Below are 136,876 nucleotides of genomic sequence, written 5' to 3'. Positions count from 1 at the left end.
GTACACTTTTGTGAAATATCTATGTTATGATTGTGAAGTTTCTCCTGGTATATGTGAAAAATGATTGAATCCTTGTGAATATGAGAGAATTGAGTTTATATAGAGGATGAAATATTGTAACTAACTTTGAAAATAAGTTACAAGTTAGTTATTGGGGTTAACAATAAAATGAATTATAACCTTTAGATGGTGATCCTAGATTAGGTTAATCAAGGGTGGAAATGGATGACGAGAGATTAGTTGAGGATTGTCTTTGTTTAAATGAGAAAATTGAGAGGGATGTGTTTCTTTTGCACTTGTTTTAATGAAAAAGTGCAAGGTGAAATGTGTTTCGTTTGCATTGTATATTTTGGTTATTTGGTTTTGTTTGAAATGGAAGAAAGAAGTTTTTTTTTATTTAAATTTTTTGGTTATGAATTCCTTTTGGATTAATGAATTTGGTTTGAAAAGAAATTGATTTGTTTTTGGGAAAATATTTTTTTCCACCCTTACATTTAACCTTTTACCCCTACCTATTTTAAAATATTCTTATTTTACCCTTATTTTACTATACTATCTTTTTTTATTATTTCTGACTTTTTCGGTGAATGTTGTACACCCCTTCAAACACATTGTTCCGGTAAACTTTATACTTTTCGATTTGTTAAATTTACCGGAATACTTTTCAAAAGTGTTCAGGTGTGCAAATGTTTTTTAAAACTTTTATTTGGTTATCGGAACACATGGAAAAGTGTTCAGGTGTTTTAAATCAAGGCTTAGTTGCTTACTTTGGTTACCGGAACACTTGCAAATGATTTTGATTGAGATTGTGATTGTTCTCGGAGAATTCAAAGATTTGAACCGGCCAAATTGAGTTTCATCTCGTGCAAACATGTTGTGATGATGGTTAATATTGGAAATATTGGTTTCTTCAAACAAGTTTCCATCCATCACCATTTCTTGACCGCGGAAGAAATTCTGAGGTTGCTGCTGCTGAATCCTGCATGATAGGTTGCAGTATGTGCTGAATCCTGCTATGTGAAAACTTTGATTTTTGCTGTTACTTTTACATATACAACCGGAACACTTTTAACAAACCGGAACACTTTGGAAAAAAGTTGACAAAAAAAAAAAGTTTTAGAATTTATTTATACACCTGAATACTTTTTCCAAGTGTTCCGGTAAACAAATTTAATCAGTTCTTAAAATTATATAAACTGGAACACCTTTAGAAAGTGTTCCAGTAAATTTAACTAATCGGAAAAGTAGAAAAGTTTACCGCAACAGTGTGTTTGAAGGGGTGTACAACATTCACCGAAAAAGTCAGAAATAATAAAAAATAGTATAGTAAAATAAGGGTAAAATAGAAATATTTTAAAATACGTAGGGGTAAAGAGTTTATTTTTATAAGCGTAGGGGTAAAGAGTTAAATGCAGGGGTAGGAAAAAAAAAATTCCTGTTTTTGGTCATTGATAAAAATGGTTAATGAGTGGATTAAAAAGACTTTGGAATGGATTTTTTTTTTATAAGCGAAATATATTATAAGGAAGTACAAGGGATACTCAATCTCTTACCAGGGGCGTCTCCGGGTTTTAGGAGGCTCTGTGCAAAATATAAAAGTGGCCCCTTAATATAAAAAATTTAATTTTTTTTAAAAAAAAACTGTCGATTTAAATCGCGTATAATATAAAAAAATCATTTTTATTTTTGTAAACATATAGATTATCAATATTAAACCAATTGCATTAAATCAAATGAGATAAGAAATACAAAATAATTATCTTTGTATATAACGTCCAAAAAGAATCTCCTAATCTAAGGTTAGATTTTATGCAAAGATAAAAATGGACTAAAACTATATTTACGAGTATAGCTAACTAATCTATTGATACTCATATGATATTATATGAACATTAATAATATATAACTATTAGTTTAGGGCCAAAAAATTATCTATTAATATACATCTGATATTTTATAGGTATAAATAATATATAAGTAATATTATAGGACCTCGAAATTTTGAGCTGAGGCCCTCAAAATTTTGAGGTCCGATGCCGTCGCACGCCTCGCATAACCAAAATGATTACTAAACCACACCTAAGAAGTAAGCTTGATTTTTTCCAACAACGCTGATGCTTCCGAAATGCCCCCTTTGAAAATAATATGGCCAGGTGTTTATTGGCTAATAATAATGGTGTTATATCCTGGTGAATGCGAACACATTTCGCACTCTAGGTATTTTGGTCATTTTAGGGGCACGTGAGAAACATTTTTAATCTGACATGAAAATCTACATTTACACATGTTACTGTTAACTATTATTAATATTAATTTGAATGCATGTGATAAGCTTCTTTGTACATAAGGATCTCAAACAAAACTAATGAGTATCAGCTTCCTTGATATTACATACCTGACACTGAAGATTTGTGCGCAATTAGCCATTTTCAAGATATAACATCATCTATTGTTTGCGTTATCACTTTGGAATGTTGTTTGAGTTAGCGTGGAATAAAACGTTTTCCATAGCAGATACGGAAGTACTAGTATTAGAGGCATGTGAATTGAACGTGAGGTGGAGTTAGCGGAGAAGATTGTTTCGTTGGGAGGAGGAGCTGAATGTGAGGTGGATGTGTGTAGAAGGCTGATCATAGGAGCGGTTAATTTGGCGAGAGGGAAGGCTTGTTGGAAATGGGGCGTGTGGATGTACTTTTACTTGGGCAAAGGATGTGTTGAATCCAATGATACTGCAAAAAATGTCGGCACTAGCATGGAGGTTTGTCCAAAATAGGTTACCTACTCAAGAAAATTTACAGGATGGAGGGGTTGGCTTGAATTCATCGACATTGTGTGTTGGAGGCCATGGTAAACTGGAATCAGCAAAGATTGTGGTTTGGAAAGAGGCATTAAAATGGTTAGTGGTATCAGTTGCTTTGACGGAAGGAGGTGTCGAGCACTTATGCCTCTTTAAAGGTAAGAAGCAAAGGAGCTTGTGACAAACTTGAAGTTATTTGGTTTTCTATCATTGCTACTATTTGGAAAGCAAGAAAATGCAATGATTTTTATAACGGTATTTTCATTTTCTTCGAATATCTTTTGTCCGTTAGTGGCGTGGATTGAGATCTCAGGACATCGGGAACAGACTCCAACTTATCCTCTTGTATTGTAATCTGTTTATGATATTTAGTATCTTTGGAAGTGATTGACATTGAAATATATGAGTATTGAAGTGGTATGCAATAGGAATGAAGCAAACAGGTGGACTAAGATTTCTTTTATTGTTGCTGTGGAATATAGACTTTCTTTGTATTGGTTTTTTTTCATCAGTTTTGTTTTAGCAGCATAGCCCTCTGTATGTAGTTTTTCGAGTTTTATATTTAGGCATTGTATCTTTGCAACCTTGTAAATCTTTCGTCCATCCCTTGCACATCTTGTGCTTGGTTTAGATAATTATAACTCAATTTGAAATGAGTCAATTTTTATTTTTATTTTTATTTTTATAAAGATGATACAAGCATGGGTGATGGGTGATACACTGATACTGCTAAAACCTTTCTAAAAAAAACGATCAGAGATGTTTGAAATGAACATAACAGAGTTTATCAAACAAACAAAATAGGAATGCTCGTATCAATGATATTTGAGCTCAATTAGAAAATTAGAAGATATATTAGTTACATTTAAACTAAAATGGTACAGTTACATTTTCTGGGAGAGGTTTTCCTTCGATAAAACTCTTAAAGAGCCGGAGGGACCTCCTTGGTTGAGAAGTTGGGGCTGCATGACCTGCTCCTCTGATGGTTGCAAAGGTGAGGTTGTCCCCATAAGTTTGGGTCCATCCAGCAACCTAAACAGTCAAATATTAAAAATAAAAAAAAAAAAGTTTTAAAGGTATGAATGAAGATATAGTCAGGTAAGTAAAAAACCTAAAGGTAATTTACCTGTGGTCCATCAAACCAGGGTCTGTAGCGCTCAGTGTCCAAACCGACATCCTTGGCCAATCCTCGTAATAGAGAATGTGTCCCTATTACTGGAATGAGCGAATCTTGGTCTCCACTGCATACAAAAATAGTTTTACTTATAATGACAAAGTAATTACTATGAAGTTGGAGGAATTAAAAATAAAAAAAAAAAAACTAACTAACCTATAAACCATGATTCTTACTCCGGACTTAACAAGTCTGCCGAGTAGAGATATTGTCGGATCTTCTAAATTCCTCCAATTATAGAGGAGGACACTGTAACAAAAGAAAATGGTTTTTAAGAGAATAAAATAAAAAGCTACTATTTGATAATATATTCTTATTATTGAAAATTATTTTCAAAAACAATACATAAATCACTTACTTACTACATGTCGTCCACTTGGTGATCCCAACCAGCTTTGCATGAATTGCATCGCGCACTTCTCCACGATTCATGTATGAGGAGGTTTCACCCTCCAGACATACATCTCTCTTCTCTCCATCATCCTACATGATAGAACCACGATTTTTAGACACAATGAAAAAGAATTATTATTGAAATATAGATGAATATAATGGAAGTAAAACAGAAAATAACCAGAGTTCTATGAACTCCTACCAGAGCTAAGCTCCTAATCCAGAGAAAATATTCTCCTCACACAAAGATAACAATAAACGTGGATAAGAAAATAACAGACCCTACCCTCACTTATATATTTCACTACTAACAACTTCTCCTATAATTTAGTGATATCAATAACAGACTTGTTCAGGGATATCTTTTGCCAAATTAATAACATAATTGTTGCTATAATCCAGCAATATCCTTTTAACTAACTCATACTCCCTAGTAACTAATAACCAAAAACTCCCTAAAACATAGCTAGAGGCTAACTAATTCAGTGTTCAATCACTACACTAGAGATGAGATGAAAGAAAACATGAGAAAATTAACAGAAAAATAAAAGAAAAACCAGATCGAAAGAGGGTGGATGAGTACATACCATTGGAGTCTCATTAACCAATTGAAACTCGGATGGGAGGCAAACATCTTCAATAATATTGAATGCATTCACAAAACGACTAACCTGTCCACTGAAGTTGGTCAATCTTTGATCTATTTAGTTAATAAGGAGGCACTTTTTAAAAAAGTATATTTATATACATATCGACTTACCTCTTGGGTAAACTGACGAAACACGTCCTTACAGACGGGACTGAGTGTCCCATTTATAGTTTCCCTCATAATTTGGGCATAGTTGCAGACGGTCTGCAACATGCCATATGTTTCCACAGATATCAACCCATGGGACCATAAAAATTCGGCCCTGGAATTGTAATCTGTGGTAAACTCTAGAAGAGGATTGCCCATCTGCAAATGTGAGAACATACACAGGTTTACTTATTATATAATTACTCCCTTCATTCCCTATTGTAAGCAATAAAACATCAAAATAAAAAATTGGCAAACAATAATTAAGCAGACAAAACAGACAAGCACGCTTGAAAACAAGGGAAATGCAAAAGAGCATAGACTTCAATCCGACACAACAGAACAAGGAATTTGGGATACAACCAAGATATGCACAGATCACAACCACAAATCCCCGAATCAAATGCTCCACAGACAACAAATGAGATGTCACTAACTGTCATAAAAGAAGCATACAACCTGTGCAGAAACAACACACTGAACAGCACCACAGGACTCTATTTAAACCACTTTAGATGTCTTAAATCAAACCAAAGCAGTTATGAAACTACACTAAACTCTGATGCACCAGCTAACAGAATCCTAGAACAGCATTCAATGCAACGTATACTTGGTCACATACCAGAGATAAGAACTAGGATTAGCACCTTATATCCATTACCAAACTGAACCTCCTAGACACACTCTAGGATTCAAAAACCATTGATTCACATTATAATCCATGTTACTATCTTTAACGTATTTTCTTAATATGTGCGAACAATAAAAGGAGGTGCACACACATGCTTCTTTATGATACATGAAAGATTGTTTTTGTAAATGCATGTATGCTTTTTATTAAATCAAAAGAAATAGTTAACTTTAACTAATTTCCTAAATATGTGTCAAATTCATTAAATTTGCCTATAGAAGAGAAAGGAGAGAGTATTAATTAATTAATTAATTAAAATTAATCATCAAATACTATACTTACAGCAATCCCCTTCAAATTGAAGCTTGGTTTAGTCTGGAGAACGAGCTCTGCGATCTGGGGAGCCCAATGCCCTGAAAAAAGTATAAGTTGCATTAATAAAAATAAATTGAATTAATAAATGGAAAATTTCAAAATTAAATAATTAACAAATAAACTAACTGCATAGCAAAAAAAAAAAAAAAAAAAAAAAACCCTACCTGCATAGCTTTCTCCAGTAATGAAAACATCACTATTCTGGTACTTTGGAAACCTGGTGAACCAACCTTGGAGGAAAACAAGGGCATCCATTGCTGCAAAACACAGTTAGAGTTAGGTATCACGTATCAGATGAAATTGAAATGAAATCTAAATTCAAAATTAAAGTAAAATATTGATTGATTTTTGTTATAACAACCTGTCCTCTCATCGGTCACCAGGAAATAATCAGAGATGTTGGCGGAAAAAGAAAAGCCAACACCCACAGGGGATTCCAAATACAGCATATTGGCCACTGCGCGCAACAAGGTAGAAATTTAATTTCTATTATAAGCAAAATTGAACGCACATACAATAGAAATTGGGTTGGGGTTACCTCGGTTCCAGCTGTACCGATTTTTTACTAGACCACCCTTTCTGGTGGGCTGGAAAGGACCGTGCTCAGTAAATGCTCCTTGACCAATAGAAGAACAACCAGGTCCTTTGAAATCCAAAAAAAAAAAACATGATCAGAGGTGTTTGTTTACAAAATTAAATTAATATACTAATTTCAAAAACAGCAAACTAATTTCATGCTGATGCTTCCATTGTCATTTCAATAGAAAAGACATTGACCCAAATTTTTGCTACCAATCCCCCATCTCCTGGATAACATCTTAATAACAAAGAGCAACAATAATAACAAAGTTATTGTCTTCTTACATTGTTTTATAAACCAATTTTTATCGATAATCAAACACTAAAAAAGAAAAAAAAAAAAAAAAAAAAAAAAAAAACTATATGAAATTGATAGACAAATGAAAGGATGAAAAAATATGAGAAAGTTGTTAAACAATACCTCCATTTAACCATAGGACTACAGGTTTTGATACAGGATCAACCTCAGATTCTACAAAATAGTAGAAGAGGTTCCTTTGGTTGATTTCATCAACAGTAATGTAGCCAGCAAACTGTTGGAAGTCAACCTCCGGCTGATCCGGTAAACGGATCACCTTGTCAGCTTCGGATCCTAAGTATTTTAACGGACAAATTAAAAAAAGAAATCAGTGAAGATAATAATAACAATAACAATAGATAAAAGAGAGGGAGGTTTACCTCCTTGAAGATGAAGATCAGAGACAGGTAGCTCCGGATATACCGAGTGTTGACTTAAATAGTAAGCCAACAACACCATGGAGGCTGCCAATGCAATGAAGAAACCACTACGGATGCCAATCATCGTTTGGTGAGTAACTGAGAGTGTTAAAAAAAAAAAAAAACTGAGTTACACAACAAAAGTGAGCAGTTAATGCGTTCCTCCACCCAGTGGCGGAGCCAGGATTATATCGGAGCCTGGGCACAATTTTAACGGCATTGTTAATCTTGATATTAAATGACAGCATTAACACCTCCTATTATACAATTAAACCTCCTCATTCCAGTGAAATTAATAATTAGTAGTGCACAAAACCTCCTTATTATTATGCAGTAGAACAAAAGAGCCAACAATAATTACTTAACAATCAAAAACTACTAATTATGCATCAACTCAAAACTACTAATTATGCAATAGAAGAACAAAAGAGCCAACAATAATCACTTAACAATAAAAAACTACTAATTATGCAGTAACTCAAAACTACTAATTATGCGGTAACTCAAAATCAAAAACTCAAAGCTTAAAATACACAATCTGAATCAGTCAAACAACTTAACCATCAAAACAACTTATTTATATAATCACTTAACAATCAAAACAACTTAACAATCACTCAAATCAAAACAGCTTAACAATCACTCATCATCATTCACCAGTCATCAAACAACAAGCTTAAAAATCAACAAAAATCAAGATCTGCTTACCTGAAGCAAAAATCACGGAATCAAGCTCTGCGAGAGAGAGACTGTGAGAGCAAGCAGCAAGGTTCACGGCGGATTTGAAATTGAGAGAAGCTGCGGTGCGGCGGTTCAGAAACGATTGAGAAAGAGAAAGCTGCAATGACGAGAAAATGTTCAAAGGTTGTGTTCCCCAATTTTATAAATACTTTAACATAGAAAATAAGTAACATAAAATTGATAATAGTAGTTAAAATAAGTAGTAATGATCATCATCAACTCACAACTATGACCAATCAACTCCGTTCCTAGCAATGCCTTCCGGAATGACCACCGGAGCAATTTTCATTGAATCTGAACATCATACAACAATTTCAGCTCTCGTGAAAACTTATTTAAGATCACACTACCAATAGATAAAAGAATTAGACAAAACCCCCAATTTGTTAGAGTTAGAGTTTAAAGTGACTCATGAAAATCTAAGAGTTTACTACACACTAGTTCTGCTACTCATCCAAAATAGATATCATTTTTAAACTAGTGAATCATAAAATTTTACCTCAAAGAATATAAATGACCAACTTTCAAGAGATGGATATTCTTCTCCTTTCTTAGAGCAATAACCCTAACTCCAAAATCTTTACCCATGAACACTTTTAGACTAGGAGATAGCTTTGCTTATATGAGTAATTAACCATCAAGAGTGGAGAGAAGAGAAAAAGAATTATGGTGAATTGGAATCAGTGGCGATTCCAGTAATATTAGAGAGCCTAGGCAAAATTTTGGAGGGAATTTTATCAACCAAATTTCTAGATACAATAATATTTAAAAGACAAAGTTGTTTCTGCAATTCAAAAACATATTTAAATTACATTAGTACTTCTCTTTTTATGCAAAAGAAAATATTCTTCACAATATACACTTGTAGTATGCCTATTGTAAGGCTTGGTCAATTATGAAATCAACATAATATAATGTAATTTCCCCTAATGAAAGAAATCCATAACAAACAACTGTGAGAAAGAAACTGATATCTGATCAACGAGACTACATTTCAAACTGAATACAAATATCACAAGACTATCTTATTCTTATTTAATATTGTGTATAAGATCAAACTGAGATCAAGATTACAAGGTTTGTCATCAGCTTATAAAAGAAAGAAAGTGCTTCATCAACAAAGGTGATTTTGATCCATCAAAGTGAACACAACACAAATGTCCACAATTAAACAAAGTTTTAGTTGCAGTTACGATGACAATAATATCACAAAGTAGAAAATCACCAAGTTAGTTTACAACAAGAGGCATCATGAAATCAAATAGTTTTTAGAACAAAAACCCTTCATTCTCACTATTTTAGAACAAAAACACTATTGCAGAACCAACCAAAACTACTTATTTATATAACCAAAACAGCTTATTTATATAATCACTTAACAATCAAAACAGCTTAATAAATTTAAAATTCAAAACAACACCAAATCATCAAACAAAGATTCTAGATTGAGAAGGTTAGGTTGTTAAAAATTAATTGCAGTATGTTAGTTTGCTTACCTGAAACGAGACGAAGAGAAAGAGTGAGTGCGGTGCGGTGTGGTGCGGCGCGGTGAGCTGAGCAGTGGTCGGCTGCGGCGGAAGATTGAACGGCGTTACGGCGAGGTGAGGGAGAGAGATTGAGAGCAGTGAGAGAGGGATTGAGAGCGGCGGCCGGTGGCGGTGGGTGAGAGAGGAACAGCGATTTTGAGAGAGAGGGATCGAGAAAGAGAAAGCAAAAACGTGAAACCGTGCGTGCTGTGCTTCTTTGAGTATTAATTTTGTTTTTTTTTCTTCTTCTTTTTGATTGAAATTCCATGAATTTGTGGTTCATCATAATAACACACACTGAATTGCACAAATAGAAACTATGCTTTAAACAACTTTAGTCTAAAACAGAAAAAACTGCACAACTATAGAAACTATGCTTTACAAAATGTTTTAAACAAGTTTAGTCTCAAAACAGAAAAATGGAATCCAACGAGTAGACACCAAAAAGAAGAAGAAGAGATCACTTATTTCACTTAAATGCAAACAAAGCCAACTGTCCCACACTGTATAAAAAGTTTCATTTTAAAAATGGCTTAAATGCAGTTTTGCCCCATATTTTGATTAAATCGGAATTTTACCCCCTCTGTTTAAAACGCGGACTTTTACCCCCCTATTTTATAATTTTTTGGATTTTACCCCTCTAAAATTCTGCTTTCGAGTCACAACTTCAAAGCTTCGCACACAACTCAATTTGGATCAATAATTCACCAAACGGATATCGAAATGACCGTAATCGAGTTATCTTTCCATAGAATCAAACCCCACTAAATTTGGAGTTACAAAAAGAGATTAATTACCGTTTTAGTGAAGGTATGTCCCCAAAATTCTGCACAAAATCTACTTTCGAGTCACAACTTCAAAGCTTCGCACACAACTCAATTTGGATAAACAATTCACCAAAAGGATACCGAAATGACCAGAATCGTGTTAGCTTTCCACAGAATCAAACCCCACTAAATTTGGAGTTACAAAGAGAGATTAATTACCGTCTTAGTGAAGGTCTGTCCAATTACTAATTTTGCAGAAATCTACTTATGACCTTCAAATTCAACATCGTCTACCAAACACATCGTAACTCCAAATTTGACGAAATTTAAATTAAAACAAGGGTAATTTCGTTAGCTTTCCGGACATGTAAATACTATTGAAAAATGAGCTACAGTGTGAGAGACATGACAAAAATACAAGTAGTAGTTCGATACAATAATTGATTTGTACAGACCTTCACTAAAATGATAATTAATCTCTCTCTGTAACTCCAAATTTAGTGGAGTTTGATTCTGTGGAAAACTAACTCGATTGCGGTCATTTTGGTACCGGTTTGGTGAATTATGGATCCAAATGGAATTCTGTGCGAAGTTTTGAAGTTGTGACTCGAAAGCAGATTTTGTGCATAATTTTGGGGGACATACCTTCACTAAAATGGTAATTAATCTCTCTTTGTAACTCCAAATTTAGTGAGGTTTGATTCTCTGAAAAGATAACTTGATTACGATCATTTCGGTATACTTTTGGTGAATTATTGATCAAAATTGAGTTGTGTACGACGCTTTGAAGTTGTGACTCGAAAGCAGAATTTTAGGGGGGAGGCAAAATCCAAAAAATTATAAAATATGGGGGGTAAAAGTCCGCGTTTTAAAACAGAGGGGGTAAAATTCTGACTTAATCAAAACAGGGGGGTAAAACTGTATTTAAGCCTTTAAAAATTTATTACTTATATAATTTTTTTTTTAAGGATTATATAATTACTTATAATACGTGATTTTTTTTCCATAAGTGTAGCTACCAGAGACATTATTGGAGTGGTCGTTCCACACTTCTCCAATTTAAACGTGTGAGACTCTAGCCACTAGGGCTACTAAACCAAAAAAAATATGTAATTTTTTTTTTGTTTGATTACTAGTATTGATAAAATTTTGGATTGTGATTTTTCGATAGAATTGAGTGATTTTCCGGTTAATATATAATTCTTTCATCTCATTTTATAAGATCTACTTTGACTAAATACATTATTCATATAAATGTAAATATTATCATTTAAGATATTGTTTGATTTGTTTTGATGAATATTTCCAAAATATCAAATTTCTATAATTTTTACTAATATGCAACTAAATATATTCCTAATCAAAATTATGTATTGGCATACGTGCAGTGGTCAACGAGTTCTTATATTTTGGGATAGAGGGAGTACTAGTACTAGTATAATAATATTGTATTGGATGAATATAATATAGTACTACGTAACACATAATAATATTCAGAAATTTTTTTTTCTACCCCAACAATTGTCAATCTACCCCAACATTAATTTTGAATGGACGAATTTACCCTCATATATAAACTAAAACCCTGAAAGTGTTCTGATATGTAAATTTTTTTTGTTACCTACACACTTTGGAAAAAAGTGTTCAGATATATAAAATTTTTCTAATTTTTTTTTTATCTGAACACTTTGAAAAATGTGTGTAGGTATGTAAAATTTTTCCAAATTTATTTTGTTACCTACTAACTTTAAAAAAAAGTGTTCAGATATGTAAAATTCTTTTTGCTTTTCAATTTTCCTTCGGAATATTATATCTCATGTTAAGGATTCATACGCTATACCTTATTTTGATCCTCACATTCGATCTCGTTCATACTGATCTGAAATTTCAATCTCCATCTTGAATTTCTGTATTTTCTTATCAAAACTCATTTTCGACCTGTTACTCATTCGTACAAATCTAAATTCTGCTTTTTGTTTTAAATATTTTACTTCTTATTTATTTATTGGAACGTTCCTTACCGATAATAATCATTGAAATGGACCTATCGTGTTAGTTGAATCTACAAACAGGTGTTAAGATTGCCTTTATGGTTTTCAAGTTGCAAACATGTCATAAAGTTCACATACCCACCGATCTGTGTGTGTGTGTGCGCATCATTGCACACAAGGTGTTTGATATATTTAATCAATGTCTTGTGCAATGTTATTTCATAGATTTTAAAATTTCAGTTCTGATTTATGATGACCAAACGTGATGGAATTCTTAGTTTCAGCAAAATTTGATTCATGTGATCTTCTGATAGGTGTCTCATTTTTGTTCTATGCCATGAACTATCATATAATTTGAAAAAAATTACATACTTGCACACTTTTTTTCAAAGTGTTCGGATAACAAAAAAAATAGAAAAATTTTACATACCTGATCAATTTTTTCCAAAGTGTTCCGGTAACCAAAAAAAATTTGACATACCAGAACACTTTTTCCAAAGTGTTCCGGTAACCAATTTTTTTTTTTCTGCAGCATATATGAGGACAATTTCGTCCATTCAAAATTAATGTTGGGGTGGATAGATAATTGTTGGGGTAGAAAAAAAATATTTCTACATCCTAACATACCCTCCCTTAAGCTGATCTTTCATTGAATGATCAACTTAAGCTTACACACACAAGACACTATACAACATACAGACAGACAAAGCACATAGGCTACAGGCGCGCTCATGAGCATAAAAGTGTGAAATACAAACTTTAACAAAACTTGCAAGAGAAAGTAAACTGTCAAATTCAAAGTTGAAAGAGCTTAAGGCTTGTGAGAAAAGCACTCCAATCAACTGAATCAACTAGGAGAGTCACTCATTCCAATTCCCTCCCTTAGTTTGTAGAATCTTTCGAATTTTAGGGCCTTTGTCAATATATCTGCTAACTGTTTTCCTGTGACTTGCAGTATTGCAACTCAACTATTCCATCCTTGCTTAGATCCCTGAGAAAGTGATATCTCACATCAATATGTTTACACCTACCATGCATGATAGGGTTTTTAGACAATTTGAAAGAGGAACTGTTATCACAGTTGATAACAATGCATCTAGGTTGTTTGATAAGTCAGTGATCTAGTATGCTTTTCAACCATAAACACTGACAGACACAAGAAGCTGCAGAGACAAACTCAGCTTCGGTTGTTGATAGAGTAACTATGAGCTGCTTCTTTGATGACCAGCAAATGGCACTTCCACCCAAAGTGAATACATAACCTGATGTACTCTTTATATCATCATGATCTCTTGCATAGTGTCATACCCTACTTTTGTCCTACCATCATTTTACAATTATTTTTCTATTTTTCACTTATTTTCTATTATTATTATTATTATTAGCGGGCCAGGCAGGCGCGTTCCGCGCCTGCCTGTGTCTAACTTATGTACCCAAAAAAAAAAATACGCCTTATGTTATGGTGAGTTTGTTAATAAAAGATTTTTGTTGCTACTAAAAAAAAGCAAGGGTAATGTTGGTATTATGAAAATTCTACCCCAAAACTCATGTATTCTTTTTATATATTATAGTATAGAATAGATATAGATGAAAAAACCATAAAAAAAAAAAAAAAGAGAAAGTTAAGGGAAAAGCACTCCAATCAACTGAATTAACTAGGAGAGTCACTCATTCCAATTCCCTCCCTTAGTTTGTAGAATCTTTCGAATTTTAGGGCCTTTGTCAATATATCTGCTAACTGTTTTCCTGTGACTTGCAGTATTGCAACTCAACTATTTCATCCTTGCTTAGATCCCTGAGAAAGTGATATCTCACATCAATATGTTTACACCTACCATGCATGCTAGGGTTTTTAGACAATTTGATAGAGGAACTGTTATCACAGTTGATAACAATGCATCTAGGTTGTTTGATAAGTCAGTGATCTAGTATGCTTTTCAACCATAAACACTGACAGACACAAGAAGCTGCAGAGACAAACTCAGCTTCGGTTGTTGATAGAGTAACTATGAGCTGCTTCTTTGATGACCATCAAATGGCACTTCCATCCAAAGTGAATACATAACCTGATGTACTCTTTATATCATCATGATCTCTTGCATAGTGTCATACCCTACTTTTGTCCTACCATCTTTTTACAATTATTTTTCTATTTTTCACTTATTTTCTATTATTATTATTATTATTATTATTATTATTATTTTTATAATAAAAAATTTTAAAAAAAAAACAAGAAGAGAAAAAACAACAACACTGTTGCTGCTATGCGCCTCCTTCATCCCTTATTTTCAGCTTCTTCTTTTCATGATCTTTTCCCAAAATAGTGCAGCCACTTCATTCCCTTTTGATTCCTGCCAAAACCATATTTTGTGCCAAAGCAATCAACAATCCAAACTGAATTTTATCCGATGGACATGAGAGCTCAGCAACACTCTCTATAAATTGAGAGCAGAATTAAGAACAACAGGAGACGATTTTAGAGAAAAAAGAACAGAGAAGAAAAAAAACTCATCTTTTCATCACTTTTTCAAAAATTCGAAATCCATTAAAACCACCTCCAACCTTCAATTTTGTTCACCCAAATCACTCCAAACACCTCCCTAAGCTTGAATCCAAAAGAAAAACGAAGAAAAAACATCAACAAAAGCTTACACAAGGTTCAAAAATAGCAAAGAAAAGAGTAGGTGTTAACCCACCAAAACAAAGCTCGAAACCAGTAAGATTCTAAACAAGTTTTACTCCTGGATATCATCGGAAGCTTTTCCAACCTTTAATTTTGCTTAACTCGTACAAATGTGAATTTTAAATTTTTTTGGGTTTTAAAGTTTCGAACGTTTTTTGAGATACAAACATCTTTTGAAAAATATAAGTTCATATTCATAATATACGCAAGATTTCGAGTGAAACAGTATATAAACTTTTGATTTTTGGTCAAAAATTCATGATGTTGTTGTTGAAGCCGTGAGCTTCGATGAAGCTTTCATGGCTTCTTGTTGTTGCTTTCACGTGAAGAAGAAGGAGGGGAGGTTGAAGACGATGACGTGGCGACGCTTCATTGGCTCCCTCCCAAGGTTAAAACGTGTCCGTCAGATTAACCCAAGGACCGAGATCTGTTATGTAGGTTTTAAATATCAGCCGTCGGATTTAATACAAAGGCTCAGATCTGTGAAGTCTACTGTGCGCCTCCGTTCTCATGACACACTGGATCCTCTCCTGTTTATTTTTTTTGTTTGGACGAAAATTAGTCTGGGCTGGGCCTGGTGTTGCAGATTGCTATTGCTTCAACCCCAGAACCCAGTTTTGCACCCCCAGTTACGTTTTGCTTAATTTTTAGTGCTTATTTATATAAGTGCTTATTTAAATAAGTGCTTATCTCTTAAAAAACCCCGTAACTAAAATAAATGGAATGAAAAAGGGTTAGTCTGACGTATGGATTTCTTCCCCGAATAATTCAAGGCTCTGACGTATGGCTCGTGACTCAAATTATTCTCATTCTTATTCTTTTCTCTAAACAATCGTGATTAAGCAAAATTGATCGGTTGATAAAAGCTTCAGTCATGCATATATTTATTGCTATATTTTATCTGTTTGCTTTGTTTCTTGGTAATCTTGCTTAAACATATCAAACTAAATCATAAATGGAATGAAAAAGGGTTAGTCTGACGTATGACTTTCTTTCTCCGAATGATTCGAGACCTTGGCGTATGGCTCGTGACTGGAATCATTCCCATTCCCCAACGCTAAAAAACATTAAAACACATCGTCATCCGCTTTATCTTTTCTTTTGATTTTCTTAAATCAAATAAAAAAACTTAAGCATAATTAGAGTGAAAAGGGGCTAGTCTGACGTATGGCTTTCTTCCCCGGATAATTCGAGGCCCTGACGTATGGCTCGCAACTCGGATTATCCTCATTCTCGGACGTTTTCATAAAAACTCCTAAAATCAACTCAACACACTCAAACCTTTTCTCTGCCCACGCGCGCAGTAAAAGTAAAACTCTTTTCATAAAACGGGTGACGTTTTCGTCCTTTCTCCGTAACACAAACCACGCTTAAGCCTCCAAAGTGCGAGCATACAAGCAGCGTTTAAATACGAGAGTGCGACTTAGACGTCATGCGTCTAAAAACAACCAACCCACAAACATTTTTTACCCTGAACTACGAAACCCTGATTTTCCCATTGCACCTGGGAATACATAGGAGCAGGATTCAACATCTTGTCGGGCACAATAATAAAAAACAAAAATATTTTTCCCCATATCCATAATAATAGTAATAAATAAAAACATTTTTCTATCGATGAAGCAAGAAATGATTAATCAAGCAAACATTAAAAAACACATTAAAGCAAACAAACATTTCCCTCTAAAAGGTTCCCGTTGAGTACAACGGACGTGAGGGATGCTAATACCTTCCCCTCGCATAACCAACTCCCGAACCCATTTTTCTTACCCCTCAAGGTTTTTCTTGAAAGCTCCATTGAAGCTTCATTTGTGTTCACCGTGTAGTTTCTTCATGTGGTTGAAGATGAAGGGAGGTTGAAGACGATGACGTGTCAGGGTGTCATTGGCTCCCTCCCAAGTTTAAAACATGTCTGTTGGATCTGGTGAAAGGCTGAGATCTGTTTGATTATTTTAAAATTCAAGCCATCTGATGAATCAGAAAGCCCAGATCTGTGAAGCCTATCGCGCACCCTGATCCTGATGACACGCTCAATCATTTTTGTTCTGTTTGGTTTTTTTGGACGAACTGGGCTGGGCTTGGTGTTGCAGCTTTGCTATTGCCTCACTCCAGACCCCGGTTTACACCCCCAGTGGCGGTTTATTTATTTTTTAGTGCTTATTCATATAAGTGCTTATTCAAATAAGAGCTTATTCACATAAGTGCTTATTTAGATAAGTGTTTATCCATTGGAAATGATTATTTGAGTTACTGATTAATTAGTCAATTAATTAAGTACTTGATTAAGTGAGTAACCATTTAAGTTGTTTGATTAAAAGTGCTTAAATTACTAAGTGCTTAAATGGTTAAACACTTAAATAAGCGATTATTATTTAAGTGATTAATTAATATAAACCTCTTAAGCTTATTTTAATGAGTTCATATTTAATGTTTGGTTTACTTACTTGATTTAATAATTTCATCTCAAGTTTGTTTCTCAAAAGCACTTATTTACTTGAAAAACCTCGTAACTAAAATAAATAGAATGAAAAAAGGTTAGTCTGACGTATGGCTTTCTTTCCCGAATAATTCAAGGCCCCGACGTATGGCTCGTGACTTGAATTATTCTCATTCCTATTGTTTTCTCTAAACAATCATGATTAAGCAAAATTGACCGGTTGACAAAAGCTTCAGTCCATGCATATATTTATTGTTATATTATATCTGATTAGCTTGTTTTTTAGTTATCTTGCTTAAACTTATCAAATTAAATCTTAATTAGAATGAAAAAGGGTTAGTCTAACGTATGACTTTCTCTCCCCGAATGATTCAAGGCTCTGACATATGGCTCGTGACTTGAATCATTCTCTTTCTCGAACGCTAAAAAACGTTAAAACACTTCGTCATCTGCTTCATCTTTTCTTTTGACTTTCTTAAATCAAATAAAAGAATTTAAGAATAATCAGAATGAAAAAGGGTTAGTATGACGTATGGCTTTCTTTCCCGGATAATTCGAGGCCCTGACGTATGGCTCGTGACTTGGATTATCCTCATTCTCGGATGTTTTCATTAAAACTCCTAAAATCAATTCAACACACTCAAACCTTTTCCCTGCTCACGCGCGCAGAAAGAGTAAAACTCTTTTCACAAAATGGGTGACGTTTTTGTCCTTTCTCCGTTACACAAACAGAGCTTAAGCCTTCACTTTGCGAGCATACAAGCAGCGTTTAAATACGAGAATGCGACATTCTCCACAATACAAACAACGCTTAAGTCTCCGAAGTACGAGCATACAAGCAGCGTTTAAATACGAGAATGCGACTTAGACATCATTCGTCTAAAAGCAACCAACCCACAAACATTTTTTACCCTGAACTACAAAACCCTGATTTTCCCATTGCACTTGGGAATACGTAGGTGCAGGATTCAACATCTTGTCGGACATAATAATAAAAAACAAACCTTTTTCCCTATATCTATAATCCCAATAATAATAAATAAAAAACTCTCTCTATCGATGAAGCAAGAAACAAGTAATCAAGCAAACATTAAAAACACATTAAAGTAAACAAACAGTTTCCCTTTAAAAGGTTCTTGTTGAGTACAACGGATCTGAGGGGTGCTGTTGGGTTTTTGTATGTTGGCTACATTTTGCAAAAACATATTTTAGCCAAGTGTTGAGACATATGTGCTGACCCCAAGTGTTGTGACAAATGTTGGTACACTTTGGAACAACACCTGTCTGTGTATCTGTGAGCGTCAGCTAGCTGTTATTATTTTCTACTCAATCTTTTGAAGATCTGTTTGAAGAATGGTTTCAAGCTTTCTTACAGAGGAAGGCGCACGTGTTTAATGTGTTTCAGGAGGCAGCCAAACCCTAGTTTTATTTTCCAAAGGAATTATATTTTTGGAAAATATATTTTTGCGTTTCAAAAATATAACTATTATTTTCAGAAATATATCACTGCTGCCGCAATTCTAGAAGCCCTAATTTTGTCTTGAAGCCCAAGTCGTTCTACTACTATAAATACGAAGGCAAGCATATGGTTTCAAGTATCTAAAATCGTGTTATTACAAAGCGTGAGTTTTAGGGATTTTAGAGTGTTAATTGTGAGCCTTTCTTGTGTCTCATTGATGCAAGCTTAGGACCTGAGTTTATTGAGTTGTAAGTGTGAACTTCTCCTAAGCTTTGAAGTACGGAGATTGTTCTATTGTGTTGTGTGGTTTGCTCGCAAGCTTTTAAGCAAGAGTGAATCCTAGTTTCTTAGGAGTGTGTCTCCACCGTTTGTAATCGTTGAATTGAATAACAACGCTGTCTGTGTTGTTAAGGTGGGAATTGGGACGGGGTCTCATATCTAGGAGTTCCTAGATAGAAGTGTCATTGGGTAGTGATTAAGTGAGAAGTTGTAAACGGGTGAGTTTAGCTTCGAAGTAATACTGCTGATAGTGGACTTCATTCCTGGATTGGTATCCCCCAGAGTAGGCTTTAGGCTGAACTGGGTTAACAACTCTTGCGTGTTATTTACTTTACTGTTTGTATTGTTTTATGTTATTTGCTCTGTTTATAGACAAGTGTTGGCGCACCGGTAACAACATCTGTCTACAACAGACAAGTGTTGATACACCTTGATCAACACCTGTCCACTGTGTGCCAGGAATTTCAGGTGCTAATACCTTCCCCTCGCATAGCCAACTCTCGAACCCTTTTTTCTCTCCCCTCAAGGTTTTCTCGATATTTTTCTTTCCTTTCTTTGGGATAAATAAAATTCGGTGGCGACTCTGTTATTTTCGAGTGTTTACACTCGAGGATATTTTTCGTGCCGCGACAACCACATAGTTGAATCTTGAATCCATACTCCTTAGAATCTTTTCAACAACTGTTACCCGTTCCACCCTTTCTCCACTTGCAGTCATCTTTTTTGCAATTGCAAGAGTTCTTGCAAAATAATCAGTGACTGACTCACTTTCCCCATCTAAAGAATCTCAAATTCTCGTCGAAGGGACTGCAATTGTGCACGTTTTACCTTGGTGGAACCTTGATACTTACGCTTCATTGCATCCCATATATCTTTTGCAGTGTCACAAGTCAAAATTGTTTCAAGAATTGATCTATCTATTGACTGAAACAGATAATTCTTTACCTTCAAATCACAGAGTTTGCTTGCATCTACAACTTGTTGTTGCTCCGCCGTTGCATTCGCCGGAGTTGTAACAACACCATTCTCTATCAATCCCCAGTATTCTTTGGATCGGAGCAAGTTTTCCATTAGCATGGCCCAATGTTCATAGTAACCATCGAACTTTGGAATCGATGGTTGAGCAAAATTGGATGAATCCACGATATTTGTTGATAAAGATTGAGATGATTAAGGGAAGAAGAAAAAGAAATCGAGCAAGAAACGAGGTGGAAGATGTTACCGTAACGGTCTTAACCGCCACCGTAACTGTCACCGGAAAAAGAACTGTTGTTCTTTGAGCGCGCACGTTTTTCTGATTTTTCAGGTTTAGATCTAGGCCTTACTGATACCACTTGTTGGTAACAATGATCCAATACTCATTAATCACAATGTCAAGTGCCTTATATAGGCTTACAACAAATGCCTCAATCGGCCAAAACCAACTAAACCCAAACAAACTAAGCCCAAAGTAAAATACATCCTAACAAATTCTGATTTATGGATTTAGTATTTTTTTTTTTGTATTTTTGGTCCTATAAAATAATACATTTTTATTGTTAAATAAACTTCTTTATGATTAAATTAAAGTATAGATATATCCGTGAACTTATCTTTTTTGTATTTTTGGTCCTATAAAAATAATACACCCTCAAGTCAAACTCTAAAAACTTTGTTTGTGTTCAACATTAGATCTTTTGCCAATTCACCTAGCAATGTTCTTGTCCCAGTCAATGGGATGACTGAATCTTGGTAACCATTGAAAGAAAAAAAGAAGAGTAACTCACATTGATCAATCAATAATTGATAAGATTGTAACGTTAAGACTTAGTAAATAAGAGGTTGAAGAAAATAATTGTTACCTATAAGCTAGAACCCTTACACCTGCCTTAACAAGTGTCCCTAGCATAGAGATGGTGGGATTCTCTATATTTGAAAAGTCATATAGCAAGACTCTGTAACATAAGTAAAATTTTGGTATTAACACATTAATACAAAACAGAACAACATAAATTACACTCGTAATTACACTCGTTACAAAATTGATCCACATTAAAATGTTATCAATTCCACACATTTTATAACAACAAAATAAATTAATAGTAAAACTAACCCATATGCAAGTTATAATTTTGGTGTCCCATTTTTTTTTATAAGTCATATAATTATAAATATATATAATATAAAAGAAAAATTAAAGATTATATTTTAAATATATTGTTAGAATTTCACTAATAATTTTTAATTCTTTAAATGGATTTTACTATCAAGATCGTAAGAGTATAAATCTATTTTAAAATTTAATTATATAATTATTTATTTTATTTATTTAAACAAGCATGCACACACTCCCGAGTGTACGCACGCACATACACACACTAAAAAAATAATAGTGCCTATAAGATGTTGATGCCCTATGCGGCCGTTCCTCTCGAACACCCTCCGGAACAAAAATAATTAAAAAATCAGTCTCCATTTAATATCGCCACACCATGTGAAGGAAGTAAAAATGGAATGGTCAAAGTGTGGCATTTTGTTGGTTAATTTTAAATGTGTGGCATATTGGTATTTTTCTTTTTAAAGTGTGGCATCGGAAATAAAATAAAAAAACCCAATTTCACCAGTACTAATGCTCGCTCGGACTGAGAAAATAGAACAACATGATCTTCTCCTCTTACTGTTACAAATGTAAGTAAACTCTTCCGATAAACCTCTGTCCATCCACCCACCTAAAGAAATGAATCAAATGTGGTAAGTAATGTTGGGCAAAACCCACTCAACAAGTAATATGATAAAGTAAAGAATGACTCAGAAATATATTATGGTGCCTAAACAATCATAATTCATAACATATCAACATATCCTTTAGGTTTGTCTCTAAATGCATTCTAAATATTTACATGTCCACTATCAAGCCAAACTCTATAAACTTCTATTGTGTTCAATGATAGATCTTTTGCCAATCCACTCAGCAATGTTCTTGTCCCGGTCAATGTGATGACTGAATCTTGGTCACAATTGCTAGAAAAGAAGAAGAATAGTAACTCGGATTGGTTAATCAATCATTGATAAAATTGTAATGTTAAGACGTAGTAACTAAGAAGTTGGAGAACCAATCAATACAAAACTGAACAAAATCACACCCTTTACAAATTGAACTACATTACAATGTTATCAATTCCACCCATTTTATAACAACAAAAATAAATTAATAGTAAAACTAACTCATATGCAAGTTATAATTTTGGTTTCCCATTTTTTTTAAATATAAGTCATATAATTATAAATATATAATGTGAAAGAAAAATTAAAAATTATACTTTCAATTGTTATAATCTCTCTGATAACTTTTAATTCTTTAAATAGATTTTACTATCAAGATCATAAGAGTATAAATCTATTTTAAAATTTAATCATATAATTATTTAATTTATTTATTTTAACACACACGCACGCGCGAGTGTACGCATGCGCATACACACACTAAGCAAAAAAAAAATATTACCGATAAAATTTTGATGCCATGTGCAGGCGCTCCTCTCGAACACCCTCTGACACAAATATAATAAAAAATTAAGTCTCTATTGAATACCGCCACACCATGTAGATGAAGTAAAAATGGAATGGTCAAAGTGTGGCATTTTGTTAGATAATTTTTCATGTGTGGCAAATTGGTATTTTTCTTTTTAAAGTGTGGGCGTTTCAAAAAAAAACTCCAATTTCAGCAGTATTAATGCTCGCTCAGGCTGAGAAAATGGAACAACATGATCTTCTCCTCTTACTGTTGTAGTAATGTTGTGCAAAACCCACCCAACAGATAATATGATAAAGTAATGAATAACTCAGAAATATATTTTGATGCCTAAACACTCATAACATATCAACATATCCTTTACGTTTGTCACTAAATGCATTCTAAATATTTACTTGTCCACTCTCAAGTCAAACTCTATAAACTTCTGTTGTGTTCAACACTAGATCTTTTGTCAATCCACTCAGCTATGTTCTTGTCCCGGTTTGAATCTTGGTCACAACTGCTACAAAAGAAGAAGAAGAGTAACTCGGATTGATCAATCAATCATTGATAAGATTGTAATGTTAAGACGTAGTAACTAAGAAGTTGGAGAAAATAATTGTTACCTATATGCTAGAACTCTTACACCTGCCTTAACAAGTGTCCCTAGCATAAAGGTGGTGGGATTCTCTATATTTGAAAAGTCATATAGCAAGACTCTGGAACATAAGAAAAATTTTGGTATTAACACATTAATACAAAACAAAACAACATAAATTACACTCATTACAAAAATGAACCACATTACAATGTTATCAATTCCACCCATTTTATGAAAACAAAAATAAATTAATAGTAAAACTAACCCATATGCAAGTTATAATTTTGGTGTCCCATTTTTTTTATAAGTCATTTAATTATAAATATATAATATGAAAGAAAAATTAAAGATCATACTTTCAATATATTGTTAGAATTTCATTGATAATTTTTAATTCGTTAAATGGATTTTACTATCAAGATCATAAAAGTATAAATCTATGTTAAAATTTAATTATATAATTATTTAATTTATTTATTTTGACACGCACGCACGCACACGTGAGTGTACGCATGCACATACACACACTAAGAAAAAAAATTGTACCTATAAGATGTTGATGCCCTATGCGGCCGTTCCTCTCGAACACCCTCCGAAACAAAAATAATTAAAAAATCAGTCTCCATTTAATATCGTCACACCATGTGAAGGAAGTAAAAATGGAATGGTCAAAGTGTGGCATTTGGTTAGTTAATTTTCAATGTATGGCATATTGGTATTTTTCTTTTTAAAGTGTGGCATTGGAAATTAAAAAAAAAAAACCCAATTTCAGCAGTACTAATGCTCGCTCGGACTGAGAAAATGGAATAACATGATCTTCTCCTCTTACTGTTGCAAATGTGAGTAAACTCTTTCGATAAACCTCTGTCCATCCACCCAGCTAAAGAAGTGAATCAAATGTGGTTAGTAATGTTGGGCAAAACCCACCCAACAAGTAAAATGATAAAGTAAAGAATGACTCAGAAATATATTCGGGTGCCTAAACAATCATAATTCATAACATATCAACATATCCTTTAGGTTTGTCACTAAACACATTCTAAATATTTACATGTCCACTCTCGAGCCAAACTCTATAAACTTCTATTGTGTTCAACGCTAGATCTTTTGCCAATCCACTCAGCAATGTCCTTGTCCCAGTCAATGAGATGACCGAATCTTGGTCACAACTGCTAGAAAAGAAGAAGAATGGTAACTCGGATTGATTAATCAATCATTGATAAGATTGTAATGTTAAGATGTAGTATCTAAGAAGTTGGAGAAAATAATTGTTACCTATATACTAGAACCCTTACACCTGCTTTAACAAGTGTCCCTAGCATAGAGGTGGTGGAATTATCTATATTTGAAAAGTCATATAGCAAGACTCTGGAACATAGATTATTCTTTCAATATATTTTTAGAATTTCACTGATAATTTTTAATTCTTTAAATGGATTTTACAATCAAGATCATAAGAGTATAAATCTATTTTAAAATTTAATTATATAATTATTTATTTTATTTATATTAACACGCACGCACGCACACACGATTGTACGCATGCACATACACACACTAAGCAAAAAAAAAAAATAGTACCGATAAGATTTTGATGCCCTATGCGGTCGCTCCTCTCGAACACCCTTCGGAACAAAAATAATTAAAAAATCAGTCTCCATTGAATATCGCCACACCATGTGGAGGAAGTAATAATGGAATGGTCAAAGTGTGGCATCTTGTTAGTTTATTTTCAATGTGTGGCATATTGGTATTTTTCTTTTTAAATATAAATTACACCCATTACAAAATTGAACCACATTACAATGTTATCAATTCACCCATGTTATAACAACAAAAATAAATTAATAGTAAAACTAACTCATGCAAGTTAAAATTTTGGTGTCCCATTTTTTTTATAAGTCATATAATTATAAATATATAATGTGAAAGAAAAATTAAAGACTATTCTTTCAATATATTTTTAGAATTTCACTGATAATTTTTAATTCTTTAAATGGATTTTACAATCAAGATCATAAGAGTATAAATCTATTTTAAAATTTAATTATATAATTATTTATTTTATTTATATTAACACGCACGCACGCGCACACGATTGTACGCATGCACATACACACACTAAGCAAAAAAAATATAATAGTACCTATAAGATTTTGATGCCCTATGCGGTCGCTCCTCTCGAACACCCTTCGGAACAAAAATAATTGAAAAATCAGTTTCCATTGAATATCGCCACACCAAGTGGAGGAAGTAAAAATGGAATGGTCAAAGTGTGGCATCTTGTTAGTTTATTTTCAATGTGTGGCATATTGGTATTTTTCTTTTTAAAGTGTAGCATTGGAGAAAAAAACCCTAATTTCAGCCGCAGTAATGGGCGCTCGGACCGAGAAAATGGAACAACATGATCTTCTCATCTTCAAATAAACCTCTGACCATCCACCCACCTAAAGAAAGGATCAAATATGGTTAATAATGTTGGGCAAAACTCACCCAACAAGTAATATGATAAAGTAAAGAATGACTTAGAAATATATTCTGGTGCCTAAACAATCATAACATATCAACACATCCTTTAGGTTTGTCACTAAATGCATTCTAAATATATTTACATGTCCACTCTCAAGCCAAACTTTATAAACTTATGTTGTGTTCAACGCTAGATCTTTTGCCAATCCACTCACCAATGTTCTTGTCTCAGTCAATGGGATGACTTGGTCACAACTGCTAGAAAAGAAGAAGAAGAGTAACTCGAATTGATCAATCAATCATTGATAATATTGTAATGTTAAGACGTAGTAACTAAGAAGTTTGAGAAAATATTTGTTACCTATATGCTAGAACCCTTACATCTGCCTTAACAAGTGTCCCTAGTATAGATGTGGTGGGGTTCTCTGTATTTGAAAAGTCATATAGCAAGACTGTGGAACATACGGAAAATTTTGGTATTAACACATTAATACAAAACTGAACAACATAAATTACATCCATTACAAAATTGAACTACATTACAATGTTATCAATTCCACCCATGTTATAACAACAAAAATAAATTAATTGTAAAACTAACCCATATGCAAGTTAAAATTTTGGTGTCCCATTTTTTTATAAGTGATATAATTATTTAATTTATTTATTTTAACACATACGCACACGCGAATCTATGCTCATATCTATCAAGATTGATTCAATTCTTTTAAAGGGTAAGAAACATTTTTAAAAAGGGTGACAATTCAAACCCCCTTTCTTATGACTAGCACATACTATATTTTTACTTCAGATATAGCCCAGTCACGACAACAACAGGTTCAGGTTACACCGTGACAACCTCCATCGCTAGATTTCGTCAAATGCAACCTTGATGGAACCATATTTGTTGTAAATGATGTGAACAAAATGTGTATCAACCACTTGGAGTATGGTTCACTTATTCAACAAACAGTCAAACCTTTTTATTTTGAAGAAGCTAAATTAGCTCACTCAAATTGGCACTAGAGAGAATCGAACCTGAGACTTTAAGGAGGAGCACACGTCTAGGTCCCAAGTCAATACCATCAAACCAACCCAAGTGGGTTTACAAACTGTCAAACCTTACTTCATCACTTTCAAACCCTACAACCATATTTGTTCATCACTATAACATTCATGCACTCGCTCGAGAAACTTTATTCTATACTATATAATTTCTCATTGTATTGCTACCATTGTTATAAATGAAATTTCATAAATTTGTTTGCGAAAAAAAAAAAAAAAGATAGAGAGACAAAAATTGGGGTGATTTAAAATTCGTGCTTGACATAGCAAAAATAGGGAAACTGTGATTTATCTTTTATGTATTTATTTATTTATGGGAAATGCTTCATTTTACGAATCATATATCAATTAACGAAATGCAAGAATGAATCACTGCCCTTGAATTTATCTCCAACCACCCCATGATGTCTACCACATCCCACCATCATATGTTTTTATTTTTGTTTTTTAACTAGCAGGACACCCGTGCGTCCGCACGAGAGTCGCGGCTTTGTCGTTCCTCACTTGGTTACATGAAATAGTAATTTATTGGGAAATAGATTAAAAGATAAAAGAAAATAGAAATGATATAATATTTGGTAAAAAAAATAGAAAAAGAACAATGGTAAAACCAACCATCATAAAAAAAACCTTAGGTATCCCTATATTAAATATATAAGTATAAATAGTCCTATAAAAAGTATTAAGAAATAGATAACATTATTAATATGTTAGTGAAAATACATGACTCACAAAAATCATCAAAATAATTAGGTCACCGTATTAAATATGAGTATAACACATACGTCCCGCAGAAATTACACAAAAGATTAGGTCGTTGTATTGATATATGAGCATAAATATATGTCTCAAAAAAATAATAAAAAAATGGAAAATTTATTAATAAGAGTAAAAACATAAGCCATGCGTCCCCGACGTTACTAAGAACACAAGTTCCCTGAGAATAAATATAGATTCTGCAGAATGTATTGATGACCAATATATTCCAAAAGAATGACCAATGATGACAAGTTAATTTTTTGTTACGGTAAAATAAAAGATAATTTATTTCTCAAAAAATTAGTCCTTATATCAACAACAAAAAATATTACAAAAAAAAAAAAGAAGAAAACTTCTAAAAAAATGTCATCTATTTTTCAACTATTTAAGATCAGAAAATCTTATTAATAACACGTAAAACTAAACAACACAATATATTAGTAAATAAAATAAACAAGTTCTATGAGAATAAATATAGATTCTACAGAATGTATTGATGACCAATATATTTCAAAAGAATGGCCAATTATGACAAGTTATTTTTTTGTTGCGGTAAAATAAAATGGAATTTATTACTCAAAAAATTAGTTCTTATATCAACACAAAAAATATTCCGATGTACCCATATGTATTGGTAACATAGTTAATAATGAAATGGTATAAGTGTTTTTCCCTAAAAAAAAAAAATATATTCAAAAAAAAAAACTTCTAAAAAAATGTCATTTATTTTTCAACTATTAAAGAATAGGAAACCTTATTAATAAGAGGAAAAACATAGGTCACTCAGAATTCACACAAAAGATTATGTCCCAGTATTAAAATATGAGTATAACTTTTAAAATTATTTAAAATATATACAACTTTAGTAATATATGTGTAAAAATATATGGCCCGTACGTAGATATAACCAAAAAAATTAGGTTCCCGTATTCATTTTTGATGCGGTAAAATAAAAGGTAATTTATTTCTGAAGAAATGTCCTTATATCAACAATAAAAAATATTTCAAAAAAAAAAAACTTCTAAAAAAATGTCATTTATTTTTAACTATTTTCAACTTTGTATTTAATTTTTTTTATTTTTTTTTGTAAATTAAAGGTATCATTCGCGTGCACAACTACAGGGACTAATCCCCTGGAGATGACAGAGAATTCTTATTGTTTTAGTTAGTCTCATCATTTTTTATGGGAGTTTTTGAATTTTTTTCCCACCATATTCTCATATTAAATTAATTAAATTTATTTAGTTGACCTAAAAATTAAAATTTAACTTAATTGAATATTGATTTCTTTCAATGTGGAGTCTGTAAACCACCAACCACCCATTAATGAGAAGTTTTTTCTACTAACTTCTGGAAGTTAAAATAGGAATAACCATCATATAATGAGAAGTTTTTTTCTAATAACTTTTAAATTAAGACACAAAATAACCTTAAACTAAATGATGTGTCAAAAAATTAAACATGGGCAAATTGGGGATTTCATTCGTACTTTCTTTTCTTATATAGTAGATAGTAGATTCTTTAGTGTAATTCTTGTGTTTCTCGTATCTATGCATTGTAAAAAATAGCATAGCTCTTTATTTATTTAAGTGATACTACCTAAGGGTGTATATGGGCTAGATTGGGTTAGGTTTTGCCAAAACCAAAATCCGAACCATGTAAGGCACTCCGAATTGGAAATTTTTTTTTCCTACCCCAACAATCTTCTATCTACCCCAACATTTTTTCCAATATTTCCATTCTACCCTTATCAAATTTAAATATATTTTATTATTTTTCACTTTGTTAGTTTGTAATTTTTTTGATAGACTGTTTACACCCATCACCCAGTGTTTCGGTACGTTTTTTTTTCCAGGTTTGTTAAATTTTCAGTTTATTATCGGAACACTTTTCAAAATCGTTCCGGTATTACAATTTTCCAGAATCGGTTGTGTGGTATACCGGAACACTTTTTTAAGTGTTCCGGTATACAAAAGGTGTTCCGGTATATAACAAAGCGTCCCGGTATACATAAACGTGTTGTGTTGTATACCGGAACACTTTTCAAAGTATTCCGGTATACAAAAAAGTGTTCCGGTAAACAACAAAGTGTTCCGGTATACAAAAAAAGTGTTCCGGTAGTTACAGGTGTGTTCCGGTATGTTGAACAAGTTGTAAAAACTGTTCCGGTACATTACAAGTGTTCCGGTATAGCAGTTTTATTAATTTTATTTTTCTTTATTTTTTTTAAACAGATATGGCTCAAATCGGCAATACAAGTCAAATATTAGTAGATACTACAAATGCTTTTACAACTGATCAAAAATTTGCTACACCGGATGCTGTTCTCACATGGGCTCGAGATGTTGGAGATGCCAACAAAGTCAGTATTATCATTACACGGTCAGATAAAAAGAATGGAATAAGAGGTAGAAATGACAAGTTGGTTTTAGGTTGTGATAAAGGTGGAAAGTATGACTCTTCAGAAAGTTTCACGACAACTGCATCGAAAAAATGTAACTGTCCATTTAAAATTAGAACTGCACCTTCAACAGATGGTTCAGTATGGAAAGTTCAGGTTATTCATGGAGTTCACAACCACGGACTACCTGACCAATATCATGGTCATCCTCGCAAGGCACGTTTAACCGCTGATGAAAACAAACGTGTTCAAGATTTACAAAGCGTAAAGTAGCACCAAGACACATTGTTTTAGATTTGAAAGATCAAAATCCAGAGTCTGTTGTTGATGCCACACTTGTATATAGGAAAAGACACATGATGCAAATACAGGAAAGAGGCTCCAGAACAGAGCTGCAACACTTGCTGCAGTTGTTAGATGATGCAAAATATGTCAGCTGGAATAGAAGAAAAGATGATGGCTCCGATGTTTTGAGTGATATTTTTTGGGCGCATCCAGATTCAATCAAGTTGTTGAACTTGTTTCCCATTGTTTTGGTTATGGACTGCACATACAAAACTAATAAATGTAGACATCCACTGCTTGAAATTACTGGCATAACGTCAACTAACATGACATTTGCTGTTGGATTTGCTTACATGGAATCTGAGAAGACAAACAATTATCATTGGGCGTTAGGTAAGTTGAAGGAATTGATTACTAAGCAAGATATATTTCCTAGAGTAATTTTGACTGATAGGGAGTTTGCTTTGATGAATGCAATTAAAGATATATTTCCACATACTACTAATATGCTTTGTACGTGGCACATAATAAAAAATGCGAGATGCCCCGTGCATATACCTAAGGATATGCGACATAAGGTGAAAAATTTGTGGAGAGATGTTGTTGAAAGTCCGGATGAGGTGGAGTATCAGCAGCGGTTGAATGCGTTTCAGCAAGCATGTGTTAATTCAAGCAAGTTTGTCGAATATGTCAATAACACCTGGCTGGCCCCTCACAAAGAACAATTTGTTGAAGCATGGACAAATCGAGTGATGAATTTAGGAAACACAACGACTAATAGGTATAATTTTTTTTTTAAAATTGTAATTATATTTTTCTTTTTTTGGCGTTTAATTGACTATTGTTTGCAATTTGATTTTTAGAGTTGAGTCTGCACATTGGAAACTGAAGCAAATGTTGGAACACAGCAAAGGAGACTTATGCAAGTCTTTGGAAGGCATGAATGACAACATAAGACTAGAAGTTGACAAAATTAAGAAGTCTTTTCAAAAGAGTCTTTACTATGCAGAGAAGACACACAACAGTCCATTTTTTCAATATTTGAGAAACTTTGTCTCCAGGACCTAGCAGCACAATCATAATTCTTAACTTCACACTGCCTTATGTAGTTATCAAATAGCCATTGTTGAGAAAAATATCCACCTCACTGCTTTCTTGTCTCTCTGGCCGCATACTGAAGATTGACACCCAACAAATCAGTTGCAAGTGCCGCAACTTCTTCCTCTGTGAACGATGACGGTGTGTAAAAGTCACCCCTAATCGGAATATGCAACAAACAGACAACATCATCCAATGTAATTGTCATTTCACCGAATGGCATATGAAATGACGATGTCTCAGGGTGCCATCTCTCAACAAATGCAGATATAATATTCGGATCGACCTTGTTCAAACTGGTCCGCTCAAGTGGACTCAACCTAGATGCAGTCATCCAACCTTCAACAAATCGTGGATGTTGATCAGGAACTCATTCGGCCAGTTTGCCACCGAGAGATGCTATCTTTAATTCAATTCTTGGTCCATGACGTTCCTACATTATATGACAAAGGATTGTAAATAAGTTTATCACAATTACAACTTTTTTGGTCATATTATGGGTGACAGAAACCAGAGAATAGCATAGTAATTAAGTGAACAAAACAAATGCAATAAGGCAGCAAGTAAGTGAACAAAACAAATGCAATAGCTATTTATAAATAATACTAGGTTACGAGTGTTACCAAAACATTAAGTGAATTTTTTCATAATTTTTGACCTGAGATTCTTTCCCCAGACATTGATCATATGATACATCCTACTGCTATACATTTCATTGAACGTTAACTAAAACTATAAATAAAAATTGATTACCTCGCCAAACCATACATGACGAGCAACGTGCTCATGATACTGTGTCAGAAGACTAGTATCAATCGGTCCTCCAGGCCACACCACAGGCTGCACGACAGGTTGCACCTCCGGCACAAGCTCCTCCTCCTGCTGCTCCTCCGCCTGGCGCCGTAGAAACTCTTCATGTCTGAGATCTTCGGAACGCCTAATTCTACCATCGCGTCCTCTATACGCGCCACTGATAAAAAAAACAACATTCATTAATAAAAAAATGCAAATACAGTTTAAAAATGCATACCGGAACACTTGGGTTTGAGTATTCCGGTATGCAAACATTAACAAGCGAAACAGATGAGAAATTTTCATACCGGAACACTTGAATTTTTTCAAGTGTTCTGGTATGAATATTCATACCGGAACACTTGAAAAAAGAGTTCCGGTATGAATATTCATACCGGAATACTTAAACGAAAGTGTTCCGGTATGAATATTCTTACCGGAACACTTGAAAAAATAGTTCCGGTTTGTTATTCGTACTTACTCTCTCAATTTCCTCTTTCACAACACCGGAACACTTTTTTGAGATGTGAGTGGAAAATGAATTTTTTTTTACGGTTTTACTTTATATAGGAGCGCATTTTCATCATTAAAAAATTTGTGTTTGGGTAGATGGAAGATTGTTGGGGTAGAAAAAAAAATTTCCCGAGTAAAATAACCACCCACTTTAATATTGTTTGGATAAACCCACTCATTTTCGGGTTGGGTTGGGTGGGTTGTGGGTTACACATTTTTTTTAATATTAAATGATCACTAAATAGCGAATCATCATATATTTTCTAAAAATAATTCTACCTTTTATTTTCTTAAAAAATAGTGTAACATATTTTCACCACGTTTTAAGCATCATAAAATGATAATAAATGATAAAAAGAAGTCGAAGAGTAAAGACTCGAAGAAGATAATCAAAACGTTAAAACTGTGATGTGCATTAGAGTAATGTGTTGGCTTTTTGGAATAAACACATATACAACTTGTTTTGGAAATTGGAGTAATAAACTTGTGATTTTTCTCTTTTTAATGATGGAAAATATTTGATATTTATATGAAAAATATTTTAAAAAATCATAGCTCTACAGATTCGGTATGTCAGTGAATTTTTTGAGTTTGAGTCTGGTTATGCCCGGTCCCAAATTTTCTTTACGGATTTTTCATTTTAAAATCCATGCCCATACAATGACCTAACCAAATCCATTTTTTTTATTGAATTTGGTGGATTTGATCGGATCGATTGTGTTTGCTGAGCCCATGTACACTTGTGAATTGTGATTGTTAAAATATTCCTATTCTACCCTTATTTTACTGTACTATCTTTTTATCATTTTTTATTTGATCATTTTTTGACTTAAGTCTATTTTTTATTTGATCAAGTAGTTGCTAATAATTTCTTTGATTAGTGAATTAAGTCTATGTCATTTAGAAACTGCTGCATCGATATGCATACATTGAAAACTATGCCCAGGAATGTGATTAAACATTCATCATTTCTAAGTTTTAGGCTTTTAGCAACTGCGAAAGTAAAATTGTTAAAAAACCAAATATTGATAAATATTTGATTGGAATATATCATTATACAGTTCTTTATGTCAATAATGATTGGCAAAGCCTTGAGTAAACAAGCTTCGAAGATGGATGTTCCCGTGCAGGGTCCAAGGGTACCCTTTAATGCGCTTCTTAAATATATTTTTCTGGGCTTTGGCCCTCTTGAATCCCCCTACAAAAAAAAAAAATACTATCATATTCTCAAATAGCCAAAGAGGTTTTCGTAATATTTTCATATTTCATCATTTGAGTATGATTGTGTTTGCTGGCCCTCTTGAATCCCTCTTGTGAATTGTGATTGTTATATAAGTTGTCATGTTATGGGGAATATTTTTTTTTTCTATTTTAAAATATTCTTATTCTACCCTTATTTTACTGTACTATTTTTTTTATCATTTTTTAACTTTTTTCGGTGAATGTTGTACACTCTTTCAAACACACTGTTTCGATAAGTTTTTCTACATTTCCGTTATGGGAGCTATTCGTTTCACACACACGCGCAACGCATATTTGAATTTCATATACTACTACACAGTCTAACCTCTATCACAGATTTGAATTTCAATGGGAACCGCGATTCATGTTCGATCCGACAATTCATCTTCCATTGTCAAATCGCACCGAAACCCTAACCATGTTTCCCGGAAAAAGAAAACTCCGACTGGCGATCGAAACCCTAATCATCTCCGTTTAGGCGGCGATCGAAACTGCACGGTTATGAAACACCCGGGATCAAATAATCTTGTGATGGGTCGGGTTAAGATTCTCAAAAGAGGCGAGAAGCTGAATCTCAATAACATTACAACGAAGACTGACGAATGTTACGATTTGGACTTAGGATCAACGGATCGTCTTGGTCTGGATCCTCTGACGGTCAAGAAGCAGGTTTGTCTTCATGATTTCACTCAGGGACTCTATGCAGGTCCGACTTCCGTTTTGTCACCGCCGCCGAGTTTTATACCTGTTCCCAAATTTCTCTATTTAGCTACTTAATTAATTCATTCATTCTTGATACACAAAAGAACAAGGTTTAGGTTTGGAGGTTTGGTGTCTCAATGATGATGATGATGGCTTCCTTTGCTTTTTTTTTTTTTTATTACCTAGAGATGACATTTTGAGTTTGAGGGAACAAAAGAACAGAGCAAAGCTTGTTGGGTTGTTCAAAATTTTCTGAAATGGAGAAAAGGTTTTGAGTTAGTTTAGGTTTGATGGTTAGTACTTAGTGCATTTTTATTATTAAACGGGTTTCGAAATTAGAATGCAATACATAGGAATGTTATGTTTAGGTTTTATTTATATGTTTCTTTACAAAAGGTTATGTTTTGGTATTATTAGTAGTGATATTGGATGATTATTTTGTTGTTATTGTAGTTTGTTTTCAATTGATGTCCATTGCGATATATATATACATACTATTATATAGCAGGAATAACATTCTTTGTAAAAGTATCTCAATTATCATTCTCAGGAATGTAATTTTATTGCTTTGCTTGAAAGAAACACCTTTTGGTTTATGAATGAGTTGAACTCTTTGTATGCATAAAGTGGTTTTGGAACAATTACTGGACTATATGTGTTTTTAATGGATGGATTTGTGTACCTCTCCATTCTGGTCTGACAAGTAGAGTTTCGTTTCTTATTATATGTTCTTTACCTTCTCGATTTGTTGTAGTTTGGTTAAGTGATCTTATTTTATAGCATCACAATTCACAACCAAGCAAGTAATCTGAGGATTTAATCGTTACATAGTTTAAGTTTTAGAATTTCTGTTGCTCAAGTGTCTCAAAAGGCGCAGGTATTTTATCCCATCTATTTGCAGCAAGTAATTCCTTTCTGGGTGTGTGAATGAGAAAATCTACGCTGTTAATTTTGGTTGCGCTGGTTGATTCTTGGTTTAGTAAATATCCCTATTATGCTTGTCCTTTATAGTTTGATTGATTGCTACCAGAGTTTGACTGAAGAGCAACCAGGCCCTTCAAAAATCCAACAAAAGTAAAAAAAAACTATTAGAGATCTGTTTACTTCAACAAATATTTGAATAATTAGTAGTATAATAATAGAAAGTTTACCTCCATTCAACCAAAGAACAACAGGTTTGGAAGCAGGTTCTTCGACAGCTTCAACAAAGTAGTAAAATAACTTTCTTTGTTGAATAACATCAACAGTGATGTAACCAGCAAACTGGTTAAACTTAACATCATCAGGCTGATCAGGCAAAGTTACCTTATCAGCTTCTTCTGACCCTAAGATTATATTAACAGGAAATAAATAAATAAATAAATGAGATACAAGTGTACATAAACAATGAGATATAATAATAGACAATTTGTGAGACAGACTATGAAATCATTATTGCATATAACTAGGAAAAATAATTAACAGCTAGTAATTGAAATTAAGTAACCAATTTTACATGAAATCATTGCAATTGCATATATATATATATATATATATATATATATATATATATATATATATATATAGGAAAAATAACAATTAACTGAAATTAAAATAACTAATCATCATCAGATGCTTATTATTCGTCTAATAATAATAACAAAAGAAAACTATTAACCATCTACTTAAAGGGAGCTCAAGAAGAAGATCAACATATATATACCTTGTTGAACAGAATGCCCCAGCAAGTCTTTGGAGCGGAATTGGAAATCATAAATTAAGTAACTAAATGATAGTAAAATAAACGCGGTGACAATTTGACGTATCAACATGGTGATTTGACCAATTTACCTATTTACCCATAACCTTCTTCTTCTGAAACCCACAACAACACAGGTATATGAAACCTACAACAAAACAGATATGAAGAAATTGTAGAATGAGAAAAGGATATTGAGATATTAGAGAACCAAATGAGCACTAAGAGATGAGTATATTGAGATATTATTGGAGAAGAAGAAATGATAGAAGAAGAATATCGAAATGGCAGAAAGGATAAAACGGTTGAGAATCTGGAGAGCAAAGTGATTTCTTTGTGGTTGATGATGTAGTAGTAGTAGTGGATGATTCTTTTTTCTTTTTCTTTTTTGGTTACAGTAGTGGATGATTATTTTTTTTTTTGGTTACAGTAGTAGATGATTCTTTATTTTCATGTATGATGAATTGCGATTGCAACCACCAAGCTTGGAAATTGGTAATATCATCCATACAGAAATGCAATGCAATGACAATCTGTTGGAACATGATGAAGGAATTTGGAGGGAACTTGGTATTGGAATAAACACAAGTGCAAGAACCATGTGTAGTGTGAATTGAAAAAAGACTCTTTGAGTCCCACATTGGAAAAATCACACCACTTGGTAGTGTTTATATATCACAAGTTGGCAACCAAGGGTGTGCCCTTGGGGTACCCACTTTTGTAAGAAAGGGAGACCACACACAATGTCGAATATCACACACGCGCGCGCCGCCGCCGTCCGACCGGCCGGCTCGGTTCGGGCCGGGCTTGGGCTTGGGTGATATATTAATTTTTTACATAAGTGTAATCCTTATGCATGGTACATTAATCCTAGCCAATCTCAACTTGTGCGCCCAATTTTTTTTTAACCCCCCATATTTCAAGCCTAAACCATTTTGCTGTGGGAATGGTTTCAAAAATATACACTCCAAAACCATTAAGTGCATAAGATAGTTTTGAAGTACAACCTATAATTAGAATCATAATTGTTTTTTTTTGGTACAATTATAATCATTATTTAAAACCAGTTAAATGGTTTCAGATAGTTATACACTAAAACCATTTGTATTGTAAAATGGTTTTATGTGTGTTTTTATGGTTTCAAAAATTCTGGAAACCATTATGCTGGTTAAATGGTTTCAGATAGTTATACACTGAAACCATTTGTATTGTAAAATGGTTTTATGTGTGTTTTTATGGTTTTAAAAATTCTGGAAACCATTATGTTGGTTAAATGGTTTCAGATAGTTATACACTGAAACCATTTGTATTGTAAAATGGTTTTATGTGTGTTTATATGGTTTTAAAAATTCTGGAAACCATTATGTTGGTTAAATGGTTTCAAATCACAATTATTGTTTGTATTCTAATTATAGGGTTGTACTCTAAAACCATCTTATACACTTAATGGTTTTGGAGTGCATATCTCTGAAACCATTCCCACAACAAAATGGTTTAGGCTAGAAATGTGGAGGGGACCAAAAAAATAAAATTGGGGGGCAAAAGTCATATTGGGGGTGTGCGAGAAATTTTGGGGGTGCATGAGAAATTTGGGGGTGCATGAGAAATTTGGGGGTGCATGAGAAATTTGGGGGGTGCATGAGAAATTTGGGGGTGTGCTAGTAATTTGGGGGGTGCACAAGTAATTTGGAGGGTGCACTAAGTAACTTATGCATGGTGCATAAGGATAACCTAGCAGATCCTTTGACGAAAGGACTGGCTAGAGAGAAAGTCCAAAATACATCTGTCAAGATGGGACTAATGCCTATGAAGTGAATTACTTATGATGGTAACCCAACCTAAAAGACTGGAGATCCCAAGAATTAGGTTCCAATGGGTAAACAACAAGTTGTGAGTAATATGAGATGAACATGCAAATTAAGAAGCATGAATCCTGTAATGATAAAGGTTGAGTTAGCAAAACTCTTAATGAAATCTATACTCTATAGGAGTGGAGTACATCAGGAGTACTCTTGATAGAATCACCTATATGAATGTGGAACTGAGGCCGGTTCCTCTGGAATTTCGGGGCGAATTCCTAGAGCATTCATGAAACTGGGATAGACGTGCAGGGCCATTAATGCACGGGCCTTAGAAAACACCTTGAGAAAGGTTGTGTGCTGGTTTGAGAAAAATCTGAGATAGAGTTCCAAGACTAAACGTCACTCTTGCTTAATCAGGCTCTTACTGGCTACGTGAAGGTTCCAAGACTTAGCTCACCTTCGCTTATGCACAATCTTACTGAAACGTTTAACGTTATGACTGAAACAACTTTTTTAAATTCAAGTGGGGGATTGTTGGAACATGATGAAGGAATTTGGAGGGAACTTGGTATTGGAATAAACACAAGTGCAAGAACCATGTGTAGTGTGAATTGAAAAAAGACTCTTTGAGTCCCACATTGGAAAAATCACACCACTTGGTAGTGTTTATATATCACAAGTTGGCAACCAAGGGTGTGCCCTTGGGGTACCCACTTTTGTAAGAAAGGGAGACCACACACAATGTCGAATATCACACACGCGCGCGCGCGCGCCGCCGCCGCCGTCCGTCCGACCGGCCGGCTCGGCTCGGCTCGGTTTTGAATTTAAATTTCTTTTAGTGTGTCCCTTAATTCGCACATGTTAAATGTGCTAAGACCAAGTCTGAACAGATTTGTATCTGTTAAAACGGTCAAATAATACGTGTGCCTGCGTGTCCTATTTTTTAGCCACGTTTGGTATTTTGACTGAGTTATCTCAGCTCCTGAAAATCCTCTGATTTCAGCTCCCTACTTGCCTATAAATACTCTTCACTTCCTTCAGTTTTATATCACTTTCTTTTTCTCTGAATTCTGAGAAACTGCTTTCTTTCCTCTCTATTTTTTCTTCTTCGTTAAATTTTTGTTGTTTCAATATTTTGAACGGTTGTTAACCGTAGAATTGATATTCGTATATCAATTAGAGTGGTTCGAAATTTTCGACCATACTTGGTGTTATTCTGGCCGATACTACAGTGCAGTAGTTTATCGGTATTTCCATTGAAAACGGCTGTTTTATCCTGGGGACTTCGCGGTTGATATACTACAGTGCACTATTTCGAGTAGTTCCGCGAAACGTCTTAAAGAAAGCGACCTAGTACGCGACTCAGCCAATAATTTGTTTCGTTGCCAATTTTGAAAATTCGTTTTTCTGTTTTTTATAAAGTCAGTAAACCGTTTTACAACAATTTTAAGACGTTTCGAAAATATCATGGCAAACGAAGAGATTATTGGTAATTCATCTGTCGGTGCTACCGAAAGGCCGTTTAAATTTGAGGGCAACCATTTCAAACGTTGGCAACAAAAAATGTTTTTCTTCCTGACTCTTAAAAAGTGTGCCTACGTTTTGAAACAGCCCATTCCTGTGGTTCCTGCTGAAGCTTCGGCTTCTGCTTCTGGAACTAATGAACAGACCGTTAACACCAACGGTGATGCTGTCTCTGCCGAGAAAGACAAAGGCAAGGCCACGGCAGAACAGCTAAAAGAGAAAGCGCTGCAACTAGAAATAGATAGGCAGCTCTGGATTGATAATGATTATGTTTGCAAAAACTATATCATTAATGGATTGGAGGATGATCTGTATGATTATTACAGAACATATAATACAGCCAGTGATGTGTGGGAGGCTCTGAGTAAGAAGTATGATACTGAGGAAGCTGGTGTGAAGAAGTATGCTGTGAGTAGGTATTTGAAATACCAGATGGTTGATGAGAGGTCGGTGGAAGTGCAGTCACATGAACTGCAAAAGATTGCTCATGAGATAATAACTGAAGGTATGCCTTTACATGAGCAGTTTCAAATTTCTGTTATAATTGATAAGCTGCCCCCTAGTTGGAAGGATTTTAAGAATCAGCTCCGTCATAAGACAAAGGAATTTTCCATTGAGGGTCTGATTACCCGTCTTCGTATAGAAGAAGAATCCCGGAAACAGGATATGAAAGAGGAAGAAAAGATATTGGTTGTTTCTAACACCAATAAAAAGAAATTCGGTGCAGCTCTGAAGCCTACGGGCAAACCTTTGAAAAATCAGAATCAGAGCCGCGTACAAAACCGAGTTAAGAATGGTAACCCGGTTAGGGGCCATATTGCTAAGCAACATCAGCAACAACCACCTCCTAGAAATGACGCTGTTGAGCCATTTTACTGCTTCAATTGCTGGAAAACAGGTCATATATCAAAGAAGTGCAGAAATCCAAAGAGGCCTAAACCGGCCAATCTTGCACATATTAATGTGAATGTGGCTGATGAGTCATATGCTGCTATGATCACCGAAATTAATATGGTCGGTGGTACTGATGGATGGTGGATAGATACTGGCGCTACCCGCCATGTCTGTTATGATCGTGCTATGTTTAAAACATACACGAATGCTGAAAATAAGAAGGTGCAGATGGGTAATGCTCATACATCTGATGTTGCTGGTGTTGGAGATGTGGTTCTGAAGTTCACCTCTGGAAAGACTCTTATCTTGAAGGAAGTCCTTCATGTTCCTGAGATGAAGAAGAATCTTGTTTCTGGTTTCCTCTTAAATAAGGCTGGGTTTAATCAAACTATTGGGGCTGATATGTACACCATCACTAAGAATGGTATTTTTATTGGGAAAGGGTACGCCTCTGATGGCATGTTTAAACTCAATGTTGATTTTAATGTTATGAATAAAATTTCTCCTTCTGTTTACTCTTTGTGTGATTTTAATATTTGGCATTCTAGACTTTGTCATGTTAATAAACGATCTATTTTGAATATTAGTAACTTAGGATTAATTCCTAAATTTAGTTTTAATGAAATAGAAAAATGTGAATTTTGTAGTCAAGCAAAAATAACAAAGAGCAAACACAAATCAGTAATACGAGAATCTGAACCAATGGACCTTATACATTCTGATATATGTGAACTAGATGGAACCATGACTAGGAATAACAAACGTTATTTTATCACTTTTATTGATGATTGTTCAGATTATACTTTTGTTTATTTAATGAAAAATAAAAGTGATGCTTTTGACATGTTCAAAATTTTTGTGAAAGAAATAGAAAATCAATTTAATACGAAAATCAAGAGACTTCGTAGTGATAGGGGAACCGAATATAATTCTAGTTTATTTAATGATTTTTATAAACAACACGGAATTATACATGAAACGACTGCACCATATTCCCCTGAAATGAATGGTAAAGCAGAAAGAAAGAATAGAACTCTTACTGAATTAGTTGTTGCTATTATGTTAAATTCTGGTGCCGCTAAACATTGGTGGGGGGAAATAATTTTGACTGTCTGCTTTGTTTTGAATAGAATTCCCAAATCTAAAAGAAGCGAATCTGCTTATGAAATATTAAAGAAAAGACAACCAAACTTGTCTTATTTAAGAACTTGGGGATGTCTAGCCTATGTCCGTAAACCGGACCCGAAGCGAGTTAAACTCGCTAGTAGAGCCTATGAATGTGTATTCATTGGTTACGCAGCAAACAGTAAAGCATATAGGTTCTTCGACCTAAATGAAAAAGTGATCATAGAATCTAATGATGCAGATTTCTATGAAAATAAATTTCCCTTTAAATCAAGAAATAGTGGGGGCACTGAACAGGATAATATTCCTGAGTCGAGTCACTTACCAGTGATACCAAATGATGATAGCAATGACGAAGTAGAAAATGAACTTCGTAGAAGCAAACGTGTAAGAGTTGCTAAAGACTATGGTCCAGACTATGCGACCTTTACATTGAATGAAGATCCAGCAAATCTTCAAGAAGCCTTGTCATCGATGGATGCAGATCTTTGGCAAGAAGCTATTAATGATGAGATGGATTCTCTAGAATCTAACAAAACATGGCACTTAGTAGACTTACCTCCCGGTTGCAAACCAATTGGTTGCAAATGGATTTTGAAAAAGAAACTAAAACCCGACGGCACGGTTGAAAAATACAAGGCTCGCCTTGTAGCCAAAGGTTTTAGACAAAGAGAAAATATAGATTTCTTCGACACATTTTCACCTGTCACTAGAATAACGTCCATTCGAGTACTTATTTCAATAGCAGCTATTTATAACTTAATTGTACACCAAATGGACGTTAAAACTGCTTTTTTAAATGGTGACTTAGAAGAAGAAATCTATATGGAACAACCCGAAGGGTTTGTTATACATGGACAAGAAACTAAGGTCTGCAAGTTAGATAAATCTCTGTATGGTCTTAAACAAGCTCCGAAACAATGGCATGAAAAGTTTGATAACTTAATGATATTGAATGGGTTCAGACTCAATGAGAGTGACAAATGCATTTACTATAAATGTGATGGCAACATTTGCACTATAATATGTCTCTATGTAGATGACATGTTGATATTTGGCTCAAACCTTTCTGCCATAAATAATGTGAAATCACTGTTGAGTAACAACTTTGATATGAAAGACCTCGGAGAAGCAAGTGTGATTCTTGGAATAAAAATCACTAGGTCTGAGAAGGGGATATCCCTAGATCAATCACATTATGTGGAAAAGATCCTAAAGAAATACGGTTACTTTAACTGTAAACCTGCCTGCACACCTTATGATCCCAGTGTAAAACTGTTTAAGAACACTGGTGATAGCGTAAGACAAACAGAATACGCGAGCATCATTGGTAGTCTTAGGTATGCCACTGATTGTACTAGACCCGACATCGCCTATGTCGTGGGACTCTTGTGTAGGTTTACCAGCAGACCCAGTGATGAGCATTGGCACGCTATTGAGAGAGTCATGAGATACCTGAAAAGGACCATGAATCTCGGATTACACTATCAGAGATTTCCAGCTGTACTTGAAGGGTACAGTGATGCTGATTGGAACACCTTATCAGATGATTCCAAAGCTACTAGTGGCTTTATATTTAGTATAGCCGGTGGAGCTGTATCATGGAAGTCTAAGAAACAGACCATTTTGGCACAGTCCACTATGGAATCTGAAATGATAGCACTAGCAACTGCTAGTGAAGAAGCAAGCTGGTTGAGATGCTTGTTATCTGAAATTCCCTTATGGGAAAAACCTATGCCTGCTGTCTTGATCCATTGTGATAGTACTGCAGCTATCGCTAAAATTGAGAATCGTTTTTATAACGGTAAAAGACGTCAAATTAGAAGAAAGCACAGCACAGTGAGAGAGCTCATCACTACAGGTGCTGTGAGAGTGGATCATGTACGCACTAATGATAACCTAGCAGATCCTTTGACGAAAGGACTGGCTAGAGAGAAAGTCCAAAATACATCTGTCAAGATGGGACTAATGCCTATGAAGTGAATTACTTATGATGGTAACCCAACCTAAAAGACTGGAGATCCCAAGAATTAGGTTCCAATGGGTAAACAACAAGTTGTGAGTAATATGAGATGAACATGCAAATTAAGAAGCATGAATCCTGTAATGATAAAGGTTGAGTTAGCAAAACTCTTAATGAAATCTATACTCTATAGGAGTGGAGTACATCAGGAGTACTCTTGATAGAATCACCTATATGAATGTGGAACTGAGGCCGGTTCCTCTGGAATTTCGGGGCGAATTCCTAGAGCATTCATGAAACTGGGATAGACGTGCAGGGCCATTAATGCACGGGCCTTAGAAAACACCTTGAGAAAGGTTGTGTGCTGGTTTGAGAAAAATCTGAGATAGAGTTCCAAGACTAAACGTCACTCTTGCTTAATCAGGCTCTTACTGGCTACGTGAAGGTTCCAAGACTTAGCTCACCTTCGCTTATGCACAATCTTACTGAAACGTTTAACGTTATGACTGAAACAACTTTTTTAAATTCAAGTGGGGGATTGTTGGAACATGATGAAGGAATTTGGAGGGAACTTGGTATTGGAATAAACACAAGTGCAAGAACCATGTGTAGTGTGAATTGAAAAAAGACTCTTTGAGTCCCACATTGGAAAAATCACACCACTTGGTAGTGTTTATATATCACAAGTTGGCAACCAAGGGTGTGCCCTTGGGGTACCCACTTTTGTAAGAAAGGGAGACCACACACAATGTCGAATATCACACACGCGCGCGCGCGCGCCGCCGCCGCCGTCCGTCCGACCGGCCGGCTCGGCTCGGCTCGGTTTTGAATTTAAATTTCTTTTAGTGTGTCCCTTAATTCGCACATGTTAAATGTGCTAAGACCAAGTCTGAACAGATTTGTATCTGTTAAAACGGTCAAATAATACGTGTGCCTGCGTGTCCTATTTTTTAGCCACGTTTGGTATTTTGACTGAGTTATCTCAGCTCCTGAAAATCCTCTGATTTCAGCTCCCTACTTGCCTATAAATACTCTTCACTTCCTTCAGTTTTATATCACTTTCTTTTTCTCTGAATTCTGAGAAACTGCTTTCTTTCCTCTCTATTTTTTCTTCTTCGTTAAATTTTTGTTGTTTCAATATTTTGAACGGTTGTTAACCGTAGAATTGATATTCGTATATCAATTAGAGTGGTTCGAAATTTTCGACCATACTTGGTGTTATTCTGGCCGATACTACAGTGCAGTAGTTTATCGGTATTTCCATTGAAAACGGCTGTTTTATCCTGGGGACTTCGCGGTTGATATACTACAGTGCACTATTTCGAGTAGTTCCGCGAAACGTCTTAAAGAAAGCGACCTAGTACGCGACTCAGCCAATAATTTGTTTCGTTGCCAATTTTGAAAATTCGTTTTTCTGTTTTTTATAAAGTCAGTAAACCGTTTTACAACACAATCTCACTTAAACAAATTTTGTTGCAAAAGTGAAACTAGCTGGCTGAGACTACTGAGAACAAGTTTTCAAGGTTTTTTTTTTTATTATTTATTTTTGGTAATTTTGTTTCTTTTTACTTTTTGCTTCAGCTAGCTTCCACTCAAATTTAAGAGTGAGACTCAATGTAAGACGACCGTTGTAATAACGTGTTAATAAAACATTTTTTATTTATCTTTTACTAGTAAAAGGAAGATTGAGTTGCTCCTAGGCCTTCATTGTGATGATGTGGCACCTCTAATAAAATTGCTTACAAAAGGATATATCAATACTAAAAAATTAAAAATTAAAAATTAAATTAAAAGGGACCGACTAAAATTAAATACTCCTAAAACATAACGGAAATTTTTCTTATAATTTGTGATTGTGTTAATCCTCTAGAACTTGAAAGAGCACAACTTTTCATATATAAAAAACGTTTATAAAATTAAACATATTTGTAGTTGAGTAGTATATCCTGTATAAATGTGCAATAACCTATCCACTTTCTCACATCATGCAATTGTACTACTTATTTTGTGTGTTCATTCTTTAATCTATCAACCTCTTTGTACTAAAATGTGTTTCTTGTTCAAAGGAACTTCAACAAGCTAAGTATCATCGTTTCAAACTCTCATTTTTTTGCGTTATGAGTATATTTTAAAGATTACATAAATTCATTAGTGTGTGGTTCTATATATATATAGTTACATTCCCAAGCATGCGACTCAATGTTTAAGAAATTGATATACATAGGTATGAGATAATTGTCTTTCATTTAAGTTTGTAAATTATAATTGTTTGATTGCTCTTATGATCTTATAAGACATCATATCTAATAACTTTTTTAATTATCTCTATCTTTTTTCAGGTTGAAAATGGTCATTTAGTGTTTTGTTCCACAGTTGCAAGCTTTAAGTAATTGTTAGAATATTGTATTTATTTTCAATTTTCAAATCTATTTATCTATCTTCTATCTATTAAGCAAGCATTGTGATGATTTGACACCTTTAAAAAATTTCATGCAACTTCTTATTTGTCATACCCCAATTTTTGACCTAAGATCCCACCTCATATTCTCATGCATCATTAATAAAAAAATAATAAAATACAAGATATCTTGTTGTGCTTGCCTCTTTGGTAAGACATGGTTTTGAATCAAGAAAGTCAAGAAAGGGTTCCAAAAATCAAAGACTAGGGTTTTGAAATTTTTCTAAGTATAGAAAATTTCATGTTCATGGAGCCAACTTTTCAAGATCATATCTTCTTCCTCAAGTATCATAAATTTGCAAACAACGACTCTTTGGAAAGCTATCATGGCATATTGAAATGTGGTAAAAAGATTTGAAGTAAAAAGGATCTTTACAATGCTTAAAGTTGATGACCAAAGTTGATTCTCCAAGTTGTTGAAAATCTCAACACTTAGAAATTTTTTCCAAGTGTTTTGACCTTATCAAGTGCATGTTGTTTCAAGCTTATAACTTCCAATCCAAGCAACCATTTTGAGCAAACAAGAGCTTCATGTCAAGATTTCATATGATACTATATCACGGTGAAGCGTTTGGATTCAGAAGAGTTCATGAATGGCTTATAACAACAAGGAAACATGAGATGTCAAATTGTAAAAACTGTCAAAAACACTTATAATTTTTTCTAAGTGTCAAACAGCTTAAACTTTGAATTTTTGTGGCCTGTTTTCTCTATGATCCCAATGTATTCAGGACAAGTGATCAACATCAAAGTTGTAGAGGCGGATGCCATCTTTCCAATGACACCAATATCATTAATTTACCTTTCTTGAGAACTAAGTTGCGAAGGGGAGAAGTGACCATGATAGAGCTGATTTATGGGTCAAAAAACCATGTCAAGTTCTTGCTCAAACCAAATCCAAACCTTGTGATCAGTAATTGCAGGCCTATGTTGCTTCTAAATCTCAACAAAACTGATGTTTCACACAGGCTTTTAGTGCATTATCCAAGTGTTTGAAGCATTGTCCAAATTACATGTCCTTTTTGGAGCACTTTTTGCATAAAGTTTCATCGACATTTTGTAAAGCTTGCTTTTCTCCAACAACTCATGCATTGAGTTTTGTTATTGTTTCCTCTGATCACACTCCATCTCAAATTTTAGAAGCAACCTCCTAAACTCAGAGAAAGCTTCCCACATTGCCTCCTTGTTCACTCCATCTCATCTTGGAACCATGATGCTTTTGAACCACTTTTGTAACTTTGGAGACAAACCAGCATTGAGATGCAACTAGAGTCAATTCCATCAACTTCTGAAGACACATTGGAACCTCTATAAAAGCCCCTCAAGCCTCAGATCAAAAGATATCAACAAACATCCACAAAATCCACTCAAAAACTCCATTACTACACTTTCAAAAATCCAAATTTCGAAACTTGCATTTCCTCAAAGTTTCTTTCAATTTTTCCATTGAATCATCATCCATACACCATAAATAAACTTCTGTATGCATTTATCATCAACTGTAACACCTCCATTACCATCTCCCAAATCCCATTTTTTGTCACTTTCAACTTGAATTGGGTAGAACGTTTCAGAAGGTTTAAAGGAAAAGTAACTATACCATTACACTCCTGGGGGCTCAAGGAAGCTAAAGGTATCATTTTCTCATCTTGAAACATCATTTGAAGGGGCATTGGACCTTGCTCCAATAGGTAAGTTTTCGTGACTTTGAACTACATCATACATGCATTATCTTTGATTGATTCGTGAAGACAAAATGTAGTCCATGATGTGATAAGTGAAAGCCCTATACGCATGATTTCTTATTGTGCTTAAATAATATTTAATTTGTATTTGAAGTTTTAGGGTTTCTTACTTTAATTTGAAAAATTCGAATGTTTGAGTAAGAATTGATAAACTTTAAGTGTATATTCATAATCCTCATTAAATTTCGAGAAAAAAGGTATATAGTCTTTTAACTTTTGATGAAGTTTTGATGTTGTTATTGTTGCTCGGCCGAAGCTCTTGAAGCTTCCATGGCTTCTTAGCCGTGTTCTTCTTGTTTGAAGGAGGGGAGGTTGAAGACGATGACGTGGCAGCACGCCATTGGCTCCCTCCCCATTTTAAGTCATAACCGTCAGATTTCATTTAAATAATCCAAGGGCTGAGATCTGTTAAAGGATTCTTAAATCCTAGCCGCCTGATTTAATCAAAGGGCTTGGAACCGTGACGTCTATTGTGCACCTCCGTTTGCATGCCACACTAGATCTTTTATTTTGTTTGTCTGGACGAAAATCAGCTGGGCCGGGCTTGGTGTTGCAGATTGATATTTCTTCACCCTCAGAACCCAGTTTACACCCCCAGTGGCGGTTTATTTATTTTCAAGTGCTTATTTGCATAAGTACTTATTTAAATAAGTGCTTATTTTTTGAAAATGATTATTTGAGTTATTGATTAATTAGTCAATTAATTAAATACTTGATTAAGTGAGTAACCATTTAAGTTGTTTGATAAAAAGTGCTTAAATTACTAAGTGCTTAAATGGTTAAACACTTAAATAAGTGATTGTTAGTTAAGTGATTAATTAATCAAAACCTCTCAAGCTTATTTTAATAAACTCATGCTTAATGTTTGGATTGCTTACTTGAATTAATACTTTCATCTTAAGTTTATTTTTCAAAAGCACTTCCTTACTTTAAAAAACACAAAACCCTAAACATTCAAAAAACTAATCTTCAAAAAGATTTTTTTTAAACCTTGACTTTCGTCAAGAGATTTTCAACTCTTTTTTTTTTTCTTTCAATAAATGCTTTAACACGCTTAAGCATACTCAAACATTTTCAAAAGACTAAAAAATACAAAAACTCACTCAAACTTTTTTGCCATTTGCCTTTTGACTTTAAAACTTTTCTCAAAGAGTTTAGACATGAGTAATCTATGGTTGAAAACTCAAATTCCCCATAACATTTAATGAAAAGATATTGATTCTTTTCCACCTAAGAGAGTTAGTGGCATACTTGTTGATTTGATATCCAAGTTGGAGCCCTTCCCTATTGTGAAGCAAAGATCTATCGTCATCATGTTTGTGGTGGATTAAAGGAGTTTTAACTTAAGATGACAACTTGTCTCTTCTCCTAAAAATAATCAAACAAACCACTTTGTCATTTTTACCCCGAACTACGAGGTTTTGATCCTTCATTGGTACGTAGGCATGAGACTTTCACGTCTTTCCAAATCAAAAATTAATAAAAAAGGATATTTCTTTCCTCATCTCCCCAATCATTTACAAGCAAACAATTTTAGCCAAAAACATATATATTACAAGAGGTTCCTATAGAGTACTATAGATGTTTAGGGTGCTAATACCTTCCCTTTGCATAATCAACCCCCGTACCTTGATCTCTTATTGCATTGCTTATTGCTTTATTGCTTCTTTAGCTTTGCATGTTTATTTGTGGGTTTTATTCGATCTTTTCCCCTTCCCTTGGATAAATTAAAGCTCGGTGGTGACTTCTTATTTTGCGAGTCAAAGTGTAATCAATAGCTTTGATCTCCGAAAATCACCGTGACATTATTCTAGGTGAATAAATAAATAATATAACTTTTACAATTCTACAACTTTCTATCTATCTATCTATCTATCTATCTATCTATCTATCTATCTATCTATCTATCTATCTATCTATCTATCTATCTATCTATAATGAAAAAATTGATTTTGGATCATCATCGCTTTATTCAAACAACTATTTGATGATACTCTTCAAATTTTGCATTGGCTTTTCTTATAGGATTGAAGCTGAAGTCGCTATATATTTAGATTAACCAAATTTTTTTTCATTATTTTTTTTCATAATATTGTGGATATTACATTGTATATGTGCTAAAACTTTCCGGTAAAAAAAAATGTGCTAAGACTACAACCGTCTTTATGTTCTACATTTTTCATTCATAATAAGTATGAATTATGTCTTCTAATAATTGTGGATTACGCTTTTCTATAATGGAGTTATGTGTGCAGTCAAAATCAACATGCATTTTTTGGAGCTAGATATATGACCAATAACATGTATGTGACGGTTCATCTTCAACGAGGTGTGTGTTTTACTCTTGGTTATTTTGAAGCCTCCATATTTTTGCCTATGTAGCATGCTTTAGAGAAAATTTTCTCTATATTTAAACATTACTCTAAAATTTATTTTGTGCCCATTCATCATCCAAATCCACTAACATAAATTATATCTAGACAGATTATAATGGGTTTAAAACAAATGCAAATATTGTAAAAAATAAAATGCAAGTAACATAATATTACGTTTATATATGGTATATTATATCTATGCATATATACCTTGGAAGTATTGGAAATTAATAAGTAACAAATAATGTAAATTAATGGTGCTAAAATAAAAAAAGAGGATCAAAATTATAAAAGAAAAAAATGAAAATACGTCACTAAAGTATGTATATATAAATTATATGTATGCTCAACATAAAAAATATACTATGTACTAGTATGTATAATGACATTTACTATTCTTATTCATTATTCAAAGGTTACATATTATTCACTATTAGAATGAAATAACTTTTTGCATTGAATACCTTATGGGTTGATGGTTACATTTTAAGTATTGGTTTTTGTGGTGGTTGATGTAAGACCCATAATCCTATAGGTTCTGGTCCTGGCGCAACGCGCGTAGGCTTGGTTTGTGAGGGTTGACTTTTATTGACTTTTTAGGGATTTTTGCACCCGGAACCTATTTTGCTTAGTTTTTCGCGTAGATTTTGATTCCGAAGTTTGTTTGTTGAGCTAAGGAATGATTTTTAGGTTCTTCGATTGAAAGACCATGGGTTGTGGATAGGTTAATTAGGGTTCGAAGGTTATTAGTTCGAGTATCGTCGTTATAACGACATAGTTTGCTGAGATCGTGCCTGTTTTGTGCTCGAGTGTCGGAATGGCACGGGGTTTATTTTCCTAGTCTTCTTATAGGAAGGAGGATGTTCTTGTATCCTTGGAATTTTATTTTTCGCGTTATTCTAGTTTTTGAAAAAACGGGCAATAGTTTACCCGCTGTTCTGAATTTTCGTTAACTCCGAATCCGTTTATATTTTAGATGGGAACTTTATATATCGGCTTGAGTTGGGATATGACTTTAGAATATTTTTAAGAGTTAGGAATGAAAAATACAGTCGGGGAAAAATGTTTCGCGATAATTTTTGGAAATCGTTTAAGGCGAACGTTTAGTTTCTAAATTTTCTAGTTTCGCGAGTTTGGTCCGTAAGCGTAATGCGACTCGCCTGCGAGCGAGAGATGAGAGCTTAAAGAAATATCTAGATATTTATTTTAGATTTCCAGTTGGCCAAGTATTTGATCCAAGGGCTAGGGTTTGATCATGACATTTTAGTATTTGATCCAAAGGCCATTAGGCAACAAGACAAGTTAATAGTAAGGAGGTTTGATCATTGTTGACTTAGAAAAATCAGACAAGACTCTCATTCTTTCTCTCATTGCCGTGGCTTTCTTTCTTCCTTTCCTCCATCACCAAAATTTTCAATCCTTCACCATTTCATCTCATTTCAAGCTTGTTGCATCATAGGAATTGCAAGGACTTTCTTCTCTAAGGTAACTAGAGTTCCTTTCATCTCTTAGTTGGCCAAACTCATAGAGTTTGATGAAATTATAGTTTATGTTCTTGAGACGAAAATGTTAGAAATGATTCATAAATGGTTTTTGTTACATAGAAGTTGTTCATGAGAGTTTAACTAAGGGATTTAGGCTTAGTTATTTTGATTTCCATGGATGGATGAGAATCTCATGAAATTCTTACCTAGGGTTTTGATGAAAACTTTTCTATTGATCAAGAACATGAAAATTTGTTTGATGTTTGCGTTAATGATGTTGTTTTTAGAATTTTAAGTGAAATGGATATATGAGAAATGGTTTAGTTTGGAAAAACAAGAAATTTGTTTTTGTGTGTTCATGAGATATTTTGAGGAAACTTCTATGAATTGTGGCTTGTGTTTTGAAAATGTTTTGAGAGTTCAATTAAATTATTTTGGGAGCTAGTTGATTAATACTAGGGTTTTGAAATGAAAATAATGTTTTGGGGTTTTATGTGAAAAGAAAAGATTTGCAAAGTTTTGAAGAAAAATGGTATTCTTGAATTCACAACGATTTAGTGTGTGTATTTGATCATTGAGGGAAAACTAGTGATGATTTAAGTGTTTTAAACTATGTTTGATTTTGAAAAACAATGATTTTGAAACTATTCCAATTCTGGCCGAAATTTAAAAGGGCATTTAGGTCATTTTAAAATTGTTTTTGTGACTTAGAAACTTGACCATTTGATCCACCTTTTCAAGACGATGATTTTGGCGTATGGCGTGTCTCGATCGGGTTTGAAAATAAAAACTTGTAACTTGTGATGCAAGTAAACTTTATTTTTTGTGAAATTTTTCGAAGAGTTTAGGGGTTGTTTTCAAATGGTTTTGGTGTATGAGTTTGATTGTTTGGAGTTAGAAATAAAAGCATTTCATAGTTTGTTTTGAAACAAAAATATTTTTGTTTAGCGAAAATAGTGTAATTAACTTCGGGAATTTTTAATCACTATGGGGAGGACTCGGAAATAATATCCGAGAGTGTTAGGAAGTGCCTTAGACACCTCTAGACCTTTGTTGATAGGTTTAGTTTCGTTAAGATATTTTGGGAGAAACGTATGCATTGTCCGCTCGTTATTTTTAGGAAACGCGAAACGGTAGATAGTGTGAAACGTTGTGGTTTTTGGTTGGAAGCATTGCCGAGGTAAGGGCACCTTTTTATTTCCGTCAATAGCATTAGGGTATGCTTGTGGTTATGCTTGTTGTGGTTCCATGCTTGTGTGCTTGGTTGTTTTCGATGTTATATGTCTTACGTATATGTGGGAAGTATATGTGTTGACATGTGGTTATGAATATGTGTATGTTTATTGCATTAGTATATGTAGGGACGTATGCTCATGCAAACATTGTCGGTATTTGATCTGAGTGATTGTACTGGGTGATACTTCCGCCTTTAACGGAGACGGTATTTGATCTGGGTGATTGTACCGCCGTTAACGGAGCCGGTATTTGATCTGGGTGATTGTACTCCGGAGTATCCACCAATTGAGTTGGCATTTGATCTGTGTGATTGTGCCGGGTGTAATCCACCTTTCCGGAATTCATGCATGTAACGATCCTGTGACGGGGTGTTACCGTGGCGATCCTGTGACGGGGTGCCACATTCATTCATTAGAGGTCTTGCATTAGGGTATGTGTGCACTTTATTTATTCTTCTTGGTGTGAGGATGTGATAAGTGTTTACCGTTTTCTATTCTGGTATGTGTATTCGGTATTTTATTACTTGTTTCCAGTTGGTGACCCTTATTTTGCATGCCATATATCGCGGGCTCCTCCCACCCCCAGACGATGGAGCGCCATCTGAGACCGTAGGCCGTGTGGACGGCGAGGACTTCGTGGACTATCCCGGAGTGTAGAGAGTAGCGCTTGTTAGGCTACATTTTGGTAGGCTTAGGGCCTAGGTTATATTTTGGGATGACTGTATGTTTTATACATTATACTCAGACATGTTAGTGCCGTTGGGCCTTGTGATATATTCGGTTCATGACTCGTGTCTTTTTGGTTGATGAACTGGATATATCCGCTGTATGTAAATTATTCAGGTACACACTTTGCTTCGAGGAAGCCCTGTAATATAATGTGTTGATGTTATATTTATTTTCTATTGAATGACGAATTGCCGAGATAGCTGCGGGAGTTCACGCGCGCCATTTTATTTAAGCGTGTTGATTTAAAAAAAAAAATAATACCCCTTTTTATGCTTTGAAAAACGGGGTGTTACAGTTGATGAGTCAATCTCTTGAATATCAGGTATGTTACTCAATGATTAAAAAATTATATTAGTTTACATATATGTCTTTTATTGTTTATAAATTTCAATTTTTTATACGTTCTCAAAATCTTTCAAGACATCAACTCTAATAATTTTCATGTGTAACCAGGTTACTGGATTTATAAATTGTATACTTTATATTGCTTTTATGATCTTGCAAGACTACAATTCGATCTAATAATTTTTTGTGCATAATATTTTGAGAATATGATTTAAGAGTACTGCTCTATATTATAAAAAAAAAAAGTACCCCTCTATAAAAAAGAGTATTACATTCTAATAAGCACTACTAACTATACTGAAAACCCGAATAAAAATTATTTAATAGCAAAAGACAAAAAAAAATGAGGGGACAAAAAAAATCATTAAAAAAATGAATTAAGCATAGTAAAAAGAAGATAAATAAAACCGCTAGCTAAAAACATTATGAAAATTTTTGACCAATAAAATATGGGATATAAATATTCTACCAAGTGAATGTTTGAGAAGAAACTTCAATAAAAACAATTTATTATCAGAACAAGAATCGTCTTTTTTATAAATCTGAGAGACTTTAAATTGTATGAAGGGGTAGAGTAAATAGTTATAATTTTTCAAGATTTAGATGAAAAATCATCAACTATATAAATTGTAGATGCTCATACGCCAAAATAAATTTTAGAAATTGTTGAAACCGTAGATATTAAAACATAATTACATGCAAAATAATAAGGTGATTTAGATAATCTTATTATTTATATATAGTGTGTGCATGTGATCTGAAATTCACTAAAAATTCCAAAATTATTGATTTGATTTAAATAATAATGCAAATATTTAAATAAAATAAGTACATATTCTATAAAGTGTTAAAAAAATGTTTAAGTTACGGCTCAAAATAAAATAGTGAGATGTTTGTAAGAAAAATATAACATTTTTTTAAGCAAATAATAAGATGACATGGGAAATTCTTCTAAAATAATAAACTTTCTTTACATGAGCCAAATAACTAAGCCTAAATTCATATATATGAAATCATCATCCAAACTTATATATTGGCAACAAAAAATATTCACATTTATAACAAAAATAAACTAAGATCTTAAAAAGAAAATCAACATCCAAACTAAGATCTTATTGAAAAAAAAAAAAAAAACATCAAAAATAAAAAGTAAAGTGGTACATGTGACTATACAGTTGCAATTCATATAAAGAAAACTAAGATCTTATACGATTACACTATTAAAATAAAATATGATTCTAAAATATTATAAGAGATCTATTACATTAAATTATAAACAAAACTACGATATAAATTAATGAAAAATCTCATATTTCTAAACAACTTGTTTTTTTTTTAAAAAATTTATACTTATATACTAATATTAAATATAATCATATTTTAAATTAATGTCTATCTTTTAACTATATATGATTATACTTATCACAATTATTATTTTTTATTTATAAAAATATTCTAATTATATATTTTAATCGAACCCGTGCAACGCACGGGTTTACCCCTAGTTTATTTGTAACAAGAAAGTTGGACATGGACTCCTTGTCATGGAAAGTGGAAAGTGGAAACCAACACAACAAGTATGACGCCCAGTTTAAATGATTTTTAATGTAGAATCTTTTTAACTTTTTGTATTTTATATATATATATATATAGACAAAATAGTAGTAGTAATCGAGAAAATTAAGTGAAAGAGTTGGAGTTCGAACATTGTTCACTGCATCCGAACTAACCTGATATTATATAGGTACCAAGTTCTCATTTACAGCATCAAGGAATAGAACTTTTGACTACCTACCTAATTGATTATCTATATCGGACAAAAAAAATCATGATCTATATTGCTCTCACGCAATTTATTTTGGATTGGACTAAAACGCAAGACATGTTAAAGGCCCATTTAAGCTATGAGGACTACTAGAAAATGATCCATTTCAGACGGATTTAAGATGCAATACACACGGATTTGGGACGAAATGTTATGTTGACACAGATTTTCGGACGAAATATCTCAGTGTCTGAAAAAGTCTCATGGCTAATTAAAATATTCCATAGGTAATACCGTCACAACTTATAGCAGAAGTATTTCGCATGAAATTTCGACAAAAATTTGAGACAAATTATTAAAGATTCGGTACCTCACCGTTGGGTATTATTCCGAAGAGTGTTAGGTTCGATACCCCACCATTGGGTATTATTTCGAACCACACCAACGAATGAATGACCTATCACTGTAACGCCCCAAAAATTAGAATTCATTTTATTTAATTATTTAGTTGTTGTGGTGTTTGACTTGTCGTGGTGTTGATTGACGATGTTTATGTGGTGTTGATTGACGATGTTTATTTAATTATTTTGTGACGAATAATTAAATAATTGATAGATAAAAATAATGACGTTGCTAATTAGAAAATAAAATAAAGAGGTGTTGGGAGCATAGAGGAGAGAGTATGTTAGAATAGTAGCATATATAGTTTCATGATTTTGATTCCACTCAAAAGGCTCACGCCTAGTTTCTCTGCTTTAGTGGCCTTCAATGACCAATAATTTCATTGCATTGTTGACAATTAAATGGAAATGGAAATCTAGCTCTCTCATTTGATTTGATAGTATTTATACAAATTAAGAGAAATAATTCGGAGTTATTATCATTTATATGCTATGAATGGCATTCTAATTAAAAAGACAAATTGTAACCTTCTTTGATCCCTTTCCATTCCCAACTTGGGATACTTCCATTAGCTAATAGTATCACATACTAGCTATTTGATGTCTCTTTCAAAACTTGTCTCCTTTCTCATCTCAAGTGATCATCATGCTTTATTATAAGCTTCATTCTCCTTCAGTTCAATGGGTGTAAGTTCTCTTTGACGAGTGTCTCTATTCTATTTTCTATTGGTTTTATGAAAACCCCAATAATGGTCTATTTTCGTTTTTGATAAAGCTGTCACCGTAGAATTTCATTTTCTCCTTCGTTCACCGTCGGACCGCATTCATTTTTGGTCAGCATGTTCACGACACACGGTTCTTCATTTTCAACGGTCGGATCGTCAAAACAATGTCTAGAGTGATCGGAATCCTGGTTCTAATACTGACCACGAATTTAGAGTAAAATTGCTTGGAAGGAAAGCGCTTGAGGTAAGGGAGCTTTATACTCTTGAAACTCTGAATTCAATAGGCATACTTGTTGTGTTTTAAGTTGTTGGTCTGATACTTCCTTTTTCCTATGTTGTTTTACGTGTTGTTATTGTTGTTGATGTTGTGGTGTGTTGTTTGTTTGATTAAATCAGAATTCTTGTGCCTTATTATTAAGTGGTTGAATTGGTGTGATGTTGTTAAACTAAATTCGTGATTGTCATTGAGGATAGATGAATTTCTGAATTCATCAATGAGTAGTTTGGAGTTTTTCTTTTTGAAATAAAAGTAAATAAAACGGATTTTTTTTAACTCTAATAGATTAAAAGAGGTGTTGTTATGATGTTGTAAGGTCCTAGGATAATTAGGACGGATTTTCTTGGAATGTTTATGAGTCAAAAGAATATCAAATATTGAAGCTTTCAAACAACTTCAATGGAGTTTTTACCAAGAACCCGTATGAACCTTTGTCGTATTTAAAACGTTTGTTCCGATGACCGAATATTAAAACTAATACCATACATCCTTTCTAAATCGAATGACGATCAAAACGATATATAATACGTCGAGTTTCGATGAATATTGAGGGAGAACGAGTCGGGTTAAACCGCGGGTCGCACGACCCGTTCTGCAGAAAAACGGGTTAAAGAGATTATGAACAGTGCGCGAGTGGCCTCGCCCACTCGCAGCACCAGCTCGTGAGAGTGCGTGAGAGCTCAGGAGAGTTCGAAATATTTTTATTCTTTTTCCATAAAATAGTAAATAATTTTCTTGAAATTTTGGTACCTCTTTGGTAATTTTTGGACCCTCGTAGCTATTTTTATTTTAATTATTTGGAGTAAAAAGGTGATTAAAAATATTATAATCTTGTGAAAATTTCCCAAAATTTTATGAAGGGTATTTTAAATATTTTGGAACCCTCTGGTATACCCCACTCTCCCTGGTTTTATATGCTATTAAGATTTGAATTTATTTCTTAATTTTTATTAATTAAATTGACTTGAAATTCATACGTTTCGTCGGTAAACTAAATCAAAATGATTTGGGTTATGAGTACTGTTAAAGAGGAGTAATAGGTTGTTGTTTTGATAAGCAAAAAAAAAATAGGTTGTTGTTTTGGAGAGGAGTGAATGATTAATTGAGTTATGAAGTTTTAGTTGGTGTTGTAATCGAAGTTGCTAATAATTGTTGTGTATCGGTGTTGTTTTAAGTCGTTGCTCGTTGATAGTAATTGTGTTGTTTGAATTGCCGTTTCGTTGAATAATGATGTTGAGTTACGTGGTTATAACGATGTTGAATTATCTATTTTAATGATGTTGGAGTTGTGCCGAAATTATGATGTTGTAATTGTTATTGTTGTAGTTGCTTATGGACATTGTTTATTGATGTTGTTATAATGATGATGAAGTTGTCTATCGAAGTTGTTAAATGATGTTGCCTATTGACGTTGCTTATTATAACATGACATGCATTCATTCATATGTCTAATGACGTTGCTTATTGAAGTTGTATAAATGATGATGTTGTTATAATGATGATGAAGTTGTCTATCGAAGTTGTTAAATGATGTTGCCTATTGACGTTGCTTATTATAACATGACATGCATTCATTCATATGTCTAATGACGTTGCTTATTGAAGTTGTATAAATGATGTTGAAAATGACGTTGCCTAATGAAGTTGAAAATGACGTTGCTTATAATGATGTTGATCCTCTATGATGTAAAACTAGAAATGACGTTGCTATTGGTACCACATGCATGTAGCGAGTCTAGGCGCATTGCATGCATTTTAATTATATTTATTTATTTAAATGTTGTTGTTATTTCTCTTTAGTTAATTAACGATTGATGATTGTGGTTGACTGATGAATGTGTGTGGCCATCCGCTTAGGTGGTCTTGTTGTTGTTGTTGTTGTTTATGATGTTGTTAGTTATTGTGTTGTTTTAATTCAGTTACTTTCTTGATGTATTTTGACTCACCTTTACATTCCCCCTTCTGGCTTGGCCCTACGGTGTGCAACCGTAGATTTTCAGGTAGGATACGAATCATAGATGGTGTGTTCGGATCGCTGTTGCTTTGCTATTTATTTGGTGTCGCTCTGTTAGGATGTTGTTGGGAGAAACTTTTATTTAATTATGTTGTTAAATTTTTATAACAATTGAACTGTGTCACTTGATTTAGTAATTTCAATTCGGACTTTGAAACTTATATTATTTTTGTATTTTCCGCTGCATGATTTTTAATCATTTGAGGAATTAGTTAATTGGAGTAAGTGTGGCATCCTTATTAAATAAATGAAATTAACTTTTTTTTTTTAAAATAAAAATAAAGGGGTAAATTAAGGGTGTTACAAAGTGGTATCAGAGCAGGTCGGTCCAGTCAGACCAAGATGACGATCTTTTATTTTGCAGGTGACATGTGTGTAAACACTGTCGATGTTTCGTACCTTTGCGAGCGAAGAAAATAGTTGGAGGTTAGTATATGAAGTCTGACCTCTCAGCAGAGGGTTGCGTATGGGTTTAAAATAAGTGGGGGAGACAACCAATTGATATGGATAAGATGGAGTTGTTTCCCGAATCTGGAGCGAATGCAAGATTGGAGATGGCTTCTACTCGACAAGTGGAAAAGTTAAGGAAGGAGAACACTCAGATGTTTACGACGTTCACTACAATGGAAGTGGAAGGAGGAGTTGGAATCATCGACTTACCAATGATGTGGAATTTCTTAAACGATATCAGCGATGTAACGCCAAACGAGAAGCAGAGTTTACGAATGGCCTACCATATTCGACTAGTATTGGTGGTGCCCTAAAGAATGTTGCGACAGAGTTGAGATAATTGAAGAAGCAGTTAGAAGAGTCGTCGGAGAAGAAGTTCGTTTGACCAAATGTATCATCGTGCGGAGCTCCAATGTTGTTGGTGAAGGAGAAAGATGGGAGTAAGAGACTCTGTGTTGACTATCGTCAGTTGAACAAGGTTGTCACCGAGGACAAATATTTCCTTGCGTGAATTGATAATCTGATGGACCAATTAGTTGGAGCATGTGGAAATGACTTGAGATCGTGATATCCTCATAACAGAGAGGCGTAGCAGAAGCGTGATAGAATAACAGTAAACTTGTCTAGAAAGTGTGCAGTGTTGCAGTGGGAAGCCCCTAAGTCATTAAGCGAGATATGAAGCTTGTTGGGATTGGCTGGTTACTATCGGAGATTCTTTGGAGGTTTTTCGAGGATAACTTTACCCCTAACGCAATTTACCCGGATATGACGAGCCTTCATTCGTTACAGGGCGTGTGAGGAAAGTTCCATGAGTGGGAGCAAAGATTGACATCAGCGCCAATGTTAATTTTACTTGACGCGAATAAATCATTGAAGTGTATTGCGATGCATCAAAGATGATCTTAGGAGGAGTTCTGATGCAGAAGGGATAAGTAGTTGCGCATGCTCGAGGAAGTTGAAAATCAACAAGAGGAACTACCTGACTGACGAATTAGAGTTGGTAGCCACAGCAGTCGTGTTGAAAGTTCGGAGACGTTATCTGTATGGCTCAAGTTTGAAGTCTTCAACGACCACAAAGTTTGGAGTACTCATTTGATTAGAAGGAGTTGAATATGAAACAGATGAGGTGGTTAGAATTTCTAAAGGGTTATGATTTTGAGTTGAACTACCACCCTGGTGAAGCAAATGTAGTGGCAGATGCGTTGATTAGGAAGACGTTGCATATGTTAGCACTCGTGGCAAGAGAGATAAGACTAATCGAGGGATTTAGAGACCATAGTCTAGTATGTGTACGGAAGCCAAGAAATGTGAAACTACGAATGTGGGGGGTAACCAGTGCTATGTTGGAAGAAACCAGAGAAGGTCAGAAGTGAGACTTGAGGTTAGTCGATCTGTTTAGAATTAATTAACTTGGGTAAAATAAGTGAGTTACGAAGTTGCCGAGAATGGGGTCATGAGATTCAAGAACAGAGTTGAATAATAGAAGTCAATAGGATTGTTGAAGCCGCTGAATATTCCAGAGAGGAAGCTGGGATAGTTGCTTGCCATTGATAGAGTTTACTTACAATGACAGCTACCATTCTAGCATCGGAATGGAACCGTTTGAAGCCTTGTATGGGAGAAGGTGTAGGACACCTTTGTGTTGGAACGAATCCAGTGAGCGAGTAATGTTGGGGCCTGAAATGATTAGACAGACTACTGAAAAGGTGAAAAGGATTCAGTAGAAAATAAAGGCATCCCAGGATCGACAAAAGAATTATTACGATCAAAAGAAGAGAGCAGTAGAGTTCCGAGAGGGACATCATGTGTTTATGAGAGTGACTGTGATGACATGTGTTGGACGAACTTTGAAGTCCAAAAAAAAGCTAGCTCCGCAGTTTATTGGGTCGTACTATATATTTAAGAGGATAGGGGGCGTGGCCTATCAGATTGCATTGCCACCGCCATCAAATCTTCATGGTGTTTTTTCTAACACCCAAACCCGTTAATTAATTAACTCTGTCTTTATAAAATCTTTTTCGAAAATACGCAGCGGAAAAATTGAAAATCTGATTATAAAGCGCTGGTTTGAATATCACAAAATACAAAATCCTCCGCATCAACACGATGCGTTATAAGTTATACAAAACCAATACTTTTCACCAAGAATAATTCTTATATGAAAACATAAGCAATTACAGAGTAATTTTCTAAAGGAATTTATATATATATATATGTACAAAACCCCTTTTCTCCCCGTGTCACAATCAGAGCGGAGCTTCACCACGCTACTCGGACAAGCTAACATATAACCTGTCAATCTGAATATCTGAACCCCCAAAGGTCCAGCAATTAACACAAAGCAGAGAGTTAGAAAACATAATCGCATATCATACGAGTATAAGAAAGGCCTTACACTTTCGAACTATCATACATATTCTAACTCATACACATACATCAACAAATACGACTACCAATTAATCATTCATTTTATAGTCATGACGGACTCTACACTTGTTCATTTTATAGTCATGACGGACTCTACACTTGTTCATTTTATAGTCATGACGGACTCTACACTTGTACCAAGACACGTTCAACAATTAGCACAAAGCTATTATAAACATCAGACAACACCTTAGTCAATCATATGACATTTATCACTTATCAATTAATATGCACATTTACCCTAATGCATCTAATGCCAATTAATTCACTGTCATGCCATCCCTAGACATGACTAAATGCATGTGGTACCAAGGTGTCTCACCAACGGTGGACCAAGAACAGTTTTATATCTTGCTGGATATGTCGGAACTTACCGAACCATCTTATCTCCCTTGGATAAGCCAACACAGTTTTATATCCTGTTGGATAGCAGCTCTGGACTCATGGATTCATCTAATCCGATCCTCGGCTTCATTATGGACACATAATCCATTTTCGTTATTGGAACCCAAGTTTCCAATGTTCACATACAATCATGAATGCATGTATTTATGCACATATCAACCATATGATATTCTCTAGCTCGAAGCTACTCTTTTACGAATGCGGGAACACAATCCTAACACATTCACTTAACATTACAAATTAATGCCAAAACATCACATTACTCACTTTAAACTGCAACTTATTGCATACACGTTTATCAATCATATAACGATTAACAATAAGCATTAACAGCATCAACATGTATCAACAATCATGTAAGGATACCCTTAAACCATGTTACAAGTGCCTAATTACACTTACAACCATTAACAAAAGTTGCAGGTTCAGTACTGTTCGCTAAGCGAGGCAGTAGCGAACAGGTAGCGAACAATTCGCTAAGCGAAGATCAGTTCGCTGCAGCGAACTACGTCAGAGGATTACAGGTGCATGGCGAACAGGTAGCGAGCTTATGGCGAGCAGGTTCGCGTAGCGAAGCTCCTGTTCGCTTAGCGAACTACACCAGAAAATAAATATCTGTTCTTTAGTTTTCTAAGGCGGTTTAACATTGATTCAGCTCTAAAATTCATTCAAACATGTTATAAATTCTCTTAAACAACAATTCCAAACATATATGATATCAAGGAACATTAATCATCCCTTACAAACCTCCAAATACCTCACAAAATCATGATCATGCCCTTTTCTTGGATTTTAAGCAACTTTCATAAACTTTTCAAACATGATTCAAACACATACATATTTTTCATGGCATCAAGCTAGTGATTAACACATACAAAGTGATGATGAAGAACATCACACTCACATACAAAAGTTTAATTAAAAATCTAAAAAGAAATTGAGTGGGAGAGTTCGGGAATGGAGACATAGACAATCTCCCCTCTCCTTGCCACTCAAGAATCATGAATTCTAATCTCTTACCTTAGAAATTTGATGAATCCTCAAGCTCCTCATGTTCTCGCTCTCATGAGCTCCTCTCTTTCTCAAGCCCTAGCACCGTCTTGCTTTGCTCTCTTGCTTGTCCTAGCTTAGGGATGATGATCTATGAACCTTCATGGTTCCAACAAGCTTCTAATAATTGAATTTGGCTAAGGAATGAAAAATTGGTGATGGAAGGGAAATGATGAAGAAATGTCACGGCCAAAGAAGAGAGAAGAAGAAGAATGAATGAACTTTGTGATTTTTCCCTTGTTCTTATCTCCTTTCCACCTTTATTGACTTTTCTTACCAACCAAGTAGAAGAAAATATCTTCTCCTCCCACTTGCATCATAAAAATCTCATGACAAACCAAGCCCAACACTATTCATTTCTAAGCCCAAATCTTCGCCCCCTCTAGGCCCAACTCACACAATCTCGTTCGCTAACTTACGCTCGCGCAAAATAAATAATCTCCGATTACGAGAAAATTCTTTTGAAAGTCAAACAATAAAATAAAACATATAGAATATATTTTACGAAAAACGGGTCGTTACAACTCTCCCCCACTTAAAATATTTTCGCCCTCGAAAATTGCTCGACTAAGAATAACCCCGGATAAAACTCTCATCCAACTCCCTAATTCCCAACTACAATCTAACCAACGGGTTTCTACCCAGGCTGCTTTAACCAAGACACACAAAACTCTTCCTGCAAATTCGCCCATGATGGCGGCAAAGCAACCAAATATTCAACTTCTTCCAAATCATACCAACAAAAGTTCCAACTCCACGCATTAATAAGTTTGACAAAATTAGTCCATCCCAATCAACACAATCTCGTCTACTCATCAACAATAGATCAAGGGTAGCTAATCCCTCGATTTGTCTATAGATAGTCAACAATCATGATGTCTGTATAAACCATTCTTATCAAACCACCAAAACGTCCACTTAATATCTTACGGCACTCATTGCACCACTCAAAACAAACTCTAATCAGTCTAATACACCTTGAAAAGACGTTTTCGTTGAATACCTTACAACTTTTCAAGTTCCATAAGTCCTCAACTTTTCTTCAATCACTTAATTGCGTCGAATCTTATTCCAATCATTTGATAGACAACACAACCTCAACATTCCTTTGTTGATCAACTCCTCAAATTTTTCTTGACACTTATCAAATTCACCACCTCTAACCGTTAAATTCTTAGATTACGTAACATAACATTTCCAATGTCGCTTTTCCGCCGCGATACCCTTAGCAAAATATTATTTTAAGTCACCCATAGACTCACTGTTGTTTCACCGTCCATGATGAAATTATTCGAAATCCTTTACTCCTTTACCACATGGTATAACTTTACTATTCCAACGGATACGATGTGTCCAACATCTCAAATCTCCACCGACTTTTCCAATAAGTCGTTGTCAATCTCATTCTTACTTCCGAATGTTACAAAACACCCTCTCTGATACTTTCTTATTTCCAAACATCCAAAAATGATACTTCGCTCTCAGTTCCATCTCAACCTCCTAAGGTTTCATCCAACTCCGACACTAATCGTCCGATCATTATCCAAATGAAATTATTTCTTTCTCGACAAACTCTTACAAAATCCATCAAATTGTCACCCCACTTCCATCTTGAAATAACTCTACTACTCATACCATTCTCTACTACTTGATACCCTCACAAGTTTACTAACCCTACTATGGTATCTCTTAATTCCATTCTCATCTACTATGAGAACTCACTTCTTTTCCTTGGTTATACAACACTAATGGTTCTCTAAGCTTAACATCTATATTCTAAGCTTCTCAAATCTTTCCAAGAAATGACTACTCGATTCTAACACACCCAACCGCTATAAATCCTTCCTAGGCTCTTCTCGATCACCTAGTAATTTCATATTCAATCTTGGTGACTATCCAAAAGTTGATTTCCAAACAACCACAGTTCATATCTTGTTGATTCCAACAACATCCTTATTTGTCGCACACAATCCAACTAGTCACGTTCCTTATCGTTCTTCACTGTGACAAACATACTTTTCTCCATTCGATCAGTTCTTATTCGCATCTCGTGACTATCTTAAAGTCATAACATCCTAAAGTTCATCCACACAAAATCTCTATTCCAGTCTTGACTAGTCTCTTCGAACTATTCAAAATGTTTACTTTCCTTAAAGGTTCACTTGCTAATAATTAACAAGTTTAGCTCACACCGATAAAACTCTATAGGTATTCCCACCATTCTTATAACCATCACCTAATCATCACTAGGTTCGCCTACTCTTAACGCACAACGTCTTCTCCGTTTTCCAACAACGGTTTCCATTTAACATCTCTGTTCGTTCCACCATTCCACAATGGTCACATTCTCTTTACGGCTAAACAACTTTAGTTCGACTCATTCTGAATCTTCCGGAATGATCATCCAATATTTCCTCCAAAATACTCTCCAAATAAGAACTTTACTTTCAATCCCTTATCAAATTGACGTCTACTCGTCATTACTCAACTTGTCTGAACGACAACGTCCTACTCCTTCCATTCCATGGTATTGCTTCTGAGAAATTCTTGTAGTTGTCATCCGCCTCTAGTCCATACTCTTTTGTACACTACACGATCTCCAATCGTTTCCAAACGGTCTTCATCTTTCTTAACCAATCTCAGTGTTGATCCCATGACGAACACTTAGTCCAACAACTTCTCATCTAGAAATCCTCACAACTTGCTGTCCAAGTCCCTTCCACTTCGAACAACACTAATCAATCTTGAACAATCTACTTCAAGAGCATCTCCATCCATCCTAACTTCTTCACATTCGAACCGTCTCGGAGAGACACAACTTTCTCCCCCACTTATCTCAAACCCATCTATACTCTTCCACTAGAACTTCCGGTATAAACACCTAGTCATTCTATCGATTCTAAATATATTCTCCCAAAAAGAATCTAGTACCGACAACATTCACATGCGTGTCGCATACAAGGGTAAACGTAAGGCATTAAACCTAGACATCTACACAAATATCCTGTACAGTCCTCTTGACATATACACCACTATGCAAATACATAAGTATTATATTCCCCACATATACTAGTGTAACAACCTTCATACCAACTAGCATACGCAAACACAACAACATGTCAATACATATGTTTATAACTAAAATATATGTAAGACAACAAAACATCCATGTACACAAGACATCGAGTCAAGTACATGCATTACATTTCATTTGCTCGCATACTTACAACATCTACTCAAACATGTATAAAACATAGCATGTTCTCAAACAAGTTCTCATCATGAGAATACATTCACATAGTTCAATTAAAGAACCACACTAAGTACTAGTAATCAATCTACCACATGTTATAAACAAACATATAACAACACACACTAGGATCTACTTACATCCTACTCCTTTCTCACTCTAGTGAAAAATTCATTTTCACTTACTCAAAAGAAAATAATCTTATATTTTCAACAAAATCTTCATCACATGCAGTTTTACATCATGCCGGATCATCAACAATACAGTTTTACATCATGTCGGATCATCAACAATTAGCAATAAGCATCTACAAACCAAAAGTTCAAACCACACAAATTTTTTTTTTTTAAAACTTTAATCATAAAAATACACAACCACTACTTGACTTGATAACTTATAACAATGATAAGTATCAATCGCATCAAGTACACACAACAAGAAAAGACGGACACAACTGGCTCACACGCTCACTCGATCTGACTGCACAGAACGGCTCTGATTGACACATAACCTCACAGTCCGAAGACGACTAGCTCTGATACCACTTTGTAACACCCAAACCCGTTAATTAATTAACTCTGTCTTTATAAAATCTTTTTCGAAAATACGCAGCGGAAAAATTGAAAATCTGATTATAAAGCGCTGGTTTGAATATCACAAAATACAAAATCCTCCGCATCAACACGATGCGTTATAAGTTATACAAAACCAATACTTTTCACCAAGAATAATTCTTATATGAAAACATAAGCAATTACAGAGTAATTTTCTAAAGGAATTTATATATATATATGTACAAAACCCCTTTTCTCCCCGTGTCACAATCAGAGCGGAGCTTCACCACGCTACTCGGACAAGCTAACATATAACCTGTCAATCTGAATATCTGAACCCCCAAAGGTCCAGCAATTAACACAAAGCAGAGAGTTAGAAAACATAATCGCATATCATACGAGTATAAGAAAGGCCTTACACTTTCGAACTATCATACATATTCTAACTCATACACATACATCAACAAATACAACTACCAATTAATCATTCATTTTATAGTCATGACGGACTCTACACTTGTTCATTTTATAGTCATGACGGACTCTACACTTGTTCATTTTATAGTCATGACGGACTCTACACTTGTTCATTTTATAGTCATGACGGACTCTACACTTGTACCAAGACACGTTCAACAATTAGCACAAAGCTATTATAAACATCAGACAACACCTTAGTCAATCATATGACATTTATCACTTATCAATTAATATGCACATTTACCCTAATGCATCTAATGCCAATTAATTCACTGTCATGCCATCCCTAGACATGACTAAATGCATGTGGTACCAAGGTGTCTCACCAACGGTGGACCAAGAACAGTTTTATATCTTGCTGGATATGTCGGAACTTACCGAACCATCTTATCTCCCTTGGATAAGCCAACACAGTTTTATATCCTGTTGGATAGCAGCTCTGGACTCATGGATTCATCTAATCCGATCCTCGGCTTCATTATGGACACATAATCCATTTTCGTTATTGGAACCCAAGTTTCCAATGTTCACATACAATCATGAATGCATGTATTTATGCACATATCAACCATATGATATTCTCTAGCTCGAAGCTACTCTTTTACGAATGCGGGAACACAATCCTAACACATTCACTTAACATTACAAATTAATGCCAAAACATCACATTACTCACTTTAAACTGCAACTTATTGCATACACGTTTATCAATCATATAACGATTAACAATAAGCATTAACAGCATCAACATGTATCAACAATCATGTAAGGATACCCTTAAACCATGTTACAAGTGCCTAATTACACTTACAACCATTAACAAAAGTTGCAAGTTCAGTACTGTTCGCTAAGCGAGGCAGTAGCGAACAGGTAGCGAACAATTCGCTAAGCGAAGATCAGTTCGCTGCAGCGAACTACGTCAGAGGATTACAGGTGCATGGCGAACAGGTAGCGAGCTTATGGCGAGCAGGTTCGCGTAGCGAAGCTCCTGTTCGCTTAGCGAACTACACCAGAAAATAAATATCTGTTCTTTAGTTTTCTAAGGCGGTTTAACATTGATTCAGCTCTAAAATTCATTCAAACATGTTATAAATTCTCTTAAACAACAATTCCAAACATATATGATATCAAGGAACATTAATCATCCCTTACAAACCTCCAAATACCTCACAAAATCATGATCATGCCCTTTTCTTGGATTTTAAGCAACTTTCATAAACTTTTCAAACATGATTCAAACACATACATATTTTTCATGGCATCAAGCTAGTGATTAACACATACAAAGTGATGATGAAGAACATCACACTCACATACAAAAGTTTAATTAAAAATCTAAAAAGAAATTGAGTGGGAGAGTTCGGGAATGGAGACATAGACAATCTCCCCTCTCCTTGCCACTCAAGAATCATGAATTCTAATCTCTTACCTTAGAAATTTGATGAATCCTCAAGCTCCTCATGTTCTAGCTCTCATGAGCTCCTCTCTTTCTCAAGCCCTAGCACCCTCTTGCTTTGCTCTCTTGCTTGTCCTAGCTTAGGGATGATGATCTATGAACCTTCATGGTTCCAACAAGCTTCTAATAATTGAATTTGGCTAAGGAATGAAAAATTGGTGATGGAAGGGAAATGATGAAGAAATGTCACGGCCAAAGAAGAGAGAAGAAGAAGAATGAATGAACTTTGTGATTTTTCCCTTGTTCTTATCTCCTTTCCACCTTTATTGACTTTTCTTACCAACCAAGTAGAAGAAAATATCTTCTCCTCCCACTTGCATCATAAAAATCTCATGACAAACCAAGCCCAACACTATTCATTTCTAAGCCCAAATCTTCGCCCCCTCTAGGCCCAACTCACACAATCTCGTTCGCTAACTTACGCTCGCGCAAAATAAATAATCTCCGATTACGAGAAAATTCTTTTGAAAGTCAAACAATAAAATAAAACATATAGAATATATTTTACGAAAAACGGGTCGTTACATTTTTCAAGTGTTGCAGCTGTGGGAATGTATTTTCGATTTGTCGTACGTGATTTAATCCGATGATGTGCAAGTGAGAAGGTATCTGATCGTGGAATTCGTGTAGTTGCAAATCGAAGATAGAGAGGTGAAGTACCCAAGGAACAAAGAAATCATTACAGTGAAGGTAGTCTAGAGAGGACCTACCAGTATGTATGCTATACGGGAGTTGGAGAGAGTCAGATGAAGAAATTTTATCCAGCGTTGTTTCCTTAAGTAAATTTTCGAGGACGAAAATTCTATAAGTGGGGGAGAGTTGTAACGCCCCAAAAATTAGAATTCATTTTATTTAATTATTTAGTTGTTGTGGTGTTTGACTTGTCGTGGTGTTGATTGACGATGTTTATGTGGTGTTGATTGACGATGTTTATTTAATTATTTTGTGACGAATAATTAAATAATTGATAGATAAAAATAATGACGTTGCTAATTAGAAAATAAAATAAAGAGGTGTTGGGAGCATAGAGGAGGGAGTATGTAGTAGCATATATAGTTTCATGATTTTGATTCCACTCAAAAGGCTCACGCCTAGTTTCTCTGCTTTAGTGGCCTTCAATGACCAATAATTTCATTGCATTGTTGACAATTAAATGGAAATGGAAATCTAGCTCTCTCATTTGATTTGATAGTATTTATACAAATTAAGAGAAATAATTCGGAGTTATTATCATTTATATGCTATGAATGGCATTCTAATTCAAAAGACAAATTGTAACCTTCTTTGATCCCTTTCCATTCCCAACTTGTGATACTTCCATTAGCTAATAGTATCACATACTAGCTATTTGATGTCTCTTTCAAAACTTGTCTCCTTTCTCATCTCAAGTGATCATCATGCTTTATTATAAGCTTCATTCTCCTTCAGTTCAATGGGTGTAAGTTCTCTTTGACGAGTGTCTCTATTCTATTTTCTATTGGTTTTATGAAAAGCCCAATAATGGTCTATTTTCGTTTTTGATAAAGCTGTCACCGTAGAATTTCATTTTCTCCTTCGTTCACCGTCGGACCGCATTCATTTTTGGTCAGCATGTTCACGACACACGGTTCTTCATTTTCAACGGTCGGATCGTCAAAACAATGTCTAGAGTGATCGGAATCCTGGTTCTAATACTGACCACGAATTTAGAGTAAAATTGCTTGGAAGGAAAGCGCTTGAGGTAAGGGAGCTTTATACTCTTGAAACTCTGAATTCAATAGGCATACTTGTTGTGTTTTAAGTTGTTGGTCTGATACTTCCTTTTTCCTATGTTGTTTTACGTGTTGTTATTGTTGTTGATGTTGTGGTGTGTTGTTTGTTTGATTAAATCAGAATTCTTGTGCCTTATTATTAAGTGGTTGAATTGGTGTGATGTTGTTAAACTAAATTCGTGATTGTCATTGAGGATAGATGAATTTCTGAATTCATCAATGAGTAGTTTGGAGTTTTTCTTTTTGAAATAAAAGTAAATAAAACGGATTTTTTTTTAACTCTAATAGATTAAAAGAGGTGTTGTTATGATGTTGTAAGGTCCTAGGATAATTAGGACGGATTTTCTTGGAATGTTTATGAGTCAAAAGAATATCAAATATTGAAGCTTTCAAACAACTTCAATGGAGTTTTTACCAAGAACCCGTATGAACCTTTGTTGTATTTAAAACGTTCGTTCCGATGACTGAATATTAAAACTAATACCATACATCCTTTCTAAATCGAATGACGATCAAAACGATATATAATACGTCGAGTTTCGATGAATATTGAGGGAGAACGAGTCGGGTTAAACCGTGGGTCGCACGACCCGTTCTGCAGAAAAACGGGTTAAAGAGATGATGAACAGTGCGCGAGTGGCCTCGCCCACTCGCAGCACCGGCTCGTGAGAGTGCGTGAGAGCTCAGGAGAGTTCGAAATAGTTTTATTCTTTTTCCATAAAATAGTAAATAATTTTCTTGAAATTTTGGTACCTCTTTGGTAATTTTTGGACACTCGAAGCTATTTGTAATTAATTATTTGGAGTAAAAAGGTGATTAAAAATATTATAATCTTGTGAAAATTTCCCAAAATTTTATGAAGGGTATTTTAAATATTTTGGAACCCTCTGGTATACCCCACTCTCCCTGGTTTTATATGCTATTAAGATTTGAATTTATTTCTTAATTTTTATTAATTAAATTGACTTGAAATTCATACGTTTCGTCGGTAAACTAAATCAAAATGATTTGGGTTATGAGTATTGTTAAAGAGGAGTAATAGGTTGTTGTTTTGGAGATGAGTGAATGATTAATTGAGTTATGAAGTTTTAGTTGGTGTTGTAATCGAAATTGCTAATAATTGTTGTGTATCGGTGTTGTTTTTAAGTCGTTGCTCGTTGATAGTAATTGTGTTGTTTGAATTGCCATTTCGTTGAATAATGATGTTGAGTTACGTGGTTATAACAATGTTGAATTATCTATTTTAATGATGTTGGAGTTGTGCCGAAATTATGATGTTGTAATTGTTATTGTTGTAGTTGCTTATGGACATTGTTTATTGATGTTGTTATAATGATGATGAAGTTGTCTATCGAAGTTGTTAAATGATGTTGCCTATTGACGTTGCTTATTATAACATGACATGCATTCATTCATATGTCTAATGACGTTGCTTATTGAAGTTGTATAAATGATGTTGAAAATGACGTTGCCTAATGAAGTTGAAAATGACGTTGCTTATAATGATGTTGATCCTCTATGATGTAAAACTAGAAATGACGTTGCTATTGGTACCACATGCATGTAGCGAGTCTAGACGCATTGCATGCATTTTAATTATATTTATTTATTTAAATGTTGTTGTTATTTCTCTTTAGTTAATTAACGATTGATGATTGTGGTTGACTGATGAATGTGTGTGGCCATCCGCTTAGGTGGTCTTGTTGTTGTTGTTGTTTATGATGTTGTTAGTTATTGCGTTGTTTTAATTCAGTTACTTTCTTGATGTATTTTGACTCACCTTTACATTCCCCCTTCTGGCTTGGCCCTACGTTGTGCAACCGTAGATTTTTAGGTAGGATACGAATCATAGATGGCGTGTTCGGATCGCTGTTGCTTTGCTATTTATTTGGAGTCGCTCTGTTAGGATGTTGTTGGGAGAAACTTTTATTTAATTATGTTGTTAAATTTTTATAACAATTGAACTGTGTCACTTGATTGAGTAATTTCAATTCGGACTTTGAAACTTATATTATTTTTGTATTTTCCGCTGCATGATTTTTAATCATTTGAGGAATTAGTTAATTGGAGTAAGTGTGACATCCTTATTAAATAAATGAAATTAACTTTTTTTTGAAAATAAAAATAAAGGGGTAAATTAAGGGTGTTACAATCACCGCTAAGTTAGTCACACCAAAAATTACTCACACCTAGTGTCTAATCAAAACGATCTTGTTCTAACTTCATTTTAGAGACAAGATCTCCCCAATGATAACCCAATCACCAACCAAATGCATCGTGGATAATCCCAATCACCAACCAAAAACATAATAAATCAACGGTTAACAAGAAAGAAAATAAACTCAACAAACTATGTATCACAAGAATTCATATACCATTTACGCATATCATAAAAATCGCATATAAACATAAACATATGTTATAAATAAACAAACAACTGAGGACACTCTTACCTTAGCATCCACAACTCTTAAAATTTCTGCAACACGGTCTTCGTTTCCACTACGTCTATACCTTCACAAAATAATTCAAGTTCTACTTACTCTATTCTTACTCAAAGCTTCGGTTTGGTTAATGTATATACGATCACACCTAACTCCTTATAGTTATTTTGTTATCAAAATAGAAGCTTACCTCAAAAACAAAAGTAAAATTTACCCGAAATATAATTTACCCAGTAGAAATATAATTTACTTTTTCATATACTTATTGTTGACATACTGTTTTATAATCAATTACAATGCAATATTATAAAGTGATTATTTTGCTTAGCTTTTAATACCAAATACTCTAACTCAATTCAATGGTTAAAACTAGTACTACTTTAAGAATTTATTTACAATTACCCTTAGGTTTTCATAAAACTGATTTCTTCTAATAATAAAATGGTAACGAGAAAAATAATAGCAAGAGTGAAAGAAAAACATTCTTACTTGGTAATGATGAACTTCTTAAGATCGACTCTAAGGTAAAATTACACTGCGGGTCCTTTATCTTATTTTTTTTTTTAACATTTTGGTCCTTTATCTTTTTTTTGTAGCACTTTGGTCCTTTATGTTTTTTTGTTAACGCTATGGTCCTTTATTATTTATTATTTGTAACATTTAGGTCCTTTATTTTTTATAAATAAATAAGATAAGACCAAAGTGTTACAAAAAAAACACCAAAGTGTTACAAAAAAAAGATAAAGGACCAAAGTGTTACAAATAAAAGATAAAGAACCAAAATGTTACAAAAAGAGATAAAGCACCAAAATGTTACCAAAAAAAAAAAAGATAAAGAACCTTCGGTATAATTTTGCCTCTTTCTTAACTCTTATTTCGTTCACCTATGTTGTTGTTTTCTTTTTCCTCTCTCATTCTCTATTTGGAATGAATAAGGGATGGAAGGGATAATATGAGAGAAGGAAACTGATGCTTATACTACTAATCTCACTACTAACTTCGTTGCTAAATAAAATGACACTAGTGCTAATATAGTGGAAAGTGAAATTGTGATCATGTAAATAGGAAAAGAGGTTACATTTTTTTTTATAATCAAATCATATTATATTATAATATAAGGGGTTATATTTAATTTTCAAGAATATGCTAAAAAAACAATCAGTTTTAGGTACCGTTTAGCCTATTTTTTTTTTCATGTTCTTTTGCATCTCATCTCCTTCTTTGAGCTCTAATCTTGCCATCTTTCTTCATTGACCTTTTTTTTTTGTCAGTCTTGTGTTTTACTGCAAAGCTGAGCCACTGCATCAACACTCCTCATGTCACAATCTCTCTAACTCTCAATTTTGTCTTTTGATTCACAAAAAAAAACCCTAATTTTCTAGATAAATAGAGCTCATTCGGAGCTTGAGAGGAGAGGCGATAGAGTTGAGAAAAATAGCCAAAAAACTCATCTTTTTCATCACTTTTTCAAAAATTCGAAATCCACTAAACCACCTCCAACCTTCAATTTTCTTGAAGCAAATCACTCCAAACACCTCCATAAGCTTGAACCCACAAGAAAAAACGAAGGAAAACCGTCAAGAAAAGCTTACTCAAAGTTCAAAATAACTAATAAAAGAGTGAGAGTTAACCCACCGAAACAAAGCACAAAACAAGTAGGTTTCTAAACGTTTTTTACTCACGAACACCCACTGAAGCTTTTCCAACCCTTGATTTTTTTAACTCGTACAAATGTGAATTTTAAAGTTTTTTTTTTGGTTTCAAAGATTCGAACTTTTTTGAGATACAAACATATTTTGAGAAATATAAGTTTGTTTCCATGATCTACACGAGATTTCGAGTGAAATGGAAGTTTATTTTATGATTTTTTGGTTAAGAATTGATGAAGTTGTTGTTGTACCGTTTTGCTTTTTCATTGTCATCCATGGCTGCTTTGTTCTGTTCTTCGTGCAAGCTTAAAGAGGGTGAGGAAGGAGATGATGAGGTGGCAGCGTTCCATTGGCTGTTAAGTCTCCTTCCTGCGAGCCTTCATTAGTTTAAAACAGGTCTGTTGGATCTGGTGAAAGGCTGAGATCTGTTTGATTATTTTAAAATCCAAGCCATATGACGAATCCGAAGGCCCAGATCTGTGAAGCCTATCGTGCACCCTGATCCTGATGACACTCTGAATCATTTTTGTTCTGTTTGTTTTTTTTTGGACGAACTGGGCTGGGCTTGGTGTTGCAACTTTGCTATTGCCTCGCCCCCAGACTCCAGTTTACACCCCCAGTGGCTGTTTATTTATTTTTTAGAGCTTATTCATATAAGTGCTTATTCAAATAAGAGCTTATTCACATAAGTTATTATTTAAATAAGTGATTATCCATTGGAAATATTATTTGAGTTATTGATTAATTAGTCAATTAATTAAAAACTTGATTAAGTGAGTAACCATTTAAGTTGTTTGATTAAAAGTGCTTAAACTACTAAGTGCTTAAATGGTTAAACACTTAAATAAGTGATTGTTAGTTAAGTGATTAATTAATCAAAAGCTAATATGTTCACGTTTAATGTTTGGATTGCTTACTTGATTTGACACTTTCAAAAACACTTCCTTACTTTAAAAACTCCATAACTCAACTTTTTCTTTCTTAAAATAAACATGATTAAGCAAAATCGACGAGATTAACAAAAGCTTCAGTTGGTACATATACATATATATTGTCTATACTTTGTTTGCTTGGTTTGTTTCTTCTTCGTCTTGCTTAAATTATTCAATACTTAATCAATAAATGGAATGAAAAAGGAAGAGACTGCGTATGACTTTCTCTACCCGAATGGTTTTGAGGCCCTGACGTATGACTCGTGTCTCGGACCATTCTCATTCTCATATCTCTTAATCTTTTCTTTTGATTTCGTTAAATCAAACTAAAACGACTTAAGATTAAAAGGATGAAAAAGGAAGGGACTGACGTATGACTCTCTCTACCTAGATAATTTCGAGGTCCTGACGTATGACTCGTGTCTCGTATTATCCTCATTCTCAAACATTTTCACAAAAACTCCTAAAATCAACTCAACACTCAAACCTTTTTCACTCCCCTCGCGCGCAGTAAAAGTAAAACTTTTTTCATAAAACGGGCGACGTTTTCGTCCTTCCTATGTAACACAAACAATGCTTAAGCCTCTACCGTGCGAGCATACAAGCAGCGTTTAAATACGAGAATGCGACATTCTCCGTAATACAAACAACGCTTAAGCCTCCATTGTGCGAGCATACAAGCAGCGTTTAACTAAGAGAATGCGACTTAGACGTCATGCGTCTGAAAACAACCAACCCACAAACTTTTTTTACCCTGAACTACGAAACCCTGATTTTCCCATTGCACCTGGGAATACGTAGGAGCAGGATTCAACATCTTGTCCGGCACAATAATAAAAAAACAAACATTTTTCCCCATATCCATAATCATATTAATGATAATAAAAACAATCTTTTTTCTATCGATGAAGCAAGAAACAAACATTTAAGCAAACATTAAAAACACATTAAATCAAACAAACAATCTCCCTCTAAAAGGTTCCCGTTGAGTACAACGGATGTAAGGGGTGCTAATACCTTCCTCTTGCATAACCAACTCCTGAACCCATTTCTCACCCCTCAAGGTTTTCTCGATATTTTTCTTTCCCTTCTATGGGATAAATAATATTCGGTGGCAACTCTGTTATTTCTCGAGTGTCCACACTCGGGGATATTTTTCGCGCCGCGACAATAGGTCTTCATTGTGGGAGCGGTTTGGGCGCCTGTTTGAGTTGGCGGAGACCAAATCGCGCACGGTGGCAGAGAAGTTTCATCTAGGGTGGGGGGCAGATGGGGAGGCGTGGGAGTGGTGGAGGCAGTTGAGGGCGTGGGAAGAGGAGATGTTGGGAGAGTGTCAGTCTTTACTTTTTGACATTTTTCTGCAGGATCAGACTATTGATAGGTGGCAGTGGCGCCCAGACCCTGACACAGGCTACACTGTTGGGGGAGTTTATCAGCTTTTGACTTCTCATACCTCTGTGACTTTGGATGATACGGAAAACCTTATTTGACACTCTCAGGTTCCTTTGAAGGTTTCCATCTTTGCGTGGCGTTTATTGTGTGACAGGTTGCCCACGAGAGTAAACCTGGTTACTCGGGGTGTTTTGTCTTCTACAGCTGGCACTTGTGTGTTTTAGATGTGGAGCGGCCGAATTGGCCCATCATTTATTTCTCTCCTTTAGTATTACTGGATCTGTTTGAGACTTAGTTCGCGCGTGGATTGACATTTCTTTGGTGGGTTTCACTACTTTGCGTGATCATTTTGTCCAGTTTATAGCTTCAGCAGGTGGATCTCGAGTGCGTCGGTCCTTTTTGCAGCTTATTTGGCTTACTTGTGTATGGGTGATATGGACAGAGAGAAATCATTGTTTGTTCAAAGGCTCAACAGACACACCTCATCTTTTGTTGGACAAGATCAAGCTTTTCTCTTTTCAGTGGTTGACGACAACGAGTATCACGTTGGCTTCAAATTACCATAGTTGGTGGTCTAGTCCTTTGTTGTGTTTGAGTCTTGTATGATTTGATTATGTTTATATCTTTTTGACTCTTTTGTAAACTGTTATAGTCTACCTCGGTACGTCTTGTGCTGGGGAGGCTGTTTGTGTTAATATATCTCATTTTGGCTTCTTCAAAAAAAAAATTATTACATTAGGCCGTAAAATAAAAATTATTAAGTCCTCGTGAGCTTATCTTAGTTGGTAGGGACATCGCACTATATGTGCAGGAGCTCGGGTTCGAACCCGGAATACTCCACTTATTCACCTTTAAGGTGGATTTTCTAGCCACTAATAAGTAATGAGTGGTTTGAGTAATATGCTACAGGTCATGGGTTCGATCCACAACTCATTATAAAAAAAATAAATCATAAGGATAAAAAATAATTATAAAAATCGGATAAATATTAGGGTCTTACTTTCCACCCACTTTAGTTTGTCCTCAAAACTGCGGGTCTTACATAGGATGCGCGCCAGATGGCAAAAGGAGATCTCTTCATTTTTTTGGATTGGATTGGATTGAGTGGTTTTGATGTTTCGATTGGGTTTGTAATTGTTTATCTGAGCTATTCATTCACTTCTTACTCTATTCTCAACTCCCATATACTATTACTAACTACTACATACTATTTATTTATATTTGAATTTCAATGGGAACCGCGATTCTTGTTCGATCCGACAATTCATCTTCCATTGTCAAATCCCACCGAAACCCTAACCATGTTTCCCGGAAAAAGAAAACTCCGACGGGCGGTCGAAACCCTAATCGTCTCCGTTCAAGCGGCGATCGAAACTGCACGGTTATGAAACACCCGGGATCAAATAATCTTGTGATGGGTCAGGTTAAGATTCTCAAAAGAGGCGAGAAGCTGAATCTCAATAACATTACAACGAAGACTGACGAATGTTACGATTTGGACTTAGGATCAACGGATCGTCTTGGTCCGGATCCTCTGACGGTCAAGAAGCAGGTTTGTCTTCATGATTTCACTCAGGGACTCTATGCAGGTCCGACTTCCGTTTTGTCACCGCCGCCGAGTTTTCTACCTGTTCCCAAATTTCTCTATTTAGCTACTTAATTAATTAATTAATTCATTCATTCATTCTTGATACACAAAAGAACAGAAGAACAGAGCAAAGCTTGTTGGGTTGTTCAAGATTTTCTGAAATGGAGAAAAGGTTTTGAGTTAGTTTAGGTTTGATGGTTAGTACTTAGTGCATTTTTATTAAACGGGTTTTGAAATTAGAATGCAATGCATAGGAAGGTTATGTTTAGGTTTTATTTATATGTTTCTTTACAAAAGGTTATGTTTTGGTATTATTAGTAGTGATATTGGATGATTATTTTGTTGTTATTGTAGTTTGTTTTCAATTGATGTCCATTGCAATATATACACATACTATTATATAGCAGGAATAACATTCTTTGTAAAAGTATCTCAATTATCATTCTCAGGAATGTAATTTTATTGCTTTGCTTGAAAGAAACACCTTTTGGTTTATGAATGAGTTGAACTCTTTGTATGCATAAAGTGGTTTTGGAACAATTACTGGACTATATGTGTTTTTAATGGATGGATTTGTGTACCTCTCCATTCTGGTCTGACAAGTAGAGTTTCGTTTCTTATTATATGTTCTTTACCTTCTCGATTTGTTGTAGTTTGGTTAAGTGATCTTATCTTATAGCATCACAATTCACAACCAAGCAAGTAATCTGAGGATTTAATCGTTTCATAGTTTAAGTTTTACAATTTCTGTTGCTCAAGTGTCTCAAAAGGCGCAGGTATTTTATCCCATCTATTTGCAACAAGTAATTCCTTTGTGGGTGTGTGAATGAGAAAATCTACCCTGTTAATTTTGGTTGCGCTGGTTGATTCTTGGTTTAGTAAATATCCCTATTATGCTTGTCCTTTCTAGTTTGATTGATTGCTACCAGAGTTAGAAAGGTAAGCTTTGTTCAGTTAAATTTCTTCTAGAGTTGAAGCATATCATGCTTCAGTCTTGATATTGCTGAATGGGTCACATAATCCTTGTGTTGTGTTTCATCTTTACATGGTTTCACTGAAGGACATCTATTTTGCATCAGATAAGCTAGGAGTTGAGGCTTAGACAGAAAAAACAAAGAAAAGATTAGATGTTTTGACAGTTGCACTAAAATGGCCATTTTAGTCTGTGGCCACTATTAAGAGGATTTGGATCCTCTCCAATTTTTTCTCCCATGTTGGTCATGTCTGCGTGTATTTGATTTTGAACATGACTTACAATGATATGTTTCTGCTCACTTCTCGATAAATCACTGTGGGATGCTCAAAAAACATAAGATTAACGTGCATGGTTAGAGTCTCCAGTTATGATACTTCTTAATGTTATCAAGATGCACATTTTGTGAGATCAGAAAATTTGATCCTTGGGCATTCAAACAAATCAGTGCTTGGAAACTTTGTTTTTACAATAATTATCTCGAAATTAATATATTAATGTGAATCGATATGAAACTTTTGTTTGTCTTTTGTTACATAAAATTAAAATATAAAATATTTTCTAAAGAAAAATTGTTAGATTCTTCAACATTAAAATTACAATTTATATCACCTGGTGTTTTTGACGTTAACATATGATATACATACTTCTTTTATTACATTGTTGTCTTCAACGCTCTGCTTACAAATAAATTTTGCAAAATACCAATTTAATTCATAAAATTGTAGGCGTTTGACGGTCATGGATGCATAAATTCAATGCATAGATGCTCGTTAAGCAAATTGACAAAGAAACACTTTTTATTAAAGTAATTTATTGCTTAATTTATTACAGCTGTAGTGTAACTTTGATTTAGGAACTGCATAATTACAATGTGTTTTCAGGTAGTATCAATTTCCAGAACCAATGCTTCTTCCACATAAATGCCATCTCTTCAATTGGAATACCTTTGGTTTCAGGCAAGAACAGAAAAACAAATATGGTCATGAGGGAAATCCAGCCAGCAAAAAATAGAAAGATTCCAAACTTGAATGCGCAGAGAAGAGCAAGGAACGCCTGAGCAATTATGAAAGTGAACAAAAGGTTTACAGCAACTGTGATACTCTGCCCTGCTGAACGGATTTCCAATGGAAAGATCTCACTTGGGACTGTCCACCCAAGCGGGCCCCACGACCATCCAAATGCTACAACAAATAGGCAAACCACAACTACAACCAATATCGAATAGCTTTTCGACAGTTCTTGGTTGTCCCCAAACTTGACTCCAAGAATTATTGCAACTATAATCTGCTCATGTGAAACATGAAAGTAAAGTAAGTTACCCTGCAAAATGTAGTTAGTTGGATCTCTTCTCAGAAAATAAACATTTATAAAACCCTTTTTCTCAAGAGTTTTGACCTATGTAGTACCGATATTTCTTATTGAAAGCGTATTCGGTATTCGCCACTTCTTGGTTTTAGACACCAACACATATGATTACATTCATTGAATTTCATCAATTTAAATTATTACCAATTTAACACTGTCTATGTGTAAGAGTTGCGTCTAATGCATCCTAAGCTATTAATTAGAATTATTTCAAAATGACCATGATCTTTTTAATATGTTTAGAATCTATTCTTAGAATTATTTTCTCACCTGGCATGTGATCATTTGTATTCCACCACTTATAAGAAGAACTCTTCTTCCCAACTTATCAACTGTTGCAATGGAAATGAATGTTGAGCAAGCAAGAACACCTCCCGTCAAAGCTGAGGAATAGAGTGATGCATCACCTCCGAATCCCATGCTTTGAAACAATACTGGAGCATAGAATAGAATGGAATTTATGCCAGTCAAGATCTGTGTAGTTGGCATGACAATTGCCATCACCAACTCTGGCCTATACCTTCTTTTAAGGATGTTACGAAACGGGTCCTTTATTGAGTTTGCCAACTCGCTTGCTTCAACCATATCTTGAAACTCCGCGTCAACCTCGCTAGTTCCTCGGATTTTTTCTAGGAGCTTCCTTCCTCTTTCATTTGATCCTCGTTCTATTAAGCTATTTGGAGTCTCAGGTAGAAATATACCTCCTATCGTCATCAAAAGAGCAGGTATTGCAGCCAATCCTAGGGACAACCTCCATCCCCAAGGTTTAATCTTCTGTGTTCCATAATTCACCATGTTGGCTGTGAAAATTCCAAAAGTTGTTGCCACTTGAAACATCATGTTCATTCCTCCTCTCAGGTGTGTCGGTGCCATCTCTGACAAATAAAGCGGAATTGCCTTCAAAAGAAGTATGAGGGGAGTAGCTCAAGTAATTTGTCAACTTTTAAGGTATAACTCGATTTATCTTCTAACTCAAACATAGATTGTTTCCATCACATTACTATGTTTCCTTTCCTGTAAATTTTTATGAATTCAAATTAACATTTACTCTATTATTATTAACACTTACAACCTTCAAACCTTTTTATATTTATTTGGATAGTCTCTGTTCAGGCTTTAAGGAGGAAAAAGTTAGTTTCTTCCAATAGAAATATAACAGGTTTTTAAACCAGAAAAGGAAATAAAAGTTTTTATCTGATAAGGATTGATCATCACAGTTTAACCCTTTTGAGAATTGATGATAGATTACAGAAATGTGTTATTACCTGATTTCCAAATCCGATGCCAATGCCAAGCATAACACGGCCCAAGATCAGCATTGCTAGGTTAACTGCTGAAGCATTCAGGGCTGATCCAATGAGAAAGCTGATACCACCACCAATGATACTTGCCCGACGTCCATACTTCCTTGTAATTGGAGATGCAATCAGGGATGCAACTAAACCAGCAATGTATAGAGAAGAGGTAAATGCGGCAAGGCCCTGATTGTCGTACTTGCAGTAATTGTTTTCATGTGCATGTTTTTTTTGTCTGTATACCGCAGGGAAGAATTCTTCAAGGAAGTCATCCATGGAAGTCACCCCACCTGTTAACCATATAGCATGATAATCAGAAAAAATATGAGCACAAGTGTTGTAGAATTGGTCAAAAATGAAATGGATGTAACTTTGTTAAAAAAATATCAATCTACTAACAATAAAACTAACATATGAGTTCATCAAAATATTCTAGATAATCTAAATATATCTTTTTAAGTATTGTATTTTTATATCAATTAGGATAAAGAAATATTTTTCCCTTCCTCATTTCATCACAATACGAGTTCTCAAGCTTATTTTACAACTAATTAAAGTAGTTGGGGCTGCATGTTGCGTTTGTCAATGCAGCTTTCCTATAATTACATGCTTTTTCCTGATTTTACAGTGTACAAATTTACATGCTTTGTGATTGATAATAAAGTGGTTTATTATATAAACCGTTTATATATGATTTGAAGGAATCACTTTGTTCCCCTCTGTTGAACCAAACAGACCCTTAGTGGAATAAACTCTTTCTCTTTTCACAAAACCCAAATTTGTAATTTTTCTTGATATGCAACCATTTGAAAATTGAAACTTTAAAGAGACCCAAAGGATAAGGAAAATAAACTCTCACACTAGGTTGCTAGGTGCGGGTACTGGTACCCAAATAATGCATCTTTTTTTTTATATTTATTAGACTGAAATAAATTTCCCCTTTTGTTTTATAAGCAAATAAATTTCCCCTTTGTTCAAAATAAAATTGGTGGGACCAACACACATTTATTGCTTCTTATCATGTGCATAAAGTGCACAAGTTAACATTGCCCAAATATATAATATGAAAGAAAAATTAAAGATTATACTTTCAATATATTGTTAGAATTTCACTGATAATTTTTAATCCGTTAAATGAATTTTACTATCAAGATCATAAAAGTATAAATCTATGTTAAAATTTAATTATATAATTATTTATTTTATTTATTTTAACACGCACGCACACACACGTGAGTGTACGCACGCACATACACACACTAAGCAAAAAAAAAATATTACCGATAGAATTTTTATGCCTTGTGCAGGCGCTCCTCTCGAACACCCTCTGACACAAATATAATAAAAAATTAAGTCCCTATTGAATACCGCCACACCATGTAGAGGAAGTAAAAATGGAATGGTCAAAGTGTGGCATTTTGTTAGATAATTTTTCATGTGTGGCAAATTGATATTTTTCCTTTTAAATTGATATTATTATTCGTCTAATAATAATAACAAAAGAAAACTATTAACTATCTACTTAAAGGGAGCTCAAGAAGAAGATCAGCATATATATACCTTGTTGAACAGAATGCCCCAACAAGTCTTTGGAGCGGAATTGGAAATCATAAATTAAGGAACTAAATGATAGTAAAATAAACGCGGTGACAATTTGACGGATCAACATGGTGATTTGACCAATTTACCTATTTACCCATAACTTTCTTCTTCTGAAACCCACAACAACACAGGTATATGAAACCCACAACAACACAAATATGGAGAAATTGTAGAATGAGAAAAGGATATTGAGATATTAGAGAACCAAATGAGCACTAAGAGAAGAAATCTGTTAAGACAAATGATGAATATCATCAGTTTGAAATTAAACAATAAATTTGTTAAGCAAATAAATGTCCCCTTTTTTTTTATAAGCAAATAAATTTCCCCTTTGTTCAGAATAAAATAGGTGGGACCAACACACATTTATTGCTTCTTATCATGTGCATAAAGTGCACAAGTTAACATTGCCCAAATATATAATATGAAAGAAAAATTAAAGATTATACTTTCAATATATTGTTAGAATTTCACTGATAATTTTTAACCCGTTAAATGAATTTTACTATCAAGATCATAAAAGTATAAATCTATGTTAAAATTTAATTATGTAATTATTTATTTTAACACGCACGCACACGTGAGTGTACGCACGCACATACACACACTAAGCAAAAAAAAATATTACCGATAAAATTTTGATGCCATGTGCAGGCGCTCCTATTGAACACCCTCTGACACAAATATAATAAAAAATTAAGTCCCTATTGAATACCGCCACACCATGTAGAGGAAGTAAAAATGGAATGGTCAAAGTGTGGCATTTTGTTAGATAATTTTTCATGTGTGGCAAATTGGTATTTTTCCTTTTAAATTGATATTATTATTCGTCTAATAATAATAACAAAAGAAAACTATTAACTATCTACTTAAAGGGAGCTCAAGAAGAAGATCAGCATATATATACCTTTTTGAACAGAATGCCCCAGCAAGTCTTTGGAGCGGAATTGGAAATCATAAATTAAGTAACTAAATGATAGTAAAATAAACGCGGTGACAATTTGACGGATCAACATGGTGATTTGACCAATTTACCTATTTACCCATAACTTTCTTCTTCTGAAACCCACAACAACACAGGTATATGAAACCCACAACAACACAAATATGGAGAAATTGTAGAGTGAGAAAAGGATATTGAGATATTAGAGAACCAAATGAGCACTAAGAGAAGAAATCTGTTAAGACAAATGATGAATATCATCAGTTTGAAATTAAACAATAAATTTGTTAAGCAAATAAATGTCCCCCTTTTTTTTTATAAGCAAATAAATTTCCCCTTTGTTCAGAATAAAATAGGTGGGACCAACACACATTTATTGCTTCTTATCATGTGCATAAAGTGCACAAGTTAACATTGCCCAAATATATAATATGAAAGAAAAATTAAAGATTATACTTTCAATATATTGTTAGAATTTCACTGATAATTTTTAACCCGTTAAATGAATTTTACTATCAAGATCATAAAAGTATAAATCTATGTTAAAATTTAATTATATAATTATTTATTTTAACACACACGCACACGTGAGTGTACGCACGCACATACACACACTAAGCAAAAAAAAAATATTACCGATAAAATTTTGATGCCATGTGCAGGCGCTCCTATTGAACACCCTCTGACACAAATATAATAAAAAATTAAGTCCCTATTAAATACCGCCACACCCTGTAGAGGAAGTAAAAATGGAATGGTCAAAGTGTGGCATTTTGTTAGATAATTTTTCATGTGTGGCAAATTGGTATTTTTCCTTTTAAATTGATATTATTATTCATCTAATAATAATAACAAAAGAAAACTATTAACTATCTACTTAAAGGGAGCTCAAGAAGAAGATCAGCATATATATACCTTGTTGAACAGAATGCCCCAGCAAGTCTTTGGAGTGGAATTGGAAATCATAAATTAAGTAACTAAATGATAGTAAAATAAACGCGGTGACAATTTGACGGATCAACATGGTGATTTGACCAATTTACCTATTTACCCATAACTTTCTTCTTCTGAAACCCACAACAACACAGGTATATGAAACCCACAACAACACAAATATGGAGAAATTGTAGAGTGAGAAAAGGATATTGAGATATTAGAGAACCAAATGAGCACTAAGAGAAGAAATCTGTTAAGACAAATGATGAATATCATCAGTTTGAAATTAAACAATAAATTTGTTAAGCAAATAAATTTCCTCTTTTTTTTTTATAAGCAAATAAATTTCCCCTTTGTTCAGAATAAAATAGGTGGGACCAACACACATTTATTGCTTCTTATCATGTGCATAAGGTGCACAAGTTAACATTGCCCATATATATAATATGAAAGAAAAATTAAAGATGATATTTTAAATATATTGTTAGAATTTCACTGATAATTTTTAATTCTTTAAATGGATTTAACTATCAAGATCATAAGAGTATAAATCTATTTTAAAATTTAATTATATAATTATTTATTTTATTTATTTAAACACGCACGCACGCACACGTGAGTGTACGCACGCACATACACACACTAAGCAAAAAAAAAATATTACCGATAAAATTTTGATGCCATGTGCAGGCGCTCCTATTGAACACCCTTTGACACAAATATAATAAAAAATTAAGTCCCTATTAAATACCGCCACACCATGTAGAGGAAGTAAAAATGGAATGGTCAAAGTGTGGCATTTTGTTAGATAATTTTTCATGTGTGGCAAATTGGTATTTTTCCTTTTAAATTGATATTATTATTCGTCTAATAATAATAACAAAAGAAAACTATTAACTATCTACTTAAAGGGAGCTCAAGAAGAAGATCAGCATATATATACCTTGTTGAACAGAATGCCCCAGCAAGTCTTTGGAGTGGAATTGGAAATCATAAATTAAGTAACTAAATGATAGTAAAATAAACGCGGTGACAATTTGACGGATCAACATGGTGATTTGACCAATTTACCTATTTACCCATAACTTTCTTCTTCTGAAACCCACAACAACACAGGTATATGAAACCCACAATAACACAAATATGGAGAAATTGTAGAATGAGAAAAGGATATTGAGATATTAGAGAACCAAATGAGCACTAAGAGAAGAAATCTGTTAAGACAAATGATGAATATCATCAGTTTGAAATTAAACAATAAATCTGTTAAGCAAATAAATTTCCTCTTTTTTTTTTATAAGCAAGTAAATTTCCCCTTTGTTCAGAATAAAATAGGTGGGACCAACACACATTTATTGCTTCTTATCATGTGCATAAGGTGCACAAGTTAACATTGCCCATATATATAATATGAAAGAAAAATTAAAGATGATATTTTAAATATATTGTTAGAATTTCACTGATAATTTTTAATTCTTTAAATGGATTTAACTATCAAGATCATAAGAGTATAAATCTATTTTAAAATTTAATTAAATAATTATTTATTTTATTTATTTAAACACGCACGCACGCACACCCGAGTGTGCGCACGCACATACACACACTAAGCAAAAAAAAAATACTACCGATAAAATTTTGATGCCATGTGCAGGCGCTCCTATTGAACACCCTCTGACACAAATATAATAAAAAATTAAGTCCCTATTGAATACCGCCACACCATGTAGAGGAAGTAAAAATGGAATGGTCAAAGTGTAGCATTTTGTTAGATAATTTTTCATGTGTGGCAAATTGGTATTTTTCCTTTTAAATTGATATTATTATTCGTCTAATAATAATAACAAAAGAAAACTATTAACTATCTACTTAAAGGGAGCTCAAGAAGAAGATCAGCATATATATACCTTGTTGAACAGAATGCCCCAGCAAGTCTTTGGAGCGGAATTGGAAATCATAAATTAAGTAACTAAATGATAGTAAAATAAACGCGGTGACAATTTGACGGATCAACATGGTGATTTGACCAATTTACCTATTTACCCATAACTTTCTTCTTCTGAAACCCACAACAACACAGGTATATGAAACCCACAACAACACAAATATGGAGAAATTGTAGAATGAGAAAAGGATATTGAGATATTAGAGAACCAAATGCGCACTAAGAGAAGAAATCTGTTAAGACAAATGATGAATATCATCAGTTTGAAATTAAACAATAAATCTGTTAAGCAAATAAATTTCCCCTTTTTTTTATAAGCAAGTAAATTTCCCCTTTGTTCAGAATAAAATAGGTGGGACCAACACACATTTATTGTTTCTTATCATGTGCATAAGGTGCACAAGTTAACATTGCCCATATATATATAATATGAAAGAAAAATTAAAGATGATATTTTAAATATATTGTTAGAATTTCACTGATAATTTTTAATTCTTTAAATGGATTTAACTATCAAGATCATAAGAGTATAAATTTATTTTAAAATTTAATTATATAATTATTTATTTTATTTATTTAAACACGCACGCACGCACACCCGAGTGTGCGCACGCACATACACACACTAAGCAAAAAAAAATATTACCGATAAAATTTTGATGCCATGTGCAGGCGCTCCTATTGAACACCCTCTGACACAAATATAATAAAAAATTAAGTCCCTATTGAATACCGCCACACCATGTAGAGGAAGTAAAAATGGAATGGTCAAAGTGTAGCATTTTGTTAGATAATTTTTCATGTGTGGCAAATTGGTATTTTTCCTTTTAAATTGATATTATTATTCGTCTAATAATAATAACAAAAGAAAACTATTAACTATCTACTTAAAGGGAGCTCAAGAAGAAGATCAGCATATATATACCTTGTTGAACAGAATGCCCCAGCAAGTCTTTGGAGCGGAATTGGAAATCATAAATTAAGTAACTAAATGATAGTAAAATAAACGCGGTGACAATTTGACGGATCAACATGGTGATTTGACCAATTTACCTATTTACCCATAACTTTCTTCTTCTGAAACCCACAACAACACAGGTATATGAAACCCACAACAACACAAATATGGAGAAATTGTAGAATGAGAAAAGGATATTGAGATATTAGAGAACCAAATGCGCACTAAGAGAAGAAATCTGTTAAGACAAATGATGAATATCATCAGTTTGAAATTAAACAATAAATCTGTTAAGCAAATAAATTTCCCCTTTTTTTATAAGCAAGTAAATTTCCCCTTTGTTCAGAATAAAATAGGTGGGACCAACACACATTTATTGCTTCTTATCATGTGCATAAGGTGCACAAGTTAACATTGCCCATATATATATAATATGAAAGAAAAATTAAAGATGATATTTTAAATATATTGTTAGAATTTCACTGATAATTTTTAATTCTTTAAATGGATTTAACTATCAAGATCATAAGAGTATAAATTTATTTTAAAATTTAATTATATAATTATTTATTTTATTTATTTAAACACGCACGCACGCACACCCGAGTGTGCGCACGCACATACACACACTAAGCAAAAAAAAATATTACCGATAAAATTTTGATGTCATGTGCAGGCGCTCCTATTGAACACCCTCTGACACAAATATAATAAAAAATTAAGTCCCTATTGAATACCGCCACACCATGTAGAGGAAGTAAAAATGGAATGGTCAAAGTGTGGCATTTTGTTAGATAATTTTTCATGTGTGGCAAATTGGTATTTTTCCTTTTAAATTGATATTATTATTCGTCTAATAATAATAACAAAAGAAAACTATTAACTATCTACTTAAAGGGAGCTCAAGAAGAAGATCAGCATATATATACCTTGTTGAACAGAATGCCCCAGCAAGTCTTTGGAGCGGAATTGGAAATCATAAATTAAGTAACTAAATGATAGTAAAATAAACGCGGTGACAATTTGACGGATCAACATGGTGATTTGACCAATTTACCTATTTACCCATAACTTTCTTCTTCTGAAACCCACAACAACACAGGTATATGAAACCCACAACAACACAAATATGGAGAAATTGTAGAATGAGAAAAGGATATTGAGATATTAGAGAACCAAATGCGCACTAAGAGAAGAAATCTGTTAAGACAAATGATGAATATCATCAGTTTGAAATTAAACAATAAATCTGTTAAGCAAATAAATTTCCCCTTTTTTTTATAAGCAAGTAAATTTCCCCTTTGTTCAGAATAAAATAGGTGGGACCAACACACATTTATTGCTTCTTATCATGTGCATAAGGTGCACAAGTTAACATTGCCCATATATATAATATGAAAGAAAAATTAAAGATGATATTTTAAATATATTGTTAGAATTTCACTGATAATTTTTAATTCTTTAAATGGATTTAACTATCAAGATCATAAGAGTATAAATCTATTTTAAAATTTAATTATATAATTATTTATTTTATTTATTTAAACACGCACGCACGCACACCCGAGTGTGCGCACGCACATACACACACTAAGCAAAAAAAAATATTACCGATAAAATTTTGGTGCCATGTGCAGGCGCTCCTATTGAACACCCTCTGACACAAATATAATAAAAAATTAAGTCCCTATTGAATACCGCCACACCATGTAGAGGAAGTAAAAATGGAATGGTCAAAGTGTGGCATTTTGTTAGATAATTTTTCATGTGTGGCAAATTGGTATTTTTCCTTTTAAATTGATATTATTATTCGTCTAATAATAATAACAAAAGAAAACTATTAACTATCTACTTAAAGGGAGCTCAAGAAGAAGATCAGCATATATATACCTTGTTGAACAGAATGCCCCAGCAAGTCTTTGGAGCGGAATTGGAAATCATTAATTAAGTAACTAAATGATAGTAAAATAAACGCGGTGACAATTTGACGGATCAACATGGTGATTTGACCAATTTACCTATTTACCCATAACTTTCTTCTTCTGAAACCCACAACAACACAGGTATATGAAACCCACAACAACACAAATATGGAGAAATTGTAGAATGAGAAAAGGATATTGAGATATTAGAGAACCAAATGCGCACTAAGAGAAGAAATCTGTTAAGACAAATGATGAATATCATCAGTTTGAAATTAAACAATAAATCTGTTAAGCAAATAAATTTCCCCTTTTTTTTATAAGCAAGTAAATTTCCCCTTTGTTCAGAATAAAATAGGTGGGACCAACACACATTTATTGTTTCTTATCATGTGCATAAGGTGCACAAGTTAACATTGCCCATATATATATAATATGAAAGAAAAATTAAAGATGATATTTTAAATATATTGTTAGAATTTCACTGATAATTTTTAATTCTTTAAATGGATTTAACTATCAAGATCATAAGAGTATAAATTTATTTTAAAATTTAATTATATAATTATTTATTTTATTTATTTAAACACGCACGCACGCACACCCGAGTGTGCGCACGCACATACACACACTAAGCAAAAAAAAATATTACCGATAAAATTTTGATGCCATGTGCAGGCGCTCCTATTGAACACCCTCTGACACAAATATAATAAAAAATTAAGTCCCTATTGAATACCGCCACACCATGTAGAGGAAGTAAAAATGGAATGGTCAAAGTGTAGCATTTTGTTAGATAATTTTTCATGTGTGGCAAATTGGTATTTTTCCTTTTAAATTGATATTATTATTCGTCTAATAATAATAACAAAAGAAAACTATTAACTATCTACTTAAAGGGAGCTCAAGAAGAAGATCAGCATATATATATACCTTGTTGAACAGAATGCCCCAGCAAGTCTTTGGAGCGGAATTGGAAATCATAAATTAAGTAACTAAATGATAGTAAAATAAACGCGGTGACAATTTGACGGATCAACATGGTGATTTGACCAATTTACCTATTTACCCATAACTTTCTTCTTCTGAAACCCACAACAACACAGGTATATGAAACCCACAACAACACAAATATGGAGAAATTGTAGAATGAGAAAAGGATATTGAGATATTAGAGAACCAAATGCGCACTAAGAGAAGAAATCTGTTAAGACAAATGATGAATATCATCAGTTTGAAATTAAACAATAAATCTGTTAAGCAAATAAATTTCCCCTTTTTTTTATAAGCAAGTAAATTTCCCCTTTGTTCAGAATAAAATAGGTGGGACCAACACACATTTATTGTTTCTTATCATGTGCATAAGGTGCACAAGTTAACATTGCCCATATATATATAATATGAAAGAAAAATTAAAGATGATATTTTAAATATATTGTTAGAATTTCACTGATAATTTTTAATTCTTTAAATGGATTTAACTATCAAGATCATAAGAGTATAAATTTATTTTAAAATTTAATTATATAATTATTTATTTTATTTATTTAAACACGCACGCACGCACACCCGAGTGTGCGCACGCAAATACACACACTAAGCAAAAAAAAATATTACCGATAAAATTTTGATGCCATGTGCAGGCGCTCCTATTGAACACCCTCTGACACAAATATAATAAAAAATTAAGTCCCTATTGAATACCGCCACACCATGTAGAGGAAGTAAAAATGGAATGGTCAAAGTGTAGCATTTTGTTAGATAATTTTTCATGTGTGGCAAATTGGTATTTTTCCTTTTAAATTGATATTATTATTCGTCTAATAATAATAACAAAAGAAAACTATTAACTATCTACTTAAAGGGAGCTCAAGAAGAAGATCAGCATATATATACCTTGTTGAACAGAATGCCCCAGCAAGTCTTTGGAGCGGAATTGGAAATCATAAATTAAGTAACTAAATGATAGTAAAATAAACGCGGTGACAATTTGACGGATCAACATGGTGATTTGACCAATTTACCTATTTACCCATAACTTTCTTCTTCTGAAACCCACAACAACACAGGTATATGAAACCCACAACAACACAAATATGGAGAAATTGTAGAATGAGAAAAGGATATTGAGATATTAGAGAACCAAATGCGCACTAAGAGAAGAAATCTGTTAAGACAAATGATGAATATCATCAGTTTGAAATTAAACAATAAATCTGTTAAGCAAATAAATTTCCCCTTTTTTTATAAGCAAGTAAATTTCCCCTTTGTTCAGAATAAAATAGGTGGGACCAACACACATTTATTGCTTCTTATCATGTGCATAAGGTGCACAAGTTAACATTGCCCATATATATATAATATGAAAGAAAAATTAAAGATGATATTTTAAATATATTGTTAGAATTTCACTGATAATTTTTAATTCTTTAAATGGATTTAACTATCAAGATCATAAGAGTATAAATTTATTTTAAAATTTAATTATATAATTATTTATTTTATTTATTTAAACACGCACGCACGCACACCCGAGTGTGCGCACGCACATACACACACTAAGCAAAAAAAAAAATTACCGATAAAATTTTGATGTCATGTGCAGGCGCTCCTATTGAACACCCTCTGACACAAATATAATAAAAAATTAAGTCCCTATTGAATACCGCCACACCATGTAGAGGAAGTAAAAATGGAATGGTCAAAGTGTGGCATTTTGTTAGATAATTTTTCATGTGTGGCAAATTGGTATTTTTCCTTTTAAATTGATATTATTATTCGTCTAATAATAATAACAAAAGAAAACTATTAACTATCTACTTAAAGGGAGCTCAAGAAGAAGATCAGCATATATATACCTTGTTGAACAGAATGCCCCAGCAAGTCTTTGGAGCGGAATTGGAAATCATAAATTAAGTAACTAAATGATAGTAAAATAAACGCGGTGACAATTTGACGGATCAACATGGTGATTTGACCAATTTACCTATTTACCCATAACTTTCTTCTTCTGAAACCCACAACAACACAGGTATATGAAACCCACAACAACACAAATATGGAGAAATTGTAGAATGAGAAAAGGATATTGAGATATTAGAGAACCAAATGCGCACTAAGAGAAGAAATCTGTTAAGACAAATGATGAATATCATCAGTTTGAAATTAAACAATAAATCTGTTAAGCAAATAAATTTCCCCTTTTTTTTATAAGCAAGTAAATTTCCCCTTTGTTCAGAATAAAATAGGTGGGACCAACACACATTTATTGCTTCTTATCATGTGCATAAGGTGCACAAGTTAACATTGCCCATATATATAATATGAAAGAAAAATTAAAGATGATATTTTAAATATATTGTTAGAATTTCACTGATAATTTTTAATTCTTTAAATGGATTTAACTATCAATATCATAAGAGTATAAATCTATTTTAAAATTTAATTATATAATTATTTATTTTATTTATTTAAACACGCACGCACGCACACCCGAGTGTGCGCACGCACATACACACACTAAGCAAAAAAAAATATTACCGATAAAATTTTGGTGCCATGTGCAGGCGCTCCTATTGAACACCCTCTGACACAAATATAATAAAAAATTAAGTCCCTATTGAATACCGCCACACCATGTAGAGGAAGTAAAAATGGAATGGTCAAAGTGTGGCATTTTGTTAGATAATTTTTCATGTGTGGCAAATTGGTATTTTTCCTTTTAAATTGATATTATTATTCGTCTAATAATAATAACAAAAGAAAACTATTAACTATCTACTTAAAGGGAGCTCAAGAAGAAGATCAGCATATATATACCTTGTTGAACAGAATGCCCCAGCAAGTCTTTGGAGCGGAATTGGAAATCATTAATTAAGTAACTAAATGATAGTAAAATAAACGCGGTGACAATTTGACGGATCAACATGGTGATTTGACCAATTTACCTATTTACCCATAACTTTCTTCTTCTGAAACCCACAACAACACAGGTATATGAAACCCACAACAACACAAATATGGAGAAATTGTAGAATGAGAAAAGGATATTGAGATATTAGAGAACCAAATGCGCACTAAGAGAAGAAATCTGTTAAGACAAATGATGAATATCATCAGTTTGAAATTAAACAATAAACCTGTTAAGCAAATAAATTTCCCCTTTTTTTTATAAGCAAGTAAATTTCCCCTTTGTTCAGAATAAAATAGGTGGGACCAACACACATTTATTGCTTCTTATCATGTGCATAAGGTGCACAAGTTAACATTGCCCATATATATAATATGAAAGAAAAATTAAAGATGATATTTTAAATATATTGTTAGAATTTCACTGATAATTTTTAATTCTTTAAATGGATTTAACTATCAAGATCATAAGAGTATAAATCTATTTTAAAATTTAATTATATAATTATTTATTTTATTTATTTAAACACGCACGCACGCACACCCGAGTGTGCGCACGCACATACACACACTAAGCAAAAAAAAATATTACCGATAAAATTTTGATGCCATGTGCAGGCGCTCCTATTGAACACCCTCTGACACAAATATAATAAAAAATTAAGTCCCTATTGAATACCGCCACACCATGTAGAGGAAGTAAAAATGGAATGGTCAAAGTGTAGCATTTTGTTAGATAATTTTTCATGTGTGGCAAATTGGTATTTTTCCTTTTAAATTGATATTATTATTCGTCTAATAATAATAACAAAAGAAAACTATTAACTATCTACTTAAAGGGAGCTCAAGAAGAAGATCAGCATATATATACCTTGTTGAACAGAATGCCCCAGCAAGTCTTTGGAGCGGAATTGGAAATCATAAATTAAGTAACTAAATGATAGTAAAATAAACGCGGCGACAATTTGACGGATCAACATGGTGATTTGACCAATTTACCTATTTACCCATAACTTTCTTCTTCTGAAACCCACAACAACACAGATATATGAAACCCACAACAACACAAATATGGAGAAATTGTAGAATGAGAAAAGGATATTGAGATATTAGAGAACCAAATGAGCACTAAGAGAAGAAATCTGTTAAGACAAATGATGAATATCATCAGTTTGAAATTAAACAATAAATCTGTTAAGCAAATAAATGTCCCCTTTTTTTTTATAAGCAAATAAATTTCCCCTTTGTTCAGAATAAAATAGGTGGGACCAACACACATTTATTGCTTCTTATCATGTGCATAAGGTGCACAAGTTAACATTGCCCATATATATAATATGAAAGAAAAATTAAAGATGATATTTTAAATATATTGTTAGAATTTCACTGATAATTTTTAATTCTTTAAATGGATTTAACTATCAAGATGATAAGAGTATAAATCTATTTTAAAATTTAATTATATAATTATTTATTTTATTTATTTAAACACGCACGCACGCACACCCGAGTGTACGCACGCACATACACACAATAAAAAAATAATAGTACCTATAAGATGTTGATGCCCTATCCGGCCGTTCCTCTCGAACTCCCTCCGGAACAAAAATAATTAAAAAATCAGTCTCCATTTAATATCGCCACACCATGTGAAGGAAGTAAAAATGGAATGGTCAAAGTGTGGCATTTTGTTGGTTAATTTTAAATGTGTGGCATATTGGTATTTTTCTTTTTAAAGTGTGGCATCGGAAATAAAATAAAAAAAACCCAATTTCACCAGTACTAATGCTCGCTCGGACTGAGAAAATAGAACAACATGATCTTCTCCTCTTACTGTTACAAATGTAAGTAAACTCTTCCGATAAACCTCTGTCCATCCACCCACCTAAAGAAATGAATCAAATGTGGTTAGTAATGTTGGGCAAAACCCACTCAACAAGTAATATGATAAAGTAAAGAATGACTCAGAAATATATTATGGTGCCTAAACAATCATAATTCATAACATATCAACATATCCTTTAGGTTTGTCTCTAAATGCATTCTAAATATTTACATGTCCACTCTCAAGCCAAACTCTATAAAATTCTATTGTGTTCAACGCTAGATCTTTTGCCAATCCACTCAGCAATGTTCTCGTCCCAGTCAATGTGATGACTGAATCTTGGTCACAATTGCTAGAAAAGAAGAAGAATGGTAACTCGGATTGGTAAATTAATCATTGATAAGATTGTAATGTTAAGACGTAATAACTAAGAAGTTGGAGAAAATAATTGTTACCTATAAGCAAGAACCCTTACACCTGCCTTAACAAGTGTCCATAACATAGAAGTGGTGAGATTTTCTAGATTTGAAAAGTCATATCGCAAGACTCTAGAACATATGGAAAATTTTGGTATAAACACATCAATACAAAACTGAACAAAATCACACCCTTTACAAATTGAACCACATTACAATGTTATCAATTCCACCCATTTTATAACAACAAAAATAAATTAATAGTAAAACTAACTCATATGCAAGTTATAATTTTGGTTTCCCATTTTTTTTAAATATAAGTCATATAATTATAAATATATATATGAAACCCACAACAACACAAATATGGAGAAATTGTAGAATGAGAAAAGGATATTGAGATATTAGTGAACCAAATGAGCACTAAGAGAAGAAATCTGTTAAGACAAATGATGAATATCATCAGTTTGAAATTAAACAATAAATCTGGTAATTTTGTTTAGATGCAAGACAAAAGCATAATCCAACCGGTTCCCATGAAATTTCAAGTTCCCAAAAACAACAAAGTTGATTTTCAGCTTCAGACAACAAGATTATATCGATTAAGTAGAAGAATAAGAACATTGAGTAGTAACGATTAAACTCACTGTTCAAGTTGAGAGGGACCGACAATGAAATAGCTGGGAACGAAGAGAGTGGAGATGATCGCCGGAATGAATAGATGGTCGGACTGGAGATTGATGGTGTTTGTCTTCCTCGTTGTTTGGTCTGAGTTTTTTGAAAGAAAGGTAAAGTGAAAAAGGGTATATTGAGATATTATTGGAGAAGAAGAAATGATAGAAGTGATTTCTAATATCGAAATGGCAGAAAGGATAAAACGGTTGAGAGTCTGGAGAGCAAAGTGATTTCTTTGTGGTTGATGATGTAGTAGTAGTAGTGGATGATTCTTTTTTCTTTTTCTTTTTTGGTTACAGTAGTGGATGATTCTTTTTTCTTTTTTTTTTTTTTTTTTTGTTAGAGTAGTGGATGATTCTTTATTTTCATGTATGATGAATTGCGATTGCGACCACCAAGCTTGGAAATTGGTAATATCATCCATACAGAAATGCAATGCAATGGCAATCTCACTTAAACAAATTTTGTTGCAAAAGTGAAACTAGCTGGCTGAGACCACTGAGAACAAGTTTTCAAGGTTTTTTTTTTATTATTTATTTTTGGTAATTTTGTTTCTTTTTACTTTTTGCTTCAGCTAGCTTCCACTCAAATTTAAGAGTGAGAGTCAATGTAAGACGACCGTTGTAATAACGTGTTAATAAAACATTTTTTATTTATTTATTTATAACAAGAAAGTTGGACATGGACTCCTTGTCATGGAAAGTGGAAAGTGGAAAGTGGAAACCCACAACAACACAGGTATATGAAACCCACAAGAAATCTGTTAAGACAAATGATGAATATCATCAGTTTGAAATTAAACAATAAATCTGTTAATTTTGTTTAGATGCAAGACAAAAGCATAATCCAACCGGTTCCCATGAAATTTCAAGTTCCCAAAAACAACAAAGTTGATTTTCAGCTTCAGACAACAAGATTATATCGATTAAGTAGAAGAATAAGAACATTGAGTAGTAACGATTAAACTCACTGTTCAAGTTGACAGGGACCGACAATGAAATAGCTGGGAACGAAGAGAGTGGAGATGATCGCCGGAACGAATAGATGGTCGGACTGGAGATTGATGGTGTTTGTCTTCCTCGTTGTTTGGTCTGAGTTTTTTGAAAGAAAGGTAAAGTGAAAAAGGGTATATTGAGATATTATTGGAGAAGAAGAAATGATAGAAGTGATTTCTAATATCGAAATGGCAGAAAGGATAAAACGGTTGAGAGTCTGGAGAGCAAAGTGATTTCTTTGTGGTTGATGATGTAGTAGTAGTAGTGGATGATTCTTTTTTCTTTTTCTTTTTTGGTTACAGTAGTGGATGATTCTTTTTTTTTTTTTTGGTTACAGTAGTGGATGATTCTTTATTTTCATGTATGATGAATTGCGATTGCGACCACCAAGCTTGGAAATTGGTAATATCATCCATACAGAAATGCAATGCAATGGCAATCTCACTTAAACAAATTTTGTTGCAAAAGTGAAACTAGCTGGCTGAGACCACTGAGAACAAGTTTTCAAGATTTTTTTTTTATTATTTATTTTTGGTAATTTTGTTTCTTTTTACTTTTTGCTTCAGCTAGCTTCCACTCAAATTTAAGAGTGAGACTCAATGTAAGACGACCGTTGTAATAACGTGTTAATAAAACATTTTTTATTTATTTATTTATAACAAGAAAGTTGGACATGGACTCCTTGTCATGGAAAGTGGAAAGTGGAGACTGGAAACCAACACAACAAGTATGACGCCCAGTTTAAATGATTTTTAATGTAGAATCTTTTTAACTTTTTGTATTTTATATATATATATATAGACAAAATAGTAGTAGTAATCGAGAAAACTAAGTGAAAGAGTTGGAGTTCGAACATTGTTCACTGCATCCGAACTAACCTGATATTATATAGGTACCAAGTTCTCATTTACAGCATCAAGGAATTGAACTTTTGACTACCTACCTAATTGATTATCTATATCGGACAAAAAAAATCATGATCTATATTGCTCTCACGCAATTTATTTTGGATTGGACTAAAACGCAAGACATGTTAAAGGCCCATTTAAGCTATGAGGACTACTAGAAAATGATCCATTTCAGACGGATTTAAGATGCAATACACACGGATTTGGGACGAAATATTATGTTGACACAGATTTTCGGATGGAATATCTCAGTGTCTGAAAAAGTCTCGTGGCTAATTAAAATATTCCATAGGTAATACCATCACAACTTATCGCAGAAGTATTTCGCATGAAATTTCGACAAAAATTTGAGACAAATTATTAAAGATTCGGTACCTCACCGTTGGGTATTATTCCGAAGAGTGTTAGGTTCGATACCCCACCATTGGGTATTATTTTCGAACCACACCAACGAATGAATGACCTATCACCGCTAAGTTAGTCACACCAAAAATTACTCACACCTAGTGACTAATCAAAACGATCTTGTTCTAACTTCATTTTAGAGACAAGATCTCCCCAATGATAACTCAATCACCAACCAAATGCACCGTGGATAACCCCAATCACCAACCAAAAACATAATAAATCAACGGTTAACAAGAAAGAAAATAAACTCAACAAACTATGTATCACAAGAATTCATATATCATTTACGCATATCATAAAAATCGCATATAAACATAAACATATGTTATAAATAAACAAACAACGGAGGACACTCTTACCTTAGCATCCACAACTCTTAAAATTTCTGCAACACGGTCTTCGTTTCCACTACGTCTATACCTTCACAAAATAATTCAAGTTCTACTTACTCTATTCTTACTCAAAGCTTCGGTTTGGTTACTGTATATACGATCACACCTAACTCCTTATAGTTATTTTGTTATCAAAATAGAAGCTTACCTCAAAAACAAAAGTAAAATTTACCCGAAATATAATTTACCCAGTAGAAATATAATTTACTTTTTCATATACTTATTGTTGACATACTGTTTTATAATCAATTACAATGCAATATTATAAAGTGATTATTTTGCTTAGCTTTTAATACCAAATACTCTAACTCAATTCAATGGTTAAAACTAGTACTACTTTAAGAATTTATTTACAATTACCCTTAGGTTTTCATAAAACTGATTTCTTCTAACAATAAAATGGTAACGAGAAAAATAATAGCAAGAGTGAAAGAAAAACATTCTTACTTGGTAATGATGAACTTCTTAAGATTGACTCTAAGGTAAAATTACACTGCGGGTCCTTTATCTTATTTTTTTTTAACATTTTGGTCCTTTATTTTTTTTTTTGTAGCACTTTGGTCCTTTATGTTTTTTTGTTAACGCTATGGTCCTTTATTATTTATTATTTGTAACATTTAGGTCCTTTATTTTTTATAAATAAATAAGATAAGACCAAAGTGTTACAAAAAAAAGACTAAAGTGTTACAAATAAAAAAGATAAAGGACCAAAGTGTTACAAATAAAAGATAAAGAACCAAAATGTTACAAAAAGAGATAAAGCACCAAAATGTTACCAAAAAAAAAAGATAAAGAACCTTCGGTGTAATTTTACCTCTTTCTTAACTCTTATTTCGTTCACCTATGTTGTTGTTTTCTTTTTCCTCTCTCATTTTCTATTTGGAATGAATAAGGGATGGAAGGTATAATATGAGAGAAGGAAACTGATGCTTATACTACTATTCTCACTACTAACTTCGTTGCTAAATAAAATGACACTAGTGCTAATATAGTGGAAAGTGAAATTGTGATCATGTAAATAGGAAAAGAGGTTCCATTTTTTTTTATAATCAAATCATATTATATTATAATATAAGGGGTTATATTTAATTTTCAAGAATATGCTAAAAAAACAATGGTACCGTTTAGCCTAGTTTTTTTTCATGTTCTTTTGCATCTCATCTCCTTCTTTGAGCTCTAATCTTGCCATCTTTCTTCATTGACCTTTTTTTTTTTGTCATTCTTGTGTTTTACTGCAAAGCTGAGCCACTGCATCAACACTCCTCATGTCACAATCTCTCTAACTCTCAATTTTGTCTTTTGATTCACAAAAAAAACCCTAATTTTCTAGATAAATAGAGCTCATTCGGAGCTTGAGAGGAGAGGCGATAGAGTTGAGAAAAATAGCCAAAAAACTCATCTTTTTCATCACTTTTTCAAAAATTCGAAATCCACTAAACCACCTCCAACCTTCAATTTTCTTGAAGCAAATCACTCCAAACACCTCCATAAGCTTGAACCCACAAGAAAAAACGAAGGAAAACCGTCAAGAGAAGCTTACTCAAAGTTCAAAATAGCTAATAAAAGAGTGAGAGTTAACCCACCGAAACAAAGCACAAAACAAGTAGGTTTCTAAACGTTTTTTACTCACGAACACCCACTGAATCTTTTCCAACCCTTGATTTTTTTAACTCGTACAAATGTGAATTTTAAAGTTTTTTTTTTGGTTTCAAAGATTCGAACTTTTTTGAGATACAAACATATTTTGAGAAATATAAGTTTGTTTCCATGATCTACACGAGATTTCGAGTGAAATGGAATTTTATTTTATGATTTTTTGGTTAAGAATTGATGAAGTTGTTGTTGTACCGTTTTGCTTTTTCATTGTCATGGCTGCTTTGTTCTGTTCTTCGTGCAAGCTTAAAGAGGGTGAGGAAGGAGATGATGAGGTGGCAGCGTTCCATTGGCTGTTAAGTCTCCTTCCTGCGAGCCTTCTTTAGTTTAAAATAGGTCTGTTGGATCTGGTGAAAGGCTGAGATCTGTTTGATTATTTTAAAATCCAAGCCATATGACGAATCAGAAGGCCCAGATCTGTGAAGCCTATCGTGCACCCTGATCCTGATGACACTCTGAATCATTTTTGTTCTGTTTGTTTTTTTTGGACGAACTGGGCTGGGCTTGGTGTTGCAACTTTGCTATTGCCTCGCCCCCAGACTCCAGTTTACACCCCCAGTGGCTGTTTATTTATTTTTTAGAGCTTATTCATATAAGTGCTTATTCAAATAAGAGCTTATTCACATAAGTTATTATTTAAATAAGTGATTATCCATTGGAAATATTATTTGAGTTATTGATTAATTAGTCAATTAATTAAAAACTTGATTAAGTGAGTAACCATTTAAGTTGTTTGATTAAAAGTGCTTAAACTACTAAGTGCTTAAATGGTTAAACACTTAAATAAGTGAATGTTAGTTAAGTGATTAATTAATCAAAAGCTAATATGTTCACGTTTAATGTTTGGATTGCTTACTTGATTTGACACTTTCAAAAACACTTCCTTACTTTAAAAACTCCATAACTCAACTTTTTCTTTCTTAAAATAAACATGATTAAGCAAAATCGACGAGATTAACAAAAGCTTCAGTTGGTACATATACATATATATTGTCTATACTTTGTTTGCTTGATTTGTTTCTTCTTCGTCTTGCTTAAATTATTCAATACTTAATCAATAAATGGAATGAAAAAGGAAGGGACTGACGTATGACTTTCTCTACCCGAATGGTTTTGAGGCCCTGACGTATGACTCGTGTCTCGGACCATTCTCATTCTCGTATCTCTTAATCTTTTCTTTTGATTTCGTTAAATCAAACTAAAACGACTTAAGATTAAAAGGATGAAAAAGGAAGGGACTGACGTATGACTCTCTCTACCTAGATAATTTCGAGGTCCTGACGTATGACTCGTGTCTCGTATTATCCTCATTCTCAAACATTTTCACAAAAACTCCTAAAATCAATTCAACACTCAAACCTTTTTCACTCCCCTCGCGCGCAGTAAAAGTAAAACTTTTTTCATAAAACGGGCGACGTTTTCGTCCTTCCTATGTAACACAAACAATGCTTAAGCCTCTACCGTGCGAGCATACAAGCAGCGTTTAAATACGAGAATGCGACATTCTCCGTAATACAAACAACGCTTAAGCCTCCATTGTGCGAGCATACAAGCAGCGTTTAACTAAGAGAATGCGACTTAGACGTCATGCGTCTGAAAACAACCAACCCACAAACTTTTTTTACCCTGAACTACGAAACCCTGATTTTCCCATTGCACGTGGGAATACGTAGGAGCAGGATTCAACATCTTGTCCGGCACAATAATAAAAAAACAAACATTTTTCCCCATATCCATAATCATATTAATGATAATAAAAACAAACTTTTTTCTATCGATGAAGCAAGAAACAAACATTTAAGCAAACATTAAAAACACATTAAATCAAACAAACAATCTCCCTCTAAAAGGTTCCCGTTGAGTACAACGGATGTAAGGGGTGCTAATACCTTCCTCTTGCATAACCAACTCCCGAACCCATTTCTCACCCCTCAAGGTTTTCTCGATATTTTTCTTTCCCTTCTATGGGATAAATAATATTCGGTGGCGACTCTGTTATTTCTCGAGTGTCCACACTCGGGGATATTTTTCGCGCCGCGACAATAGGTCTTCATTGTGGGAGCGGTTTGGGCGCCTGTTTGAGTTGGCGGAGACCAAATCGCGCACGGTGGTAGAGAAGTTTCATCTAGGGTGGGGGGCAGATGGGGAGGCGTGGGAGTGGTGGAGGCAGTTGAGGGCGTGGGAAGAGGAGATGTTGGGAGAGTGTCAGTCTTTACTTTTTGACATTTTTCTGCAGGATCAGACTATTGATAGGTGGCAGTGGCGCCCAGACCCTGACACAGGCTACACTGTTGGGGGAGTTTATCAGCTTTTGACTTCTCATACCTCTGTGACTTTGGATGATACGGAAAACCTTATTTGGCACTCTCAGGTTCCTTTGAAGGTTTCCATCTTTGCGTGGCGTTTATTGTGTGACAGGTTGCCCACGAGAGTAAACCTAGTTTCTCAGGGTGTTTTGTCTTCTACAGCTGACACTTGTGTGTTTTAGAAGTGGAGCGGCCGAATTGGCCCATCATTTATTTCTCTCTTTTAGTATTACTGGATCTGTTTGAGACTTAGTTCGCGCGTGGATTGACATTTCTTTGGTGGGTTTCACTACTTTGCGTGATCATTTTGTCCAGTTTATAGCTTCAGCAGGTGGATCTCGAGTGCGTCGGTCCTTTTTGCAGCTTATTTGGCTTACTTGTGTATGGGTGATATGGACAGAGAGAAATCATTGTTTGTTCAAAGGCTCAACAGACACACCTCATCTTTTGTTGGACAAGATCAAGCTTTTCTCTTTTCAGTGGTTGACGACAACGAGTATCACGTTAGCTTCAAATTACCATAGCTGGTGGTCTAGTCCTTTGTTGTGTTTGGGTCTTGTATGATTTGATTATGTTTATATCTTTTTGACTCTTTTGTAAACTGTTATAGTCTACCTCGGTACGTCTTGTGCTGGGGAGGCTGTTTGTGTTAATATATCTCATTTTGGCTTCTTCAAAAAAAATTATTACATTAGGCCGTAAAATAAAAATTATTAAGTCCTCGTGAGCTTATCTTAGTTGGTAGGGACATCGCACTATATGTGCAGGAGCTCGGGTTCGAACCCGGAACACTCTACTTATTCACCTTTAAGGTGGATTTTCTAGCCACTAATAAGTAATGAGTGGTTTGAGTAATATGCTACAGGTCATGAGTTCGATCCACAACTCATTATAAAAAAAATAAATCATAAGGATAAAAATAATTATAAAAATGGGATAAATATTAGGGTCTTACTTTCCACCCACTTTAGTTTGTCCTCAAAACTGCGGGTCTTACATAGGATGCGCGCCAGATGGCAAAAGGAGATCTCTTCATTTTTTTGGATTGGATTGGATTGAGTGGTTTTGATGTTTCGATTGGGTTTGTAATTGTTTATCTGAGCTATTCATTCACTTCTTACTCTATTCTCAACTCCCATATACTATTACTAACTACTACATACTATTTATTTATATTTGAATTTCAATGGGAACCGCGATTCTTGTTCGATCCGACAATTCATCTTCCATTGTCAAATCCCACCGAAACCCTAACCATGTTTCCCGGAAAAAGAAAACTCCGACGGGCGGTCGAAACCCTAATCGTCTCCGTTCAAGCGGCGATCGAAACTGCACGGTTATGAAACACCCGGGATCAAATAATCTTGTGATGGGTCAGGTTAAGATTCTCAAAAGAGGCGAGAAGCTGAATCTCAATAACATTACAACGAAGACTGACGAATGTTACGATTTGGACTTAGGATCAACGGATCGTCTTGGTCCGGATCCTCTGACGGTCAAGAAGCAGGTTTGTCTTCATGATTTCACTCAGGGACTCTATGCAGGTCCGACTTCCGTTTTGTCACCGCCGCCGAGTTTTCTACCTGTTCCCAAATTTCTCTATTTAGCTACTTAATTAATTAATTAATTCATTCATTCATTCTTGATACACAAAAGAACAGAAGAACAGAGCAAAGCTTGTTGGGTTGTTCAAGATTTTCTGAAATGGAGAAAAGGTTTTGAGTTAGTTTAGGTTTGATGGTTAGTACTTAGTGCATTTTTATTAAACGGGTTTTGAAATTAGAATGCAATGCATAGGAAGGTTATGTTTAGGTTTTATTTATATGTTTCTTTACAAAAGGTTATGTTTTGGTATTATTAGTAGTGATATTGGATGATTATTTTGTTGTTATTGTAGTTTGTTTTCAATTGATGTCCATTGCAATATATACACATACTATTATATAGCAGGAATAACATTCTTTGTAAAAGTATCTCAATTATCATTCTCAGGAATGTAATTTTATTGCTTTGCTTGAAAGAAACACCTTTTGGTTTATGAATGAGTTGAACTCTTTGTATGCATAAAGTGGTTTTGGAACAATTACTGGACTATATGTGTTTTTAATGGATGGATTTGTGTACCTCTCCATTCTGGTCTGACAAGTAGAGTTTCGTTTCTTATTATATGTTCTTTACCTTCTCGATTTGTTGTAGTTTGGTTAAGTGATCTTATCTTATAGCATCACAATTCACAACCAAGCAAGTAATCTGAGGATTTAATCGTTTCATAGTTTAAGTTTTACAATTTCTGTTGCTCAAGTGTCTCAAAAGGCGCAGGTATTTTATCCCATCTATTTGCAACAAGTAATTCCTTTGTGGGTGTGTGAATGAGAAAATCTACCCTGTTAATTTTGGTTGCGCTGGTTGATTCTTGGTTTAGTAAATATCCCTATTATGCTTGTCCTTTCTAGTTTGATTGATTGCTACCAGAGTTAGAAAGGTAAGCTTTGTTCAGTTAAATTTCTTCTAGAGTTGAAGCATATCATGCTTCAGTCTTGATATTGCTGAATGGGTCACATAATCCTTGTGTTGTGTTTCATCTTTACATGGTTTCACTGAAGGACATCTATTTTGCATCAGATAAGCTAGGAGTTGAGGCTTAGACAGAAAAAACAAAGAAAAGATTAGATGTTTTGACAGTTGCACTAAAATGGCCATTTTAGTCTGTGGCCACTATTAAGAGGATTTGGATCCTCTCCAATTTTTTCTCCCATGTTGGTCATGTCTGCGTGTATTTGATTTTGAACATGACTTACAATGATATGTTTCTGCTCACTTCTCGATAAATCACTGTGGGATGCTCAAAAAACATAAGATTAACGTGCATGGTTAGAGTCTCCAGTTATGATACTTCTTAATGTTATCAAGATGCACATTTTGTGAGATCAGAAAATTTGATCCTTGGGCATTCAAACAAATCAGTGCTTGGAAACTTTGTTTTTACAATAATTATCTCGAAATTAATATATTAATGTGAATCGATATGAAACTTTTGTTTGTCTTTTGTTACATAAAATTAAAATATAAAATATTTTCTAAAGAAAAATTGTTAGATTCTTCAACATTAAAATTACAATTTATATCACCTGGTGTTTTTGACGTTAACATATGATATACATACTTCTTTTATTACATTGTTGTCTTCAACGCTCTGCTTACAAATAAATTTTGCAAAATACCAATTTAATTCATAAAATTGTAGGCGTTTGACGGTCATGGATGCATAAATTCAATGCATAGATGCTCGTTAAGCAAATTGACAAAGAAACACTTTTTATTAAAGTAATTTATTGCTTAATTTATTACAGCTGTAGTGTAACTTTGATTTAGGAACTGCATAATTACAATGTGTTTTCAGGTAGTATCAATTTCCAGAACCAATGCTTCTTCCACATAAATGCCATCTCTTCAATTGGAATACCTTTGGTTTCAGGCAAGAACAGAAAAACAAATATGGTCATGAGGGAAATCCAGCCAGCAAAAAATAGAAAGATTCCAAACTTGAATGCGCAGAGAAGAGCAAGGAACGCCTGAGCAATTATGAAAGTGAACAAAAGGTTTACAGCAACTGTGATACTCTGCCCTGCTGAACGGATTTCCAATGGAAAGATCTCACTTGGGACTGTCCACCCAAGCGGGCCCCACGACCATCCAAATGCTACAACAAATAGGCAAACCACAACTACAACCAATATCGAATAGCTTTTCGACAGTTCTTGGTTGTCCCCAAACTTGACTCCAAGAATTATTGCAACTATAATCTGCTCATGTGAAACATGAAAGTAAAGTAAGTTACCCTGCAAAATGTAGTTAGTTGGATCTCTTCTCAGAAAATAAACATTTATAAAACCCTTTTTCTCAAGAGTTTTGACCTATGTAGTACCGATATTTCTTATTGAAAGCGTATTCGGTATTCGCCACTTCTTGGTTTTAGACACCAACACATTCATTGAATTTCATCAATTTAAATTATTACCAATTTAACACTGTCTATGTGTAAGAGTTGTGTCTAATGCATCCTAAGCTATTTATTTTCTCACCTGGCATGTGATCATTTGTATTCCACCACTTATAAGAAGAACTCTTCTTCCCAACTTATCAACTGTTGCAATGGAAATGAATGTTGAGCAAGCAAGAACACCTCCCGTCAAAGCTGAGGAATAGAGTGATGCATCACCTCCGAATCCCATGCTTTGAAACAATACTGGAGCATAGAATAGAATGGAATTTATGCCAGTCAAGATCTGTGAAGTTGGCATGACAATTGCCATCACCAACTCTGGCCTATACCTTCTTTTAAGGATGTTACGAAACGGGTCCTTTATTGAGTTTGCCAACTCGCTTGCTTCAACCATATCTTGAAACTCCGCGTCAACCTCGCTAGTTCCTCGGATTTTTTCTAGGAGCTTCCTTCCTCTTTCATTTGATCCTCGTTCTATTAAGCTATTTGGAGTCTCAGGTAGAAATATACCTCCTATCGTCATCAAAAGAGCAGGTATTGCAGCCAATCCTAGGGACAACCTCCATCCCCAAGGTTTAATCTTCTGTGTTCCATAATTCACCATGTTGGCTGTGAAAATTCCAAAAGTTGTTGCCACTTGAAACATCATGTTCATTCCTCCTCTCAGGTGTGTCGGTGCCATCTCTGACAAATAAAGCGGAATTGCCTTCAAAAGAAGTATGAGGGGAGTAGCTCAAGTAATTTGTCAACTTTTAAGGTATAACTCGATTTATCTTCTAACTCAAACATAGATTGTTTCCATCACATTACTATGTTTCCTTTCCTGTAAATTTTTATGAATTCAAATTAACATTTACTCTATTATTATTAACACTTACAACCTTCAAACCTTTTTATATTTATTTGGATAGTCTCTGTCCAGGCTTTAAGGAGGAAAAAGTTAGTTTCTTCCAATAGAAATATAACAGGTTTTTAAACCAGAAAAAGAAATAAAAGTTTTTATCTGATAAGGATTGATCATCACAGTTTAACCCTTTTGAGAATTGATGATAGATTACAGAAATGTGTTATTACCTGATTTCCAAATCCGATGCCAATGCCAAGCATAACACGGCCCAAGATCAGCATTGCTAGGTTAACTGCTGAAGCATTCAGGGCTGATCCAATGAGAAAGCTGATACCACCACCAATGATACTTGCCCGACGTCCATACTTCCTTGTAATTGGAGATGCAATCAGGGATGCAACTAAACCAGCAATGTATAGAGAAGAGGTAAATGCGGCAAGGCCCTGATTGTCGTACTTGCAGTAATTGTTTTCATGTGCATGTTTTTTTTGTCTGTATACTGCAGAGAAGAATTCTTCATGGAAGTCATCCATGGAAGTCACCCCACCTGTTAACCATATAGCATGATAATCAGAAAAAATATGAGCACAAGTGTTGTAGAATTGGTCAAAAATGAAATGGATGTAACTTTGTTAAAAAAATATCAATCTACTAACAATAAAACTAACATATGTATGAGTTCATCAAAATATTCTAGATAATCTAAATATATCTTTTTAAGTATTGTATTTTTATATCAATTAGGATAAAGAAATATTTTTCCCTTCCTTATTTCATCACAATACGAGTTCTCAAGCTTATTTTACAACTAATTAAAGTAGTTGGGGCTGCATGTTGCGTTTGTCAATGCAGCTTTCCTATAATTACATGCTTTTTCCTGATTTTACAGTGTACAAATTTACATGCTTTGTGATTGATAATAAAGTGGTTTATTATATAAACCGTTTATATATGATTTGAAGGAATCACTTTGTTCCCCTCTGTTGAACCAAACAGACCCTTAGTGGAATAAACTCTTTCTCTTTTCACAAAACCCAAATTTGTAATTTTTCTTGATCAACAACCATTTGAAAATTGAAACTTTAAAGAGACCCAAAGGATAAGGAAAATAACCTCTCACACTAGGTTGCTAGGTGCGGATACTGGTACCCGATACGGGTACCGGTACAGGGTACAACATTTTTAGAAAAACTGATACACGCGTATGGGCATAAATTAAGGTACGGGTATGTACCCGGTACTGGTACGTGTTACCTGGTACTGGTACTCTCCCTCAAATGAAGTATCAGTGAATCATAATAAGTGTAAGAGATTAATGAGTATAAACTATTCAAACAAAGTTTAGGTGGGGTCTAGTTGTTATTCACTGATTGATTTATTAAGGAGGATGAGTCTCAAATCCTAATTGAGAACTACCATGAATTATCTGTTAAACTATCAAGATTCATTAGAGTTGTTTTTAATTGTCTTCTTCTCCCAAAAGCTTAATTCACAACATTTTAATTTTACTCTTTGAAATTAAAAATTGTAAAGCTTATCAACAAATTGGATTTTCTTTAAAAAACAAATTGGGTGTATAAATTCATTAAAAAAAACACAAAAAAAAACATAAGAAAAAAAAAAGGTTGCTAGGTGCGGGTATTGGTACCCAAATAATGCATCTTTTTTTTTATATTTATTAGACTGAAATAAATTTCCCCTTTTTTTTATAAGCAAATAAATTTCCCCTTTGTTCAAAATAAAATTGGTGGGACCGACACACATTTATTGCTTCTTATCATGTGCATAAGGTGCACAAGTTAACATTGCCCAAATATATAATATGAAAGAAAAATTAAAGATTATACTTTCAATATATTGTTAGAATTTCACTGATAATTTTTAATTCGTTAAATGAATTTTACTATCAAGATCATAAAAGTATAAATCTATGTTAAAATTTAATTATATAATTATTTATTTAAACACGCACATACACACTATTTATTTATTTGTAGTTGTTTTCATGGTTTTTGACCTATTTTAGTGTTTGTAATCGTGTTTATGGTTTCTGGCCTATTTTGGGGTCATTTTTATGGGTTTTGGCTAATTTTAGTGTTTGTAGTTGTTTTTATGGTTTTTGGCCTATTTTAGTGTTTGTAATCGTTTTTATGGTTTCTGGCCTATTTTGGGGTCGTTTTTATGGGTTTTGGCCAATTTTAGTGTTTGTAGTCGTTTTTATGGGTTTTGGCCAAGTTTAGTGTTCGTAAAAGTTTTTATGGGTTTTGGCCAACTTTAGTGTTTGTAGTCGTTTTTATCGTTTTTGTCCTGTTTTACGTTCCTTTTTATGGTTTTTGGCCTATTTTAGTGTTTGTAGTTGTTTTTATGGTTTTTGGCCTATTTTAGGGTCGTTTTTAAGATTTTTGACCACTTTTAGTGATTGTAGTCGTTTTTATGGGTTTGGCCAATTTTAGTGTTTGTAGTCGTTTTTATGGTTTTTGGCTTATTTTAGGGTCGTTTTTGGCCTATATTTTGGCCTATTAATAGGCCAAAAACCATAAAAACGACTACAAACACTAAAATTGGCTATAACCCATAAAAACGACTACAAAAACTAAAATTGGCCAAAACCCATAAAAACGACCCCAAAATAGACCAAAAACCATAAAAACGATTACAAACATTAAAATTGGCCAAAAATCATAAAAACAACTACATACACTAAAATTGGCCAAAACCCATAAAAAAAATTACAAACACTAAAATCGGTCAAAAACCATAAAGACGACCCTAAAATAGGCCAAAAATCATAAAAACGACTGCAAACACTAAAATTGGCCAAAACCCATAAAAACGATTACAAACACTAAAATTGGCCAAAAACCATAAAAACTATTACAAACACTTTAATTCGCCAAAACCAATAAAAACGACTTTAAACACTAAAATAGGCCAAAAACCATAAAAACGACCCTAAAATAGGCCAAAAACCATAAAAAGGATTAAAAACACTAAAATAGGGCAAAAACCATAAAAACGACTACAAACACTAAAATAGGGCAAAAACCACAAAACCACTACCAACACTAAAATTGGCCAAAAACCATAAAAACGACTACAAACACTAGAGTTGGTCAAAAACCATAAAAACGACCCTAAAATAGGCCAAAAACCATAAAAACGACTACAAACACTAAAATTGGCCAAAACCCATAAAAACGATTACAAACACTAAATTGGCCAAAACTCATAAAAACGACTACAAACACTAAAATTGGTCAAAAACCATAAAAACGACCCTAAAACAGGCCAAAAACCATAAAAACGACTACAAACACTAAAATTGGCCAAAACCCATAAAAACTATTACGAACACTAAAATTGACCAAAACCCATAAAAACGACTACAAACACTAATATTTATTGTCCATCCATTTAATGCTGAAATTAGATCCACACAGTCAAAGATAAGATTTTGTGATTTATACAATCTCTCAATTCTTAATTGGTGGAAGGAAGCAACACTCCTATTTACAAATTGCTCACATACGTGTGGAATGGGATAGAGGAATTCTGAATACATGTATGCACTTGGAAAATCTTTGCACTTGAAAGCCGACTTTGTTGATTTAGATACACTAACTTTTTTTCTTACTGTTAGTAAGTATGGGATCACATAGATGAAGATCCGATTCATAAGAGAAGTAAACTTGAGAGCTTGATATGAAAGAAAAATCTTTAGGGTTCATATTGAATTATTGATTGAAAGATGATGAAATGTGTACACATCAGTAACTAATAGAATAATAAACTCTAACTAATTTTTACACTACTTACTAACTCTAGATTAAGTTATATATTCTAATAGTTACACATATTGATACTGATCAAGTTAAGTACTGGCGGAAGAACTAAGAGCTTCTCTCTGTGTAAAATCATGCATGGTTGCAGACTTGCAGTTGGGAAGAGTTGGCTTAGCCTAGTAATCATCACATACATCAGGAACAGGAGATCCTGCAAAAAATTAGCTTTAGTCATACAAAAATAGCCATGAAAAAACACAAACAATGAGTAATAGCAAAGCATCTATCCCAAGACTAAAAATATTCATGATTCAGTTAAATCATATAAAAGTAAAAAAGAAGATAAGTACCTGCTCATCATTCATCCATTTTAGAGCAACTAGATTGGTACATTCACTGCTTCCACCACTTCAAGACTTCCAATATCAAAGTGTTCAAGAATTTGGAGTAAGTTTCTCTCCAAGAAGGTAGTAACAATATTGAGCATACCAAGCCAACAAATCCAGTGAAGAATCCTATCCCCATGCTCATGTAAAATGCTTCCAAAAATATTGAACTCTCATCTCCTCCATTTGTTGTTGACACTTGTGATTTTGTCGGTTCTTCTCCTGGACATTTTGTATCAAGGGGTTCTCCACATAGATAAGAATTCCCTTCAAAACTCGAAGCAGGAAAGCTCTGCAGCTGTGTTCCAATTGGAATTTTTCCATAGAGCTGATTGTTTGATAAATCCAACATAGTAAGACGATCAATGTGAGTTAGACTGGAAGGGATTCTGCCTGACAGATGATTTCTCGACAGATCAAGAAATTCAAGTGATTTGAAGTTTCCTATGTTTGAAATGATTTCCCCACTGAGATTGTTCCTCGACAAATTTAAGGAAATCAATCCAAATAAGTACTCCATTTCAGTTGGTATTTCCCCTGTAAGATGATTGCTTGAGAGATCAATGCTTTTTAAAAGCTTATCTGCATCTTGGAAACGTTGGTCTACACCTTTCCACATCAAGGATATGTCAAAATCATATACAATGCCACCGATCTCACTATCAGTGGCATTGAAGTAATATAAATGAAATGAATTTGAGCTAATAGTATTCTTAGCCATTGAAGTAAAATTTTTCACACATGATGGAATTCCACCTGATAAGTTGTTTAGTGAGAGATCCAAGACGTGAAGTTTTTTCAAATAACACAGATTTGAAGGTAGACTCCCACTGAAATTATTGAACCTCAGACTTAAGATTAGTAATTGGTGTAAACCGTCTCCAATCCATGAAGGTATTGGACCATCAAAATTATTTCCTGCAAGATCCACCATCGCCAGCTTGTCTGAGTTCCTCAATGAGGAAGTAAGTTGTCCACTCAAATTATTATTTCTTAAAATCAAAGCCTCCATGTTAACAAGGGCACCCATTGAGAACGGAATCTTTCCTGACAACTTGTTATTACTCAGGTCAACATATTGTAAGGAGGTTAAATTATTCCAACAATTAGGCAACTCTCCCGTTAATTCATTGTGTGATATATCCAAATATCCCAAAATGCTTGGATTACTTTTGTTGCACAGTAAGGGAACTAAATCTGAAAACTTATTAGTGGAAAGATTTAGTGCTCCTGCTTGCACTAAAAAAGAAGGAATGGAACCTTGAAATTGATTTGAACTCAAATCAATAAAAGCATAATTGTTGGTAAGATTGAGTCCCAAATTGGGAATCTTTCCAGTAAGATTGTTTTTTGAAATGGTCAACTCATTTAGTGTTTGCAATTTTCCCCAAAACCAAATAGGTATTGGAGGTAGATTACTGACTTTTGAAAGGGAAAGAGTGGATAAGTTATTTTGTGTTTGAAGCCAATTAGGAAATCTAGAATTGAAATTCAAAGATGATAGATCCAAACCTCGTAATTGAAAAGGAGGAACCCAATCATCATTAACTTTGATAGTCAACGAGTTATAACTCAAATCTAGGTATTTCAATTTGGAGATGTTAATGAAATGGGATTCACAGAGGATGCCTTCAAAAGAGTTACGAAATAGCATCAAATACTCTAACTCCTTAAGCGACCCAATGGTTGTGGGTATTTCTCCGTTTAATTTATTGCCATCCAGATGCAATTCCCTCAAAGATGTGAGGCTTGAAAGGTCGGGTAACATACCTGAAATCTGATTATACTTTAACGAGAGCACTTGCAATGAGGAAACATTTCCAATGCAGTGGGAATTGTTACTATGGCTCATAAAATCTGAAATCTCTCCACTCAACTGGTTCCAATCAGCGTCAAATTCCTCCAATGTGCATATATTCCCAATGGATTTTGGGATATTGCCTTCTAGGTGGTTGGAATAGAGACCAAGATACACAAGTGAATGCTTTAGGTTGCCAAAATCATCGGGAATGGTGCCACTTAACAAGTTATAAGAAAGCTGAAGGTGTTGCAATTGTGAGAGATTCCCAATTTGAGAAGGAATCTTCCCATAATAACCACCATTTGAGAGATCAAGATATCTTAAGTTACTCAAAGAGCCCATATATTTTGGAATTTGACTGCTAGTATTCAAATAACTGAGGTCTAGATATTTTAGATGTTGTAGCTCAGTTATTGAAAGATTGATTTCACCGCTCAGATGTTGAACATCAGAACCATGTAGATCAAGCTTTTCAACATAGCCGGTTTGATTGTTGCATTGAACTCCTTTCCATTTGCAGCATTCTGCATTTGGATTGTCCTTCCATGTAGACAGCATGCCAAACTCATCTTGAAGACTTTGTTTGAACTTGAGGAGCGCACGTCTCTCAATCTCTTTACATATCATTTTTTGATTCTCTGTTGCTGAGTTGAACCCGACAATGGAGAACAACACCAACAATGCATGGAATATAAGAATATTAAAGTTTCTCATTGTAATTTCTCTCACAAAATAAAATTGAGTTTCTCTAATGGAAAATATACTCTTAAGAGCACCACATACACAGATATATAGTGCTTGAGGTCGATCTGTACAACACCATTTGCACGATGCTTCCAAGCTGTTTCCCACCATTTGCACGATGCTTCCAAGCTGTTTCACGACATTGTACAATTTTATTCAAAGGTACAAACACTAATATGGAGCCTAACAAGCCAACATGATATGCATATACGTTTCCAAGCTGTTTCCTACTTTTCCAATTTTGTTATGTCATATTGTGAAGTGGGTCCTTTATATTCAAATACAGAAAAGGTTCTAATAGCTTTCATTATTGTTTTATTGGTAAGTTGGGTACTCATTTCACAGTCAATTGCAAAAATCAACCACATAATAATAATGACTATACGTACGTTTCATAGCCTGCCACACGGTTTTGAATTCAATTGTTAAGCAGTGCATGATTCACGTACGATGTTTCTGAGCTGCTTCCTGCTTTTCAATTTTTGACGAAATTGTAAAATTATTTTCAAAGGTACACACACTGCACATGATGAGGACATAATCCAAGACATAATCCTTTCTAATTTTTTCTCTCATGTTGGTCATGTCTGCGTGTATTTGATTTTGAACATGACTTACAATGATATGTTTCTGCTCACTTCTCGATAAATCACTGTGGGATGCTCAAAAAACATAAGATTAACGTGCATGGTTAGAGTCTCCGGTTATGATACTTCTTAATGTTATCAAGATGCACATTTTGTGAGATCAGAAAATTTGATCCTTGGGCATTCAAACAAATCAGTGCTTGGAAACTTTGTTTTTACAATAATTATCTCGAAATTAATATATTAATGTGAATCGATATGATACTTTTGTTTGGCTTTTGTTACATAAAATTAAAATATAAAATATTTTCTAAAGAAAAATTGTTAGATTCTTCAACATTACAATTACAATTTATATCACCTGGTGTTTTCGATATTAACATATGATATACATACTTCTTTTATTACATTGTCGTCTTCAACGCTCTGCTTACAAATAAATTTTGCAAAATGCCAATTTAATTCATAAAATTGTAGGCGTTTGACGGTCATGGATGCATAAATTCAATGCATAGATGCTCGTTAAGCAAATTGACAAAGAAACACTTTTTATTAAAGTAATTTATTACTTAATTTATTACAGCTGTAGTGTAACTTTGATTTAGGAACTGCATAATTACAATGTGTTTTCAGGTAGTATCAATTTCCAGAACCAGTGCTTCTTCCACATAAATGCCATCTCTTCAATTGGAATACCTTTGGTTTCAGGCAAGAACAGAAAAACAAATATGGTCATGAGGGAAATCCAGCCAGCAAAAAATAGAAAGATTCCAAACTTGAATGCGCAGAGAAGAGCAAGGAACGCCTGAGCAATTATGAAAGTGAACAAAAGGTTTACAGCAACTGTGATACTCTGCCCTGCTGAACGGATTTCCAATGGAAAGATCTCACTTGGGACTGTCCACCCAAGCGGGCCCCACGACCATCCAAATGCTACAACAAATAGGCAAACCACAACTACAACCAATATCGAATAGCTTTTCGACAGTTCTTGGTTGTCCCCAAATTTGACTCCAAGAATTATTGCAACTATAATCTGCTCATGTGAAACATGAAAGTAAAGTAAGTTACCCTGCAAAATGTAGTTAGTTGGATCTCTTCTCGGAAAATAAACATTTATAAAACCCTTTTTCTCAAGAGTTTTGACCTATGTAGTACCGATATTTCTTATTGAAAGCGTATTCGGTATTCGCCACTTCTTGGTTTTAGACACCAACACATATGATTACATTCATTGAATTTCATCAATTTAAATTATTACCAATTTAACACTGTCTATGTGTAAGAGTTGTGTCTAATGCATCCTAAGCTATTAATTAGAATTATTTCAAAATGACAAGGATCTTTTTAATATGTTTAGAATCTATTCTTAGAATTATTTTCTCACCTGGCATGTGATCATTTGTATTCCACCACTTATAAGAAGAACTCTTCTTCCCAACTTATCAACTGTTGCAATGGAAATGAATGTTGAGCAAGCAAGAACACCTCCCGTCAAAGCTGAGGAATAGAGTGATGCATCACCTCCGAATCCCATGCTTTGAAACAATACTGGAGCATAGAATAGAATGGAATTTATGCCAGTCAAGATCTGTGAAGTTGGCATGACAATTGCCATCACCAACTCTGGCCTATACCTTCTTTTAAAGATGTTACGAAACGGGTCCTTTATTGAGTTTGCCAACTCGCTTGCTTCAACCATATCTTGAAACTCCGCGTCAACCTCGCTAGTTCCTCGGATTTTTTCTAGGAGCTTCCTTCCTCTTTCATTTGATCCTCGTTCTATTAAGCTATTTGGAGTCTCAGGTAGAAATATACCTCCTATCGTCATCAAAAGAGCAGGTATTGCAGCCAATCCTAGGGACAACCTCCATCCCCAAGGTTTAATCTTCTGTGTTCCATAATTCACCATGTTGGCTGTGAAAATTCCAAAAGTTGTTGCCACTTGAAACATCATGTTCATTCCTCCTCTCAGGTGTGTCGGTGCCATCTCTGACAAATAAAGCGGAATTGCCTTCAAAAGAAGTATGAGGGGAGTAGCTCAAGTAATTTGTCAACTTTTAAGGTATAACTCGATTTATCTTCTAACTCAAACATAGATTGTTTCCATCACATTACTATGTTTCCTTTCCTGTAAATTTTTATGAATTCAAATTAACATTTACTCTATTATTATTAACACTTACAACCTTCAAACCTTTTTATATTTATTTGGATAGTCTCTGTTCAGGCTTTAAGGAGGAAAAAGTTAGTTTCTTCCAATAGAAATATAACAGGTTTTTAAACCAGAAAAGGAAATAAAAGTTTTTATCTGATAAGGATTGATCATCACAGTTTAACCCTTTTGAGAATTGATGATAGATTACAGAAATGTGTTATTACCTGATTTCCAAATCCGATGCCAATGCCAAGCATAACACGGCCCAAGATCAGCATTGCTAGGTTAACTGCTGAAGCATTCAGGGTTGATCCAATGAGAAAGCTGATACCACCACCAATGATACTTGCCCGACGTCCATACTTCCTTGTAATTGGAGATGCAATCAGGGATGCAACTAAACCAGCAATGTATAGAGAAGAGGTAAATGCGGCAAGGCCCTGATTGTCGTACTTGCAGTAATTGTTTTCATGTGCATGTTTTTTTTGTCTGTATACTGCAGGGAAGAATTCTTCAAGGAAGTCATCCATGGAAGTCACCCCACCTGTTAACCATATAGCATGATAATCAGAAAAAATATGAGCACAAGTGTTGTAGAATTGGTCAAAAATGAAATGGATGTAACTTTGTTAAAAAAATATCAATCTACTAACAATAAAACTAACATATGTATGAGTTCATCAAAATATTCTAGATAAGTATTGTATTTTTATATCAATTAGGATAAAGAAATATTTTTCCCTTCCTCATTTCATCACAATACGAGTTCTCAAGCTTATTTTACAACTAATTAAAGTAGTTGGGGCTGCATGTTGCGTTTGTCAATGCAGCTTTCCTATAATTACATGCTTTTTCCTGATTTTACAGTGTACAAATTTACATGCTTTGTGATTGATAATAAAGTGGTTTATTATATAAACCGTTTATATATGATTTGAAGGAATCACTTTGTTCCCCTCTGTTGAACCAAACAGACCCTTAGTGGAATAAACTCTTTCTCTTTTCACAAAACCCAAATTTGTAATTTTTCTTGATCAGCAACCATTTGAAAATTGAAACTTTAAAGAGACCCAAAGGATAAGGAAAATAACCTCTCACACTAGGTTGCTAGGTGCGGGTACTGGTACCCGATACGGGTACCGGTACAGGGTACAACATTTTTAGAAAAACTAATACACGCGTATGGGGATAAATTAAGGTACGGGTATGTACCCGGTACTGGTACGAGTACTTATCTGGTATTGGTACTCTCCCTCAAATGAAGTATCCGTGAATCATAATAAGTGTAAGAGATTAATGAGTATAAACTATTCAAACAAAGTTTAGGTGGGGTCTAGTTGTTATTCACTGATTGATTTATTAAGGAGGATGAGTCTCAAATCCTAATTGAGAACTACCATGAATTATCTGTTAAACTATCAAGATTCATTAGAGTTGTTTTAAATTGTCTTCTTCTCCCAAAAGCTTAATTCACAACATTTTAATTTTACTTTTTGAAATTAAAAATTGTAAAGCTTATCAACAAATTGGATTTTCTTTAAAAAACAAATTGGGTGTAAAAATTCATTAAAAAAACACAAAAAAAAAAACATAAGGAAAAAAAAAAGGTCATGAACGTTGTGGATCTATATGCAATTTCACATATTGAATTCCTTAACGAGGATCTCATGAGGGATATTCAACTCATGCAAATTTTACAAGAAAAAATATTATGAATTATGAAATGAAATAGCCTGAAAACATTAAAATCAGAAAGGAAAAAAAAATGATTGAGATGATGAATTAAGGAAAAATACCTGAAATTCCAATATCATAGCCAAATAGTGACCCCCCTGTTGCAGCAACAATGCAAGCAACAATAACATAAGGAGTGACTCTCCCTTTGTAAAGCTCTGCCCTTTCTTTGGCCACAGCACCTGTTGTTAATGATCCACCTGCCATTTCCTTGATTCGTCTTTCTCAGAGATTCAAAAGAGAAATTTTTTTTGTGTCTTTCAAGAATTAAAATATGATACTTGTCATAATTTATATAATTATATCAACAAGTCCAAATCATGAAAGATAACAAAAATGTTTTCTTTTTGACAAAATAACAAAAATGTTATTTTTTGCAAAAAGTTAAACTTTTGAATTTGTGATTACGTAACTTTGTATTTAATGTTTGTCTTTATTTGTCCTCGTGGCATTTTGACTAGGAAAATGTACTTTTTTTTTTTTTTTGAAGAAAGAAAATGTACATGTAAGCATAGTTTTAAAAACCGGACCGGACCGGCCGGTCTGACCGGGAACCGGTGGGGTGGCCGGCTCGGTTAGCATGCAGAACCGGTTCTGTTTTAAAACCGCCGAAAACCACTGTGACCCGGCCGGGTGGATGGTTGAACCGGGAACCGGGTTAACCCGCACACGTGAACCGGACCGGTTTGAAGAGGAAATCAATTTTTTCAAAAAAATTGTAAATATGTTGTATATGGGAGTTGAACTCAGGTCATTTGGATATAGCAGCATCACTACTACAACTAGGCCACTCACATTTATGTGATATTCTAAATAACTGAAATATATTTAATACTACTATACTACTATATTAGTTATAAAACATCATGGCATGTATTAATAAATCAGCAGTGCTATATGGAACGACAAGGTTCCTGCACGACAATGCACGACTGCATTAAAATTTAAAACACACCTAATTTTCTTTATTAATTATTAATTGTAGTATCTTTTATCTATACAAAATGCAACCGACAATCTCTTTCTTCTCCTCTTAGACAGTCTCTTACTTTCACAGTCACAGCACTAAATGCACTCTAACTCCCTCCAAATGATTGATCTTACCACCACCACTTCTACAAGCCCAAAAATTTCTCAACACCACTGCTCATCACTCTGTTAATCATGTGTCTAAACAAAATTTCTCTGACTTTGTTGTTTGCCTCCATCGTTGTTGTTTCCGTCGCCATCTTGTCTTTACCATCACTGTTGTTGTATTCAGCGCCACAGTTTAAATTGGTAATTCACATGATTTCTCAAAAATCCAAGATCAAGAGGCGCTGCGCTGTGACGAGACGGTTGGTGGAGAACGAAGCAGTGAAGCGTCGTCGATACCGACAACAAGTGAAGCAAGAAGGCAGGCAGAGGCATCAATTGGAGGTGACACATCCACCACCCATGGAGGCGGAGATGCGTGCCGCTGAAAACGACGCGAGATTACAAAACATTTACTTATGTTAAAAGGACAAAAGGGTTTAAATTGGGAAGCAAAAAAAATAGAATTTAAGATTTGAACCTGTCGTCGGATTTGCACGAGGATTGTGTGTCGTGCATATTAGCATTTTCCTTAATAAATACATTGATCATTTTTTTTGCTTATATTTTAATATAAAATATTAAATTATGCATTATTTTTTTTGGACTTATAAATTATGTTGTTCTAATTAAAAATTATGATATGATAATACTTTTATTGACTAAATTATAATATTATACGATTAGATATGTGAATCAAAATATAAATAATGATGAAATGAAAGGCTTTTGTGTTTTTTCTTTTAAATATATGAAATTTTATTGAAAAAAGTTTGAAAGAAGTTTTTTTTTATTAAATTTTATTGTTATGAAATTCAAGTTAATATATTTAAATTTGTTATAAAAGCTGGGTCAATAGTCATGCGGTCTGACCAGTGACCCACTGGTCTGATCAGTGAACCAGTGACCCAGTGCTTTGACCGGGTCGATCACCGGTCCGGGTTTTAAAACATTGCATGTAAGACTACCTTTTTTTCTGCTTTGTAACATGGTTGAAATTTCTTGACCAAACTCATGCTATTAGCCGGGCAGCATTATTATTCCTAAAATGGTAAAGTACTCGTATTGGATATACATCAGTATCGGATATTTCATGATATTCGTTATGGTACGCACCAATTTCGTACCAATTTTTATTTGGTTGAATTATGATGATGAATACGAAAAAATCTCTTAAAATATTATAATTTTTTATTATATTTCAATTATCTCTCATTTTTTATGAAAATAGTTGAGACGGTGGACAAAAAAAATTAAATCTTTAAAGCATGATGATAATAATTCACTTAAAAGTAATTTTTCTAATATTTTATATTAACGTACTCGTAACTTAAATTTTCTAAAAATACCGTACCGCATACCAGTACCTATATCGGATATCGTACCCGTACCTAGGCAACATAGTCTATTAGACATGAAACTCACATTGTGCTTTGTTTGTTCGTTTAGCTAATATCAGTCTGTGTTAGGCTGGTTGGTTTACATCAATGGAAACTCCGTCTTTGTAGCTCTTTTTTTCCTATTCACTTATTATTATTATTAGAATTTAAAAATTCCATATAAAATTAATTGCACCTGATTTTTTTTTTCTTTTTTTATTTACAACCTTCTCCTTCGCTCTCTCGGAAACGCTTTAAGAACCATCCTGCTTGATAGTTCCCAGCAATTTCTCTAACTTAACAAATTGTGGTGATCGAAAGTGGCGGAGCTAGGAAAAAATATTCGGAGCGGTGAAAAAATTATAATACGAATTGTAAAAAAAGTTATAATAAGAAAAATTTTCATCCCAACTTCACGTTTGCAAAGCGGAGCCGGATAAATGAGTAGTTTTGAAAGTTATTTCTTTTTCTATCATTTAAAAATTATAATAAATAAAAATTATTTACCAAATGTATTAAGAAAATAAAATTTGATTTTTAATTTGTTTTTATTACTCATAATAGTGAATATTGAACTTTTTAATGAAAAAATGCAACAAACTAGTATAATTTTGTAAACAATTAAATTGTGTTTTTTCAAATTACTTTTACTTCTGTTAAAACAGGAAATTAATAGTAAAAAGAAAAGCTTCAAAGAAGGAGATTAAAGTGACATTATCCTTTTAAGGTATTGCCATATATATGTTCATTCTTGCATTTCTTCTCATGACAGTATCATGGGAGTTGGACCCACCACCTCTTGGAGAATACGCATCTCTTCAAGACTTCATCCACTGGGATGTATACGTTAAAACTAACATTTTCATGTGCAACAAAACATATATGTAGTATAACATTGTAATTTTACTAAAATACCTAGGGTATATTGGTAATTTCAATTTTTTTTGGGCCATGGCCCAGCCATGCCACCCCTGGCAGTAGTGATCCGGTAAGGTCATTCTTATATTCTAATTTTGTTGGCACTTAAAAAAAATTATTTTCAAAACAAAGAAAGAAAAGAGCAAATACATTAATGGGTTTGTTTGTTTGACTGGAGAAAAGAGACACAAACAGTCTAGGCTCCAATTATTTTATGTATTCCGATGAAGAATATAATAGCATTAATCCTGTAAGGGAATTTTGATTTAATGGCTTCTAGGTTTATTACTTATTAGATTACTAGGAGATGAGAATGGTTTCCAAAAAACAATGGAAGAGATGAAAGAATGAGTGGGAGTAAGAAGACGGTTCGCTGCAAAAAGAATAGATCGAGAGTAATTAAATCCTTGTCGTGCATTATCATCCAATGGATATTGATTATCCCTCTCGTCTCTAGTTATAAGACATGCTCTCACTTGATTTCACTATTTTACTCTTTTATTATTTCGTGCCACCTATTAATTTTTGTGTAATACATTTTCTTCATATTTATTAGGCTTAAATGCAGTTTTGGTCCATATATTTAGGGATGACATAGTTTTGGCACGAGTATGGGTAATTACCCGTAAAAATGAATGGGTATGGATGCGGGTACGAGTATCTTAGTACCCACCCCGCCCCATACACATAATATATATTTATTTATATTATTATATAATAATATATGTAAATCAATTTTAAACAATACAACTCTATTAAACTATTACATATTTTTAATAAAAATATTTATTTATAACATAATACAAAAGTAATGTGAATATTTAACGTAAATATGAACTTTAACATAAGGTTAGTAATAATTTTGTTTATAATTTTCATGAGTCAATAATAAAATCTTTGAAATTTTTTTAATTCTATTAAAATTATATGATATTTTATAATTAATCAATTTATTTTTAGTAAAAATGCGGGTAGCGGGTACGGGTATGGGTACCTAGGTACCCACAGGGTATGAGGACGGGGGAAAAGTTGTTACTCACACGGGTACGAGGATGGGTACGGGTATTTTTCCAATCCGCGGGTATGAGGATGAGTACTATAGTACTCTACCCATTGCAATCCCTACATATATTTTCAATTTTTGAAGTTTTGGTCCTATTTTAAAAACCAACTTTGTGGTTCCCCTATTTCAATTTTTTTGACTTTAAGTCCTCCACTCTAATTGAGAGTCAATTATGATATGACAAATAATAGGTAGATTCAATTCAACAACCTAACAATGATAAACCCGAGACAAGCACCATTAAGGTATCATTTTGAGACAAGATCCTAGGAAATCAACCTTTTGTAACAAGAGAAAGAGTTGATCTCATTGCGAATAAGATGGCACAAATTGAGTTGGTTCAAGGTAATCGTTTGATGCCAATGCTTCATGTTGAACAGAAAATTATGGAAGATCTAAGTGTCCCTTGGAAGGATGCTACATTAATGGGTTTGTTTGTTCCACTGGAGAAAAGAGGCACAAAAAGTCTCGGCTCCAATTATTTTATGTATTTCGATGATGAATATAATAGCATTAATCTTGTATGCAAATTTTGATTTAATGGCTTCTAGGTTTATTACTTATTAGATTATGTTAACCAAGTGACTCCAAACGACATAAGAGGGGTGGTGAATTGTGTACTCAAAAAATGATTAAAAATAAACACTTAAAATATTTTAACCAAATAAAAATAATTTGCGGCGAGAAATAAAAGATATTAAAGAGTAAGAAGAAAAACACAAAGAATTATCTCTGTTCGGCCAAAAACAAAGGGCCTATTCCAATTCCCAAGGACAGCACCTTGAGATTTCACTAAACCAAACTTTTATAACAGAATCAGCTAATAACATTTACAACCGAGAACTCTCAACACAAACAATGGGATATCACCTCCCTTGTGCAAGAGTCTCTAAACCAAGAGATATCACCTCCCTTGTACAAGAGCCTCTAAACCAAGAGATATCACCTCTCTTGAAAATATATCACACACTCACAATCATTTTTATTTAATTATATTTTTGCATAAACTGGATTTGGAAATTGCATATTTTCTTATGGTTTAAAAATATGTTTTAGCATGCATTTTACTAAGAGATTAGATTACTAAGAGATGAGATCGGTTTCCAGAAAACACACCGCATATTACCTCTGCTACCCATCTGAAAAATGCTTAGGGCATAAGGTGTCTCGGTTGAGGAAGAAACACGTGCCAACGAGTGCTCGTCATTCGATATCTCTCTTTCTTTGTGTTTCAAGAGTGCTACGTGTCACATTGACGGTTAGTATCTAATGGATTCTTCTATCCAGGTAGTTCTAATGCAGATCTTTGATAAATCAACCTGTCGTAGATCCTAATTTATATACATGCTCGTATGTTTATTTGACTTTCGCACTAAAGTATGATTATATGTTTAATCTTTATCGTTGAGCATGTCTTTGTATGATTAATATTAAATTAATTTCAACATTATCTTCTCCATAATATATATTTAATTAGGGATATTATGTAGATGAAATCATTAATATAATTGAAAATATAGAGACCCTATAAAAAGGAAGAATTTGTTCGGATGGTTCTATATTTCAAGAGGGAAGTAGTATTAAAATCCCTCACATCTTCCATAACCAAGAGAAATTAGCATAATGATTTTAGGGTCACAAAAAAGTAATCAAAAAGTCAATACAATTTGTACCATGTGAGGCCCATAATATTTACTATATTAATACAGTTGCTTGTAAACAAATTTCTTCTAGCCTTTTTTGATACTATCAAGACCATTTATAATTTGAAAATTCTTTGCATCTTCAAGCTGTTCCACCACCAGCAAGGTGTACAACAAGCTTAGACTTTGCCATAATTACTTGGCAAATTGTCACAATTCTTCACTTATAATAATGTAGAAAATCAAAGACTTTGACACTTCCACTATGCATAAAATATCTCACTCAAGAAGCCCCTGCAGAAGAAATAGGTACATCAATTAAAATAGATTAAAAAGTTTACCACAAAAGGAAAACAAAAAAACTAATAATAGACTGATGCTAGATGTTTCTAACCAAAACCCTGAGGCTTTCCCTGTTTCATTTCTGCAAAATTTTCAGATAAAGAATTCAATGAGTGTGATAATTTGTCAAGTTTAAATTTTAATTAATAAAGTCAAGATAAGATGAACTGGTTTCATAGCTTATAAAAATTGAACATTTGTTACCTTGGTTTTCCTTCAAAGGAGCTGTTAATTTCATCAATAGTAGGCCTTTCAGTAAAGGTAGACAAAATGACATACTTCTCTTTACCAGATGAATCATCTACTCTCTTGTACAGCTCATATCGGTATGGATACGACATCCTACATCATAAAGTAGTGAATTTGAAGTAGCATACCAAAAAATTAAATAACTATATTAAGCGACGCTAATGGCTATTTTATACCCTGTTTCTTGAGTTTACAAGGTCAAACTCTTACTACTGAGCTGACACCTCAGAGACATTAAGGAATTTTCAATTTGATATATGATAGAATTATTGTAGTAAGTGTAGCTCTAAGAATTTGTGTTTATGATTATGTGTATATATTTGTCATGGTGACACATGAATTCTCTCACATGGTTTCACATTGGTCTCTTTCTGAAAAATGAATGTGATTCAAAAAGTTCCAAGAATAGAAATATATGTTTCATCTAACCTGAGAGCTCCCATTATGGGATACTGCGTTCCTGCATAATAGAGAAGCCGAAAGAAATAGCAACTTTCAAATGATGCTGCATACTCAAGTCTTTTGTCTCGCCCCATTGTCTAGGTGATTAAGAAGACAAAGTTATAATCTTACTTTTCTCGTAATAAATTGTTATCTTCAACTCGCTGGTTTAGTACTCACTTGCATAATACCACTAGAAGCAGGTAAATCCTGAATTCAAAGAAATGTATTAGTTTTGTACATTGGAAAATGACTAATAATAATATAGATGTGAATGAATTGTTCAAAAAGATGTTAAAGGTTGCAACATCCCCGGAAAGACAATGTAAATTAAGATATTCTATGCATCTATGACGACTAACTGCCAGCATATATTTTGTTAGTTGTAAGATCTTTTCTACTATGGTTAGACTTGATGGCCTCTCCAATTAAATGAATATCGTTTATTTTTAGTCAAAAAAAAAAAACTACCTTGCATATATTCCCTCTATTCATGAGATTTATGATATTTGTTTCAATAGTTTTGTTGATGCAGTAAGTAATTCAGAAAACGGTAGAAATCATTAAAAATCAGCTCTCCGCGTGCAATTGAAAATACAAGGCTAGCCTATTTAGTGATTAGTTTATAATGGATAAACTGGTAGATGACTTCCATGTTACAAGATAGCTAGGTCAACCATGCATGTCATGATTTTTGCTCAGTAAAAAATTCATCAGTTTTGGATTATCTATATTTATCTAAGTCGTGACAAATCTGAAATTTTTGAAAATCCTGCAACTATTTCATGAAATAAACTTGAACCATGAAGTATAGGGAACTAGGAAATGAACCTTAAGCTTAGCATTGATCAGGATAACAGGTCTGTGTTCGGCAGCACTGGTCATTGCTCTTAAATCCTGCACATCAAACCTCCGAAAATATTAAGAAGGCAAAAAATGAAAAAAAAAAAAAAAAGAAAAGAAAAGATAGCAGCTCGGAAATATTAAGGAAAAAAAAGAAGAAAAGATAGCAGCTCGGAAGAGTTTAGAAGAAGATATCACTAAAATGTGTCAAACTCCCACTCTATCCCCTTACATCAATAATACAATTCCCTACAGCATTTTGAGGAGCCACTAAGATATACATGTCATCTTGCTCTTCAACTTCTGCCGCACCTGAGAATGGAAATTCACAAGTAAATGCTATGTCTATATATCACAACCAAAAGGAAAACAATATCAATATAGCAAAAAGGAGAAATCCATATAAATATTCCCTGTAGAATTTGTATTTCTGTGTAATGTCTGTGTGTCAAGACAGTAAAAATTCATAAGGGGTAATAAATCAAAAGCTGCAACAGCAGAACTATACAAGTTGCAGCTTATTGATATACCTATAGAACCAATGTTGATGAATGTTCCTTTAGCACCATAATCACCCCAATCCATGAACTCTAAAATCTTTCGACTTCCAGCAAGCTGCAATGGCATTCCAGCAAGAGCACCTTCTCCCATTGATCCTTGTACACAAACCTTCATTCCGAAGTCGAAGAAAGTTTAAACAAAAAATACTAGTTAATGTTCACAGATAGTAGTGCCTTCTAGACAAAGAAAATGTTCTATGTTAGAGCAAAATGAGTAAGGAAGACACCTTTACACGTTTCCCATCATCAGCAAATGAAAGTGCAAGAGATCGAATAAGTTCCATCAAGGTGCCAATTCGATAAACGTCCTGTATACCAAAATACATGGTTATATCAAGACATTAAGAGAAAATCGAAAGTGAAAATCAAAAGAGAAAAACAAAGTCCATACACCATACCATTTCTGGATTCAGTTCAGGAATGTTGATGTCAACCTAATTGATTTGGAATGGGAAAAAAATATATATCAGCTTATGCCTCAAGGGTATTACAAACAAGACCGATGTAAAATGTGAAATATTATTTATTCCTTCCGACCTTCCTAAACTTCATTCACCTCAGTTATCAGTATTCAGTTTTGGTTTTACCTCTTTCTAACACGGAAAGAATGTTTTGTAAGCAAAAAGAATGTTGATTTTTATAATCTACATTTTTCATTTAGATATGGAATACTCAAATCTAGTGTCACCCAATTAACAAGAAGATTTGACAATGTTGCAGGTTACAATTATATACAATTCTGGGACTAAAATTATTCTAATACCTTCAATCTAATTTTTCCATCATTGATAGCCCTCTGTGTAGCTAGTAGCACATCATCATAGAAATATTTCCGGATATCTCGAGAATGAGGAATGTTATTTAGTCTAGTAGGAATTCCTCTCCATTTATCCTGTAACAAGCTAAAGCAAAATAAGAAACAATATACAAAGGAGGCTTTTGTAGCACTTACAGAAGGAAAAATAATCAAAATAAAGAAACAAATGCCTTTTACAAAGTACTACCATCTACCTGGATCAAAGATGCTTTCCCCTTTTTGATATCAAGAATTGATTTTTCTGAATAAACAACAGTTAGTAACTAGTCTTAAAAATTCATCAACTTTTCATACCTACATATCAACCCCCATCATATCAATCAAGACTCTAAACTGTAATTAGAGTTTCATTCGGAAAGTGATGTGTACCCCCGTATCATAAGATTCATAACAAAACAAAATAGCAGAAGGATGCAATTGCCTACATATACTAATGAAACTGGTTTATTAAATACTATGTCAATTTTGAAACTCTGGAAAGCACCTTTACATAAGCTCATTAGCAATATCCCTTCATAATATAAATTTGCAATTCCCTACAAGTATATCATGGTTGAAGTTTGAAATATACTTTTGAAAATTCATACCTCCAGATTTCACTACTTTCACTTTATCTTGTTGCAATGGAGATAATAAAGATTCAATATCTTTGAAAACTTCTTCTTTGGGACGGCTTCCATCAATCTGTACATATCCAAGATAAGTTAAAAGTGAGAATGTCTCATTGGTTGACATTATTGGCATACCACAGATAAGAAAATAATATTCAGTAACCTTATTCGTTATGTTTGAGTAAGAGGAAGATACAGCTTCTGCATTTTGTTTATATATCTTCAGGCGTGACATAACCTGAAAAGAATCGAATAAGTATACATAAGTTAGTTCAGAAGTATACAGATTCATTATCTGCTAAAATGTTAACTTAAACAACATCACTAAAACATGTTCCTTGTTTAAGATGAACTTAATGACTACATTTTCTGCTTCAATATTACGCATTGTAGAAATGAAGCACAAACATGCACAAATGAAAAACACAACAATTACAGAAAGAGATGCTTATATCATGGACATTGCAGTCTTTTGAAGACATTTAAAGTGTATTTGAAAACTATGAACCATTCCTTTGGAACCCCCTTTTCTAAAACCAGTGATAATCCACCAGTTTCTATAACTTTTGACCCTTAATGCTATTATTACTAGAGAAGAAAATCTAAGATGGTTTAGCCCTACCAAATTTGCTGCAATGCTGTGACAGAGAGGAGGAAAATTTAAAAGAATGGAATCTAACTGCAACATGCATTAAATATTTCATGTATATGAATGACCAATGTAGTCAGGTTCGGGATCCTACGTAGGATCGGGAGGCTGGTGGAGGGTCGTAAGGTCGGGATCGTAGCTCGATTCGTAAGAACCTACTTAAGGGTAAAATGGTAACTTCACATATATACATATACACAGAACCACAAAATAATAATAATAATAATACATGAACACAATAAACTTAATTAATATTTCATATATATATCATTCCAATTGTTCATAACTTCATAACCAACCAAGTACTAAGTTAATAAAATAAGTAACCAACGGCCTATGCATCATTCACAAAAGGAAGACCTATCATTCACAACTAAAGGATGAGATAGATGAAAACAGAGAGATGGATGAGATGAAAACAGCAGATGAAGGAAAAATTAACACAGACAGGATAAAGGAAAAAATGAGATAGATGAAAACAGAGAGATGGATGAGATGAAAACAGAGAGATGGTTTGAAACAGAGAGATGAGATAGATGAAACAGAGAGATTGATGAGATGAAAACAGAGAGATGGTTTGAAACAGAGAGATGAGATGAAACGAAAGTGAAGGAAAGGAACGAGATGTTAGGTTTGAAACAGAGGAAACAAAAGGAAACAAAAGGAAAGGAACGAGATGTTATGAAGGAAGCAAGGCTGAATCGCGATTGAAGAATTGAGAAGACACATGACGGCGTTTCTTTCTTCAGAGAAGAAACGCGTATTTTTCTTAGGGTTTCTGAGAAAAAAGAAGCGTGTTTTGTACTCTGTGTCTTGACCCGACCCGGTTTGACTGCAAGGCCCAACCAATTTTAAACCCAAATCGTTTTTTTTTTTACGAACCTGCTGTTGCTTTACGCACCACCACAAAAAAGCGCGAACCTGACTTCAAAAAGCCCCAAAAACGAACCTCCATGGGTTCTTAGCTCGTTTAGCCTTCATGAGCACGTAGGATCGTACGATCCTACGACCCGGTGCGCGAACCTGACTACATTGTGAATGACAACCTATAATGCATTAACAAAGACCAAAAAGGTATGGTTTCTCAGTTTGATTGCATATACGAGTATACGACAAACTCGTATATTTAAATTCTCAAAAATATTGCGAACAAATTTTCCATACAAAAAAATGCAAGGCTCATTAATGGTAACAAGTAGTTATTGTCATATATTTTCATTGAGACCAACATTTCCTTGTTGCAATGATCACACATATCCAGTACATTTTCAGAAGATACATACCAGTGCTATATCAATGAATACAGCCAGAAATTAAATGAGGAGTATAGTATACCATACCTTTTCTTCGGTGTCATCTGGACGAGTTACCAACCTTGCTTTGATTTCTTCAGTCTCCGGTGGAAAAAACTTCTGATGATATATTTTGCCAGTTACTGGGTCTAGCCTTCTACCAACACATCTGTCGATCAGAATTTCATCAGGAACCTGAGTATTAGAAAGTTTAATAACTCAGCAAGGAAGATGAAACTATTTGTTTCTGATTAACACCTATGTATAGCATACATTAACCAATGGAATGCAATTAAATTACGTATATTGTTTCAATACAACAATAGAAGCAAAGCAAGTTTTCATGTTCATTATAAATAAGAAATGCTTTAGGATTTTGTTGAATATATAAGTTAATAAGTTATGAATTTTCTTTAAGTCTAATCATTTTGCAAACTTGTTCTGGGTGAAACAATTTTTGGTTAAGCTGTACTTACCTCCTAGATGAACTTTGGATTACCAGGGCCCCCTTCTCCTGGGAATCGGAGGATTAACACCAATTTTTTTTTTTTTACAAACTTGTTAGTTAATTCAGTAATAAACAAAAAAAACAGTGCCTCTTTAAATTAAAAAGGTCACACTTGTAAGAACAGAGTAAACACTGAGTAAAAGAAATAAGCCAATGATTGATGAATTTACTGAGCTTTAAGAAAATTGCAAATTAGCTTGAAGAAAATTGCAAATTAGCTGAAGATGATTTGGATATAATAGAAAAATAAATTGTTACTATTATCTAGTTTTGTTTGCGAAAAATTAAAGGAAACCAACATCACAAAAAACATAATTCAATAGTATGCAATTACAAAACATTTAACATACATCTAATACGATATACACATCAGGTCGTATCTGCATTTCCTCTAGACTCTCAGCTTGAGCCAAACTCCGAGGGTAACCATCAAGAAGCCACCCTTTTTGCTTAACATCTTCGCAAGACAATCGTGCTGCCACCATCTACAAGATAGAAAAAAACAAACAAAACAGAGGCGTGTCGTGCCTTTCAACATATGAAAATGGAGCAAGAACAGAATAGAAAATCAAAATGTGCAATTCTTGACACTACAGCTGTGACGATTTCATCAGGAACCAAGCGACCAGCATTCATGAACTCTTTTGCTTTATTTCCTATTTCTGTGCCAGCTGCTACTTCTGATCTTAGCAAATCCCCAGTTGATATGTGCACCAATCCATACTGCAGAAACAGACAACATATATGATCAGACGGCCTACAGCCTTTATTTCAATGAATTCACATTACAAGCTGTCATGCCACTTTTATCAATAACATTAAGATATATGAATTGAAGACATTAAAAAGATATAGTCCTTCTGCCTCATGATATATATCAATTTTCAACTTTTGATTTGTCTCAAATTATTTGTTACATCAGATTACACTACTTATAAGTTATAATCCTTTTAATCTCTTTAACAGCTAAACTAATAAATCATCAAAGATAGTTATTTTACAAAGGTAATCAGTACTTAGTAATATTTTTTATTTTGTTTTGATAATTTTATTAATGTGTATGTATTATCTTAAATCACAAATAATATTAAACAGAGGGAGCATAACGCTAGACAGATAGAAAATAAATACTCGTTGTGCCTCGTACTCTTTTTTCATTTAAGGTAAGATACACGTCTTAAAAAAATAAATGATATTGATTTCTTCTTTGTTTTTGGCTAAGTAGCCTAGTGACCAGAATTTCACCCCTTAAAGATGAATAGGTGGAGAATTCCGAGTTCAAACCTAAGCCTCTACTTGTATAGTTGCTATGAACCCAATGTAGATGATCCCCGGCTGCCCACTCGTGACCCAACTCTGGTATCAGAGCTGATGGTTCGACGAACGATTTGACTGGGTGTGGATGATCCCGACCCAACACAATGTCCCTACCAATTGAATTATGCTCATGGGAACAACTATTTCCTATATAAATCAAAATGAATTACTAAAAATACCCTTATTAATTCATTACTACTTATATTTAATATAAGCCCTAAGTCATCAGCCATCAGCTATAAGCTATAAGCTATCAGCTAAGCTAGTTTATCAGCCAAGTGCTATTTTTGCCAAACAGAGTCACAGTGATTAAAACTATTCCAAAAAATACAGTACAATTTCTTCAATTAAACTTTAGTTTTCAATGAACCAAATTACCATGGACACACACACACACACACACACACAGAGAGAGAGAGAGAGCGAAATAAATAATTAACACAAACCTTACTAACAATGAGTTCACATTGTGTCCCTTTTCCAGATGCAGGTGCACCTGATATCATGACCTTCAATGGATCGCTTGTAGAGCAACTTATCACCTTTTGTAGTGCCTTTATCAAAAAACAGCACATAATCATGATAAGTAAAAGAAATGGATGGTAAATAAACAAAGGACATAAATATGTAATTAATTAAATAATTAAACGAACCTTGGGTTGTCTTAATGGGAAATAGGTATTGCGAAAGTGTAAGTTGGTTAACCGAAGAGATTGAGTGCGAAAGTGTAAGTGGTGGTGAAGTAGACATGGCTGATAAGAAGAAGAAGAAGAAGAAGAAGAAGAAGAAGAAGAAGAAGAAGAAGAAGAAGAAGAAGGAAGAAGAATTGTTGAGTGGACAGAGAAAGAGGAGGAGCGCAACATTGTTGCTGCCTTTGAGTGAATGAAAAATCAGTTTTTTGGTTGGTTCATAGTCATTCACACACTATAACGGCAACCAACCAAGGCCACTGCTTCTTTACATTATTAAAATACAGATTTATCATTTTCTTTCTAAAATACATTTATATTATATATATATATATATATATATATATATATATATATATATATATATATATATATATATATATGGGGTTTCTAACTTAGACCCTAGTTAGGTCTAAGTTAGCAAGATGCACCTTTTCAATTGGACCAAAATACCCATTCTTTTTAATTAATTAACCAAAATACCCATTAATAGACGCGGATTAAGTGTCGCGCGCGTACCGAAGGACCATGGTTACAGACCGTTGATTTCCATCAGACAGCCAAGATCTGATCTCATCAAGACTGTCTGATCAATCCGACAGCCCAGATCATCCTGATCCATCAGATTCCAGCGCGTGCGCCACACTGGATTACACCTTGGAGAGAAAAAAATTTGCTTTTTAAAAGTAGGAAACGTGTCACACAATGGTTGGCTGGACGTGATTTTTGTTCATTTAATACTTTGAACTCAATTATTTCGTTGTAAATTAATTTTTTATTTTTTTTTTTTATACCAAAATTCATAATTTTTTTTTTCTACAAATAGAGACTTGGTTCGTTTGATTTGGACACCGAAAAAAAAATGCAATTTTTCACTACCTTAATCTCCTTTTTTGTCTACTAAATACGTTACTTGTGTGTTGTAATTTAACACGCACCACTCAACCAACTCACTGAAACCATTATACCAGGAAAATAGTAGATAATATTCTGGAACTTTTGGTATATTTTATGAAATTTTTGGAGACCTGAAACTATTTTTAGTTAATTAAATGAGATAAAACGGTAATTAAAAACTAATGTTTGCTTCTGAAACCATTTTACTGGTAGAATGGTTGCACATAGTTGTATTCTGAAACCATTTTACTGGTAGAATGGTTTCAATGAGTAATTTATTAATTGTGTTTGCTTCTGAAACCATTTATCTGGTACAATGGTTTCAGAGAGTTGTAATCTGAAACCATTTTGCTGGTAGAATGGTTTCAGTAAGTTGATTATTAGTTATTTGCTTCTGAAACCATTTAGCTTGTAGAATGGTTGCACATAGTTGTACTCTGAAACTATTTTACTGGTAGAATGGTTTCAGTGAGTAATTTATTAATTGTGTTTGCTTCTGAAACCATTTATCTGGTACAATGGTTTCAGAGAGTTGTAATCTGAAACCATTTTCCTGGTAGAATGGTTTCAGTGAGTTGATGTAAGGTAGTGAAAAATGAGATTAAGGTAGTGAAAAATTAGGTTTTTTTTTCTGTGTCCAAATCAAACGAACCAAGTCTCTGTTTGTAGAGAAAAAAAAATTATGAATTTTGGTATAAAAAAAAAAAAAATTAATTTACAACGAAATAATTGAGTTCAAAGTATTAAATGGAAAAAAATCACGCCCGGCCAATCAGACAGCGACACGTGTCCTGCTTTTAAAAAGTAGATTCTTCTCTCTCCAGGGTGTAATCCAGTGTGGTGCACGCGCTGGAATCTAATGGATTTGGATGATCTGGGCTGTCTGATTGATCAAACAGTCTTGATGAGATCAGATCTTAG

At 33.8% G+C, this 136,876-nt stretch overlaps 11 protein-coding genes and 2 long non-coding RNA genes across 17 annotated transcripts; 4 read left to right on the top strand and 9 right to left on the bottom strand.

Annotated features, from left to right (window-relative positions):
* Positions 1–3,598: 3,598 nt before the first annotated feature.
* On the bottom strand, positions 3,599–10,205 carry LOC123882818 (serine carboxypeptidase-like 45). Of its 4 annotated transcripts, none has more exons than XM_045931417.1 (16): positions 9,700–10,205; positions 8,703–8,987; positions 8,428–8,497; positions 8,171–8,300; positions 7,424–7,561; positions 7,167–7,337; positions 6,705–6,809; positions 6,528–6,623; positions 6,331–6,423; positions 6,134–6,204; positions 5,125–5,319; positions 4,952–5,035; positions 4,330–4,454; positions 4,128–4,220; positions 3,924–4,038; positions 3,599–3,829 (listed from the first exon to the last, which is right to left on the bottom strand). In XM_045931417.1, exons 5-16 carry the CDS (start codon positions 7,545–7,547, stop codon positions 3,668–3,670), a joined length of 1,434 nt encoding a protein of 477 aa, XP_045787373.1. In that variant the 5' UTR covers positions 7,548–7,561; positions 8,171–8,300; positions 8,428–8,497; positions 8,703–8,987; positions 9,700–10,205; the 3' UTR covers positions 3,599–3,667. The 4 variants fall into 4 exon arrangements, with proteins under 4 accessions (XP_045787373.1, XP_045787375.1, XP_045787376.1 ...); XM_045931419.1 differs by having other exon boundaries at positions 8,703–8,781; XM_045931420.1 differs by having other exon boundaries at positions 8,703–8,913; positions 9,700–10,201.
* Positions 10,206–29,968: 19,763 nt separating this feature from the next.
* On the top strand, positions 29,969–30,406 carry LOC123886433. Its single transcript, XM_045935748.1, has one exon. It carries the CDS (start codon positions 29,969–29,971, stop codon positions 30,404–30,406), a length of 438 nt encoding a protein of 145 aa, XP_045791704.1.
* A 4,005-nt stretch (positions 30,407–34,411) lies between these two features.
* LOC123886432 lies at positions 34,412–34,840 on the top strand. Its single transcript, XM_045935746.1, has one exon. The coding sequence runs from the start codon at positions 34,412–34,414 to the stop codon at positions 34,838–34,840; it is 429 nt and encodes a 142-aa protein (XP_045791702.1).
* Positions 34,841–35,756: 916 nt separating this feature from the next.
* On the bottom strand, positions 35,757–36,617 carry LOC123882817 (serine carboxypeptidase-like 45). Its single transcript, XM_045931416.1, has 3 exons — positions 36,468–36,617; positions 35,917–36,090; positions 35,757–35,820 (listed from the first exon to the last, which is right to left on the bottom strand). The coding sequence occupies exons 1-3, from the start codon at positions 36,574–36,576 to the stop codon at positions 35,789–35,791; spliced, it is 315 nt and encodes a 104-aa protein (XP_045787372.1). The 5' UTR covers positions 36,577–36,617; the 3' UTR covers positions 35,757–35,788.
* Positions 36,618–61,843: 25,226 nt separating this feature from the next.
* Positions 61,844–63,944, bottom strand: LOC123882816. The gene is made up of 2 exons (XR_006799987.1): positions 63,667–63,944; positions 61,844–62,114 (listed from the first exon to the last, which is right to left on the bottom strand). It is a non-coding gene; the product is annotated as an uncharacterized LOC123882816 (long non-coding RNA).
* A 3,611-nt stretch (positions 63,945–67,555) lies between these two features.
* LOC123882815 lies at positions 67,556–69,687 on the bottom strand. The gene is made up of 2 exons (XR_006799986.1): positions 69,410–69,687; positions 67,556–67,824 (listed from the first exon to the last, which is right to left on the bottom strand). It is a non-coding gene; the product is annotated as an uncharacterized LOC123882815 (long non-coding RNA).
* A 9,148-nt stretch (positions 69,688–78,835) lies between these two features.
* Positions 78,836–79,264, top strand: LOC123886431. The gene has a single exon (XM_045935745.1). It carries the CDS (start codon positions 78,836–78,838, stop codon positions 79,262–79,264), a length of 429 nt encoding a protein of 142 aa, XP_045791701.1.
* Positions 79,265–80,983: 1,719 nt separating this feature from the next.
* Positions 80,984–83,203, bottom strand: LOC123882814 (sugar transport protein 7-like; the record flags this gene model as incomplete). Its single annotated transcript, XM_045931415.1, has 3 exons — positions 80,984–81,452; positions 81,804–82,430; positions 82,799–83,203. Coding segments are annotated over 3 exons (1,452 nt in total), but the record flags the coding sequence as incomplete, so codon positions are not given.
* A 22,604-nt stretch (positions 83,204–105,807) lies between these two features.
* On the top strand, positions 105,808–106,236 carry LOC123886429. Its single transcript, XM_045935744.1, has one exon. The coding sequence runs from the start codon at positions 105,808–105,810 to the stop codon at positions 106,234–106,236; it is 429 nt and encodes a 142-aa protein (XP_045791700.1).
* Positions 106,237–107,956: 1,720 nt separating this feature from the next.
* Positions 107,957–110,103, bottom strand: LOC123882813 (sugar transport protein 7-like; the record flags this gene model as incomplete). Its single annotated transcript, XM_045931414.1, has 3 exons — positions 107,957–108,424; positions 108,704–109,330; positions 109,699–110,103. Coding segments are annotated over 3 exons (1,452 nt in total), but the record flags the coding sequence as incomplete, so codon positions are not given.
* Positions 110,104–113,174: 3,071 nt separating this feature from the next.
* Positions 113,175–116,532, bottom strand: LOC123882812 (receptor-like protein EIX2). The gene is made up of 2 exons (XM_045931413.1): positions 113,604–116,532; positions 113,175–113,464 (listed from the first exon to the last, which is right to left on the bottom strand). The coding sequence occupies exon 1, from the start codon at positions 116,293–116,295 to the stop codon at positions 113,647–113,649; it is 2,649 nt and encodes an 882-aa protein (XP_045787369.1). The 5' UTR covers positions 116,296–116,532; the 3' UTR covers positions 113,175–113,464; positions 113,604–113,646.
* Positions 116,533–117,302: 770 nt separating this feature from the next.
* Positions 117,303–121,013, bottom strand: LOC123882811 (sugar transport protein 7-like). Its single transcript, XM_045931411.1, has 4 exons — positions 120,726–121,013; positions 119,154–119,473; positions 118,159–118,785; positions 117,303–117,807 (listed from the first exon to the last, which is right to left on the bottom strand). The coding sequence occupies exons 1-4, from the start codon at positions 120,868–120,870 to the stop codon at positions 117,388–117,390; spliced, it is 1,512 nt and encodes a 503-aa protein (XP_045787367.1). The 5' UTR covers positions 120,871–121,013; the 3' UTR covers positions 117,303–117,387.
* Positions 121,014–126,656: 5,643 nt separating this feature from the next.
* Positions 126,657–135,352, bottom strand: LOC123882810 (adenylate kinase 5, chloroplastic). 2 transcript variants are annotated; one of them, XM_045931410.1, is made up of 20 exons: positions 135,187–135,304; positions 135,023–135,156; positions 134,816–134,923; positions 133,647–133,775; positions 133,403–133,537; positions 132,593–132,739; positions 130,767–130,841; positions 130,580–130,676; positions 130,187–130,233; positions 129,939–130,067; positions 129,574–129,609; positions 129,403–129,483; positions 129,146–129,284; positions 128,848–128,927; positions 128,604–128,669; positions 127,953–127,982; positions 127,761–127,870; positions 127,287–127,424; positions 127,135–127,164; positions 126,657–127,034 (listed from the first exon to the last, which is right to left on the bottom strand). In XM_045931410.1, exons 1-20 carry the CDS (start codon positions 135,230–135,232, stop codon positions 127,004–127,006), a joined length of 1,788 nt encoding a protein of 595 aa, XP_045787366.1. In that variant the 5' UTR covers positions 135,233–135,304; the 3' UTR covers positions 126,657–127,003. The 2 variants fall into 2 exon arrangements, with proteins under 2 accessions (XP_045787366.1, XP_045787365.1); XM_045931409.1 differs by having other exon boundaries at positions 135,023–135,352.
* Between the last annotated feature and the right edge of the window lie 1,524 nt (positions 135,353–136,876).

The sequence above is a fragment of the Trifolium pratense genome, linkage group LG5 (assembly GCF_020283565.1).
Source record: "Trifolium pratense cultivar HEN17-A07 linkage group LG5, ARS_RC_1.1, whole genome shotgun sequence".
Classification (NCBI taxonomy): Eukaryota; Viridiplantae; Streptophyta; class Magnoliopsida; order Fabales; family Fabaceae; genus Trifolium; species Trifolium pratense.
This window is presented reverse-complemented; position numbering and strand designations above follow the sequence as displayed.

Excerpts from the sequence above, each read along its gene's own strand:
- LOC123882810 (XM_045931409.1), bottom strand. The coding sequence starts at position 135,232 with ATGTTGCGCTCCTCCTCTTTCTCTGTCCACTCAACAATTCTTCTTCCT. Across the intron at positions 134,924-135,022 it reads TCCCATTAAGACAACCCAAG|GCACTACAAAAGGTGATAAG; the intron begins GTTCGTTTAATT and ends TTTTTGATAAAG. Across the intron at positions 128,670-128,847 it reads TAGGGAATTGTATTATTGAT|GATTTAAGAGCAATGACCAG; the intron begins GTAAGGGGATAG and ends TTTGATGTGCAG.
- LOC123882817 (XM_045931416.1), bottom strand. The coding sequence starts at position 36,576 with ATGTTGATACGTCAAATTGTCACCGCGTTTATTTTACTATCATTTAGT. Across the intron at positions 36,091-36,467 it reads GGGGCATTCTGTTCAACAAG|GGTCAGAAGAAGCTGATAAG; the intron begins GTATATATATGT and ends ATATAATCTTAG. Across the intron at positions 35,821-35,916 it reads TGTTCTTTGGTTGAATGGAG|GGCCTGGTTGCTCTTCAGTC; the intron begins GTAAACTTTCTA and ends GGATTTTTGAAG.
- LOC123882811 (XM_045931411.1), bottom strand. The coding sequence starts at position 120,870 with ATGGCAGGTGGATCATTAACAACAGGTGCTGTGGCCAAAGAAAGGGCA. Across the intron at positions 118,786-119,153 it reads GCATCGGATTTGGAAATCAG|GCAATTCCGCTTTATTTGTC; the intron begins GTAATAACACAT and ends CTTCTTTTGAAG. Across the intron at positions 117,808-118,158 it reads TACAAATGATCACATGCCAG|ATTATAGTTGCAATAATTCT; the intron begins GTGAGAAAATAA and ends TCACATGAGCAG.
- LOC123886432 (XM_045935746.1), top strand. The coding sequence starts at position 34,412 with ATGGGAACCGCGATTCATGTTCGATCCGACAATTCATCTTCCATTGTC.
- LOC123886431 (XM_045935745.1), top strand. The coding sequence starts at position 78,836 with ATGGGAACCGCGATTCTTGTTCGATCCGACAATTCATCTTCCATTGTC.
- LOC123886433 (XM_045935748.1), top strand. The coding sequence starts at position 29,969 with ATGGCTCAAATCGGCAATACAAGTCAAATATTAGTAGATACTACAAAT.
- LOC123886429 (XM_045935744.1), top strand. The coding sequence starts at position 105,808 with ATGGGAACCGCGATTCTTGTTCGATCCGACAATTCATCTTCCATTGTC.
- LOC123882812 (XM_045931413.1), bottom strand. The coding sequence starts at position 116,295 with ATGGTGGGAAACAGCTTGGAAGCATCGTGCAAATGGTGTTGTACAGAT.
- LOC123882818 (XM_045931417.1), bottom strand. The coding sequence starts at position 7,547 with ATGATTGGCATCCGTAGTGGTTTCTTCATTGCATTGGCAGCCTCCATG. Across the intron at positions 5,320-6,133 it reads TCAATTTGAAGGGGATTGCT|ATGGGCAATCCTCTTCTAGA; the intron begins GTAAGTATAGTA and ends TCACATTTGCAG. Across the intron at positions 4,455-4,951 it reads TGGTTAATGAGACTCCAATG|GATGATGGAGAGAAGAGAGA; the intron begins GTATGTACTCAT and ends TCTATCATGTAG.